Source organism: Coloeus monedula (genome assembly GCF_965178545.1).
Source record: "Coloeus monedula genome assembly, chromosome: 2".
Classification (NCBI taxonomy): domain Eukaryota; kingdom Metazoa; phylum Chordata; class Aves; order Passeriformes; family Corvidae; genus Coloeus; species Coloeus monedula.
The window spans coordinates 66,491,635-66,635,813 of NC_138782.1; the positions used below are offsets into that span (position 1 = coordinate 66,491,635).

A 144,179-nucleotide genomic window follows, 5' to 3' on the forward strand; every position below is an offset into this window, starting at 1 on the left:
AACTGGAAAATGGCACAAACCACCCCAAAGGAGAGAATGACAATGGCATGAGTTCAGTGCGGGCTCGTGAACTGACGCTCCCCGCCAGGGACAGGAAACTGGAACCTCACGGAAAGAGACTGAACGGAACCAGAGTGAAGGGAATTGCCAGAAGCCGCGGCCATCGATGGCCAAATCCTGCCGAAAGGATAACTCAGCCACCCGGCAGCCCTGCGCTAGGGAGAGCGCCAGGACTGTGTCACAGCTCTGGATCTATAAATGCCTGTGCTCTGAAGTCTGCACGCACAACGGGCTGGAGCATGCACACCAAGCAAGGAGAAATTTAAAGACGAGGAATATTTCCAACTGATAGCTTTAAAGTTGGGGATCAGCAGAGCCTGAACATCTGATTTCAATTCTAAACGATTTCTGATTAGCCAATGTTGATGCAATACCCCAAATACACTGACAGTTTCTGTTCAAAATGGTACCCTTCAGTAATGACAGAGCTGGTATGTATGGACTGCTAAATAGAGGCCACACCACCACTGCTGAAGGGACTAGAAGTTGGACCAGGTGCAGGAGAAATAAACTAAATCATTTTCATTGAATTGACAGAGCCAGACTTGCCACTACCTTACCTCTTGTATAACCACTTAGATTATGAGTAAGGTAACTTTCACAAAAATGGAGTTATAAGTGCATAATAAATACAGCTAGAAAAATTCCTTGCCCATGAAGAACAGAAATTAATTTTAATTTGTTAAGTAATAAAAGCTGAGTGCTAAATTGTAATGCTGAAATGAAAGGTCTTCAGAAGCAGGAGTAATATTTGAAAGTGATCAATTCAAATTCTGCTTTTGAAAAATTTTCTGAGCTTTGATCTTGCTCCAAGTTGAGTCCAGAACAACTATTATATGGCTGACATTAAAAGTGTCAAAACAAAGTGATTTATAACGGAAACAGAAAATAAATCACTCTTTGAGAACTTTTTTAACACACCACAGATTAGATCCAGAAGGCCAGACTAAGTTGTCATTGAGTTTGTAAGCTTTCCTGCTGCAGCTGAGGACCACAATACACAGAAGTGCAAATTCAGTTAATGAAGTAGATCAGATACACACAATGACCTGTGCTGTCCTTGGAGAGGCACTTAAAAATTATGATCTACAAAGATTCTAACATGACCACAGCCAGCGACCTGCAGCAAACTGAGAAGCAGGGTTGCTCTGGCTGGAGCACAGATGCATTCACCAGGGCCCTGCTGAAGAGTATGTGACCATATGTGACCACCAAAATGAGAAGAGCCATTAACATCCTGAATTAATGGGCTTAGTGGTTTTCAAATGAGGTATTTTCATGATGGACGTGGTGTGGATTCAGCAAAGTCTGCCCTTTAACAAATAAAGCTTTGGTTTCAAAGATTTGATTAGGCTTAATACCATTAGGGAACCATTACTGATTTTATGCTGTTGTTGTTACTGGTTTAACTATCAATTTCTGAACCAAAAATTGCAGAAGTTGGCTTGACCAAGAGTCAAGGTTTAGGAATGCAAAAGCAAATCCAAGGTACAGATGAGCTTCAGATGTGGACAGGCTTCACAGGGCTTAGTAGGCTCCCCAGAGTTTGTCAGGTCACAGAGGCTTTTCTTCTTGTGGGTTGTGCATGGGCCCGGTTGTTTCTTTGCATTTACTGTTTGTTTTGAACACTTGTGACCTCAGCCCGAGCAAGTGGAACTCATACAAGCAATTATTGCATGCAACAATTAAAAAAACCTCCCGCCAACCTTGGTTTATTGTACACCATTTACAAAAAAACCCAAAACAAATGAAAATGATCTTCTTAATCAGCAACCCTTGATCACCACCACGTGTTTTTAAAACAGCCAGATGTTCACAGTTTAAGAAGCCAAATAATACTACTACTTTTTTGTAAATGTTAATGGTGAAAGAAGAAGAATAATGATTTTAGTCAATCATAATTAGTACTTGGAAGTACAAATATAAATTAAATAAGATTCAAAAAACTCGTACAATAAAATCTGCTATAAACAAAGCTAATTAAAAAGAACTGCTCTCAACCTGGTTGCGGGTTTCATCTTGTTTTAAAATTAAAAGCAGTATTTATTTTTCTGAAGCATCCAAACGAATGTTCATATCCAGATGTCCTTACAAAGAAACATGGTCTTCATTCTTCTTTCTTTTTTTAATCTGTTTAAATAATATTTTACTTCTGATTGTCCTTTTCTTCCTTGGCAATCCTCTTTGTCACACCACTGAAATACTTCTCACGGAAAGAATTGTGTCCCCTGTACGGCATATACTGACCATCCAACAAGTGAGAGTTCTCATCTTGATCCTGCATGGCATCAAAAGGCAAACGTTAGACTGAGGGTAGTGTGTTCAGCACGTATTGCCACCACTTTGCTTCCAGACTTTTTCAAACCATTATGCGCACGGATAAAGCAGTCAGGTTTTGTTTTACAATTGAACGGCACGCACTTGTCACTGAAAATATCTCAGCCGACATCACCAAAATCCCACCCTTACATGACTAAATGAGCACAGGTACTGATGCCTTTTCTTGGTCTTAAAATCAAGAGTCATACACGGTTAGAAGGGGAAAAGGGATTTTACCTTGGTATTTATTTTAAGGATCCTTAGGTGCACACGTCCAGGTCATATATATTGGAATGCACCCCACCGAATATATATATCCCAAAAGATCAGGTATAACATTATAGGTTTTACTAATTAGCATACCTATCAGAGATTCCCCAGTGAGAGTCTCTAGTGAGCCCCCCTCCCCAAGGAGCCTTCCCCTGGATGGTTCTATCTTAGTTTAGAGAATGTGTTCTGGAGAGGACCTTGGGGTCTGGGGCACACTGATCCCTAACTACAAAACTTCTAAAATGTTTAGTCTCTTAGCTTGACAAACAAGTCCAAAAATGTAGGGAAAAAGCATTAGGAATACAGAGGTTGTAAAAAGGTATAACAGGGGTATAAAAGAAAAGGCAAAAAATCTTCATGGCATCAGTACCATGCCACACAGACTTCTACAAAGGAAAATACATAGGTCACTTTCCAGAAAAAGTACTGTCTGGAGAATTCAGTCAGTCAGAGGCCTGTGGAAGGCAGGTACAAACAGAAGAGGCACACAAATGGCTAAAATCAGTTCCTACAGTCATTGAAGCACATTCGGAGAATTTTTTTTGTGTGCAGCATTCATATGTTTCTGAAAGTTAAAGTTGACACAGTAAATCCCTGTACATAATACCTATTTGACACCAGCCAAGAACACAGTTTAGAAAATTGGCCCACTGTATATACAAAGCTTTAGTTCATTGTGTACTGTGGCTTTATACAATTAAGATACTTGTCAGCTAACATTAGCAATGCTGTAAGATAAACATTACATCGAACTTTAATCCAAGTGTTAAAGAAAACTGATGGCAACTTCTAAACAGTTTTATGCTTCTGGGTGATGTCAGTTTATTATTATGCTCAATAGCAGGAAGGAATGGTGACAAGCAGCCTCACACAGAACAACTGAATGGTGCAAGGACAAAATAAAAACAAGCACAAAGCAGAACCAAGCCTCTATTTCACCACGTGTTTCTTCTCAATTTTTTTTAACCAATGTAGTAACATAAACATTGGTTCATTACTTTAAAAAGTTTACAGTTATTTGTTCATACTTGAAAATAAAGTTTCTGTGGAATGCTCTAGCCTTAGTAGGAATATGGAAGTAGAATTTATTTTCATATTACAAAAGTATTACAGTGCAAAGATGAACAGAATCCTAGTGGACAATCTCTCCCTTCAGCTATTTTGTAGCCTTTCCAGGTTTTAACCTAGCAAGATCAACACCTCTCCTAGCTTCGGATATCCTAATGAGCATTCTGAAGGAGTGAAAGAAAAGGTTTTTCAACAGAGCAAGACGCTCGTGTGCATGTGGAAGGGCCCTCTTCTGGACAAAATGAGATATTACTGTGAAGTAGCTCTCACCTGCTATCCCGGCAGACATGAGGAATGTGACACCAGCTTAAATTAACTTGCTAAATTTTCAGTGCCAAGTAGATATCTATTATGTAAAGCATGTACACCAGTAGCAGCAGCTCTATTTAAATATTGCATTGTTGGAAAATAGCAAAAGAAAATCACTTCAGGAAACGCACTGCAGGCACAGTACTATCTGTTGTCTTTTGGTCACCTGTGAGAGACTGCCATCTCCATGACTGTTCTCAGGCTGATAAACAACAGGCTTTAAACATGTTTGTGAAAAAACCCAAAATTACAAAACTACTACAGACAGACAGGAAACATGAAGGATTTAAGATACAGTCCTCTCACAGCCAGCCTGTACTGACTTCTCCAGACCACTCTGAGGAACACTTTTTCTTCTCTTGAAATTGCAGGTCAGAAATCCTTCTTTGACATAAACATGTATTTTTATATCACTGGGATGTGTTTTAACAAGAATGCTACGTAATTCACTTATTGTGAGAAGTGGACGGGGTATCTGACCCTGAAGGATAATGATATATGGATCAAAGATGTTTTAAGATAAAAATTAATCCTCACAATCTCTAAGAGGTCATGCATTCATCTTGATTCTATAGGAAACAAAAGGCTGATTCAGGGGGAAGGGATGAGGGAAGAAACTACCTCTCCTCTACCTCCGAGCTGGTTAGGGCAAAGAGAGGATGTGCTGTGCAGAAGAACAAACTTCAAGTAAAACACAGGTGTAATAGGGGCGTCTGCATGCACCAGATGGAAACACGCTTGGTGCACCACTCTACAGCAGAATCTCATCTCGAAAATCCAGGCCTCATCAAAAGCTCTGCAAACGCTGCTCACTAAATGAGAGGAGACCTGCAGTCAGCCATGGATTTCTTAGGAGAGATTACAAACGAAGTTCCTGGCCCACATCACAATAATTCCAGTTTAAGAGGTTCCTTTCCCTACCTCTCCCCTGTACAGGCATGACTGTCTAATAAAGATCGTGATTGCTTAAAAAAACAAAAAAGCAAAAAACCCCAAACACCAACAAGAATGGGAATTGCTCCTTAAAAAAGGTAAAAGAAAATAAGAAATCCTGAACTATTGGGAGATACCAGTCACTGTTGAGAATTACTAGTCAAAACAGTTTTATAGGCAGCATGAGAACTGATCAAAGTAACTGAAATTCTTGGATTTCAGGGACTAAGGATTTCCAAACAAATTCTAACTTACAGTATTTTGTATCAGGGAGCTGAATGCGTACAATGTGAACACCAGGAGATAGACTTCATTTAACTCTATAAAGAAAATAACTTGTCAAAAAAATCTTAATTAAATCATTTGTTCTAAAGGCAACACTAAAATAGGTGCTAGAGAACTCTAATAAATAATGAAGGGGGGAAGAAAAGGGGATGCTAAATGGTAACAAGAAAACTTTGTTTTTCCTTAAATCTTGGCAAATATTAAGTGACATTCTAAAGATTTTTATTAATCTAGCATGTCCCAGTTCAGCTTCAAGGTAATTACTCACATTTAGCTTTTGTTTTAAAAAAAGTCTTCCTAGCCTTATCACTGCTTCCTACCACTCCACATCTGGTGCTGGACAGTAGCTATAGAAACCACTTGTACTAATGTTATACAGTTATAAACAAAATGGAGCAGCTACCAAATGGGGGACAGCAGAGTCATATATCCAGGAACAGACACCACTGAACTCAGTAGGAAAAATTTTACACCAGTAACAACTCTGGAGTGACCATGTGACATGGAAATGCTTGACCCATTCAGCAGGGTGGGTTTGTATGCCTGGTGCTTCAAAGTCCCTTCCTGGGCAATCATACTGTCCTTCAGTGGAGTTTTCAGTTTCATCTTACTACATAATTTCTCTGCATCTCTCTTGGCATTAAGAAAGTGGGATGCCTTCCAGGGAGAGAGGAACATAGACAGGGCTCTGGGAAGTTGCCCCTGCCCCACGCACCCTGGCTTTTGGGTGGACAGTGTGCAGAAGTGCTGTGGGGGAGGCAGGAGGGGAGTGTGCATTTTGGGGTGAATGCTGTGCTGGGAGGAACGGTGGTAAAAGCTGTCTGAAATGGTAATTAAAAAAAACAAACCTTAAATGCTAAAAACCAAAAAACTCCTCTGCTCATATTGTGCACATGCTGGAAAAGCCTATTCATATCAACACTGAGTTCAGGAAGAAACCTTTTCCAGTTGGCACAATTTCACTGTAAACTTAAAAAAACCAGACTGGATACTTACAAGACAGGGAGTTATATACCAGTTTTGTAAGGTTTTTAATTCAACATATGATCTTCATGCTTATGATTTCTCATGATAGATCAATACTTCACCTAGACATACTCACTTTTTGCCTTCACTTTCATCTCCTTTTCATTACAAACAATTCCAATCAAATTGCACCACCAATTTCAGCAACTGACCAAATTAATTTCCAGTTAAGAGTTTATCTGAAGTGTTAATAGTGAAATCAAAATTTGCTGTGAAATCTGCAATTCCTTATTGGCGGCAAACACTGGGGAAACCGAAGAGCTGCATAATAACAGTAACATGATTTGTAACATTTCTCAGCCACTTGCAACTGCTGTACTAAGCTGAATTAAAAGGCACTTGAGGGTCTGTTACAAACCGGTTCAGTAAAGCAGACAGGAACTGTCTGGAAACATAAATGTTTGGCATATCCATAAAAATTCACTCTTTCGTTTAGGAAAAAGAAAAGCACACAAAACTCTAACTATTGAATTTTATGATCATATCTGGTGAGTCACAAGTATCCAATTCAAAGGTTGCTCAGGATATTAAGACAGGAAAAAACATGTTCCAGGTAAGGGACACTGGTGTAGGGAAATCTCAGACACCAAAACAAAGTCCTAAACCAAGCAGGCAGCAGCCAAGGATTCAACATGCATTTTGTTCTCTAGACAAGTTTTGCATCATCAGAAAACATACATGGGTTCTGGTATCTTTTAATTATCTAACAGACATCTGGAATACTGAATATAAGCACTTGCACAGTCTTATCTAAGCAGCAAGCTTGCCAACAAGTCTCAGGTGCTCAGAGCTAAACATTTCCAGACATGAACCTGTCAAACCATGTACTGAAGAACAGGTGATGCACAAAAGGAGAGTAACAAATAACGAAAGTCTATTTGCAGGAGGGTGGATATATTTTTTAGGTTAGAATATGTTACCCTACAGCACTGGTAGCAATAAAACTGCTGTCAAAAACCTCCCTAAACACCCTGAGACGCACGGCAAGAACTTTCATCATTTACCCTCCTGGTTTGCTACTGATGAAGTTGGCAGCTGAGGCTGAACTCCACACAGAGTGTTTATAGAAGTTCAGGTGCTGCTTGAGAACTGCAGTCACCATGAGCATTACGAACACAGCACTGAAACCCTGCTGAGTCATTAGTGCAAGCGCCACACAGACACAGCAGTCTGACTGTATCTCCTGCCATCTGAAACAGCTCTTCCAGCTGACAAGGAATGTACTAAAAACGCTTGCTCACTCCGTGCATTTTCATTAAAAATTTGCCTCTCATGTGTTTAGCATCTCTTTTAATAGTATTAAGTGAGAGAAGCAGCAAGAGTGGAAAGGAGAGCTGAATGCAATATTCACTGGTTCCAATGCCTTAGTGTGTGACCAAACAAACAGAAAACAGAGCCAGTGTGCTCTGCTGTACTTGTTACAATTGCAATATTATTTCAAAAGCTAAAATGTACCACTCTAAAGGTGAAGTAACAGAATTTAGTAAGGTTTACCTGTACTGCAAGACCCACAAACACATTTAGTATTTACTTGGGGATCGAGATATGCTTTGAAATCAATGGAAACTTGGGCATTAAGGTAAAGCCTCTGTGGATGGGATTCACAAGTAGCCCTAATTTTAAAGATCTTTTTCACAGTATCAAGGGGCTTTTTCGGGATGAAGAGTTTACCAAAAACTGAGAACAAAAAAGAAAAAACCAAAACCAGAACAGTCCCTTAAATCACTACTCAATTTTACAAAAGCTCTAACTCTGATCATAAAAACCAAAGCGTGCCAGAAACAAGGATCAATGCTGAATAGCACGAACTTGTCACGAACACAACAGGTACTTTTTTACACAATATAATCAAGAATTCAAGCTTACCTTGAATTCTTTCACCTTTTCCATGGTTATGAGGCGCCTTGATGTGTGGCTGGAAAGCATCTGCTCGCAGTTGCTAATAAGTTTCAGGCACGGATGGCGGGGAATGATCTCTTCTGTATATCTGGAAGAAATAAACATTCACGGTGCTTTAGGCTCATGAAGTGCAAGACTAGCATCTGAAACAAAATTCTTACAGACTCTTTACAAAAAGGCCCACAGTAGAAAGTTGTTATGTACCTGATTAAATAAATTCAGATATTGGTGCTCCAGAGTTTTGACATCATATATTCCAATCATCCTGACGTGCAGTGTGTAGAATAAATTACAACCTCACAGTAAAGAGACACTCCCCCCCTCTTTTCTACATGTATTTAAATTATGTTAATGTATGCACACACAGGCCCGCCTGTATAATTTCAAGTAGAAAGTATCTCAGCCAGCCAGGAATAATAACTTATCCAGTCAGAGCTGTGATTTCAAAAACATATTCCACAGTCAACATATATGAAGTTGCAGGAATAAGAGACTTTACTCTGGCTCCCTTAAAGAAGATCACTGCACTTTAATTTCAAATCTTATTAAGTCAGCTCTTAATAGACAGTGACATTCCTGAACTTCAAAATTTGGTGTTACAAATTTATCTCATTATAATTACTTTTTCTAATGGCAAAAAAAAAAAATCCACTGTCATTTAACATCAGATAGGATTTAATTATAAGCCAACATTGCTGCTATCTATAGAAGCAAGAGTTACAGTGTTTTAAATGCTCCACCTCATAAGCATACTATTTTCTATACAAAAAATGCTTTCTCTAGATTGCTTTTAATCCTTCTATTTCTCCAAATGCTGAAAGAGAAATTTAAAGATTTAAGAGCTTTGCATGGGACTACAGCAGCAAGAAGTATTGACCTAGCTAGTATGATAAATATGCAACGAGACATCCTTCCTATATACTGAAACATAAATCAGTCATTTATTCTTAGATCTTGTAATAAGCTTTCATGTAATAGTTACTAAAAGATAACACAGAAAATGGGTTCTGGTACTGTTAGGGACTATGATTTTGTACAAAACGCCTGCTCCTATGATTCTCCAATGTTCGGGGGTCAACAGAAGTCAGACACTGAAACGCAGAACTGAACAACTTAACACCTATGACTTGAAGTTAAAAGGTACAAAGGAGGAGCTTTACATTTTTCCTGTAAAGAGGTGGATGTTCTGAATGAAAGTAAAGGTGTTGGTCTGGGAAAAAAGAGAAGTCAATGTAACAGCTTAAAATAGGATCCATCTAGGTGCTGGTGGAAAACTTGGCATTTCTTAAGATAACAGTGAACTGTTAAACAAGTCACTCAATACCAAATACAGATCTGCAAATAAGAAAGAACTCAAACAGTACTGCCTCTTTGCTTTGCTCCAATATTTCCAGACCACAAAACTACCTTTCAGTCACTTCCCATGTAGAAACAAGTATCTGCTTCTGCTAGGTGAAGTCAGAACATGCTTTTGAGAATGGAGAATAAAATTAATTCTCAACTGTTTTTTCTATTACACAAGACTTCTGATGCATCTAGTACCACCAAACTGTCTCTTTCTCTTACAAAGGTAGGCACTCTGCCAGAACATTTAAAAAGTTTCTCTCCATAATCGTATAGAAGGCTGACTTTAATGGAATTACAAGAATTTGGACTCAACAATGATTTCAATGTCTGATTGAAAGAATAAACTGTGGAGTGAGATGCTATCTTGAAAAGGGAGAGATCATTATCACTTTGTTAAAAAGCCTTTTCTGTTAGCATTAATGAATGTATTCCTACATTCTTTCAGGTAAAACTCAGAAACAAGTAAGAAATACAGAAGCAGTGGTTTTAATAAACATTCAATTCAATACAGTTTCGGCTTTAATTTAATGTAATATACAAAGATTTGAAAAAATGAAACTGAAGGCAGGTGTTGCCAAGGGATATTTGAAAATGCAACATGTTAGTAGAAAGTATCTTCTCTTCCCCCCACTTACTTGCTTTAATGCCCCATGTTCATTATTACAGCTGAAAATAAACTGACTAACCTACTATTCTATGCCAATTCTAGCAACTTCAGTATTTCAATTCATAGTAGGATGTACAAATTCACTTTTTAAGAGGCAAGTCAACTAGACCTCCCCAAAACAGCAGCTGAAATTGATCCCCAATGTGCAGTTCCCTAGTTATCTGAAGTGAAACACTTTACACTGCTGTAGTGAGGAAGCATGCTTTTACCAAAGTTCAATGAGCAGACAGAAATACTCTGGTATCCTGAAGAACAAAATAAGTTCAGTAATTTTAAACAGATTTTATTGACATGAAAATTAGCTATAGTACTTTCAAGTGGCATTCACTGCTTTGTCTGTGAATTGTCTTACAAGAAAAAGGCCGAAGATACCAATTCTATTATTTACTAAAAAATGCAAACTACTAAGTGCACTTTCCTGTTACAAAAGCATGTAACAGAAATGGCTCCTTTTGATTTCCAAATTTTCAAAACAGCATGTGGTATATAGGACTATCACAAGCCATTTCCATGGTGAAACCAGGGACAACCACCACTTTATATATCAGTATGGTTTGACTGTACATAGAAATACATGACACTGTAGAAACTACCTTCAGAGCACATCTGTATCTGGAAGCCACTTTGGAACAGCTACTGTACATCAACTTCTCGCTTGACAGTGAACACTTTTTACAAAAACAAAGCAAAAAACCCCCTCACACCTAATCTAAGAGATGCTGAAATAAGGCATGCAAATAGCTGTTTTTCCTTATAAACTCAGTTCTGATCCCAGGCTGCACTACTGAGCAGACAGGATCCCACAGTCTCTGCTGGCCTCTCTCGTCCCTAACAGGGCTGCTCCTGGATGTTTCCTTCCTCTCACTGCCATCTCTTGGTCACTTGACTTTTGTTTCTCAGCAGAAAGCTAAATCAGTAGCACCAAACCCCAAAGAACCAGGGATGATTTTTACACACCTCTATCAGTTACTCTAGCAGAAACATGTACTAATACTAGCCTTGCTTCTACTGTCTTAGAAATCTATCTGCACCTTGAAAGTTTAAATTTTTAAGCTTAAACCTCAACCCACTGAACATGCATTTGCAATGACAGGCAAAGGCATTTTCTGTTTGGTAACAGTCAAGAATTATCTCCACTCAAAAGTTTCGTTACAAAATGTGATTTTCCCCATATAAAGTTTTAAAATACGAGGTCTGGGCATTACTCTTAAGTGCTGGTACTATGGAAGCTCCAGCTGTCCTGTGTCCCAAAGGAAAACATCGTCCATTCTGACACACAACACATCAGAAATCAACAGTACATACTCAGGCCTGTATATGGGCAGCCAGTAAACCAATCTTCCTCCCATCACCAGATGCTCTGCCGCAAACTTCAAGAGGTCAAAAAAGATGTCACTTAGATGGTAACTGGATGAAACGAAGAAGTGATTTTCTGTGCTAAACAAAAAATGTACAAGTGTAAGTGAACACAAGAGCACAGGTACAACCTAAATTTTCAATAATAGTAATTAAAAAAGAAAAACAATACGCTAAACCACAAAAGCACTATCTGAGCTTTGCAAAGCTACCTAGGACAATCCCGGAGTACAACTTCTACTGTGAGGAATACAACTTCTCAAGTGCCCCTGCAACTGTCTCTTTGACTTCCACATGTATTAAAGATGAGTCTAAAGAATCACAGGTATGTTGGCAATAGTTATTTTGCACAGCATCTTTCTAAAGAAATTAGGGCAAAAGTCAGAAGGCAGGGAAGACCAGGCAGTGGAGAAGCCATGTGATATCTCTGAAGAGAAAGGAGCAGCGGAAAATGCAAAAGAAAAAAGGTTAAGGTAAAATTACAGGTATCTCAGACTGATTTTGCAGCCTGAAGGGACCAAAGAGAACTTTCTGAGAATAGGAAATACAAAGTAATGGTGGCTCACAGAGGTGAGAAATAGGATTCAAAATCTGAACATGCACGAAGGATAAGGAGGGAGAACAAAACCGAGACGATTTCAGGAAGTGACATAGTGATTTTGCAAACAGAACAAAAAGGGGTTTCCTTCTTTAATTATAATTGCCACCATTTTTTAACTGCTGACAGCCAACCAAGAAGTAATAAATATTCTAAAACTGCAACTGGGTTTTCATTAAGACATTTATATTCTACAACAGACGAGACAGCTTCCCTACCTTCTTTCAACTGACTTAACTGTTTCCTTTTGTGATCCCATTCTGCGAGGAGCTTCTCTGATACCATATGGTGCTAGACAAAGCAGAAGCAAAAGATGCAGAGATGAGAACCTCATCCTTTGTCTAAATAACACAGAATTACACCATACATACATAACAGTGCACAAACTGTGGCTTGTACAAAGTTTAAAAAAAAAAAAAAGGAAAGTTTTTACAAAGTTAAAGTCAGTAAGGGAAATTTCAAGATCTACTGAAAGTTTCTTGCTCCAAAAAGTTATTTTAAAACTGTTTCAAAGATATCGCTTCAGCTGTAAGAGCTTCTAGCAGCCTACATGTTTGCTACATGACAAAGGACAATGTTGTGTTGTTGGTTAAAAGATATTCCTTAGATTTCCAACTGGTATGTGGTAAATAATCCCATCCTTTTTCGTTTGACAGACGCAAATATGTCCCCTATGGCACTTAACTAACCTTTTTCAAAATTAAATTAAGTATATTGGAATTTCTTGTCATCACATTACACAAATGGCAATTCTCACACATAAGAAGAACAAGAGGACACCATTTCTCATACATTTTTTGCACATTTCTAATAGCATAACATACTTATTTCATGTTCAAAACATCTGAGTTTGTGAGACTTGTTTCAGCATCATGGAAGCACCAATGTAACCATTGCAGAAGTTTTACAAATTGTTTCACACTCAGTTCTAAGTCCATATTAAAATTCTACACTGTCTTGTTGCCAAGCAGGCCAAATAAAAATTAGCAAGCAACACACGGAGAAAAGTCACACTTCCTATTCCTAATTAATACAAATGTGTCATTGTAAAAGCCAGCACCTGAGATCAGAAACTGCTGTACCAAGGTCTTTCATTTGTTCTCTTGGTTTCTTTTCCCTCTCATACACAACAAATGGTGTTCAGTACGGAGGTTTCTAAAAGACCAGAGGATCCTTTCTAACTGCTCCTGCTCCCAGTAGTTAGGTGTATTGGAAACACACTAAAATTTCTCTTTGGAAGCATCACATTAAGCACTTAACACAAGTCCCCAGAAGTCCACCAGAGATGTATGGCAGAGTCCAATGTGCTGCCAACAGCAATACAGATCACTCTGGTAAGAAGCCTCTGTGCATCAATCATGTTATGCTTTTACTGAAGGAGACTTCTTCTAAGGATGATTTTCAGCCATGTTGATTTCTGCTGGTGAACATAACATTCTCTCCATAGAAGAAAGTGCCATTGCCAGATTTGTTACACATTTATAACTATCCCTAAAATAAATGCAGACGTCAAATGCAGATCCAATTTCCACAGTGATGCTCCCAACAATCATCGCAGGAAAGGTAGAAGCTGCAGGCCTGAGCACTCGTCCAGACACTTAATCAATGTACACAGGCAATAATGTTTTAGTCACTGTTACTGGGCAGCAAAAGGCAGTAACAAACTCACGGTCAGTAATGATTGCATCAAACAACATCCCTTCTCTCCATATCGGTCTTGAAGAATCAGCAACGAGTGCATCGAGGTAGTATTTCTCCAAACCATACTGTCGGAGATTAGCTCTGATATTTTCATCTGGCCCTCTCCATTTCTGGTTCTTTCTGCTTGCCTTGCCTGGGAGGGGAAGGGGAATGGAAAGGGAAAAAAAAAAAAAAAGCATACTCAACAAGAAACTCTTATCTAAGAAAAGCTTTCATATACTCTACCATTTAAATTAAAGGAAAATAATTAAATGTCACCAAAATAACCTGTCAAAAGTACTTGAAATAAACTACTCAAGTAGTAAAGAAAAACGAAAATACATGAGAAAAGTTCTCCTGCGTGATCTGCATAGGGTGTCAAAGAACACATTGACAAAAATGCTGGTTTGCAAGGTGCTCTCTCCATCCACCAGACACAATTCTGTCCACTAGGTCAAATATAATTTGCATATTTTCAGAGAAGTAAGAACGGGATTAGGGCTCCTGGGTTAGGTTATGAGGAGCTTCCCACATCACAGGTTAAAAGAGCACACAGCTGTGGTAATTATTATTTGGAACATTGTTTTGGTTTTCATTATTATTTTTCAAAAATATTTCCTGCTTAAAAATAAGATAATATCTTAACTAGGATGTATGTAAATTGGTGAATAAAAGTAAGTACGCTCAAAGAAATCCTGTGAAGATTAATGTTGCTTTAAAATTCGCTAAGTATCATCCGCTACCATCAGTATTCTTAAATTCCAGAGAGTAAGATTTCAGTGCCTTGGAAACACGTAACATACCTAATCCATGGATTGTGTTGTAATCTATATCAGTACCACACACGTATGCCCCAAAATGTGCTGAGGAGATTAGAAGGCCACCTATACAGGGGAGAAAAGAGGAAAAGTAGAAACTTCTGTCATAAACATATGTTAGCATTTTTTCCTTAGGAACTTCAGGAGTCTACACCAGCAGCACACTAGACCCAAGGAAAAAAAAACAAAACAAACACTAAAAACAGAAGTAGAACTATCAACCAGTTAGAATCACTATGTAATTATAATCAGACATAATAACACTAAGTCCTTTGTTTGCTATACATGATTTTCCTTATCTTAATATGCCCTATGTCACTCCTTATCTCTGGAAACTGTCCAGGAGTTTTGTTTATGGTTTTCTGTATTTTAAAGCAGTAAGATCCTTTAATCATTACACAAACCAAAACTTTTGATTCTACTTTGCAAGGAGCAGAATTTCAAATTGTTGCCAAACAATTTGAAAAACCATCACCAAACAAATGGCAGTTCTACTATGTCTGTTCTCAAAGACAGTTTCTTTAACTGTGTCTAAAAATCAAACTTGTGTAAGGTGGCTATTCCCCTGTTGTAAGAAACAATGGTCAAGAGCCTTACAAATGTCAACATCTCCAATGTAAACATAAATATAAAAAAAATCTGTTTTGAAGTGTGAAAACTACACACAAATGCATTTTTCTGTGAGTATGCTGCCTATTTTGTCAGTAGTTTTACCAGTGTACTTATTCTGTAATAAACCCATTTTTTTCATCACTGCTATTGCAACCCACCTTCCTAATTAAAAAAGAAAAAAACACCCTACCAAAAAAGTGTGATTTCCGCTTGAAACTGACAATAGCTGAACAGCCCATAGAAAAGAATAAATGACATTACCTCTTTAACAGCTTCCAAATGAAACAATGGACAGACTGCACAAGATGACCAGATACCTGTGTAGTCAAGTTATTAATAAAGAGGTCTGTGGCTACCAGAATGGTTTAGAAAAGAACAGCAACTGAGAACAAGGCTGTGAACCCCACTGATGTCAACAGTCCTGCTAAATAAAGGGGATGACTGTTGCGGGATGAAGGGGTTGACAGTGCACAGCTGCCTGGGGAGGTGACACCAGTTCTCCCATTCACCAGGAGCATGGAAAGAAGCATCTCAGGTGGCTGCACTGTCCTGAGCCACACACTCAGCACCAGCAAATCCCTAATGTGCCCTGTGTGCACCAGAAAACTTCTACACCATGTGGTAACAAACTCTACCAAAACCAAAGGTGAGCAAGAACAAAAGAACTTTTAAAATTCCTCTGCTTTTTCTTGTGAAATGGATCAGGGAAAAACAAGGTTACTCACCCCAAAGGAATCACCCATTTCCCTTCTTGGTTGCAATCCCTCAGAACAGATGGGCAGTACATCCAGAGGGTCAAGACAAATTTAGCTAGCCCTGACCCCAAGTATGGCATACCACCCAGTCCTATAAAAAAAGTAAGAAGAAAGTCCTTTGCCCATCTAAGAATATTTTTAATCACAGGATAAAAAAGAAGCTTGGAAATCATTAATTTACAGCTTTTAATATATCTCAGCTTGTACTAGTTCAATTGTGTTCACACAGAAGGTGCACGAATACTTAAATACTCTCATATGGCCAGCTCTTTGGTCAGTACATGAAACAGATGCATATAAAGGGTTAATCAGAGAATCACTCTGTCCCTGGTGACTTTTAGCAGAATGATGGTGGCACAGAACTTCATGCCCTTCTATCTTACACTATTCTTCCACCTCTTCAGCACAGATGAAGGCTGGTCCTCCAGGATCTCAAAGGAAAAACAATCCTGTCATTTGCAACTACGCAGTACCACAAGTATCCTCCAAAGGCACTATCAATGACATTTCTGAGATAACCTGAACTGACTGTCTAGGAGGAAGCACAAAATATTTAGGTAAAAGACTTGATTTGTTTTCCAGAAGCTTCCAGGCCTCATTCTGCCCAACACTGACCGAAGAATATCTAAACAGTTTATGGAAGTTAAAAACACAATCTTGGCCATTCCAATTCTGCTCGACAATAATAAGGGGAATCAAGTCTCCTAAAAGCCAGCCTGGTCAAAGAGCACTGTATATTCCAAGGACAAATGTCAATTGTCCATTCTTACACTAATGTGAGAGACTTATGATTAGGCTTAAGCAGCAAAAAATAGTTTGTTTCCAACAAGCAAGAACCATTTTGCAAGGCTATTCTGATTTGGTATTATTTACTTTTTCAGTGTAAAAAACCAGGCAGAAACCCAGCCAGGTAACAAAGCTGCACTGATAAGGAAATCTGAACTGCAGTTCTTCAAAATGCTCCTCAGATCCTGAATATATGTTTTTCCAAACCCATCAGCTAAAAATCACTGCATCACTCTCAACTCCAAACCAGTTCCCAGAAACTCCAGTGACAGGGCACTGTTGCACTGACAATCTTGAAAATCTTCTGAAGGTCCTCAGGAGACAACTGAAATTCCTGTGGTTTACTCAACAGAAGTGCAAAAGCCGCTGTTATTTAGTTCTAAATACACTCTACTGACAAATGGCATGCCACCCAGTATCTCCAGTGTCCCCTTTAATCTCTAGCCTTTGTATTACAAATATCTAGAGGGAAAAAAGCCTTAAAATTGTCATTCAAACCACTAGGCAATTTGGGTAGAACTTTGAATATGCTACCTTTTGAACTGAAACACAACATTTCTTTTGAATTTCTATAGCTTCACCATTTCTATACGATTTTTCTTCTTCTGTCTTTGCCCTTTCTATTTTTCTTCAATTTTGGCTCCCAAGAGAAAGAATGCTCTCAGATTTTTTTTCATTATTTAAGTTAGCAGATTTTTACAATAAGTCAAAAAGCCATAAACACCAAAAAGAAACCAACTGCTCACAGATAAGTACAGGAATTTCCTGAACCTTTCAAAGGACAAGCACAAGGAAAAGGAGAAGATTTTGTAAGATATTATTACATGCGAAAAAAATCAGGTCATATATGAACAAAAATCTAAGACAAAACCAGAGCTCACCATACCCTTTGGTTACTGAAAATATTATATCCATGCTCTGTTTTCTATGGCACAGAGAAGATACATGCTAATAAGAATTTATCCTACTAGTGACCCTACTAGTGTTGTCTTCTCTCCGCCTAACTTCTCTGAAGTGATTTCTGCAGAGAATTTTCTTCATCTTACCATTAGTGTAAGTATTTTTAAATCTATGCTTCTCACATGTGGTCACCTTGATTAAAGTTCAGCAAGTTGAACACGAGTCAGCAGTTCCCTGGCAGCCAGGAGGGCCAACTATGCCCTGGTATGCATCAGGGACAGCGTTGCCTGCCAGGCAAGGGAGGGGTGACTCTTGGGGTGTCCTCTGCACAGACAGGAGCTGGACTCCAATGATCCTTGGGGGTCTTTTCCAACTCAGGATATTCTATGATTCTATTCTAGGATTCTAAAATCCAGGTCAGAAACACAGCCTTTGTTATCTTTTTGAAGAAACTACTATAGGTATCTTAACACAATATACTCTGGTATAATTATATGGCACAATCTGACACAACAGATCAGCTATTTCATGTACAGCAAGTTTCCCTGAGGCAAAAAGTACTTCTGTGCCATGCACAGCAATATGTGGAATAAAAGCTCCCCCTCCTGGCTAAGGTAAGAAAAGTTCAGCTGGGGAAGGATACCTTGTGTGAGCAATATTATCCTGAAGATGGGCTGTAACGGTGCAACAAAGTGCTCCTCAAAGAATGCTATGACCTCACTGTTGCTATATTGTGTTACATGACCACAAGTGCCCTGAGCAGTCCCCTAAAGAGCCAGCTCCAAAACGCTGCTCTTCCTAATATCCTGAAAGTGACTGCAGGAAGTGCTTGAGTCAAATTCCAATTCTTGGTCACTTTGATCTTAAGCAGTCCATGACACACATGGATTGGTGTTTAAGCCATGTGGCATAAAATACAACAGTGAAGACAGACTTTTTAGAAGTGCAAAATAAACTACTTACATCTTTGGAAGGTGGTCTCCTTCCCCCAAAATCCCTTTCAGGTTAACAAACCATCTATTTTATAAACACCATTTTGCCTTTGGTATCATCTCAAATATCAGCTGAGCACCAGAAACCATGGCACCAGGTAAAAGAGTGGTGCAAGCACTAACACAATCTTCCAATTTTTCCCACCAGTTGAAAAAAATATATATACCTGTTCCAACAAATGGATCATATACAACATCGTTGGGTTTTACTCTGGCGTGGTTTGCCATGATGAAAGACAGGCAGGCATCCATGCTCGTATTTCCAATAAAGTGTCTCTTCTTTACACTGTAGGATTCAATGAGTTCTCTTTGGCCATCTGCAATCTGTTGGAACATTTAAAATCCCTGTCAGGTCCTGGATACAAGATATAAACAGACACACTAGCAGACTTGCTTAAGTGACACCATCCAAGACCACATCACCTTGTTTTTGACATCTGAAAAAATATGACAGACTTCTTTCCAAGCAACAGATCTCTTGGATCAACATCTAGGTAAATTCTCCAAGACACAGGTTAAAAATATACAAACATTTTAGAGGGAAAATTCTTTCAAAGAAGTTAACAATTAGAGTAACTTTGCTATTATTCTAAGAATCAGAAAAATAATTCCTGGCAATTCAGAGTTAAAAGGATTTCAAAAATATGAGGATTAGAAATGCACGTTAACACGTGTGCATACACACACGTTTAAGGTCATACAGAATTTCTTCACTGGCATTTCTGTCCCACTCAAAATCTAAATTTAGGATAGCGTTGACAGATCAGAATTTAAGGGAAAAGCAAAAAAATACCAAATGCTAACATTTTTACACCAGACTTCCAAAGTATGCTGGAGAAGACCAAAGCAATCTGGAACAAAACACGTTCAAATACTATCCAACACTATACCCCCCACCTCTGCTCAGCATCAGTCTTACTGGGTTAACAAAATACACTTGCCTATTTTTTTCAGGTTGGTTTACTCATTTTTAAACACTTCGGGAATTCAGCACAGATGTGACAACAGCTGCAATGTTCTGCAGCATTGCCACAACCCAGGGTGCTTGCACATTAATCACATGCATGGAGAATATTCACAGGCCCTAACAGATCACTTGAATCTCTAACTTCCCTGTACACAAGCCACTGACCATAGCTGTACAACCTCTGCAGTGGTTCTCCCTCCTTCCAGCTGCCCTTGACCCAGGACACAGCAAGCACATATTCCCATCAGTGGCTAGTGTCATTCTGGGAGATATCCTTTGAGAAGCCACTTTTTCCTCACAAAAACATGAAAGACAAGATCAAATTTCCTCAGGATATCCTAATAATGCAGCAGGTTTAGAGTGCTTATGGCCAACAGGCAAGAACATTTGTAGCAAAGACCACAGATGACAGGCTTCAGAGAGTTTTTGTACTTGGTTCTTTCTGCACTGTCAGTGTTCCCTCAGGCAGGTATCTGCCTGTGGGCTGGACCCACTGATGTCCAAAGCCTCAGGGATCAGTCTGCACTTTTCCATGGAGGTGCCTGTCAGGATCACTTGAAGCACTTAGAGAATGCTCCAGTGAGGCTGATGCCACTCAGCAGGCCCACTAGCCATCTACAGCTCTGTACATCTTTCTGTGTGTTTCAAACAGGTGGTTTCCACTGCAGCTGTGTCCAAAAAAATGTAACACACCACCTAGCTGTGCAGTCTCACTGCTGTGCTGAGTTCTCTCAGTGGGTGGCAAGATAAAGGTGTGTTCCCAGATACAACTTCTGTAGTGGTTTGGTCCAAAATACTTATTACTATTCACCTTCTGTGAGACAAGAATTAGGAGAAAGCAAAGCAGGCACAAAACTTGAAAGAATATAAAGAAGTTTATTAACAGACCTAAAAGAAGGAAAAAAAAATAAAATCAGACCACACCTTCAGAACTCTTCTCCTCCCCCCACCTTTCTCCCTTCTCCCACTGACAATGTAAAAAAACAACCCTTGAGATGTCCAGTCCATTTACCACTTCCATAATAACCTTGTTCAGTTCACTTAGGGAGAGGAGTCTCTCTTGCTCATGCTATGGAGACATTTCCACAAGAAGTTCTCTCATGGCTTCAGTATCACAGTGAGACAGCCGCCCGGGTTGGTTCTCTGCTCGCATGTGAGAGTCCCTTCCCCAACTTGCAGCTTTCCCCACAACTGCTTTCGAGGGCCCAATCTTGAGCTACTGGGGTACCATTTTAAGGTTGAGCTGTTCAGAAGCAAAGGTTCTCTTCACCCATCTCTGGGAGCATCTTCACCTCCAGGAAGAGAGGCCCTCCTCCTTTCCTGGGAGCAGGGGGAAAGGTGGGGGGAGGAGAAGAGTTCTGAAGGTGTGGTCTGATTTTATTTTTTTTCCTTCTTTTAGGTCTGTTAATAAACTTCTTTATATTCTTTCAAGTTTTTTGCCTGCTTTGCTTTCTCCTAATTCTTATCTCACAGAAGGTAAACAGTAATAAGTATTTTGGACCAAACCACTACACTAAATTGGTGTTTCTGCCCAGTTACAAACTGAACCTGCTACAACTTCATTTTTCTTCCACCTTTAAATTGTTCAGTAAAGACACTTTTTCCTAGTCACAGTAAGGACTCCTGAGAGCATAAAGCATCAGAGCACTACACAGTGACAGATTCAGACAATTGTATTTTTCTGCTTCTATTAAAAGTCAAAACATTTTTCTACATTTAAACTGAAGGACACTGTCCTGAAAGTACAAACTTATAAGAACTGAAATAAGCATACTCACCCATCTACCAAAATATAGATGAATGGGCTCTTCTGGAACATCATTTGGGTTCATTCCATAATCTTCCAAAATCCAAAAGATGTGTTCTGGATTCTTTAAATTTACTTTTCCTTTGAATGGAAGAAATTCAAGGGCCTATACAATAAAGAAAAACAGAGTAAAAAAAACACAGGGTCAATTTTTTAAATAGGTACCTTCCCCTACAAGAAACAAAAAACAAAACCAAAAAACCTACCAAACAAAAAAACAGCAAAAAACCAAACCACAGTTTCAATTGTGAGAAATGGTATATTAGTATTAAAAAGTACATTCAATTTTCTCTGGATTTTTGAAATGCCTTTCTTGTAAACAAAAATAGCTCAAATGATTAAGGATTAGAAATCAGGACCATACACTTTTTATTAATTGAACAGTACTCAACTTCAGAGGAAATTAACTGTGCATATTAATTATGCAATTTTCAAGCTATAAGAACAACGGGATGTGAAATTTCAGTGACGTGCAGCTACAACAATTTACATAGTCAGCATTATTTCTTTTACACCAAAACTGAACAATCAGGGAAGAACATCTACTACTAATACAGATAATTTCAGTCTCTGTAAATGAAATAAATTGAATAAATAGCTGCCAAAATAGAATGTGGAAGAGCAGAAATAAACGGTAATTTGGAAAAATTTTCTAATTAAAATACTGATATAGTTAGGAGGAGAGCCCAAGTGCAGACAAGAGCATGATGACAGAACAGGAGATCAGCACACAGTCCACAGCTTGCAGCTGAAGTCACTTGTTCCACATTCTTCAACAATAAAAGCCTAATAAGGAGATAAGTAACAGATTTTCCAGAAATCTAGCACTTAACTCTAGCCATTTGAATCTTATATTTTTGAGCAATAAGCTTCAGTTTCCCTAGCACACTGGGCTGAAATCAGCAGTGATATTTGTTTGGCTTTGTAGATGCCCTACAGAATCAGTTAAGAGGGGAAAAAAAAAAAGTCATGAATTCTGAGGGAATGTTAATTCAGACACAAAGATCTCATTTAGACCTGATAAGACATAAGCCATAAACTTCCTTAAGGTCTTCAAGAAACCCAAACTTAAATACACTGATAGCATGGAATAGGAACAACATGAATAAATTAAACTAAACAAACATTTCTGAACCATCTACTTACATCAATCTTTTTTATTTTCTGTGCTTGGGTCAGTGTTTTATTAAATGTATGAATATGTATTTTGTAAGTAGAGTCTGACTGTAGATACGGAAGCTGAAAAAAAAAAAGGCAAAGACATTTTCATTAGTACAGATGCAGTGTTATTCAGTGGGCTTACGGAACCACGTTATCCAGATTCTTTATATGCATACCATCTTGTCTGCTGGATAGTTCTTCAAAGATGCATAGAGCTCCCCTGCAGATCTTCCATGGCCCCACAGTTCAAATATAGACCTGAAATTACAAAGTTTTTGAGAGTGCAGTCACACAGCAGGGAAAATGCCTTACAGATACTTACTCCTTTTAACCTTCTTAGCTAACATATTTAGGCTTTACTTCATGAAGTGTTAAAGTGTGGCATTTAATTCTTGACAAATGTTTTAATTTTTGTTTGTAACAAGGACAGGCTTATTTTTAATTCTAGGCTGATGTTTCACTGATGCGTTTCTTTGTTTGGTAACATGTACCAAAAGTTTCAGAGCTTTTCATATTGATTAGCAGTGCAATGGAGGTGCTCCAGTGACCTTATTCTAAAACTAACACTCCCTACAACCAGCAGTAGGCCAGAAAAACAAGCCATGGGCTAGTTATGCTTCCTACATAAAATCAGCATACATTAGCTGAGAGAGCACAGTGTGCAGAACATCTGCAAGCTGTTTTGTCATACTTTACTTCCATAGTTGCCTACAGCTGCTTTTTGATGTGCACTGCTCCATTCTTTAGGCAAGAGAGGAGAGTCCAAGTCATTTTAGGTAAAACTGAATACCTGACACAATAAGCACTCAACAGGGACTATGCATCACTCTGCAAAGGGGCCCAAGCTCTGAAGAACACAGCACAAACACCAGAAATTTAGTACAGTCAGAGATACATAACATACCTGTGCTGCTTCTCATCCTGAACCATACCTCAAGGCCTCTCTCACATGCCTCACTGGAAAGCATGTTATTCAAACACCTCTAAAAAGATGAACAATCACTCTCCAGCATATTCCTGTGCTCTTGAATTTCCCAGAAGGGACCTCTGCAGCAGCACTCTGAGCTGAAGGCTCAGATGCCAGCAATAAGGGAGGGTGGCACAACCTTTCCCTTCCAAAAGTGATTGTCAGTTTTTACATATCACTGGTTTTACCTTTTAATTCCACACATATTTTAGAACAAGCCACTAACTCAACATTATTCACAGCACATAAAACATGAGTGATGCTACAAGTACTGTCTCTGGAGTGAAGAACACCATTTTGAGACCCTGAATTGATCATACACTGAGTAAAGAGCACAGGCATGCCATGCAATCTGTCCTACAAGAGTCCTACAGGCTCCAGTAACATCTTCTCAATTCTAGAGGGAATCAGAGACTCTTTATTTTATGACTCCATATAAAATTAATATTTGTTACACTATAACAGAACAAAATTCCACAGCTTATGTTATTATTTATAAGCTTTTTCATCTCTTACTTGGCACATACTGTCCGCTTCATTAGACCCCTTGCCATCTCTTCTGAAGGAATATTGAGAATCCAGAATGGAGACTGCAATCAAGAGAACGTAAATGATGCAAATACCTAGCTGGAGGATGTCACATGAATTACACAACTACACAACTCTGTTCTATAAAAACAGAACATGCATATTAAAGATCAAAAAAATTAATAAAAAATAAATACGCTAACTTTAATCATACACAGAACATGGCGATAAAATAATTTATTTGAGACAAAACTATTTACTCAGCTTGAATGTCTGAGAAATTCTGTTATGTATTTAATTTTTCCAACACAATTTTGACTTGGTAAAATATTGTTTGCACTTCTCTTGATTATTCATCCTCTAAAGACTGGAAACACCTTGTTACACACAAGCAGTAACTAAATCCCAATCACATTCTCTGACCAAGCACTGAGACCAGAATCATACAGCTTCCTAGCTGCACTCCTCATCTGACTCACTGATTTTGAGGCAACACAAATTCCAAACTGCTGTTGAGTGTTTTCACAGTATAGCTATCCTAAAAAGCAAGGAGAGCCTCCCAGCAGATGGCACTGCTTCTTTTCATGCTGATAAGTGAAGACATCCTGAGGTGCATCATGTGCATCTTTTTTTCAGTTCTGAGTCTTTACTGAAATTGAGAATTCCTAATTTTTGGGAAGATTCCTGATTTTCCTAAGAAACTTCAATATTTATTCAGCTACCTACATTTAACAAAAATACTGTGAAGAACATACTTGCATACCATACATACACTCAAGTAAAATATTTGGTCCCAACTTACATTTACACGAATTTCCTGCTCGCCACTGAACTGTCCACCACAAAGGGAGAGCAATGATGTTATTTCCTAAAGTGAAAATATAAAAGTCAGGCTTTAGAATCATTAACTAATAAAGAAAGAAAAAAAAAAAAAGGGGAAAAGAAAGGGCAGCATAACACAAATTCTAGTGCAGATGGAGGATAGGGCAGAAGTTCACAAGTAAATTCAGATTGTATATACTGTTCATGGACTGAAAATTAAGATTTTCCTGCTATAAAAACAACTTTCTCTGAATTCATTGGCAAATGTCAGCAATCAAATCCCACTGTTTCGCATTTTCTCTTTCATCAGAATCTTTACTGTTCAATCCTACACTCTCACAACAATACTCCTCTTACAATATTACCCACTCTCTTCTTAATATATTTTCCTGACTAATTCACATAAAAGTGATGTTTCACTAGTAACACTGACCCAGGGCCAGGATCAGCAGATCATCTGGCTAAAAAATCTGTCCTTGCTTGTTTCATGAAGTTTTTGACAAATCATGTCCCTAACACAGCTCATCACAAAATCAAACAAGCTGAGCAGTCACCACAATACAAGAAAAGGGAAATGGCTCTGCTTTCTTCAGCAGCTATATCAACCAAGTGTCACCAAAATCTTGGTCTTAAAAAGAAGAACTTTCTATGTTACATATGTATCATCTTCTTTTTACTTTATCTGATGACCTTTCCTAAAGAAAAATGGGGTTGATCATAATAAATACATAAATTCAGGTTCCAGTCCCACAGAGCAAATAGTAAAAAGCAATGCACAGAAAAAAACCTAATGAAAACAAGGAAAATAAATTATTCAAGACACACTAAACATTTTGTAACATGCATAATGATAACCTACCAATTCTAACAGAATAACTCTGTATTTCAGCACTATTTTAAACAATAACATACTATCCTGGATATTATTAGCTCTTCTAAACGGTGCCTAGAAGAGCCCTTAGGACATCAAAAGTTCTTAAAGCGTATGGCAACTCTGTAAGTTATTATGGGGAAAAAAATAATCACAATTCAACTTCACACACTGCATGGAAACAAACACTCAGGATCACAAGCCAAAAGCAAGCAGCCCTCAGTGCTGCCGGTGTGAGGGAGCCTCACAACCAGGACACTACCAAGGCCTTGGATATCTCTGCTCCATCCCGGTCACGACACAGGCCCTAGGACTTCAGAGAAGCCCCATCCCTGCTGCTCCCCAAATCTTACTCCTGAAGACCAAGATACCTGCAACCCTCCTGGCCTCACACATCTCCAGAAACACGTGGGACAGAGAATCACAGGCTCAGTTTGGCTGGAAAACATCTCTGCAATCATCGAGTCCAACCGATGAGCGAACACCACCCTGTGAACCAGACCATGGCACTGAGTGCCACATCCAGTCTTTCCTGGAACACCTGCACAGACGGTGACTCCACCACCTCCCTGGGCAGAGGGCATCGAGAGGGCACCTCCTGCATGCCCAGGGCAGCACCAGCCATCCCTGCACTCAGGGCACACTGGCGGGAGCTGACATATAACTTAAACAAACTTTAAAGTCACCAAAGCCAAAAACTTGAAAACATTTTTGTAACCCCAGCTTCCAGTTCTCTCATGGAGCCCCAAGTACTCTGCTGGCAACCTCTCCTAGCGCCAGAGGCTCTGGAAAAGCGAGTGGCAAGGAAGATGCTGCCCTAAAGCCACCACGCGGAGGCTCTCCATGAGCCTGGGGCAGAAGAGGGAACCTCATGCCTGGGGATCCCTTCGCACAGGACGCGGGGACCGGAGAGGGAAGGGGCGCCGGGCGCTCCTCGCTCCCGGCTCTCCCCGAGAGAGGTGATCCCCGCCGGGGTCCAGCTCCCCCGGGCACACCCGCGGCCGCACTGCCCAGGAGCGCCCCGGAGGAGAGGGGAGGGGAGGGCAGCGCCTCGCCCGGTCACTGCCCCTCGCCCTGGTCCTGGCCGCGATCCCAGCCCCGCACAGTGCTCACCGGCAGGCGGAACTCAAGGTGCTCCTGCGCCAGCAGAAGCAGATAGCGCCGAAGCGCCGGGGCCGCCAGCGCCATGTCCGGCCATCCCCCGCCTCCCGCATGCGCCGCCGGGCGGGAGGAGCCCGGGAAAGGGCGTGTGGCGGAGAGACCCCTGCAGCCCGTGCAGCGCTGAGAGCGGGGTACAGGGCTGTGCGAACTCTTCAGGAATTACTGCTCATTTCATCTCCTTCTCATTCTCCTTGTAGTTTTACTTTGGGTGTGCTAATTTATCACGCACGCCACGTGTCAGTACAGCAGTGCCTGCGTATGGCTTATAAATAACTCCATGTACACTGGGGACACGCTCTCTCAGGGGTGTTTCACTGGCAGGAGCGAGCTGCGGCCTCTCCCGGCCACACTTAAGGATCTGGAGCATTCAGTAACATTAAGAATTAACAGGTGCCAAAGGAGTCGCGTTCGTTTTTCCGTGGGAAGGAGGTCAGCGCCGGCGGCGTGGGTGTCGCAGCAGGTAGAGAAACACGTTCCCAGGAGAGGAGCAGAGGTGTGACGGTCCGGCAGAGGGGCAAAAAGGGGTTTGTCTTGCAGATTATATTTTATTTGAATATCTAGTCTTGATAATTGTAATCCCGTAGTCACTGATCTCTCTGTTGTGTTGATCTGAAAGGTTTGCCTTATCCAGATTTTGGTAAGCTGTTTATTAGGACCAGGCCAGGTCAGCACTGAACTCACGTTCTGTGTTTCTTTTGAACAGCTTTCTTTTTCTAAATGGCTAAGATTTTGCTCATGACCTGCAAGCACTGCACGGGACACCTTCTTTATGCATCTCCATAATCTCATCCTGCAGCTTCTCCAGTTATCCCTTCCTGCAGTAATCAAAACTGAGGTTACTGTGAAGCTTTAGTCCTGATGATTGACAAGAAAGCAATCTAAGGTGACCTGGCAGCTAAACATGAGCTTTCCTAGAGGAGAAAGAAAAGAGGTAGATGTGGATCTGGCTTGTTCACTTCATAGTTGAGTGCTGAGACCCAGCAATAAACACATTGCTGAACTGCTGACAAACCCTGTGAGCCTGAGATTGCTTATAAAATCTTGGAATTATTGAGAGAGCTTTAGTGGAAGAAGTCTGCTTTTGTTTTTCCAATCCATCTCAGTTTAAATTTCTTAGGGGTTGTTGGTATTATTTTTAAGCATAATCTCTTTGAAACTGGCTTTTGCTTGCTTTATCTGCACTGCTTTACCTTCGGGGCACTGCTGTCTGTTCTCACAAGGTGAATATCTGTTTTTCACTGATACTGTTTCCTGCAGAAGACTTTAAGAAAAGCCCTGGTTTTTTCTTGCTCTTGGCTTGAGGATCCATGCAAAATCTCTGGCAGTGTATACATGTTGCTCAACTTAGTTTGAAAGTGAATGTGCATTACTAAGTAAAATTTACAGAGTATTTGATTCTGACATAAAAACAAAATGCTTTTCAGATGCTGTGTTTGGAAATGGAACATACATTCCTGTAATGCCACTGAGGAGAATCAAGCAGTTTGTTAGTGTGGATGTGGGGAGTCATTTTAAAAACATTACATAACTCTTTCAGGGAGGGAAAGGAAGAAAAATTACCCTTTTTTTAGCCTTCAGGGGAGTTTTATATACACAAAGTATAATTACTCAACTTGAAATTTATCCAGGAAGCTAGAATTAACCACCTTCCTCTCACAAAAAATACAACAGCGGGATCATACGACAATCACGAGTTTCAACTTAAAAGTGAGAGACCATGAATGAAAAGCCATTATTTTATGTGTGCTGTTGCTTATTATTCCCAATTCCCTTCTGCAGGGATCATGTTGCTCACGCCGTGCACTCTTCCAGACCCAGAGGCAACACAAGTGGTTTTTGACTGACCTGCAGGTTCTGCCGGGGAATTTCAGGAACCCTGTCCCTGCTCATGGGTTCATGTGCAACATCACCAACATATGTATGTGGACAAATGTCCATGAAATCTTACTTCTAAAACAACAATCTTTTCAAAATACAGAAATACCCGATATATAATTCAGTTGTTGAACTGTTCAGAATTTGCATTTCTATCCATTTCCCCGTAGAAAATCCAGCTCTAATCCTGTGTTTTAACTTCAGATGTCCATGAAAATATCAACTCTACTTATGTGCTACCTGGAAACTCCGGTTTGCATTTTTCAACAGGTGGACGAAACGACCCAGCAAAGACGTAGTTATAGCACGTTGAGATCTCTGTAGGTATATAAAAGTCTGCCCCTAATTCGTCAGAACAACCACGTCCTGCACAGATAGTCCATAATCTAAGCCCATGGAATGCCACAGGTGGTGGGCAGCCCGTGTACCGGGAGAGGTGAGGCACTTGGACCTCTGCCTGCCCGCGGGCTGTAGCCGGCAGACATGGCTGTGCAGCACAGCCTTTTAAGGGAGAACAATCTATTCTGCCTTTGTCTTCTTCACTAAATAGGGTCCTGCAGACAGCGACGCGCTCGCTAACTGGATTTTCACTTCTCCTTGCAGTGCCTGATGAGGAAAATCCCCCTGCTCCCACCATGTATTGGAGTGTCGGCTCCAGATAATATTTTCTGTGCATAGTAACTTCCACAGTCTGAGGGAACCTTGTGGGCACGGCGTGAATTTGTCCACCTTTAATCGGCGTTCCGGCAGGAGAAAGGCTTCCCACCCCCGTGCATGGGTTGGTGTGCCGCTGCTGCCGCTCGGCGAATGGTTTGCTCTCTCCCCAGCTCAGCCAGCACTGCATCAGATTGTTTGGGAAGTCCGCGGGGCTGCCGGGTACCAGGATAAAGTTCTTGGAAAGGCGTCATTGCAAGAAGAGTGAGTACTGCGCTATGTTTGTGTTGCACGGAGGCTGCGGGGTTTGATCGGTAACTGCAGGACCGGTAGAGCACCGTGTATGTGAACTTGTAAGCATAACTTAATGCCCTGTGCTCCTACATTACCTCTGAATTTATGCTGAATCACTTCTACTTTCTTCATTGCTGTAGAGTTATGAGTGGACTTAAAATCTTCAGATATTTAACATCTTTTTCAGTAGCCTTGCCTCTCACTCGGGCAAAACTCTTCCAAAAAATATCTGGCTGGTTTGTTGTTTTTCCTTCACAGCTGACCGTGCACACAGAAACCATAGTTACAGCCAGTCACTGATTCGTTTCCTCCTTGAGTGCCATAAAACATTTTCAAGAAATGGAAGGAGATCAAGGGCAAAGTGCTAAAGCTACCGGTGCAGTGGGTGACCTGAGGAAAAGTTGGCAGACCTGGGCGGAGGATCACATTGAGTATCAGAGGAAGAATCCATTCAGCAGCGATGACAGGCTTGCGTCTAAACCTGCGCATACTCACAGAGGAGATCCTACCTATGGGAGACCCCCTGAAGGCTCTCGGACAGAGCAGAGAGGGAAAGATGCTCACTCACACGTAGGTAAAGAAGTAGAAGAGCTGTGCCTGATCATCAGAAGAACTGGAGAGGTGGGAGAAGATGGACACGTGAGTGTGACATTTGGGCAGCTGTTTGAAACATATGTGACTATTTCCAATAAAGTAGTGGGAATCTTGTTAAGAGCCAGAAAACATGGTCTGGTTCATTTTGAAGGTGAAATGCTTTGGCAAGGAAAAGATGATGATGTGGTCATCACTTTACTACAATAAGGCTTTGTCCTGGAATGAACTTAGCTGCATGGCTCCATTTGGAGAAACAGATCTAGATACCATCTTCACAGGTTTTGATTACAGAATTTCAACTCAGCTACCTACTGGGATGCAGGAGAGGAAATGGGCGAGAAGGATAAAGCATATTTTTGTAAAAGTGGTAGAGATTTGGACAGAAATCACATCTTAGGAGCTAATCCATCACACTGACATTGGATTGTCCTTATTATCATCTACTACCAAGTATATGACAGTTCTTGAAATAACTCTGCTGGCTTACTGCTTTTAGGTTACTGAAAGTATAAATTACTAACTTGCTATCCTACAACATCGATTCTTGCAGGTTGTGAAATACTTACTGCATGGGAGACTGGGATTTGTAAAACGTGGAATTGAAAACTCTTGTGGGAATTCATAGACTTCTTCAAACAAAGAGCCTGGTATATAGCAAAAGTTAAGGTTCAATTAAACATGGTTAAAATGAATAAATAGAAGTTATTTTCATGAAGTAGATGGAAATTCCCAAACTTAAAAAAATAACACAGCAAGGATACTTGATGGTTCCTAAATTAGTTGCATCTTGCTTGTATTTTGGACAGCTGCACCAGTTCTGGTATTTAATAGTCTAATCTTACAATCTTCTCCAAACCTTTTGTGTCTCTTGTTCTTTTTCTTCTCTATCTCACACCATTTTTACCTGTTCTGTTCTTCTGACACTTTAGAAGAAGTAACAAAGCTCTTCAGCCTTTTTTTGGTGAATTCAGCTATACCCCTTCATAGAAGGTAGGGTGCCACAACGTAAAGATGCAAAAGTCAACAGAAACTCTGTATTGGGGCACCTGTGCATTCATTAGGAAAAAAAAAAAAGGCTCTTCTTTCACCAAAATGTAGCAATGTTTTTTACAAGAGGAGACCAGAGATACTGTAGTGCCAGATGCATAAATAAAAGTCTGGCGGCACAGTCCCATACCTCGTTTATCTGCTTTCAGAGCACAGTTGTGAGCTCTCCAGACTGTTTAAAAGAAAAATAAAGGATTGGGTAAAAAATAGTTGTAATAGTGCTATAAAAATAATCAGGAGCTGTATTTACAAGACTTCCCACCAATAAAGCTGCGTAACTTGAAAGGTAAAGTTCTGGTTTTTTATCAGTACAAATAAAAGCTTCTGTGTGGTGTTAACTACACTACTTGATGGGTGTTTAAAGTACAATACTCTCCTGCATCAAAAGGATATTAAAATTTAATATAAATTAAGATTGATAAAAGTGATGTGTAATTTTATGCTATTTATATAAAATAACTCCTATTGCAAAAAGCCTAAAAGAATGGGGTTCTGTTTTGATATTTTCATCCAATGGGGATTTGCATCAAACTAAGTCTTTTGACTGAAGGATTTCATTATTACTCTGCCTCCTTTTTTTTCTGGTGAAAAGACAATGAAAATAGAAAAAAAAAGAAATTAATGTGCTGAAATAAGAGTATCTGGGGAACAGGGGAGTCGTAGAGAATGGGTTTTAATCACCATATAATTTTACCACATTGGAAAAGGGGGAATATGTGCTGCACCAGGCACTGCTGCTGTGTTCCCTTAGGTTTCAAACCCACCGCTTCTTTCCAAATCTACATCTTGCAGCTGAAAACAAGACATGTTGTCGTTTGTGATCTTAACATATTTAAGATGCTTTGTTCTTTTTGGAAAAGCACTTCTTGCCAAATGACATGGGCACACCTCAGGGTATTTCAGCTCCCGTTAGAGGAATCTTTACATATATTTGGATTTCAAAACAAATTGAGCTTTTTATAGTGCAGCCATCAAATGAGTTTTGTTTAACAGTTCTGAAATTCACTCAGTTCTGCTGAAGTGTTAGCTCATAACTTGCAGGAATCAGCATTAGGCACTTCAAGTGTCACCAGCTGATTAATGGGATGGCAGTATCAGGAAAAATAATACATTGCTGGACATTGTACAAATAATTCATTCTAAGACACACATGTGAGGCAGTATGTCGCCTGAGCACCATAAGATGCAAGCCCAGCCCATGCAAATTTACTAGATTTTAATTAAGGCCGGCTCAAACAATTAAATATCAGTAATCTAGGCTCTCACTGCCATGTAAGTGGTTAGATGCTTGAGTACATCTACAAGCAGTTTAAGTGCACCTCTGATCAAAACAGCAGCAGAGCAAGCCCTTAATGACATGGTCTTACCTACTTTGTAAGCAACTTATATTTTTAATAGAACCAAGGATTACTATATAACAAAACTATTATTTATAGAGGGATTTTTTGTTTTTAAATAGTTACAGAGCCATGTTTCCTGCCTGCCAGCTTTAGATGAGCATTCTGGAAAGAGTGACTGAAACCTTTCTGTGTGCCCATGGAATGATTATAAACACCGAGCTGCCAAACTGGCTCAGCACACAGGTTGACAAATCCAGTCTCGTGCTTCCAGCAACAGCCAGTATTGAAAACAAAAAGGACTAAAAGATAGATAATAGAGCTGGTCAGCTTGCCCAATGGTACACTCCAGAATAGAAAAATTACTCCTGAAGTCTGTATAGTCATGAATGCATTGTATCTAATGCACATGACTCAGTTTAGCTATGAGTTTTACACAATTATGCTTCTTCATCTGTGCTGTGATTTGATTAACATCTACCAATGAAACAGGAATTTAAACTTCTCAACATGCAACCTTTATTTTCAGCAGGCTCCCCTTAGAGTAAATAGAACAGAATTCATTAAATTATTTTTGCAGAAATAGTAGCATGTGAGGGGTTTTAGTGTTACAGATTATTTGGAGCATTAAGTAAATGCCAACCTTCTAAAAGGTGTTCTTGCCCTACTAAGTACCTTTCAGCTCTTTAAATCTCTCCTAAACTTCACTTTGTGACAGATTCCCTCAGTGACCTTTCCTTCCACTTGAAGCCTGTAAACTCTGCATCTGTTTTGGACTGTACATCATATAGGAATTAGCTGTGGTTTGTCTTGTCAAACACTGAAGGCACTTTCACCATTTCAATAAATGTTGCACAGTAGTTTGAAATGACTGAGTTTTTATGTAGCATTTTATTGTTTCCAAGTTTCTCAAATTTCAAATACAATTTTCACTGGTTTGCTCCCATTTTCCTACTTTTATTTACAATTCACACTTAAAAAGACTTTGGAATAGTCTGAGGAGTTATTACCAATTTAAGCAAAATTTTGTTTTATTTTTAGCAGCATTGTATGTGTATCTGTTTCACCCTTTCAGAGGGAGCAGCTAGTACTTCAGCATAAAAGCATTATTCTCTGGGTTCGCGTTAGGTTGGGAGTTTATGTAAAACAACTGAGCAAAAGAGTACAAATACAGCTTTGTCATTCCTAAACATGAGGTCAAAAAAGCAGCTTTTCTCAAGACTGCTAATACTGGATCAAAGAATAGAGCCAGCAGCAGTGGCTAAACAACTTTCCTTTGCTTCTCCAGGCTCTTGGAGAGTAAGAGCTTCTGAGTTCATGCTCCTTATTGATCTTTGCTCCTTGGAAAGCTCTACAGATGATTCCTGAAGTTTTAATTAAAATTACGAAAAGCTTCTATAGAAGACAGTGACAAAGTTAACAGGATCTGCCCACTGCCTCTTCCGGGGCTAGCCAGTAATTCAGAAACGTATTGGAAGTATTAGGATAGGCTTTTCAGAAAGTATTTCTTCACCTAATTAAAAAAATTATTTGCAGAGGCCAAGAATGCTTGTCAATGCAGAAGGAAAACAGACCACAGTCCTGTGCTGAAAACCACTAACGAGAGGCTGAGCATTCCTCTCAGTAATTAGTGTGCCTCTGTTTAATGCTTTTGTTATTTCAGCTGTTTTGAGGCCTGTTTGTTGCTGTCAGGGAACACAGGAATTCCTCATCTTTCTCATCAGCAAAACCCTGGAAGCGACATTATACCCACATTTTTACCTTTCCAATCATGCCACTAGTGGGGCCCTTCTCCAAAGTTAAGATATAAAAGTTGGCCTTTGTGCTTTCATGTACATTTGGCAATGTACAGAGTCTGGCTGGGCTGGTGGTAACTTCCTTCTGAGCATCCCAGGTTTTGGGTGTGACTGGAAGAGTGTTGGTAACACAGCAGTTCTGGTCATTGCTGAGCAGTGCGTGCACAGCATCAGGGCCTTCTCTCTTCCAGCTCTGCCCCTCCAGTGGGCAGAAAGCTTGGAGAGAGCACAGCCTGCACACCTGGCACAGACTGGCCAGCAAGGATATTCCATGACATAAAATGTCTGGAATAAAAGCTGGAGAGGGCTTTTTTTGGTGGGGGAGGGGGGGCATTGCTACTGGCCCGATTGTGGGAGGTCATGAGTTACTGCCTTTGCATTGCGTACCTTGGCTTTTTTCTTCCTCTTTCCTTCACGTATTAAACTGTCTTTCTCTCAACTTATGAGTTTTCTCATTTTGGTCTTTCTATTCTGCCATCCCACTGGGGTGAGGGGTGAAGAGCGAGCAAAGGGCTCTATCTAGGGTCAACCCCCACAGTCATCTATTCCACTGCACTGGAAAATCATTCCAAGATTAGCATTTATTAATCCTTTTTGACAACAGTTCATGTTGGTATTTTAAATATTACATTATGTCACAGTTCAGTATAGTTACATAAATTAATTGCAGATCAGAACACAGTAAGTTTTAACTCCTGAAAATCCTTAACGTTCAGGTATTTCATGAAGTTAGAAGCCAGCTCAAACCTCTTCATCTACTGCACAGTCCAAGTTCAGTGGCTTTAAGTCACACTTTTCCTACCAAACCTAACAAATTAAAACCCTAAAGGGCTGCAAATGACATGTGAGTGCCCACTAATAACAGTAACAAGACATTAGGAAGATGATCTTACAGACAGAGAGGTGTAAACTCTCCCAGGTAGAAAATGCTGTTCTTCAGAAGGGTGCAGACTCTGAAGTACTGTAAGAACATTACAACACATCGTACCACTAAGGCAACAGGTGCTGGATCCATGGAAAACACAGAATATTATGTTCAGGGAAGCTTGCAGGTGCAACAGACATTCTCACCTCAGCTGCATCGGAATGCATCAGGCAAGGGCACTTGGTTAGTTTGGCACCAAGACATGCTCTGTGAACAAACAAAATCCACTTCATGTATTCTGGAGTTTTAACTTTCCAGTCTGCCTTATTATGGTACTGAAAAACAAGTGATAGCATTCCTGATTAGAGTCATGCAGCAAAAGCAAATGTTCAGCAGGTTCCGTAAGACACTTGGCATGTTCCAATTTTGGGCTGAGTCCCTGCTATCCCAAAGTCAAATCACACTGCTCTTATGTAAGTCTGACACACACACACACAGTGTTTCAGACCAACTTCTCTTACTGCTCCATTTAGAATCCAAATTTGGCCAAGGCATTAGTAATCTGCAAGGGACTTCCAGGGAGAACAAGATCAGAAAATCTGGATTTTTCTGTCTACTGCCATGCAGAAGAGCAGTATATTAAATCTGTTCTTCTGAACTCTTCACGTTCTTTGTAAACATACAGTAACTAATTTCAAATATTGTGCACATAAGAGGGAAAAAAATCTTTAAGTCTATTTACACATAAACCATATTCTAGGTTACACAGCATTGTATTGATATTTATTGTGTCACTGTGATGCAAACAAGGCAGGTAACATTGAAGTGATTTAGCACCAGTACTGTACTTTTCAGCAATGCACCTTACTCATCACTAGGCATAAGTAACATATCATACAAATGCAGATGGGAACAAATGTTTGAAATGTTACCTGCAATCCCAGAACAATGCATCTTGAAAACGAAAGCTTAATTTCACAACAAATACTCCCTTTGGTACTATTCACAAGCTGTAGTTTTAACTCATTGCCTTGGTTGCAATACATTCTGCTGCAACACTTGGCCTTTTAATAGGAAGAATTCTCTGCCTGTGTGCATGTGTGTGTGTGTATTACGGCTGTATATACACAAATATAAAATTGTAACTGAAATACATCACGCTATTGCCAGGGAAGGATACAGACTGATGTATCCAAACAGAAGAATTAGGTTGGCAGCTACAAATTCTGTGTGTATTTCTTCATAAGGAACTAAAGCTTTTTTTATCCTGGGATATTACTGGCAACATCAAACTGTGCAACCTTAATTCAGAGCTCGAAGACCAAATGACACAAGCTTTCAGCTGGCAGCATTTTCAGTTTGCAGTCTCTCGATCAGCTGTTCAGCCTGTAAAAGAGAGAAAGCAATGCATTAACTACACCATGGGCCTTTAGCTTACTGAAAATTCCATTTTAAAAACAGTGACACTTACAGAGCCTTTGCTTTTCACTTTTACAGACAAAGTGTACAGGAGAAGCAGAATACAACAACAATTCCTTTCAACAGCAGACTCACAGTTTCCACCAAACACTCATGAGGTGATCAGAAGAGGAAACATAATCTGTGGAGGTTAGAGGAGGTTTGAGCAAATAAACAGCAGATCTATTAAAGCACCGTGACTTTAGAGACCTCAGAAGACAGCAGTGCTCGGAACAACCAAGTGGTGAGACCTGGGATTCTCTGTGAGCCACTCCAGAACACCGTGCTGTGACCTCTCATCACCCACCCAGCTGCACCACCAGCCTCGAGCATTGCTGAGGGATGGAGGGCGTTCACGTGTGTGGCTCGTGTCACAAGCTATTACCTCGTCCTTTGGTTACATCACTGCACCAACACATACTTTTGTCATCATACATGGCTGTTTATGCATCATGGGCAGAACTGGGACAGCTGTACTTCCTACATTTAACAGCACCAGCTCACACAGCCCTCAGGAAGGCTCAGGGCAGAAGGAAGTCAGCCAACAAGCAGGCCAGATTGGGCACGTGGAGGCTAAGAGGGGCACTTCTGAAACAGATCAGTTTACTGTCAGCCTTTGCTTTTTTTGCCAGTCCTACTGAATTGATCTTTTCATTTGAGCTAGTGCTTGGGGCTTTATTAAGATCTCCAAAGGAACTACATTAAAAGGTGAAAAGCTCAAGTTTGGCATATTTTAAATACAGAGAGTAAAAATGCAATCAGCTACTGCAGGTAGGAGCAACTCAACAGGACTTCAGTAGTTACTGCAGTTTATTTACAAATAAAGCTACATAAAGCATGCAGAAACCGAAAATTATATGATCTGAATCCTGTTTTGCATTCTTAAACAAGTACCACATTCAAGACACTGTAATTAAAAAAAAAAAAAAAACAAAACCACCACCAACCCAAGAACATTTTCCAGCTTGACAACAGGGCAAAATACTGAAGTGCATCCATACTGGATAACCAGACTTAGTACGGTTCTGCCTGAACTAATCCAAGATAATAAGAAGTAAAACTACCTAGCTATATGTATTTGAGGGACAAATATTTGTAAGATGCTCAATAACACAGCAGACACTTCTGCTTTTCTTGAGCTAGGTGTGATCTTCAGCAAGGTCCCACTGTGAAGAAGCTATGTTTCTTCTCTTTAAGTAAGAAGCTTTTGATTTTGGGGATGTGCAGTGATACCAGGATGCTGCAGCTACATTGCAAGGACAGGTGCTTTGCTGTATCAAAGCTGTGAGAGTGAGGTTTAGATTAAGAGAGAGATTTTCAAAGTGCTTTAATCAGTGTCAGTTCAGTCTCATTGCTAATCCTTACTGACGTAAATCAGTAAAATGTTTTTGTAAAGCAGGCACTTGGTTTAGTGTAAAGATGACAAGATGAGAAAAACCACATGAAGTGATAAATGCAATCATTAGGTGGATATGTTTTCACCTACACTGGATTAATCAGAGTATGTGCAAAACAGACCATCACAGTTGAATATATCCTTTTATATTAAAACCCAACTATTTACAAAGTGTCCAGAGATGCACATCACAGAGCCTGAGCTTCAGGCAAGATCCAGAACTACTGTACTGTTTGCTGTTAGTTATTAGCACTCCATTCCCCTTAATAAGCATAAGCATGAAGGGTTTTACCTTTATTTTTTCTCAAACAGTTAACTCAAAACACATGTAATTGAGAATTAAAGTAACAACAAAAAGAAATGGTCAGAGAATTTTTGGACACCGTTAAAAGGTTAGAAAGACATGGCATTTTCAGTTCATAATTGAAAACCTACAGCAAAGCTCACCTGCATTATACTTACCGTGATAAACCAGTAGGAATTGATTCTGTAATAGAGCCTGGAGAGGAATCCCAGCTGACTGGCTGGAGCCAGAACATGAAGATGCAAGTGGGGTATCGAGCAGAAGGGAGGCCAGTGAAAACCCATTCTTCAGAAAAGGAAAAGTACAAGATAGTGGTGGCGTTAATTCAGGAAGAAGTGGAACATCACAGGTTATTTAACAGGATCCAAAGAACTAACAACTCATCACATTTTCATTGTATAAAAGCAAGAACAAAAACATGCCCTTTCATTTCACCACAAAAAAAGCTTTTCAGATGCCCATTAACCTCGTCCCTCACATCTCATATTATGCATATTTAAGACACATTTTTAAAATGAGGAGTTGAAAGAAAAAGTACCTTAAATGTATCCTATCTAGTTTTCAGCTGGAAAGCCAACTATCCATTTTAATCATGAAGGCCAAGCTAACTATTTCTCTACAGTGCTTAAATTATGTTACAGTTTATTTCAGCTATCAAAGGCCTTAAACCAAAGAGTCCAGCACCAAAATCCAGTGAATGCTGGTATGACTGAAAGACAGGGTAGTGCCCTGCTTCAATAGGCCAAAGTTTACCTCTCTTCTGGCTTCTAGGATTTAAAGCATATGTGCAGCAAGTGCCCTCCTTATTCCAAGATGTGTTCAAGAAAGAATCTCAGAGCTAGAATGCAATTTGTGCCAGAACTTGATCAGAAAAAAAAGTTTATATTCAATGCCAGCAGATTTTAATTGGGAATTCATGCAATAACTGAATGTAGAACTGATATCTTCCATAAATCACAGTGCAGGTTCTGCCACCATCTCTAAAGTAGCATTCTGAAAAGCAAAAAACACACTCAACAGAAAGATGTAAGGCTTCTATTACATACCTTACATCATTCAAGTCACTAAAATTATTCTTCTGGAGAACAGCTTTTCCAACTTCCATCATTCTCTTCACTATTAAAAAACACATAAAATTCATTTTTAAAAGGTATTCTTCAGAATATTAACTTCAATAGATTAATCTACACTGAGATCACAGACATGGGTTTTTTGAAATATAAACACTGTAACTACTATTAGTCAAACAAAAGACAGTCGAGAGTGTGTGCAATGATTTACTTGAAAATTGCCACTGATACCAACTTCCACACCGCAATGCTTTTCAGTGCTATATTATTCTAAGAACTTCGGCCAAAGCCATGTTATCACCACACCCTTATTAAAAAAACAACAACTACTGATTGGTCAGGATGATGACTTTACACTAAATCCAGTGTTGTATCTCTACACAGCTACAGGACTTTGACCTCCAGGTCCTGTGAAGCCTGGAGTAAGTTTCAGAGATGATACATAAATTAAAATAAAGTTGTCAGTCTTACTTATTACCAGGTGGGTTTCATTGCTCTATCACTGAAAAATGCAACAACCCTATTACAAAAACTTAAGGCAAAAGTCAAAGGAATTGTGAATTGTCTTGAAGCCAAACACATACAGAAGTTTTTTTCTGGAGAAAACCACCCTATGTTTAGAGAGAGAAATACAGTGATGCAAGATTTGCAAACTGCAATTATAACTCTTTTCTTGCATAATATAAATGTAGATTTCCCTAAGGTGGAATGTCTTCATGGCTGCAGTTTCTCCTGTTACTCAACACACTTAGCTAGCCACATCTTGTGAAACAAATTCCAGGACAATGTCTTTTTAAGGGGGAAAAAAGCTAAATAAACCTAGCAACAATAAATCATGGCTTCAACATTACAGAATTTTATTTTTTCAAAGATTTTTAAAGTTTTCTGGAACACCATTTCCCTTTTTCATCTGTCACTCCCTTTTTCCTGACAAAGAAGGCAGCACTTATCTGAAGGTATACACTTTATAAAATTCTTCTGTAAGCTTTTAGAATTGCATATGCATATCTAAGCAAATACAATGAAGCAGCATATAAATGCTTTAAAAATAAAGCTGTACTTCCAACAAAGTGCAGAGGCATCTATACTCCATGCAAACAGACTAGATTTCATGCACTAGGGCAATGTTTTTCCAGAACTGCACAAAAAAATGTGCCATTCTAGAACAGCAAACAGAAGTTCCCATAAAGGGTAAGTCCCTATCTACACTCACTCACTCACATCAGCTATTTCCATTTTTACAAATCGTGTCCAGAGTTGTAGTTTACTTGACAACACCCTCTTTCAGACTGTGAAAAATGTTTTTCCTTTAGGTTAAGCACACACTTGCAGCCTTACCTAGAGGTATGTGCTCTGTCTTCAGTGTTTTGCAATTTCCGATGTGCTTCACGGGCACCACCAGATAGTGGTGAGGGGCACCAGGTTTTATATCTCTAAAACAAACAAGGTCTTCATCCTAAAAAAGGATGCAAACACATTAAAATGGACTAGGACGAGGACACTGGCAAAGAGTCGGTCAATGTCCGTATTCTTTGTATCAATGCGATACCTAATACCACAGCTGACCCAACTAGCAACAAAAGCTGAGGGTTTTGGAGGCAGCACCCAGGCACGGTGCCCCGTCCGCTGCTGACCTTCCGCAGGCAGGATTCCTCAGCGCCAGCTTTGAGGCTTCCGGCTGCTGTGCCAGAACTTACGGAAGGCACGGTGTTTCCCGTCCGAGCCATGTTTCCTCGCTATGTCCCTGCAGGAGCCGAGGGCCCTCAGAGCCGCCGCGCCCCCGCGCAGCCTTAGCCGTGAGCCAGCCCGTGAGGGAGCAGGGACGCAGGGCGAGCGCCCCTCACCCACCTCGCAGGGGAGCAGCGCCGTGCCCGGCTCCTCTCGGCGGGCGATCCTGCAGAACACGCACTTCCGGACGTAGCCATCGAGGCCGCCATTCCCGGCTTCGCTCCCCTCAGCGGCGGCAGCAGCACCCGCGGCTTCAGGCCCGGCCGTGGCCATGGCCCCGGCCCCGGCCCCGGCCCCGGTCCCGGCGCCCCGCCCGCCGAGGGTGGAGCGCCCGGCCCGGGAGGCACCTCTGGCTCCGCCCGCCGGGCACACGCGGAGCTGGCCTGGGCCTCGCCGAAAGGTTTTCACCGAAAATAAAAATTAAAAAAGAAAAAAAAATGGGAACAAAACCAAGTGAATGCCTCCTGAGTTCATTAGAAGTTGAATTGCCGCAGAAAAAAACCAAACCAAACCAAACGCGCAGTAAAGAGGGCAGATACAAAGATAGTAAGTGCTTATGACGCTGGATCTTTCTCGTTTTTCACCAGAAAGCTGTGTCCAGCAATTCATTGATCAATATAAACCAAGAAAAGCCTTTGAGAAATTTAGACATTTTGCCCCTATATTTCAAGTTACTTGGATTTTTGTATGTATGCACAGATAATCTTAAATACCTTTTCAGCACTGTTGCAGTTTGTTCGGGGTCACTAGAGCAATTCCAGAGATTTTTCTGAGTTTACATTTTTTCTTCTACACTCCCAGCAGTGAGGGCTAAAGTCTAATATTAGTTTTAACTGCATAAACTGACAGCCCCGAAATTGTTTCATGACAGCTATTATTACTAATTCACAGTCAAAGTAAGACATTATGTGAAATCACAGAATGGTTTGTGTTGGAAGGGACTTCAAAGACCATCTAGTTCCAACCCCCCTGCCATGGGCTTGGACACCTTCCACTAGACCACGTTGCTCAAGGCTCCATCCAGCCTGGCCTTGAACACTTCGAGGGATGGGGCATTCACAATTTCTCTGGGCAACTTGTTCCAGTGCCTCACCACCCTCATCCTACCAACTGCTTCTGAAGCTAACAGAGGGTATTGGTAACTGGTAGTTAGTTAGCCTTCAATTTCTAAAAATGCTTTCTTAATAGTTTGTATTTAAAATCATTTGCACCGTTCATTAGACTAGACCTGCAGAATCACTGACCCTGCAACTTAAGCGTATTCTGTGCTCAAAAGGCACAGAGTATTTGTCCCACAGATGACAGGCTACAGTGTTTAAAAAGGTATTGACATGAAAAATTTAGACCGAGAATTTTAAAAATGCTTTTTTTTTTAAAGCAAGCTGTGCCTGTACAAACAGGGCATGGTTGGCTTTTCTACCTGAAGCAGCTCACTTGCCAGATGTGCCGACCTGCAGAGTGGTAGGCAGTCCCTTTGCAATGACCTAACCTGCTCCTTTTCTCTTTTACAAACAGGCAAATCAAATCTTTAGAGTTTAAAAATGAGGATTATTCTAAAAGTAACTAGATTTTCCTTTGCTCTAAAGCCAGCTTTGTGCAAAACATCCAACACAAAACCTGCACTTAAACCAGCACCAAATAAAACATCTGCTATTACTTGGGTACTGACAAGCCTGATTTGTGAGTGTGCATTTGAACACTGTCCTGAATCAAAAATCTGTATCCAAGTAGCACTGAAGGAACACATGCTTGATGTTGCAAGAACAAGCTCTTGTTCTCCCTGAGAGAAAAATTACTAGTGACCATAATTTTCCAGTTACTTTAGGAAAGTTGTTACTGCCATTTCACTCAAAGCAAGGCTCATGGATAGCACACTTCTTCTATTTCACACGTAATTGTAGTTTGTTTTCTCTTAATGCCACTTCTGTATACAATGAAAATCAATAAAACCCAAGAACTCAAGAACTTTTAAGACATCTTTGCTTGGCTGGGCATAAAAATATATATGAACGCTTTGGAAATATGAAAAAGGTGCATACAAAAATGATGCATGTGGACATTTGACTTCTGGTAAGGGGTTGGCCAAGAAAGATGAGGGGATATATGTCATTCACTACAGCTGAGAATAGCAGCAAGAGCTGCCAGGTCAGCTGTTTAACTGTTTTCTGGCATTTCTTAGCGCTTTGTCATTGTCTGTGTCGGAGTGAATTCAAAACACAGCTCTCTTTTAGGACACACCATACTACACACACAGAACAACTAAATCCCAACACCAACCCCACCAAAATACAGTATTGCTGAAATTCTCTTTTTATGAGGTGGCACAGGTATTTGTCAGCATAACCTGTAACTTAAGCTGTATCCTTTAATCTTTAAAATGTTCTAAAGTTTGTGAATAAAAGAGGAAGCATCTGTAACAAGTTTCTGAATGCATAAATTCCTTTATTGAAAATATTGTGATAGCACTGCATTACATATATTCAATATTCAGTTTCAAGGGTCACAGAATTTTGATTGAACAACACTGTTTTGAATATAGACCACAGCGTTTAGATATGCTTTGACAAGGATAATATAATGGAGTAAGTTGTAGGTAGCAATAGTGAAATGTATGCAAAATGTTGAACTTCATTTCATTTTGTTTGTTGTGGGGATTTTTTGCTGGGTGTTTGGTTGGTTGGGTTTTTTTAACTACTAAGTGGTCTTCTGCCACCATTTAAAAGAGCAAAGAGTGTTAGATATTCTGGGTATCTTCAAAGCATTATGCTGTTAGCAACTTCCAAAATATTTTAAAGCATTATTAATGAGAACTTTATTTATGGCTGTAGTAGACCACAAAGAAAGGAAGTGTGAAAAGCTCATGTGCAGCGTGTTACAGGCTTACTGTGTACAGCATTGTTTTTTTAGACTGTGAAACTTCTGTGCAGGATTAAGATTTAGAAATGCTTTTGGAAGAAAAGCAATTGGCTTTTTTAAATTATTACTTAATCTATTCAAAAAGGAAAGAGCAGTAACTAAATTGAGCTGTATTACTCAGTTAATAATATTCCAACATTAGATTGTACTGGTTTAATGCACACTACTGTCTCTAAAACTTGCCTTTCTCAGGACAATGAAACATTCAAGTCTAAGGGCAGGACAGCGCCCTAATATTGGTTAGGCCCAGACTGTGTAAACAAAACCACAGCTTAATGGCAAAGCAGAATTCATTAGCAAACAGTGAAGATTGCCAGTCCTCTCTCACACTCTCTCCATTTACCAAAATTTTCATTTTGTAATATAGAGTCTTTTCAGCTTTGGTGGCGGGAGGGAGTATCTGATAATTTCATGAAAAACAAACAAGAATATTTAGTTGCTGTCAAATCCTAAACCAGACTGCTGCTTGAAGTATTTTTTTTTAAAGGAAATTATATATGTAATTATTAGGAAAGCAAGTTTTACACTAATGTGACCTGGCCTGTTAGGAAAAGAACTTTCTTCTCTAAATCTCAGTTGTATTTTCTCCTTAACAAATTCTTCAATTTGTAGAGAAATGCTCATAAAAGCACAGTGGGTGGCTTATTTTGAATCACTTGGTGGTGATACAGAAAAACAGTTCTCTCTTAGAAATGTCCTTCATAAACAGTCAAATAATACTCGGGCAGGTGCTCAGAGCATGCTATCCCAATTCTGTGGACTGCAACAGAACTGATAAAGTCTACACTAGGGGGCAGCTGCCTAGTGTCCATACACTGCCAAAATAGTAATCTATTAACAGGAATGTGACAGCACAGTTAAGAAAAGGTACTATCCACCTTCTCCCTCATTTCAGGAAAAGAAAGTGAAACAGAATTATGCACTCAAGTGTTTCTGCCAGGAAAACAAACCCTCTAATTAGGGTATAATGAAAACCGAATCTCATTTACAAAATAAAAGTATAAAAATTAACTTCAGAAATCAAATAAATTGATTCAGAATAAATGCCAATGCATAAGAAACCTACCTCAACAGTAATTATTTATCAAAATGTGATTTGAAACATTAAACAAAAAAACTCATAGCTAATACATTTACAAAAAAAATATATTATACAATAACAATAAATAAAATAATTTTAAAAACATGTTCCCTTAAGTGCTGTGTACACCTATTTCTGATTCTTTTCCATGACAAATAGTATGCTGTAGATTTTGGTAAAGTAACCTTTTATTTTTGGTCAGCATTTGCATGTTGAACATAAATACACATGGAATGTACTAGACAGTTATAGTTCTTCCACAGGATTTTTTTCACAGTTACATAAAAAGTTTTCAACTTGTACATCATGAACATTTTCATAAGCATTGTATCTTCAATGGAAGAGTGCTGGAAGAGGAAGTAAAAAACACTTCAGAGTGATCTTTTACTGGTCTTACTGCCTCTCAAAACCAATTCTTTTATTCTTGGGTTGTTTGTTTGGTTTTTTTGCGTAGTCATGCTCTGGTACAAACTTGAGGAAAAAGCGTGTAATGTGGTGAGGCAGCCTGCACCTTCTGGGTAGCTTTTAAGTGCCTAATGGATCCAGTCCTTAAGGCAGTCAGTGTTTCACTCAAATGTCCATACTTCTACATCTTGTATTATGAAATCTTCTTTCTTAGTTAAGATGTCATTATTGAAGGTGCTGCAGGAGTTGCTTCGCCCATGATACAAATCTGCATCTAACCATAAACCAAACCGGCCACTAGAAAGGAAATACACAACAAATTTGGTGTTATACAGAACAGTAAAAACACTGAAAGTTGTATAAACACTCAAAGAAGTGATATGGAGGAATCTAAGTGACTCTGAGGATCTCTTGGGCCAAATGCAAAGGGCTCAGTCCTGGCAAAGCACTCACCAAGAAGCTCGTGGAGCAGTCCCCTTGCTTTTGTTTGCTCCAGTGAGTGGAGCAGTGCGTAGGGCCCTGTGAGTGCCCGCAGCCCATGGGCCACCCAGCTGCTCGCACTGCCAGCTGTGGCTACACCAGGGCACAGACCCTGGGGTCCCTTCCCTGGCTGTCTGGATGTGGACAGAGCACCTTCTGGTTAGAAAGGAGGAGGGAAGTTTATCCACTCCCGATGCAAACCATGCCTAGCTGTCCCATGGTGCAACCTCCAAATAAGCTTTAGTTGGTTGTACAGCCTTAGCCCTTGATTTCCTACCTACTGACCTTTGAAACTCATGACCTGATTATGCCCTGTCTGTATTCTTGCTCTGTGCATCAACAGAAAAAAACTTAGTAAGGACCATGTGATAAACCCTAGAAACCGATGGCAAAATTGCCATTAGGGATTATCTTCCAGTGACAAACCTCTTCAGCAGTGAGTGATGTATCTACCCAAAACATCTGTTTTGTTCCTGGCTAAAAAAACCCCAACTAACAAAACAACTCTGCAACAAACCCTACTTGCCTAACATCAAGCAACTCTAAGCAAACAAAACTGCTCTCAGTCTGTAACAGAAATCAGATTGCTGAGGTATCTTCTCTAAACAGTTTACTAGAAGTAAGGTCAGCCATTTTACTGGTAAGTTTTTATTGTCCCTACCATTGTCCCTATTTCCATCCATTTAAAATTTAAAAAAAAAAGTTGGCTATATGATTTGAAAACCAAACACTCACTCACCCGCCACCTCCAAGCTCCAGAGAGGTAGTGTCTCCATTGATGAAGTAGGTGTTCTCTCCACTCCATTTGAATACCTGAGGAGGGGAAAAAAACACGAATATGTTTGGACTGTGAGGATTCTTGTACTCTCAAACTACTGGGCACCTACTCTTAGCAGCTGAAAGGTGTGGTCATCTTTTATTTTGTTCTTTGGAAGGGGAAAAGGTAAGGTAGAAAGTAAAAGATCAGTACATACTTAAAACTATGAACAAGGCACTCTAGTCCATATTTTAAACTCTGCTTCCCTCTCTAAATCAAGTGGTATCCTGTTAAAAAGGAACAATGTGTTCAATATGGAAAATGTGCAGAAGCCATGAGCATTAAGGAGTATTTCAGCAGCACTCATCTCTGTTTTGTTGTCACTGTGATCCTAAGAATGCATGAAATTATATTCTGTTCTTGATATCATTGCCTTCCAAGGTGAATCTTTGTGACAGTTCACTCCTTAACTCCTTCCTGCTTCCCCCTTCAATCTACTTAAAACCCTCTCCTCACCTTTACAGACTGTCCTCTCTTCAGATAATTACAGATACTTCTGCTTAAAGTATTGCATTGAAGCAGTGAATGATTAACTGCATTCATCAACATCTGGCACATCTTCTACACTCAAACATGCTGTCTTCATAAAAATCTCATAAATGTTTTAGAAGTGGAACCCAAAAAATCTTATTTGAGAAACTTACCTTGAAATGTGGACTGAATGTATAGAGGAATGTTTCACCAGTGCCATAGTAATGGTCACTAAACCTGAAGGGATGTGTAGCATACGCTCCAAATATCTGTCAGAATAAAATGATTACATTACTTTTGTGGACAGTGCAAAATCCAAGAGAAAAAATCCCAAACATTTCAAAGTACTTTCTAAGATCAACTGAGCTGATTTTCATGTTAGAAGAACCAACTAGTGAAGTGTGTTAGATGTGCAAGTATTCCTCCACATCTTCTGTATTCTGCAAGTTAAAAGCCAGATGACAACAATGGCAGCAGGATTGCTGACTCTAGGAGCTACTGAAGAATGAGACCTCCAGGGAGGCATTGTTTGTCACAGCTTAACTGAGATACCTAAGAGAGGTTCTTCCAAAGGCACTACTGCACTCATTGCAATTCTAAAGCCTTTGTTAGTGCTGAAGTACTTGGCAGCTGTAATTCAAGTTTAGGCAGTAGAAAATAGAAAAGAATACACCAATGTCTTATTTTGGCATGACATCACTTCACAGCCTGAGTAGCATTTCATAATGATCACTTTTCATGATGTTTCCCTTTCAGCTCCACCCCCCCAGAACAAGTGCTCCTTACCTGGTTGTCCATATCCTTGATGACAAGGAGAACGGGACTGTCGAGAGAAGCCGACTTGCGGTACAGAGTCTTCAGGCTGGTGCCGTGCTCCAGCGTGCTGTATGCCAGGCGCCACGGATAGCCCTGCACCCGTGCGGGCAAGCGCCGGGCAAGCTGGGCAGGGGGCAGGGAATGAGGGAAATGGTTACACAAGCAACACAGGCACTGCCCCAGCCTATTCTCCTTCTCACACTCGACAGAGACAACACCACATCTGCTGTCTGCTGAAGGAAACCTGAGGGTTTTCCAGCCATACCTGCTCTATGTGCATGTTCTCCAGGAGAGAACTGTGATGCTTTAAGATAGGCAAAGTATCATCATCATCTTCTTCTTCATAGTAACTGCAAACGCTCTTGCGTCGTTTAGCTTCTTCTACAGTTATGATCTGTGGCAAGAGAACAAGTGTCCAACCTAAAGCACAGCTCTTACACCATCAATCCTCTGTTGAAGTCAATTAATTTAAAGCTTTCTCCTCGGCTGTCACACTTTATGGAGCAAAACCACCATATGGGATGGTTTTATCAAGCATAGGTACCCATAAGAAAATGGGGAAAACCTTAACTGGCAAGGTGTCTTTGTGACTGCAGCACAGTCAAGGTCTTCATAAAATATATTCCTAGTTGAAAATTACCAAACAGCTCTTGGGAAACTTCTGTTTATTCCTTTAAGGCTTTTTAATATTGTAATATTTTAAAAGGTGAGTCCATATAAATATTTCCAATATCAGGTTTGAATTGACATACTTAAAAATCAAAGCACAGACTTCTCTCCAGTAGATACAGATAAGTCCCACTAACTTTTCCCATAAAGCTAGAAATAAAATGAGCATGCAAAACCATGCACCTAATGCTTGTCTATAAAAGGACTCAACAACCTACAAGGTGCTCAGAGAGACAGGGGACAAACTCTGGACTCCACGTGGCATGAGTAGCAAACAGGAGCCCAAATGTGGCATGGGGCAGGAGCTTCCAGGCTGGCAGCACCGATAGTGCCCAGAGCTCCCTGCAGAGAGGAGGAAATCACCTCACCCATCAGCAGCAGCAGTCCAGGTGTCCTGGCTCTGGACAAGCTGCTGCTGGGGTGCTCAGCCTCATGGCTGGCAGAGGGCATCACCTGGCACAGCTGGAAAGCTGCCAACCCTTCAGTGCAGCTCGGGGCAATTGGCAAGTGCCAGGAGCCTCAGCTCTGCACAGCAGTGGGAGGTGAGATGAGGCTCACTGTGTGCAGCAGTGGGGCTTTGGCTGGGGCTCGGTGCTACCACGGCACAGAGGAAGCAACAGCAAAAGCTCCAAAATGGAGCTGACAAGAAAGAAAAGAGGAAGCAATGAGGCCTAGCTACAAAACAAACAGGAAACCATAAACCTCCTTTTCCTTCCATGAGTGTATCACCACAGTGGTCTTGTCTTGGAGCAGGAATCTCATGATGCAGCTGCAGAGCCCACTGTGCTGCCCATGAGGCTTCCAAATGGCTTTCATGTTACACACAGATCAAGTTTTGCATAATTGCTCCATGCCTTCACTATCACTGGTTGAACTTGCAGAAGCTGTCAACAGTAGAGACAATTGGGAAGAGATGCCTGGAGGTCCTACACACACCTACCCCTCAGGCGAGAAAGCAAATGCACTGGACTGACTCCAGCTGTGGATTTAACCACACAACAAAGCACAGAAGTTTTTCATGACGACCAGGACCAGTGAGTTCACACAGCCCTAATACCATCAGTCACACCTGGCATCCCCAGTGGGATGAGAGCTACACATTGCATGCACTCAAGTCCAGCCCATGCTCTCCTGCAGCTGCTTGGAGCTGAGCAGGGCACCTGGGCACTGGCACTCCAATAATGCAGGGTCAGGAAAAGTGAGGAAGGCAGGATCACAAGGCAAGATCCAGCCTGCAGAACTAACACTGCTATGTGCCCCTGCACATCTGAGCAGTTACAGGTATTCCTGCCCAAGATACTGCAAGAGCTCTACGGCTTCATCCTGTCCCTCTGGCCTCTTCTTCTGAGACCACAGATAATCCTGTGCTGGAAAATTTTTCATATGGTCAATTTCAGGAAAGGTTTGCACTGCAAAATTAGGATAATTAAAAAATAAAAACCACCCCACAACAAACTGTTCAAAGAAACAATCTTTCTACTTTTATCATTGTTCTTTTTTCACCTTCTGAGTGGTTTGCCTCCCCTCCTCATCTCCCACACCATTATTGTATATATTTTTTTCAATTAACACCTTTTTCACCTTAAATCAAAAGTACCCAACTCCCCTTTTGATGACTATCTTTTAGGATAGTCAGGAGTGGGGGAAAAGTATCAACCAACAGAGCAAATCAACCAACAAGAGGTATCTGTAGCAAAATACAACCAAACTCACACAGGCAAAACCTATTAAAACAGTTGTAAATTGACTCCAGAGACAGACAAGCCCCCCCTCTTCTCTGTATACACACCTATTCAGTCTCTGAACTGCACATGTGAATGAAGTTCAGTCAACAACTGTAGAAGGAGGCATCTGCAAGATCAGGTATTTACAGACCACACAAAAGCAGAAATGGATGAAAAGAATCGACCACTACAGAAACCAGATCTACAGAATCTTTCAAAGATTTTATAGGACTGAGGAAGGAAGATACCTGAGGTGGAAATGACCCCTACCTGAGTGCAGAGCACATTTATTGCTAGGACAGAAGTACTGTCATCAGATTCACACTGTTCACATGGGAAACAATTCAACATACCTCCACAAAAGGTTCCTCCTGGTCCGGTCTGGCACAGTAAACAATTCGAATATTCAAAGGCATTTGTCTCTGTTTCATCATCTAGCAGTTTGTTTTGCAGTACCCACTACTCTACCCCTGCTCTAGTGGCAGAGTTCTCAGCCACAAGTGTGACAGACAGCTACTGGCCATGGCATGCTGTGATAAGATTGCTTATATACTTCTCTACAATTAAGAGTTTCTGTTTCCCCGCAAGGGAGAGTGAAACTTTCACAGTCATCATGCCCAAATTTGGACGTTATTCAATAGAGATTTCCTGGCAGCCCTACTTTAAATTGGTAAAGCTGGAATGTATTACAAATAAAAGAGACACACCTCTAAAAGCAGTTTTCAGCTAATTCTTCCTTCCAATAAATATCTAAATAAAACAGTGAGAGACAAGCTCCCAGTGTGGCCAGATCTCTCCTACATCTGTTCTTCGGATCACTGACTCTCCTTCGTTTTGGTTTTATGAAAACAGCATGCAAATAACTGAACAGTGAAATCTTGTGCGATGTATGACTGCACTCAGCTCTAAGCAACACGAGGAAAGCTTCTTTTTTTTCCCCCATCTTTCAGTTCACAAAGCACCAACATTGAGAAACTACAAAACTGCAAAACTATTAGCTCCTTGGGAATAGAAGTTGCTGCATTTCAAATGACAAGTCCCACTTCCAAGATCCATTTTTCAACAGAACATACTTTGATAAAAATACTCAAAAAAAAAAAAAAAAAAAAAAGAGGGCAGTAGAATTTAAAGAAAACAAGTTTATGTTTAAGACAAATAATCAGATAACTTTTTTAATCACCATCAAGATATTTCCCACTTTGGGATTCATCTTTTTCATTTATTCCATATCCTTAGCAAAGAAAGTGTTTGAGCATTCAGAAATATGATTTTTTTAAAGGTGTGCAAGCTTATTTCTCTTAGAAAGTAGGCTTTTTATGCAGAAGAAAGACATAACAAGCATCAGGCATGCCAAGTGGTTAAAATAGATTGCAAAAGACCACACATGAAAAAGCCAAAGTCCAATGATAAAACTTATCCCACTTACACCCAATATTCAAACAGCACTGCTGCGTGCACCAGAGAAGCACGGGTCTGGCTCATCACCACGCACCAATCCATTTCAACCAGCACACAGGGGTCTGGGTTAGTGTTTACGTGCATATATAGATTTTGAAGATTTTATTTACAGCACATAAATACATTAGGAAGCACATTATAAATTTAGCAATGCTGACAACATACGCCCGTATAGCTTTGCAAAAGATTAGTATCACATGGTCAAAATATTTACACAACTTCTGCTGGTTGCACACCAGAGAGCTCCTAGTTGTTTACCTGCTCTTTCTAGGGAGAGAAAAAAGGAAGACTGAAGGAATATGAGTACATTTCTGAGACAGACACAAGCCTTAAGAAGACTATATAAAGCAGCAACTGCTACAAAGGAACACCATGAAAATCCTCAAAATAACAACTGCTGAGATTCTTAGCACAGGGATGCGTACTTGATATGCACATGCTTCATGTAAAGGCAGAAAGGACTCACCTCCCAGCTTTTAGTAGTGGGCTCACTAAAGAAGTTGTCAATCATGTCAAGCTCCTCCTTTTCTACCACAACAAAACCTTGCTCTTTGGCATCTTTCCCATATATTTCTGGTGACCACTGAACAAAAAATGTGTACAAGTGATCCACCCTGTGAAGAGAAGAGGAGGAGACAACCATTGCTCAGTGGTCCATGAATACAACACTGTCATGTAGCACAGAGGTTTTGCCCAATGACAAAGCAGGGACAACCACACAAACAGGATACCTGTGTACCTCCACCCTCACTTACCACACAAAGCAACAGCTCCCTCTACCTGGGAGCCTGAACCACTTCAAGGCTTCTCTGTTTTCACTCCCCACAATGTATTTTTCTCCTTCCTTTGCTATATGCAAGACCAAAGCATCATGGTAAAGCAGTGTGGCTTGTCCAGTCCCACACAATTCATATTAAGAAGTCAAATTGATTGATATTACATCATACTCCCAAAAGTTGACTCCATAAAACATTCACTTTACCCATTTAGTTTGACCTCCAGCATAAAACAAGCCATGAGATCACCAGTGATGTCTACACTACAGTTCTAGCTGCCCTTTAAAAGTTATAGGGGCTAACCACAAAACAATCTTCATTCTCTTAGCATTATGAAAATAAGCTGTTACTGACAGCTTTGCTAATGATATAGTACCAGCAGCACATGCTCTTACATAAATGTAGTCAGCTCTCAGCCACTGTCTTTAAAAAGATGTTCCTTTACAACATCCATAACAAACCATGAAACAGTTTCTGAAGAAGGAATTAATGTAATAAGTTAAAATGAACACACGCAATTTCAAACAGCAATACAACAGTGGATCCACTATACAAGAAGTTGAACTGCCAACAGAAAAACCAGACCCACAGTAAAGAGGGCAGATAGAAAGATAGTAAGCGCTTATGACATTGGATCTTTCTTCAGCTTTTCACCAGAAAGTTACATCCAGCAATGCCTTGATCAACAGAAAAGAGAAAAAACCTTAGAGAAATTTAGACATGTCCCCCCCCCATATTTCAAGTTACTTGGATTTATATGTATGCACAAATAATCTTAAAATACCATTTCAGCACCGTTACAACCTGTTAGGATCACTAGTATAATTCCAGATTTTTTCAAATGAGTCTACAAAAAGAATAAAGGATTTACTTTGCTTCATCATGGAAATGAAAAAGGAATAAATTAGCATTGCTCACAGAAGCTTCAGAAAGAGCAGTCTGATGATCTCTGCTAACTAATTTGAGCTTTAACTGAAAGAGAAAATTGACTTGAGCACTGTGTATTTTAACATACAGTAGTCCTACTCCGGAAAGCTAACTACATAATTCCTACAAATCCCTAAGAAAGGACAATAAAATAGTGGTTGCTGCTGTCTGGCTAAGATCAGTTTGAAAGAACGTTTATGCAGGTGGATGAAGGAGAGCAGCACACTTGTATCTCAGAATCACAGAATGAATTTATGTTTTAAGCCACCTCTGGAGATCATCTAGGCCAGCTCCTGCTTATAGCAGAGCTAACTTCCAAGTTAGAGGAGGTTGCACATTCTTGTCCATTTGAAGTTGGAAAAATCTCCAACAGTGATTCTACAAGTTCTCCATGCATAGCCTGTCTCCTGGGTTTTTTTCTCTTTTACCTAATCATGATCTCCTCTGAAGCATGTAGCACGTGATCTGAGAAGGGTCTGGTGCCATCCTACATTTTCGTTTTCTTGTCCCCTCACCTTCTTTTTTTAACCAAGTGTCTAAAAGGAAGAGGGGAATAATGACCACCCAGGTTGTTTGGTTGTTCTTCTTTACTTGAGCCAGCAAGAAGCAAAGCCTTCATGACTGCAAGGACACACCACTGACATGCTCCATTTGCTCTCAACTTCCCCAACTCCTTTTCTGCAGAGCTACTCCCCAGGCCACCTGTCCCCACCCTACTGCTGCAGGGACTGCTCCATCCCAGGTGCACAACTTTTGCATTTGCTTTTTCTGAACTGTCAGCCCATTGTATTGAGGCCCCTCTAAACAGCAGCCCTGCCCTCCAATTATGAGCACTCCCCAAATTTTGTGTCATTCCCCAAAATGACAAAGGTGTGTTCTGTCTCAATGCCATGTCACCAATGAAGGCATTAAACAGTATCAGTCCCCAAGCACACCGCTTGTACCTCGATGCCACTCAGACTAACTACCAACCCTTTGAGCCCAATGGTCCGGCCAGTTTTACAACCAGCTGTAACCTACCTGTCCAGGTCACATCTTGCCAGTTTGGCTATAAGGATACTACGGAAGATTGTGTTGAAAGCCTTAGTAATGTGATGGTAAAACAACAATCCTTTGCTCTCTCCTTGCTCAAGGGGCTAGCAATCTCAAACAGAAAAGTTATTTGGTCAGTAGAAAAGCAATTTGCCCTCGGTAAATATATGACAGCTGATCCTGATGACTTCTTTCCCTCTATGTGCTTGGAATGGTGTCTATAAGGACGTTCCTCTCAGTGAAGCTTGACTGCCCTGTCCTCCCACATATTTTTCTTGATTTTTCTGACAATGGTTGCAACATTTGTCTTTCCAATTATTAAGGAACACTACTGGTGAACAGAACCTTTCAAAAGATGATAGAAAGCAGCTTTGTAATAACATCAACCAACTTCCTCAATATACTCAGAACACTTCCTGTCAGGTCCCAGGCACTTGTATATGCTCAGTTTATTTAAGTAGTATATAAACTAAGTTTTTCCTCTGCAAGGGACAGTTGATAAATAAATCCAGACACTCCAGATTTAAGAAGCAACAGAATAAAATAGAAATAGGTGATTATAAAGGTGATGTCATTCTGAAAAGGGATGTTCTGCTAATAAAATTCTAGCATTATGCTACAGTGGTATTTCCAAGCTCACAACTGAAAACATTTGAGCCAATTTTTAAATTGAAAAACCACTTCATGAGGAACTTTCTTACAGCCAACTTGACAGCTGCAAGAAAATTTATCCTAGAACTCAATAGCTGTTTTGGTGATCACATGCTTATGAGTGTATCATGCACTAACAGGGAAACATCAATAAAACAAAGTACTTGGAAAGAGACAACTATAGAAACTTGAAGTCAGTAACTCCAGAAAGAAAATATTCAAAAGGCTCTAAGTCCAACCACTGTTCCTGGCCCAGAGAAAGAAATTAATCCAGAGACGTCCCATGACTTTGTTATAAATGTGCCTGACTAAATGATGATTCTTCACAAATCTTATGAGGGCTGAGGTATTGTAAGCCCTCATATGCTTTTATGAGCTTCTACAGACTTCTGTGACCCCTCATTATAAGACGTTAAGCTAGAGATACGAACAGGTTTTCATAGATTTCCTCTGTACAGCTTGAGATCTTATTATTAGCAATCTAAGAGTACTCTCCTTGTAGAAGGCTAATTCTAAAAGGATTCTAAATCTAAGTTTTATGCTACCTGTTCCATTCCACTAACAGGTGCATGGAAGAATGATCCTTCAGCAACAGGATCTTGTTAATCATTGTCCCTTTATGCAAAGCCCTGTGTAAGTGCATGGAAGCATCATCTAAGTACTGACTCCAGACAGCTGTGCTGCAAGTTCTTCTAGGTCTCAGCTTCAACTGTGTTAACTACAGGTTGTTACACACTAGCAGGAGTTACAACCCAGTAATATCTTGCTCTAGAAAAAGAAATCGCACAGAAACAGTAACAAAAACCAAACCAAAACTTACCCAAAACCAAAAAGGTCAACGGGGCAGGGTGCTAAAATTGAAAGAGAGAAAAAAGCCACAACTCCTCTCACTTTTCCTCCTTGAAAATCTGTCTGCTTTCAAGAAAGAAACTTGAAAAAAGTGGATGCCTTCTCAGCAGCATGATCTCAGTGCAGTGTCTTTTACATCAACTTCAGTGCGAATTACACATTCATAAACCAAACCTGTTTGCAAAATTTACACTATGGAAAATTAAAGAGTTTTACTTCTTGACTGAGGAACTAGTCAATGCTATTATTTACCATCAGAGAAATTCTGCATTACTATCTCTGTCTTGGTGCAAGGCATTTTCCTCTGCAAGGCCTTGAGGAAATGTGTGACCTACTTACTGAACTACTACTACTCAAAATCCACTAGGGTGGGAAATCTACATACCATTTAAACATAAATCCACATCGTAAGAGCACACACAGACTTACCCTCTAATACTGTGAGCTGTACCCATTGCAAAACTTCCCAGTAAAAGAGTCAATCTCTCTATTCGTGTCCAAGAGCATGGGTGCCCCTCTGCTCAGCTGAACCTGGCAAGAAGCCGCCCTGCACTGAGCGGTCTGTATATAAGGCAACTCAAGATGCCCAGCACCCGCTCTGTGTGCTGAGGTGAGCACTGCTGTGACCAAGGAGGCAGCACAAAGCAGTGCTGCAGTCACTGATTAACTCAGCCATGCTGTGCTGGTCTCGGGGCGACGTGTGCCAGGACACATGCAGCGCCTGGGAAGCCACGCATGGAGAGACAATACCTACAAGCAGGCACAAAAGGCAAATGAGACTTAAGATTTAGTGACAGCCTTTATAAAGAGTATCAGCCTCAAAGTTCTTCTTTCTGTATTAATAAAGCTTCCAGAGGCTTCCAATTAAAAAAAAAAAATTTGAAAGTACTGGGCTGAGAAAGCAGCAGCAGCCTGCACACGGAAGAGCAGCTCTGCTGGGAGCTGTGGGCTATGGGGCCCAGGCTGAAAATGGAGCTGTTTTCACAACTGATGACAGAAGCTGCTTTAACAGCAAACACTGTGACTGTGGAAAAAATGTAATTAAAGGCAAATCAGAGGAAGATTTAGCTTACATTAAATATAGACATGCAGACCAATTTTTTTCAAAATCTCTCTCCAGGTTTGGACTGTTTTTTTGATTTTGGGTTTTTTTTTTTTTAGTTACTACAAAGCATTAAGATGCTGTACAAGCTACTGTGACTGGACAAAGTGTTTTATTTATTCTGCTTTGTGGCCAACAAGATGAGAGTGATATTCTTGACATTTACACATGAATATAAACTGCATTCCAAATAGTTTAAAATTTAGTAAATTATCTCACATTTTGTCTAAAATACATTGCAAAGCTATCCCAAACAACCTACTATTCATGGCACTCTCAAAATGCAACACTTATGCTTATATTCTATACAATACTGATGCAAGAATATCCCCAGCAGGTAGAAGTGTTGTGTTTTGCTTTGGGAAAGCATCCAAGAGCTTGGAGAAAACACTGTCTTGTTCAAGAGGCAAAGACATGTCTTGCATTAATACAAAGGAGTGGGTCTCACATTTAATTTCTACTCCAAGTTCTACTTGATCTTTCATGCAAATCTGTGATGTTAAAACAGGCATGAATAGCACCAAAAAGACCCAGTCTTACAACCAGTCATTCACCACTACTTTTGATCAAGATCCAAACAGCAGCCCTGACATCAAAGCTCTCGTCTGTCAGCCAGCATGGCCAGGTGCTGCTGCAGCAGCTCACTGCAGAAGTTAGTTTTTCCTTATTATAAAAACTGGAATACAAACCAGTTGTCAACACTTCAGTTTATATATGGATTAGGTCTGCTCACCATTCAGAAAGCTTCTGCTCATAAAAGGGCAAGCAGAAAAGCTGTTTTCCAAGTCTGTGGTAAGAAGCTTGATAGATTTACCTGTTGCACAGAGCAATTATTAGAGATGACCTCAATCAGCTCAGCAGCTTTATTCACAGTTAGCTACATTATCCCCAAAGCAGTAACTGACCTTGTGTTGTATCGCAGCATCACTTCAACTCCTTGAAGTATTTCCTCACACTTTAACCTAGAATTTTCTGAACCCACCCTTTTGCAATCCCGGAGGAGTCAAGGACTGGGATCCGCAGATAGCAAGCAACCCAAAAGTTATCCAGCTACTCTCCCAAGGGCCACATTCCAGCTGGATTAAACCTCTCCCTCTCCTCCACGAAGAGTTCTAGGACAGCAACTTCCACACTACTACAGACAGTCAAAACACTCCTTTTTTAACCACAAAAAATATAAACACTTAAATCAACACACGCTACACATTTGAAATTAAAATTATTAAATAAAAATTATTTTTAGAAAATTGACTGCATCTGAAAGAGACACCTCTGAGATGGATCACAAGTCCAGATTCCTCCTTCCTGGTATCTAATTTACCAGAATTACTGATTTTGGTTCATCAACAGACCAGAGAATTGCTCTAGCTGCCTTCTGTCAAGAAAAGGATCACATATTTGATTCCTCACGGCCAGTGAAAATTCTTAGGTGATTTATGTGGAAAATCACAGACCTCCACTTTTTTAGTTTGTTGTTTGCTTTTTTCTAGAGTACTATTTATGCATTAATACACATCTACAGGAACACATGTTATGCTCCTCGATTTTACTGCAAAGGGACTATTTTTTAATGGGACAAAAGACAGAAATACTCACACAGAATAACCTGTTTAGTTAGGAGTGCCTCCCTTTTCCCACACGATGCCCTTTGCTCATATGAAATAGCTATTTTTTTAAGCACTGACACCTTAGTGCATTTTATGATGCTCCAGCCACTGCTCCCTTTTCCCCCTTTCCCTCACTTCCTAGACTACAGCTGAAACCCTGATCATCTCCCATTTTTATTATATGTTAGTTGCACTTATATCACTCTTTCCATCTTCAAGTGGCACCTGAGCCCTTTTTTCTTCCTACTGAGAGCCATATTAGACCAGAAATAAACACTGCTTTATGTCACTGGCATGCAATGAAATGAGGGCACCCCTCAGCATCCCTGCTGCACTTCATACCTTGGACCATGCAGGCAATGTCAGATTCAACTCTAGAAAGCACTACAGATTTAAAAAGTAGCAGACAGACATTTTTGTGCTAAGAGGAGTGCAGCTTACCTTTCCCGAGGAACAGCAAACCAGTACTCTGGTTGCTTTATCTTTTTACTGTATTGTTGAGACATGGTCGTGCTCTGAGACACAAAGGACTTTCTCATGGGCTTGCCTACTTTAATGCACAGAAACATTGGAGGAGTCTTGCTCTTCTCCTCTTTTGAAGGAAGCATATCTGAATGAGACACAAGAGAAATGGTCTGCTTACAGGAAAGTAAAATACTGCAGCTGATAAAACACTGTGACCAAGATTAATAATCTTGTGCAAAGGAATACTCAGAGGCACCATACACAGAATTACACCTGACTTCAACAGCACAACTGGTTTAGTAAAACCACGTTCATCCTAAACTGAGGCCATTTATTCCCATTTTGTCACAGCCTGTATCCCCCTCAGCGATACAGCTATGTACAGAACAGCCCTGTAAAGAAATAGGTAAGATGACCTGGCTGGGTGCTGCCTGCAACATGAAGCAGGCAAATAAAGGGGACATGTTTGGGTCCCAAAAACCCATCCAGTTGATGGGTAATCTTGCATGCACACACACACAAAAAGCCCAATCAGTTTCTTGACTCTTTCAGCCACACAGCCATACAAGCACCTTTTGTCTGCACAAGACAGACCCAAGCCTAGAAGCAGTTTAAGCTCCTTAAATTGCTAATATGAAAAAAAACCCCTGCTTATTAAACTACAGCCTCAATCACACTGAGATTGCCTTGTTTTAGGCATACACATACAGCCAAATACAACCAGCAAGATATAAACCCCTACAAAAAAAAAAGGAAAAATCATTTTAAGAAAAACTGTTCTTAAAATAAAGACTTCCACTTTAAGCATCCCCCACCACCTGATATGAATCAAGGGTATGTCCACTGGTTCATTACATTACCCAGAGAGGAGCATCAACACTCCAGGACAGACTAGTGCTTAGAGGCACTGGGCTGCCATAGAAATGGTAATATGTGTGCACACGCTCTGAACAGAGATTTCATTCCGTTACGTGCTTTCCTGGAACAGCCTGAATTATTTCTGATAACGCAACGACCAATCAGGAAAAAAGTGATCAGTCAGTAGGACTATACATGTATTCCTGTTTATCACTTCTTTAAGGGTTTCCATAGCATGAGAGACACCAGACACACACCAACAGTGTGAAGAATACTTTGGTACCCTTTGGTACCTTCATAGCAGTGCTCTATTACTTTGGATACTATCAGAAACCCACTGACAGACTTCAGTGAGGCAACAGGGGTTACCAATGTGGAGTGACAATTCCTAGGCCATGAAGTGTCCCTGCCAATACTGAACTGGATGACATCTCACTGTCCTTCTTAAAGCCAGCAAACAGAAGTAAAGATTATGTAAAGAGTGATCAATGAATGTGGAAAGAGCACACAAGCTACTTATCAAACTACAAGCTTAGAGAATTTGAAGATAGCAGATAACATAAAATCGAAATACACAAAGAGTAAAAAAGAGACCAGGCATTACAGAAAGAGGGAATCTAGAGTAGAAGGCTATCAATTCAAAGGTTACCGTCATAATGCTGTCCAAGTCTCAGAGGAAACAAGGATAACCAGAGACCTACCTTCAATTGGCACTTGAATTTTCTGCAGCAGCCACAGTCTGATTTCTGATTGATTGTCTAACTGTGTTTCTTGACAGGTCTTGTCTATAGCTGGTACTAATGAAGAGTCCACAGACTCTTTCAGATCCTTTTCCTCTGCAGCTGCTGAGCTGATTTCTAATGAAGGTGCTTTCCTTTCAACACAGCAGGAATCAAGCTCCATACTTTTAACTGTATGGACTTCATTAGCTTGGGACTTTGAACAGCTAAGTGTAAGGTCTATGCCAATTGCTTTATTGTTTTCACCTTCCTGGATTTCAGCCTTGTGTAAGTCTTCAGATGACTGAGACCCATTTCCATCTTTATTGAGGTAAAATTCAATAAGTTTATCTTTCTCTAGCTCTTTCTTAGTGTCCAATTCAGTCTCCACCTTACCTGTCGGGGAACTGACACATTTGTTTACTTCTGGAATAACATCTTGCTTTTCACACAGCTCTAAGTCTAAGTCAGCTTTAGGTTCAACACTGTCCTTTTTTTCCAAGGAATCAACTGTCAAGTGCTCCTGGACTTCTGTAGTAGGTTTGGTTACCTGCTGCTTAGTTCTCAAGTCCCTGGGGTCAGCCAGCAAGCCTTCCATTACTGAGATTTTCCTGTCCAACCCTCTATCCATACGAGATGATGTCTTTTCCAGCTCAATTAAGTCATCCTCTCCTCCTAGAGGGGATTTTTCTTTGGTATCTGAAGCATTTTTTTCCCTGGAAGGGTCCTTGGTACATGAATCCGCATCAAACTTTTCCAAATGTTCTGTGGCAGTGATGTTGTTGGGAAACTCCAGAGACTTTGATTTGATTGAGCCTGTACTCTCTGATGACTGAAGAACTTCAAAATCAGAAGACTTTTCCTTATCTGAAGGCTTTATCTGTTTGGCACCCAGAGCAACAGATGCATCCCCATTCTGCTGCCTCTTTTCCTTGCTAAGGGATTTGAATTTGCTGAAAGGATTGATATCTTTCTCAGAGGACAGGTCTTCCCATTCTCCTGGCCTGTACAGAGGACAAAGATCCTTTGGTATGTCACTGTCAGGGAAAATGATGGATGTACATACAATGTTAAAAGCAAAATGGAAACAGAAAAAAAATGAAAAGAAAACTAAATATCAACTTAACTTAAACCATGAAACTCAATAAAAAACAACTTTCTCCAAAATAAACATACAGAACTGGAAATAAGTGACTTTAAAGACAATGGAGAAAAAAGCATAATACCAAAATAAAAAATGAGTAAACCACTTGGCAGACTGTGCCACGTGGGTGAAGAAATGTTACACGTGTAATAAGAATGTGCAAGTCATCAGAAGTTCAGTTAACAAAAAAACACAGGACATGTATTTAGCTGCTGGAATTTAATTCAAATCATATGAGTACTGTAATTTCCCACACCTGACAATGAGTCAACATCTACAACCATCCATGCTTCCCTAGTCAGTACAAATGTATTTCTGAGAAAAACAAATCGGAGATAAGATGTATCCTGTTTGAACACGTTTACTGCAAAACAGTAACAGGCAACAGAGTTAGTAGCTTTCTTCTTTAATTTGTCTCCATTATTCAAATATACTGTTGAATGCAGGCTTCCCCAAATATCTTTTTAAAGCAGGACAATCATAAAACATTTCAAAATGGAAAATTCTGAAAAAAATGTATCACCATAAAACTTGAGCCCTTCGTTACTGCTAAAAAGTCTGAGGAGAATGAGAATACAAGATCCTCATGACTTAAAAGTTGCTAAGAAGCTATTAAACACTCCAGTAATGAGTGTAACAAGTACTGGAAAGTTTTTCTTGAAATGAGAAAAGGGAGGGAATTATGAATTTAACTGTTCAAGCAGGTATTGCCTTTAAGAACAAAACCCTGCTTAGAACAAATAGATAAGCAGTGCCTGGTCTGTGCATAAATGAAAGTAGCCCACCCCAGAAGGTCTATTATGTATTATAGATTATAACTATTAATGTATTTCTGGTTCTGAGATAGAAGTATTCCACAGTCTGGTGGTTCTTTTAAGTCCTGAAGATGGCAGCTAAGGTGCTGTTATCTTCAAAAGGTTCAAATACTCCTCTGAGAACAGTCCTGATAGCACAACAATGGTCCAAATCTAAACCTCTTCACATCCACTGAAATAGCCCTAGAGACAGGTCAGCGCGAGAGCCCAACCATGGCATACCACAACTGCTTTTATTAATTACTGGTTTGTACTGGTCTCCTTTGCACTTTGGTTCTCATATTCATGACTCATTTGTGTTTAATGTCACTTTAGTGTTCTAAAGTGGAAGAACAACACAAGTGAATCACACCTTCGCTGGCATTTAACTCTTGCTGCAGTAAAACTCCTCCTCTCCATTCCCCTCTCCCCCAGCCCTTTTCCATGACCCTTACTAATAATCTGCAAATGTAAGCTCAGGGAAGAACACTCCTTACGATGGCAATGCATCTTTAATCTTCATGTGAGAGATGTCATTGTAGAGCGCTATCGAGACAACCTCCTCCATGGGGCAGATGAGCCCATATTCTTCACAGCCATTCTCAATTACCAGAGGATCAGACTTATGTGGGTCAAACATGATATTGTTTGGAGTTACTATCATGACTCCTCCAACGACGCCCTAAAACAGGAGAAAAAGGAGTCAGCATACCACATGTAATGCACTCATCATTGGGTATTGGATTTTAGGCTACTATCCTAAAAAGCAAAACCACTTTCCTGCCTCTTTATACTGTATCATGCAGTGTTTGCTAGCAAAATACTTTGCTTTCCAATTGCATCAAGTCAGACATTGTAAGGAGAGCAAAGACAAAAATATCTTAGTAACATCCAAGCTCCTGGATGATAAGGAAGCACATCTGAACTACTCAACTTTCAATTCTGACTGCTGTTAAGTTAAAAATGTGATTGCTAATCAATCTCAGACAAAACAGATTAGTGGATTTATTAAAAAAAAAATTATAGCGTTTTACTCTGGATGCAACCACCTTAATTTGATCCACGAATTTACATGCAACCAGCACACCTGAATGCAGTCTTACTCATGGAAACATCCAGGTTACTATGCCAAGCTACATTATAAGTTCCCTTGATCTACTTTCCCAGAGGTAGATGCAAAATCCTTCTTCACACAGGGATCTGAGACAGCTTCTTCCTAACCTCAAAACAGCTCCTACCATTGGTCCAAGCATATTCTGCACAGCTGTAGAGGACTCATTTAATTATTCAAAATGTGCTCTAGCCATGGATTTGATAAAAGGCTGCTGCATCAGCCATTATTCAGCATCAATCCATGACAACTGACCATTTTTCAAGGTTGAAAAGGAAGATTTCCACTGTCTTGCTTCTGCACCCTCTCCTCCAGATGAACTACAAAATTCACCAGACCAACTCAGAAGCTGTGTGTAAATCATGATATCTGACAAATAGGATACACAGATTAACTGGAATGATCCACACTGCAGATACTACTATTATCCAAGGTCATCTGCAAGGTAAGCCAAGGAAGGCTCATAAACAGGCAGGTAAAAGACCACAAACTTGGTTTGTGGGGCTTTTTATTCAAGCAGTAAGATGTGGAGGGCTGTGAGCCCTTGGCACAGGAGCCCTCTGCACTCCCTTGGAGGAGAGAGGCCTGAGGGCAAGATGACTTTCCCCACAGACAAGCAACCTTCCTTGGGTCGTGGTGAGAAAGTGAACCACCCCCAGCCTGCCTTGTTTCTATATGGTAATAGCCTGTACCCAGTTGGCTGGTTGGTTTCTACCCCACCTCTTGCCTTTCCCATAAAAAGCCCCTGTTTCTGCCCCTGATCAGGGAGCCTTTGTCCTTGGCCTTCCCTTCACAGGGGCTGCTGGACAGTAAAAGCTGCCTCTGTGGAACTGCCAAGCGAGGCTCCTGTCTCTCTGTCCCCGCGTTTGCCTTGGGTGATTTCACAAAGAGCTGAATCACAAGAGCTGGTATCACTTGTACCTGAGAAATCACTACACTGCTGAAATCCCCTGCTGCCCATGGAGGCCTGCCACTGCCCCTGGAAGAGTTGTTCCTTGCAGGACACTCTCTCTAGGAAGGTTGCAACACACTGGGTTGTCCACCCCCAGCCCCCTGAAAGTGACAGTAAGCTGATGGCTTGGCACTGGCAAATAGGCACATGAATGCCTGCTTTTTTATAAAGCAAAATCTGTCCATATTTCCCATTTGCTTCTCCTGTATGACTCGGTTGACAAGCTCGGTTTGTGTCTGGATGACAGAATCAAAACAAAGTGCAGAGGCTTCTCCCAGAAGCCAGAAAGACCATACATCAGTAGGCTGTACTTCCCACCCAGCAACTGCAGGAAGCAAGGCAACAAGGGATTTAGCTACAATGGCAAAGAAGCCATCTCATTTTTGATTGCTCTGACTGCAAATTACTTTTTCCGTCCTGCAGCCACAAAATTGGCGATCTGTATCCTCTGCACCTGACAAGCATCACATAGCAAAGTGACAGTATTGCCCTAATTTACATGCGAGACATCAAGTAGTTCTCTGTTACGTTCTACAAAATAGCAGACTGTAAAATTGCAGAGTTGTTAAGCACAGTCTACAACCACTCAATGCAAAAAGAAGCCAGAAACTGTAGGTGTAAACACATCCATCTTACAAAAGTCAGGACTAAGGGAAAAAAAAAGTTGAAACAACAACGATTAGCATCTCCAGAGTTATAAATTCCAGAGAACTTGAAAACCCAAACACGCAGACAGCTAACTGTAACCAGAGTCAACAAGGACAGATATATCAAAGCAGGCAGTTCAGGAAGACAGTGTCTTGTGACCTTGAGAAGAGGGCTAAATACTACCCAAGCTTTGTGCCTTTACTTCTAAAACAGTTGCTGTAATTTAGAATTGCAGTCCTGGCATATGTTACAAAAATACTTACAAGAAACAGAAAGAAAAGATTGCATAATGCAATATTTATCCTTTTATTAGGCTTGCACAACATTCATTAGCAAGTATAGAAGCAACATAAATATATCTGGAAACACTGCTCTGGAAACAGTTAAAATTTATCTTCAAGTCATAAATGAAATGGATTGGCATGTACTCGTTTTATAAAGCCGTTGCTCAATTTGATGGAACTGGACAACTAATCCTGACATGTCATAACTCTGAAATGCAGTTCTCTCTGTGTATCTAGCAACATGTAACCAAGAGAACAAAAAATTATACAGCATCTTATCACAGTACCAACAAAACCAGCAGTAATAGATAAAGCCAATGTAACTTTTTACATTCTTTAAAGACATGAAGAACACTTGACTCCCCCAGTATTCATTGCTCACTTATCCAAAGAGAATCTCAAACAATGCCCAAAAATCAGGTTCCACCTACCTTACCATCTGTGAAGTAACGACAATTCATTTTTAAAAATTTGACAACCACAGGCTCATCCTCTTCTGAAGTAGAGGACAGGACTCTCTCCACTGGTTTGAAAGCCTTTCTTGCTAAATCAGCATCCTTAGAAAAGAACAAGTTCAGTGAAGAGCAACAGGACCAGAATCATATACTTTCATATTTCTGAAAACTAAAATGCCAGATTCAAACAATTATTTTCCTTTTGCTTAAGGAAGAAAAGCAATGGTCATGTATGTAGGTATATATGTACACTTCCCACAGTACCCTGTATTGAAAAAAACCCCTTGTAACCTTAAGAGAAACTCCACACAAATAAGAGGCAAGAAATTAAAAAAAAACAAGGCAGGTCAGCTCACCAAAATTCAGTTATGCACTCTCATTAGGGAGAGGGCCTGCCCTGACACATCATCCACACTGAAGACCTCTGCTCACAGAGCACAGGTGTGATTCCCCATGCAGAGGCATAAGGGTAAGGTTAAACACAATTGTTCACTCCAAGCTTCTCTCCACTTATGATTAGTGATGTATTTGAAATTACTAATTACTTTAACCTCAGCAGATGTTAAAGATGTTAAAGGCAGATAAACTGCTTAAAGGTACTAAAAATCATTATGGCAAATCACCCTTCCAAAGAAAATGAAAGATCAGCTATGCTGAGGCCTTTCACAAAGATTATATCCAGCAGTCTTGTCCAAAGTCTGTATATGGGTACCACCACAATTTGTTTAACTAGAAAGAAACTGACTGCTCAGACTAAACCAACAGCCTCCCTGTTCAAGGACACCAGTGCAGGATCAAGGCTCTGGACTGCAGAGCAGCATAAAAATCTCCAGTAGGAAACACTAAATGATTTTTCATATTTAGCTTTTTATTCTTTAAAGATTATGCACTACACTATTTTCAGTAGTTTTGATAAGACTCAGGGCCCAACTGAACTTGTAATAGGTTTCCACACCCAGAATTCCCTTTATTTGGAGTTATTTTTAAGACATGGTAAACTTTGTAGTACAGCAAACTATTTTTACACAATACACTACACACAAGGCCTGTAAATGCAAAAAACCCCTGCTATTTACACAGCCTGGATTCTCAGCTTCAGAATCAGAAAATATTTTGAGAGTTTAAGACCAGTGAACCATGTTTGACTTACAGGGAGTTTATCATATTCAGCATCTGATGATGAAGGAGAAACAGGAGCACCAGGACTAGAAGACAGCCTCCCGGCATTTGTTTCTGGCACAAAGAGAATCTAAATACAAACAGGTATTTCAAAACAGTGAGGCACAAGCTTTAGAATATTATTCACTATGTTCTATTAGAAAGACAACACAATACTGATCACTCATATCTGCAATGTACACCTTAAAAACATTCAGAAAAACAAAACTAATTTCCTTATTCCAGCTTTTGTCTGCTGGGTACTCTTAGGCAAGTCACACCATCTCTCTGTGCCTCAGTTTCCCTATCGGCAAATCAAGACACTTCAATCTCCTCATGGCTGTGAAGCAGAAGTAGAGATCTGCTCTTCATGAACCAGGTGTTAGTCTCCACACTTGCATTTCCAGTCCTGGACTCTCCTAAAAAGTCTCTCTCCATTTATTTCTCGTCTTACAGGAGACTGACTCATACCCAACATAATGGCACAAAGCCGTTTCAATTTCTGTATCTAACTCTCTAATTCTTTAATGCATTATAGATTGCATTTATCCAGACTTCCCAAGAATTCAACTCCCTTACAACAGCTGTATTATCTTCTTGAGCTTGTCATCTTTAAGCTTTAGTGACAGTACATAAATAACAAGTCAGATATGGCAATTACAAAGCTTCTCCTCCACATCAATTCCAAGTAATAATCTGTTGAGTTTCACTTTGAGGGAGGGCTTTAAATTACTGTCCATTATCCTTGTATCCAAGTACCTAAAAGATACATGTAAGTAGTAAAAAGCTTTTAAATACATAGCAAATAATCATGTTTCAGGTATTTTAAAAAAACCAAATAAATAAAAGATTTACCTGGCCTGGCACAATTGTCTGTGTGAAAAGCTTATTGAGCTCCACAAGCTTGTTTGGGGTGACGTTGAACTTTAATGCTATACTGTTTATGGTGTCCTGATTTCCAGCCTGAAGAAAGAGTTGATGACTAAGATACCATACTGAACACAGCACCACACATGAACTAAAACCCATCTAACAGACTGTTTGCAGGGAATAGACTCGATGAACTCAACACCCCATTTATTTAATAACTTAAGAGATAAATCAGTATCAAAAAAAAAGGACAGAAGTATTCTCTCACACTATACAGTAGATAAAATGTAGAAGTGTTACAGATGTCCCTCTCCTTTTGTCTTAAAACTTTAAAGCAGCACAACCGTATTTAGAACTGGTCTGGCAAGGGGGACAAGGTCATACACTGCAAAGTTCACTACACCTCCAGCTGCCCCAGCACATCAGGCATTTGTGCAGTTTCCAGCTGGGATACCACCTTCCACAGAGGTTCTGTATGGTAGAGAGCATAATGCACTGAGGGCTCACACAAACATTTTGGGCAGAGCTAGCACACTGCTGCCCTGCTCCCACTAAGGGAAACAGATCTCATCAAGCACAGGTCAATTGCTTGATGACCTAAGCAACACCACAGAATGGGAGTATTTTTCAGAATAACAAAACCATTGCTTTACTAGAGAGCCATAATGCAGAAGGAAAAATGGAACTGGCAGCTGCAAGAGGCAGAGAACCTGGGTTGAACAGAGATTCAGGACATGACCCTAGCTCTCCCCATACAGTGGTATTTGAATGGTATCAATAGGGGCAATCCCTATTGAGAAAGGTGCAAACTGAGAAAGTATTAGTGCTTTCAGTTTTGTGCCACTGCCTCCCTCTCAACTTCAACAGCTCCACTTTCAAAAAGCAGGCATGAACACACCACACACTAGTACTTACTGTATATTCTATGGTACCATGGGGTTTCTGAGAAACCATTTTCTTCTCTTTCTTTTCATTGGTTTTGTTTTGATTGCCATCTAAAGAGAAAAAAAAAATCAAGTAATTGACTGTCAAGATGTTTGCCTTTCAGCATGTTTTGAAAGAGATCTACAGTATGTGCAAATTAAAGCTGTGAAGAAGAACAAGAGGACACATTAAAAATGCCTATTAGGCCTTAAAATTGCATTGTAAGGCAAGAAAACTTCATCAAGTACAGCAGGTTTAGTAATCATTCAGGAACTCTGCAAGAGTTAACGTATATATGATACCATATCAATACACAGCTGCTCCCATGGTTTCTTCTGTGATTTCTACACAATTCAGCTGCTGGATACAAGTACTTTGTACCATCAGGTGAATGTACAACCACAACAAGCACTGGCTACACACCACTTCACCACAAGTATGTTATATTGAAACACTACTTTAAACTCTGAAGGTAAAAGTGCGCAAAGAGTCCTGCAAAGCATGCATTTATACAGTCAAGCATGAGAAAGCAGAAAGCTTGTGCAGAAGACCTTTTCTATCAGCTGCAATACACAGAACTCACTGCAGCTGCAGAAACCCTTGCAAGACACAAAAGGCACTCGCGAGCTGTCAGCAGCATGAGCAGGGCAGAAATTTCCCATACTTATGACAGCACTGTGTGAGCAAAACCAAGGCTCAGGGAGGATGCAGCTGCCCAGCCAGCCCCAGCCCCACGGGGCTCCCCTCCAAACCCAGAGCCCAGACCCGCATACCTGGGGGGGGCAAGGGCAGCATGCAGCCCCAGCTCCAGGAGTGGGGATGGGGTGCCAGGAGGCAATTCATGGCTCTCCCCACCTGACCGCCCCCAAGCCCTTAGAAAGGTCCTGCTGCCTCCGGCAGGGTGCTGCAGCCTGGACAAGGTGGGGAGAGGCAAGAAGACAAGGCAAGGCTGGGCCCAGCAAAACCAGCAGCCAGGACCAGGAGCAGGGAGACACACTGTCCTCCTGGGAGGACTCTTCCTGTAGTCCGAGCCAGCAGCTCTGGAAGATCAGGGAAGAAAGGACAAGGAATGGCAGCGCAGGGCTTCTGACTTGCATTCAGGCTTTGCTGCAATCTCTGCTATTTCCAGAGAGCAAGAGGCAGATAGTAAAAGGAAGGGCGAGGACCTACCTGCCTCACTGTAATGTACACAAGAAACAAGGAGGGGCCCAGTGTGCTGCGCCTGACCCTTCTGCTGGCCCACATCCACAGCAAGATTAAGGGTGTGGGGCTGCCTCAGTGTATTCCAGAGGCTGCACAGTCAGGGACCATCTCCCTCAGTCAGAAGAGACTCACAAGAGCCCTGAACATGCATCCAGGTGTTACCACTAGCATATCCCACCCACTACCTGCCAGGGATGCAGTCATGAGAAGTGCAGTGGCTAGGGACACTACAGATAAGGCAACAGAGGCAGAAAACGTGTAGGAACCAAACACACACAATTTAAATACATGCACACAGTATACAAGGTACGAAGGACAGCGGGAGGAAGACTAGGATGATGCTGGCTTTTCCCTGATAGCATGTTGAAACACAGCATCACTCAATGATCTCAGATACTTTATCTCTGAGGCTGGACACCCACAGCGAAACTTTTTAAAATAGCTTTCATTTTGCCTTTTTCTGACCATTTGTATTTTCACCATTGTCACACCACCTTCCACTGATCAAAGTGAAAGCAGTGTGTGGAAAATTAGGTAATGGCAGCATTAGCAGGGCACAGTATTAAACCATCAGAAACACAATGACAACATGTCAGACAGAAAGACTGAGAAATACTGGATGTTTTCTTTATCCATTACCTACATACAAGGGCCAATATGGCACAGTCCTGCCTGAAGAAACTCTGCCAACTACTGAGTTCACACTGTTTTGTGTTACCAGGAGATACCACTTCAATTAGTCCAGGATAACTGTAATTACAACTACATATCACACCCATGTAGGCAAACCACCTGAACTTTTTGTGACCTTTCCCTGGAGAAAGACAAGAAAGGTAGACTTCACCTTCTAGTAAATTATTTGGTCTAGCTGGAAAAAGAAGACAAGTTTTCAGATATTTTACCCGTACTTATCTCTGAAACAGCACACAAGGTAGGAAACAGTTAAGAGCAATAATCTCACACTGATTAGACATGCGCCAGTAAGACCTTGGAGGAGTGGGAATAAAAATAAAGCAGGCCAGAGAGATATATATATAGAGAGAGAGATTTTGTACCTGTTGAATGGGAAAAAGTTTAAGACTGGGTATAGATGGGACAAATAATAATATGCAATAAAAGCAGTTTCTCTGAAGAGCTTAAAATATTTGTTATTAGCTAAACATTTTTTGTTCCAAAGCTTTGTCTTTGAAAATGAAGAGCTGACCATGACAGCAACCACTACGCCACTGTGGCACAAGACCACAAAACAGCAATACAGACAACTTTCTCCCTTACAGCTTCTTACCTAGGACACCTCTCTCTCACTCTGTGAAATATATTGTATTTTCCAGGTCCTCCTAATTGCATTGACTGCTAAGTTTGGAGATTAAAAAATACTGTCCAGGGAAATGTTATAGCCTGAAATACTGTATTCACAGGAGACATATAATATGCTCTAGTTCTTGGTTGATAGGACTGTGAGCCTGTTTGTTTAGTAGGGTCCTGAATACAAGTGTGGTACAATACAGAAGAGTGAACTAAGTATGCCCACATAGTTGAAAATCTCTAACCGCAAGACAAGAAAAAGAGAAGAAGTTCAAAAGCCAAGCTGAATTTAGATTAAACAAAATACTGTCCTTTTTTGGTCAATAAACATTAATAAATCCTAAAAAAGCTGAACAATTAGACACTTTTCTTTCACACAAGAATGTATGTTGTCTGTTTAGCTACAGGCTAAAAGAAGCAGTCACAGCCTGTGAATTTGTCTCCTGAAACCAAAATCTGACATTTTGTGTTTGGATACTTTTTTCTTCTACCCCTTGCCCCTCCATCCCTTTTTTTTCTGTCCCAGCAACAAAGGGCTGTGAACACTGTCCATACATTAAGGCTATCTACTAGTCAGGTTTGGGCAATTCAAAACCACATCCTAATTATTTGACTAGTGTGAAGTCTTACCTAGTCTGTGCTTTTGTGTATATAAAGATTTAAAATCATAAATCAAAAATTTCAGACCTTCAGAAGAAAAAATTGCAATGAATCCATTAAATCTGACAGGTACTGCTAAACCCACATACTGCACACGTGGTGGTGAGGCCAAGGTCACAAATTGTGCTGTATATGAATGGTTTACAGCAGAGTGGGTGGAAAGCCTGGCAAAGCAACACACCACAATATACTGTCTCTTCAGGTCCCTCTATCTTCTCTCATTTCTCCTCCAGGAAGCCAAACATTTTCTGACATGATCTGAATAGCCCCAAAGGCACCCAGAGCACATGTAGGCATGCTGGAAGCCTCAGGAACCACATTCCTTTCAGTCAGAACTACATGAAGAGCTCCACAGGCTTTGAAACAACTGCCTTTGGCTACTTTTTGAACTCGAACATTTTCTTAGTGGTGAAATGATTCACGGTTCTGCCTCCCAAATTTTCCTGCATTGCATGTACACTGGAGATGGGATTACACACCATGAGAAGTGACTAGGTGTTAATGCAAATTTGATCACACTGCATTTTTAGGCAAAGGGCAGAGTGGGTGGACCGAACCTCTCTGTGGTTTTGGGAAACTTGTAAAATAAGAATTATGTAAAAATAGTAAAATAATGAGCAGTGAAAAGAATGGCAAGTGAGAACAGGCAAGAAAATACGGGCTTACTGAAAACAGACAGGTCTAGAATGGGAATTTTTCTGCCCTTAATGTGTTTGTATCTCAGCTTCCTAGCAAACTCTTGACATTTTGTTTAGCAGTGTTACAGGAAACTTTACAAAAAAGAGTTACCTAAGAGTAATTTGGAAAGCAACTATTGAAGGAGTATGATAAAGAGGTCAATCAGTTTATCACCCGAAAGACCTTGAGCATTATAGGAGAATTACACCTCTGCAACTGTGTAAATAGCTCTGTAAGTAGATAGAATAGGTCAAGGAGCATCAGCAGTCTCCTGGGCTGCCCACACAGAGGACAGGCCATCACCCCTGCAGGACAATACCATCACCACCAACGCTACAGACGAACCAGCTGCCAGCCCAAATCAGTGTGAGATGTTGCAGTGCTGGCAGTGACAGCTGAACCCGCCGGGCAGGTCCCAAGCCACCAGTCAGCCTCATGTCTGGTAGTGCTAGCAGGAATGCTGAAGCAAAGAAGGGGACAAAGGACTGACCACTTTCCACACCTGGCAAACAAACTCAGTAGCCTGAGAGGATAGAGGCAACGGCATACTTGGTGCAAAAGTCCATTTTACTCATTAATTCCTGTCTTACCAAAGACTTAGGCCGCATGTAAATATGGAAATCTTTCCCCTGATTAGCCCCTTGGCTTCTAGAAATCACAGATTTCCCAGAGTAACAGCATTCACTACACGGCACTGCTCTTTCAAGACCTCCACACCAGTTCTATGCCAATGAACCCCACACTAACATGATGTGCTCATAAAGCAGTGCTTTCCTTCTTGTACTTTATAATTTCACTTAATTAATGCTATTTTAAGGGTGAACAAATAAATAGTCATTATTCACCTTCTGCATACCACTCATGATGTCACAGATTCCCAGCATCTTTTCTTAGTTATTTCACTTGTTCCAACTAATACTACGATACTGTAGACTCTCCTATTTCTCTGATCACACAGGCTGGCCTTCTTGTTAGCTTTTCTTCTCCTACTACATCCTTTTTGAGATGGAGGAAGTAATACCAAACACAGATTTTAAGATATGAAAAAACCAATAACCTGTGCTGGTGACAGAAAAGAGGGTTTCCTTAAACCTGTATGATACTAGTCATTTTTCCACATCACACATCAGTCATTTTTCCACGCTGCTCAGTATGTCACTGCTGTTTAACGAAATTCCAGGCCCACATCTCTATTACAGATTTGTTAGAAACAATAAAACTGTATTACTACAGTCTAGCCAAGCACCAGGACAAAGGAGTGAAAACCTACAGGTAGCTTAAAAGAATCTGAAACACAATAAATTAAGGGGAGAACAGTTATCACTCAGAGTAACCTAATCAGGGTACTGATAAGAAATTAAGCACACAAAGCTTCCTGGGATAGTTTCCTTATCAGTGAATGAGGTCTGATACCAATAATGGTGATGGAGTACAGTAAGTATCACTTCAGTGATTCTAAACACAGATCTCAAGAATATGAAAGTCCTACTTGGGATGATGGAAGAGGAAGACAAATCAGTTTATCTGAACAATTTTTTCCATTCCTACTTTCTACCCTGACATTTTAATAACTCTCAGCAATTCTGCTATGTGCAAAGTTGTGCATAGGATGATGCAATTGTGATTTAAAGCTTGTTTCTGGCTCTTCTCATGACTCTCTAAGTGATGAACTGAACAGCATTCACATTAAAATTATTAGTTTTAAATAAAAAGTCTTTCTTTCAGCTCCTGTCAAGCGTGGGTGAACACCACAGGGGCCAGATTCCTGGTTTGGGACACCTTCCACCCACTCTGACGTTTTAGCTGCTGCAGCCTCTGAGAAAGCCGTTACCCCAGTCTCATTCTCTCCTTTAGCCAGCTGCAGCAGTTAGGGGATGCATAAAAAGGTTTTTTGGCCATCTGATCAGACCTACCTTCCTGAAGAAAACCAGCAAGTTAGACAGAAACATTCCCTACTCAGATTTGAATAAGGTACTGCTACCATGTTAAAAGAGAAATAAAAAAATCCCTGCACTTTCTCATCAACTCAGGTATCTGTTTTTCTTTTTTGCTTCCCACTTTCCCCACAGTCTCCTGACAAGCCCTCACCTTTACTTCAGCATATTTTTGCTCTACTGAATCGTATCAGTTGGCTTCCTCCTTCGCTACTGCTGAAGTCACTTGAAACAGAAGGGCAGCTGTCATCCGTCACGACCACACTTGTGCTCCTTCATTAGTGAAACTTCTCCTGACATAGGAAAATAGCAATTCCCTGATCAGTACAAGTCCAGACACATGATTCTGAAATATCTATGCCTTGAACAACTTTTGTCCATTCTCAATAAAAACTGATTGTCCACTAATTATTTTCCAAGCAATTCTTTCAAAGGAATAAAGGGATCACCAGAAAATACAGAGCCTCAAGGAAAAATGACAATTTGTTCGAAGAACTGATAAAGATTATAGTAACTCCTTCTGCTATTAGTTATTTTTAGGCACACTTCAATAAAAATTTGACTATTAATATTCATGCAATATTTACAGACTGCAGCTTCTACACGAAAAACTGCAAATATTTAAGGAACTTAAATTCCCTCTTTATTTACTGCATTCCCAAGAAGGCTTTAGCTCCTTTGTGGTCTGACAGCATTACTTGTGAATCCTGTTCAGGAACATGTCAGCATCTAAACACATCTTTCACAAAAGTATCACCATAAAATTTCTGACTATCCACTACATCAGGTACTTAAGGACAATATAGAGTGAGGAAAATCAGCCTGTCAACAAAGCAAAGAAGGGGACAAAGGACTGACCACTTTCTACACCTGGCAAACAAACTTAGTAGCCTGAGAGGATAGAGGCAATGGCATACTTGGTGCAAAAGTCCAACAAAGTAGGGCTGAGGGAAGGAATAATTAGGCATCACAACAGAAAACATGGACATTTTAGAAAACTGTTAACACTACACATGCTGGTTTTCTTCATTTCTTTTGCTGCTTGAATACACCACAGCTTACCTGGGAAGGCTACGCCATGTAAGTCAACCAGGACAATGTCTTTTCAAATCAAACACTGCACTGTCTTGTCTACTGACTGGTGATTACAAGGTCATAGGTTGAAACCAGAGACGAAAATCACAAGGATTCTAAAGATACAGGACACATGCCCTACTTTCGTGTCTGGAGATGACATCTGCATCTGATGTGCTGCTGACTGTCAGCACTTCATCACGCAGATCCTCAGAAGCCATAGAAAAGAGCAACTCATTTTATACATGCTACTGATCCCAAGCATGACCCAACAAGTCACATCAGAGATATTACAACAGACTGAGAAAATATTAGGAAATGTCAGTATGGAAAGCTGGGAGCAAGGGTGTTACACAATCAAAAAGATCTGACTTAATTCAAATGCAGATGAAGAGAGCTGTGCTTTTCAGAGCATTTATGTTAACTTTCAACAGTGTTTTTCAAGCACAATATGGGAACTTGGTGAAGAAGAGAAATTAAAAGCCTGCCTTGAGGATATCAGGCTTGAGTTATGCAGACACCCAACTCCCTCATGCCTCTGCTTGGAGACCAAAAAATCTGCAACATGATTTCAAATGCGCTATATTGCGCTCCTTATGTACTTGGCTTATAAATACTCCTGTCTTAAAGAAGAATATCTGAAGCTAAAATGAGAATATTCTGCCTGTTCCCTGAGGGCAGAGATCCCAAGAGAGCTATAGTGAGTCACTGGGAAGGGGAGAGAGCTGATACACCTGGGTGCTGCAGAGGACTGCTCCACAGGCACTCAGGATACAAGTCCTGGAAACCGGGGTGGTGAAAGAGATAAAGGACCCAATCTGCCTGGTTGATAGCCCTCCCAGGAAACATGGAAGAGAAGGACTTGTGAGAGTCCCACTCTTTATCCCAGCACAGGATACACCATCAGGACTGCCTCTGAAGAGTTGCACATGCCCTGTGGGTACTCCAGACTAACTTCACAGGGCACCCGTGTTCAGCAAGCACAAGACCGAGCAGGCAGCTGGCACAACCTGGGAAAGCCAGACTGCCCCAGGCATGATGAGCTAGTGGATCCTGGAAGTGACGAACTTGCTAACCACAAAGACATATTTCCTTTCATTATCCCTGGAAGCAATAAGACAACTCTTTTTATTAATTCTCCTGACATGCTTCCTTTCCACCTCCTGCACATGCACACCTGTCACAGTCTCACCATGTGCTATGGGACCAATCGCTCCACAGCTTTCCTCTCTTCCTCTGGGACCCCTTTTCAGAGATGTTAAGTGCATCTGAATTTATATAATTATTGTAATTATATAGTAAATATAATTAAGAACATAAGTGCTCACTCCTTCTGAAAATTCAGGCCTTGGAAAAATAGACAGCCCTAGGAAACACACCTGGGTCTTTCAGCAGTGAGATCAGTTTTAGCTAGCCAAACACCAGCCCTGTCATTCCCTAGTCTGACCTTTGCAGAATAGACCACAAGATGTCACTACCTTAAATCTTACTTTGAGTAATTGCTGTAGTGGAATGTAACTTTGTAAATCAGCAAATCCTCGTATTTTTTCCCCTGTGACAATACCACCACTTTTAATTTTCTGCCTCAATAATTTATGCTACTGTTAAAAGGGTATCCTTGATTTCTAATCTCTGCTTGTTTCTCTCCATGTTCTGGTCTACTGAGCCTGCCAAAACTCTTTGCTGTGATATTTCAATTACACAATTAATTTAGGATAAGGTTCTTTTGGGTTTTTTCCCCCTCAAGGAGAAATATAAACAAAGCAGTCTCTCACAACTCCCTCTAGTCTCCAACATTTTCCTTCTTCCCTGAGCTGTGCTAAACAGAACTCACAGTAAACCAAGTCAGAGAACCTGAATTAACAGCAAAAACATCCCTTGTTCCAGAATACTGGGTCGTGGAGGTTCAGAGAAGGCTAACAAGGACAAGCAAAGCCATGCAACAGCTTACATGTAAGGAATGCCAAAGTTCTTAAACCTGGAAAGGAAATGATGGAAGAGTGATATTGTATCGAGAGAAAAGAACAAAGAAAAACCCAACCAACCAGCCAGAAAACAACAAAGAAATGCACAAGAAAATTCACAGGAGTCTTGGAGATGGTGAGTAGGGATTCACTGTTCACTTTCTTATACAAGAACCAGTGGCCACCCAACAAAGCCAGCAGGAGGAAGACTGCTCTTCATGCAAGCGGTAGCAAACCTGTGCACTCTTCACCAAAAGAGTGATCTTGAATTCATCAATAAACTCTCAGGCTTCTATGTAAAAAACAGATCTGCCAATTAAAAAAAAAAAATTGTATCAATTGAGCTACTGTTTACTTCCATTTCTAATTGTTTGAGTGGAGAAAGTCACACCACAGTATATAAATAGATCGATTCTCCTTCTGTGACCATTCATCTTCCTTGCTGTCAAAAGCACACCAGAAAATTACTGAAAATTCAACTGCTAGTATCACATACTGAGCTAAAATTACTTTTAATTTCTCTTTGTTCTTAGCACAGCTAAGAAATGTCTTAATTTTTACGTTCCTGGACAGTTTTCATATTCTGTCCTTTACTTTCCCATTCAATTTCCTTGCTTCCTACTTGAAACATACATTAGATTACTATCAGCAGGTGAGTTTACAGTTTGGTTTTATATATCCATATAGCTTCATTTCCTTCTAACAGCAGACTTAAAAACAGCTCAGTTTTCAGTCTCAAGATTAAGTTGCCTGTGTGCCAGTGGGATTAGCTCAGTTGCTTAGAGCATGGTGCTAATAATGCCAAGGTTGTGTTGATGGGCAGTACCTACCTACTACATACAAAACACCAAGTTTCAACTATTTGCATATTTTACTTAGTTTTACAACAAACAAAAGCTTATCCACCAAGATGAGAATTTGAAGAGGACGCCACACATGGGGAGCTTGCCCAGTGTTAAGACATTTCCATGCAAATTTTCAGAACTTAAATGCTAACATTATTACTGGTACTTACTGCTCAGATCGGTTTCTCCTGCCTGTGGACAAGGCATCCTTTCTCTGTGCAACTGTTTCTAGCAAACATCTGTTAACAGCACAGCTTGAATATAACCTGGTGGCCTAAACACTGATGCACTGGGATTCCTGATCATTTATTCTCATTCCAAAACAAGTCACCTGTAAACAGCTGCCTTTCAGTCATTAGTCCACTTTATTCTTTCCACATGGTTTCTATAACAATGTTAATAAACCAGCTTCCTGAAACTTCCCAACCAGCCACTGCCCAGGCAGTACCTTCAGTTTACACTCATATGCAAGTTATTCCAATCCTCTTGTTATTCTACACAGGCAATTATAACCAAATTGACTTCTTCCTATGCTGCTTCAATTGTGAGACCTTCATTCTGAAAGAAACATATTATTTCCCTTTTCACCCCTCCTTATATCTACACTCATTTTCGGCCTGAAACACAAACCCTAAGGCAAGGTCTCAGAACCTGAGAAAATTTAGATCCTGTTCTTACTGTTATATTAAGCAACTTAACACTGAGTAGCCCACTTTATAAATCATTTTGATTACTTAGAAAAGAAAGTACTTTACTACACAAATAGGGCTGACCAAGCTGATTACAGTTAGCTAGCTACAAGCAAAAATTTATATGGATTTTCTTTTTTTTTTCTTTTTTTTTTTATTTCTTTCTGCTTTTTTTTATGAGTAGCACCTTAATTAGGTCCTCAACTGCATCTTACTGTTCTGTAGCAGGCAATAAATACAAAAGACAAGACCAGGACTCATAAGCAGAAGTTTCAATTTTTAACTCAATATATACTGAGAAGTCCAGATTTTTAGTAATCATTAGTAAATGACCTAACTATTATGTGATGTGTGATCAGTAAATGTTCCACCATTTCATTACACGTACATTCTTTGTAAATTTTCACACTGCAGTTGCATTGCAAGCAACTTTCAACTCTGAAACAAAGTACTTCTGGTATCACGGGAGCTGCCTCTGCTGTTTCTGCGCCAGTCAGGGCAAATCTCACCACATAATGAGTAATGCAAATTGCTATGCCCTCTCTAAAATTTGTTCTTGGCCATTTACCCAGAACATTCAGAAGCTTGGTAACTACACACATGCTGCACTCCCTTCTCAAGGGTTGGCAGGGAGAACAAGTCAAAAAAAGGCATCTGCTTTCTGCCTCTAGGGAGATACTCTGGCACCTCCTGCTCCACATGTGATATACTATCTCATTAAATGGGTACATACCACTTTCCTTCTCATGGTGTTTAGGACTCCTGCTTGTTTTGACATAAATCAGAGCTACAATAAGAGGAGGTTTTGTTACTCTCACCTCCCACTCCTGCAGAAATTGAACGTCATGCAGTGAATGAGAAAGGATGGCTTTGTGTTTACAGAACACAATGGTAATCTAGTCAGCTGGATTTTATTTTGTTGACAAAAGTAACTCTGTGATACAGGACAAGTCACCTAAGCCGAACTTTTCTTTATGACGTATTTTTTAATGGAGACCAATTCCTCACATATGTTGCCTGCTTGTATTTTCAAGCAAAATCAGTGGAGTCTAGGAATATTATGCACATCTGATAGAAAGACACAACATATCATGATGGAATAAATATATGGATGCAATTCAGTGTTATGTTTGACCACTGCTACACTGCTTGTTTTCAGAAACTCACACTTTTCCCTGTTTCAGTGTGCTCAGTGGCACAACACAAATGTTTTCATCCAGTTTAGCAACTCCTGACAGGAATCGTGGTTTCCTAATCTCACAAGAGTCAAATCAACATCTTCCAACAAAAACAGGCTTCCCAGAGAAAGCATGCCAGAACCAAGCAGCCAAGCAGCAAAATTAGGTCAGCTGGGGGTTATCCCAAGAAGAAGGGGAGAGCATCCTGGGCACAGAGTATAGCAGCCAGAGCACCTGCACAACCATTGTACTGTGCTAGACAGACCTATCCCCACAAGTCTGAAAGCTGTTTACTGCAGCAACAACAGCAGAAAAGGTAAGACAAAGTTAAAAAGCAAATTACTACATAAGACAAAAATAAGGAGAAAGCAGTGTTATTTCCATTGGTCTTCAGGAACAAACAAAAAGCAGTATTAGCATCTCAGTTGTTTCAAGACAAGACAACAAGGGCTGTATCTGCAAGGCAATGTCTTATAGGGTGAGATTTGGAGACTGAATGGTGCAAATTATTACAGAACTATAGAGCCACTGAAGAAGAATGCAAGTGCTCATTGGAAAGGAAAACATGAGGCTACACTGGAGAAACCTTCTGGCAATAGGACCTGGTCAGTCATTTAGCAGTGCCTCAAGAAAAATGATCAATCCTGTATACCTTCAGGTTACTTGTAAGGGTGCCACCACAGTGCAAGCCGATATGCAATATTGAACAGTCTTGGCTGGGAGAGGGATGCTGGAGGATCCCTTTCCAGAGGATGCCCGAGTCGCACCACGTCCTCCTCGGCTCGGCGGTGCCACCCGCCGGCTGCCGGCATTAACATAACGCCGCACCGGGTGCGGGAGAGGAGCTCCTCCCTCCACCGCGGCGCTCCCACCTTCCTCAAGTAATCCAAGTCTTTTAACCACTCGCTTTTATACAAAGCGTGGCAGGGATAACCACCTCCAGTTCTGAACAGCCTTCAGAAGCTGTGTTAGTCCTTCCACCGGTACTGAGTCAACAAAATCCCCCTGACAGCATTGCAGGAATCTATTAAAGAACACAGCATTCAAAGAGGGAGTCAGGATGTCACTGTATTTACAAACTCATAAAGGCAAACACATTCAGAAGCCTCTAATGAAGGGACGTGGTGTGCAAGGAACAAATTATAATGAGATGTTATGTTCCTTCCCCCATCTCTTAGAACAATAAATAAAGAAGGATTTATTGTCCTATAAAATATGAAAGGGAGATTATTCAGAGGATAGTGGTCTTCATTCTGTTAGACTGACAGACACAACTCCTCTGGACTCAAATCATCTCATGACTCATCTAAGAACCTCCACTAAGCCACATAGTTTGGGTGTATCATGGGAATATGCAAGGCTGTTGCTCCATTTAATAATTTTTTCTTCTCATGAGAAAAATGTAAACAATTTGATAAAGTGCAGAAAGCATTTTGAAACAAACAAAAAAAAGAAGTAATTCCTGTGTCAGATTTTCATAAAGTTAGAATCATAGAACTGTTTGAGTGGAAAGGGACCTTAAAGATCATCTAGCTCCAACCCCCCTGCCATGTTCTAAACATTAATCAAAGCTGCATATTTGGACAGAAACAACCACCAAAACCCCCAAGCCCTTGAGAAAACATAACTAGAAAAATGGTTAGCAGAGAGTGAGTGCATGCTTTTTAGTCAGAGCACTTCAGAAACATCAATAATGGGAGAAGTCAGAGGGGGGAAAAAAAAGATATGGAAGGGGGGAGAGGGAAATGAGGCATATGTATTCCTAACATTAAATAATGAAGACATATGTATATGCATGGATAATCCCTCTCAGACACTTTCATATGAAAGTATATCAACAATGAAAAGATAAGGTCTTTACAGATTTGGCAGTACCTTTCCACCACTGCAGCTGACACATCTTCCAGCAGAGAATTGCTGAATGCACACCTGGCAGAACTCAGCTCAGCGAGACAGATGGGTATGTCCTCTGCCACACCATATGCAGGTAAAAGGCAAACTACTTAAACAAGTCCAGCACTTTCAGACTGCTGTGGGTGTACAGACAGCTCTCAGAAACTACTCTGGATGTTGGCAATGGAGGCAGCTTTCAGGAGAGCTGCAGTAACAAACAGCTAAGCAAGTAACCCTGCAAGTAACCCTGCGAGCTATAGCTGCAGTGGGTGAAGGCAGTATAAGCCATGGAAGTCCAATGCCACAGCAACTTACAATTCTACTCAAAAGACTTCATTTTGAAAGTTGCACAGGGAACATGGAGCTACTGCACTTGTTTCACAATCAACTCCTTTCTGCCTCTATTTAAACTTTCACTTCTGCAATTCGATGTTCCAGTTGGGTAAAAGCCTTTAGGAACAACTGAAAGAAGGCATTTAAACAAGAATGAGGTTTTCCCCTCTCTCTGGATTTGCCAGTCAAGTCTGTGCTCAGCTCAACAGCAGCATTAAATTACTTTATTTCTCAACAGAAATTCTGTGTTTCTGCAGAACCCAGAAGCTTTGCACACCTACACAATGACCAGTAACATTTCAAGTCACCCTGTAATGATGCCAGTCCATGTGAAACCCAGGAACACTTATGAAACAAACCTAAGTAAAACCTGAGTTTGTACTGACTGTTGGATCACAAGTCAAAGACAATTCAAAGACATCAAAGATGTCCTTACATTTCTGTCGCCAGCACCTCCACACTCTTCAGTGACAGGGAGTGATCCCTTTGCCCTCATCTTGCCACCCCAATTGCCAACTGTTGCAGAATTTTTTAATTTAACTCCTGAAAAACTTGAGAAACAAAATTCAGCTATCTCACAAACCCCTAAATTCCTCTAGGTACAAACCAACAAGTGCTTCTAGCAGAAGCACTCTACTAGGAATGCAGCAGAGGTTTATATTTTGGTGTGCTTGGTTTTTTTATATCAGCATACTACCAAAGTAGAAAGAATTGACAGCTTTGTTCCTTAACAGTTCTCCAGTCTTTCTTTTACAGATTTTACTTCCAGAACAGTGTGGTCAGAACTTCAGACAGAGAGAAGAAAGTTTGCCTTTAGTTTTCAAATTATGGATCTCATCACATTTTAAATCTACCAAAAGTTACAGCCTCATCAATATATCACTGTAAACCCTTGAGCTTGCTAGGAAACATTACTGCAGGGTTTATCTTCTTTATGGCAAGGCCTGCACTGCCTCAGAAAAGGCACTCTTTGGTTGTGGACTAGTCTGCATGAACACTCAACACATAGTAACATTTTTACTGAAGATTTTTTTTTTTCTCCAAAAGAGGACTCCTCCTTAGGAGTCAGCCATCCATGCACACTGTGTGACCAGTAAAGTCCGCTTTGAGGATAGCTACAATCTTCTGTTCCCTTCCTCCTCTTTGGAAAAGGATTCCTATTCTTGCAAAATTAATTGCTTGCAATTAATAAATCTAAAAAGGAATTTATAATTAATTGAGTTACTTAGACAGCTGGGGGCATGAGGGGGAAACAAGCCATCACACAAGCCCTTTGACAGCTTGTTTAAAAATATGTAGTAAATTTAATTACTTCCTTGCACTTCAACAGACAAACATAAATATGAATTAAGACTGAAGTCTTAAACAGTATATATCAAATTATAAAATAACCCTGCCAAAAGAATTGAACCCCATAAAACATTGAAGACTAATCTTAAAAATAACTAAAATAAAATGCAATAATAAACTAACTGCTGCCTATAACAACACTGAGTTTTAGAACTGAAAAACAAGATCACAGGTATTTTTGTGAGAATGAAAGTTTTAAGTTAGAAGCAGATGATATTTTGAACTGTATAATTCTATTTGCTTTTATAGGAAGGATATCCAAAGTCAATTATCCTTTTAAGAAAGGCCTACAGAATATGAGAAAAATACATTAGCAAGCTATCAAAACAAATATATTTTAAAATACTACAGCAGTAACATAACTCACCAGTACTATAGTATCTTTTAAGTTCTGTGCGTCTGATGTCTTTCAGTTGATTGTACTTTTTCTTTTTTTTTTCCTTGTCTGGAACAGTTTCCTTTTCCCCAGGAAATTTACAGTTGTCTTCAGAGGAACTGATTTGCTCCAAAATAACTTTACTTTCATCATCTTTCTCAGAAGGAGTTTTGGAAACAGCAGATCCAGGGGAATTGGCAGAGACAGTCTCGGTGGTTTGTTTGACTTGCCTTTTCTTTTTCAAACTGTGCATAAAGAAAAGAAACCCACATTAAGATTTAGCCAACCTCTAGAGACAAGCTAACTCACTTTCTCAATTGATCTTTTTAAAAATGAATTTAATATCAGAATTCCTTACAACCTTTTAAAAACCACACACTTGGCATCAGTAACTTGGTAACTAAGATTATGCTACCTCATACTCTTTCTTCCATTATATCATAATCTCAAGGATATCTTCTCAAGGATAACAAAAAAGGTAATAAAGTTTTTACTATTGTTTACTGAGGAAGGAACAGGGGAAAACAAACAAACAAACCATTGAAAAGCTGGAGTTTTTTAAAAGGACTATACATCTAAATGTAGAAACACGATACTGAATTCATGTTTTCAAGATGAAACCTGGGATAAAACAAAACCTCAGATCACAATGCACTATAACACAACAGCTAACAACAATTCCACAGTCCACTGCTTCTGCTTTAAAGAAACATCTGTTCTCATATAAACTTATTACTTTTTTCCATTTTGTCCAAGGTTATCTCCTAGAGGCCACTCATGCTACTCCACAGCTGTTCTGGCACAACCCACACTCCCTGGTATTCCAAGTGTCACCCAGGAGCTCCTTCTGCAACATGCTCAATGTGGCCACAAACTGTTTGTGCCAGAACATTTTCCAGCTGCCTAGATTTCTTCTGAGAGAAATCTTAATGAGCTGCCTATAAATCTTCTAACTTATCACTATAGCAGCAAGAGTATTTTCTTTTCAGAAGACTGCTTAAAGCACAGTTCAAGTGAGAAAGGTGCTTCAGGAATCCTAACATAGAATTTTCTGCTAAATCACCATCTATCCCACTGAGTTTGCTTAGTGAGAGCAAAGACTGACTCTATGGCTTGAGGGTCACTGTCACTAAAACAGTTCCCAGTTAATCACTGAGTCATTCCATACAAATTGAAAAACTAATCTATCTAATGGTCTTTCTCTTCAGTATGAATTCCTAGGTTTCAAGGTGCCTAGGAGAGCGAGTAGTGTATTTATCTTGTTGATGTTAAAAACTTTGTTTTGCACACAGGAAGAATCATGCATAGAAAATACAGACAACCAGTGAGTCACCACAAATGGGAAAAGGTTACATGATCTCACAGCAGCAGCTTACTAAAGTGAAAACTTAATACATTCAGTTATTAATATGATGCAGGAATTTCTGAGATTCTTTCTTCCACCTTTTAAGTTTATATGCTTTTCATGTATTTTTATAGACTACAACATAAAAATAAATACACAGAGCATTTGAAAATTTTAGAAAGACATTTCAGGCAACACACCTTTTTTTTTAAAATAAAATATTAAAACCAGTTCCAAGTTTAGAATGTCTAGACTGAAACCTCTAACAAGGGTCACTTTCTCAAACTACATGTGATCAACACTTTCCAGCAAAACACTTCAAAATACTCTTACAAACTGTGTCCATCACACATGTATGTATACATATGCCTTAATTGCTTCCCAAAATAGGAAGATTCACATCCTGCAGCCAGTCCAGTGAAGATGCTGTGGTTCCCTATTCATTCAAACCCACAGATCTGTAAGACAGCTAGTAGTAGCTGCTCATGTTCTGCCCAGCAGGAGACAGTTACTGTGTATGAAACTTTACAGATTCAGTCCTGACTACATATGAAAACACCATACGAGGATTTATAAAAGATAAAAGTGACTACATTTATATAACAAATGAAGTGTTTAGACTAATGAAAATGTGCATATGCAAAGGAAGCTTATTTTTGACTAAAAAGCCACAGCCCTTATGAAAGCCTGCTGTAGCAATCACAAAACATTACAGACACTTTGCATACACGATATGTGTATTTAGCTCTGGTGTAAATCGTGGCAAAGCAGCCCTCTACGCTGAAATGGCATATTCCTACCATGGTTATACCTGATTCCAGACTTCTAAATGAGACACATTCCTGACTTTTGACTCTGGCAACTCAATGACCTTCCAGCGTGTGTGCATATCACAGGATACCCAAATCACCTGCTTCAGTAGATGAGAACTAGCAAGCAACCACCGGCACCCCACTTCTACTCATACTGCATCAGAGACTTCTGTCTTCAGATTCACAGTCTATTTGTTTTGATCACAAACTCTGTTAAGTAAGCTTTCTGCAGTATGTATGTAGTATCTCAAAACAACAAAAAAGCCAGTAATGGAAACATAAACCCTTTTTGGCAGGGGAAAAAAAAGAATAAAGAGAAAAAGCTCTCTATAGGTCGTCCTTGTGACGACACTAACAGCTTCTGTCAGTACTTTCCTTAAAACATACTCATTTGAACTGGAGTTTCCAAAGATGCCCCTGGCAACTTTTGGAATAAAGAGCTAAAACAGAACTCGTCCATTAGTGATAGAAAAAAGGAAAGCAGAATGGAGAGTCTGAACTGACTCACTGCAATGCAACTGACTGGTTCTTGTCCTCAGTGTTTAATCTTACTCCATTCCCACTACTACAGCCCACCAGGAGCTCATTACAAAACCTGCAGCATCCCCAGCATACACAGCTGCTCCTGCTGCTGTGAATGGACAGTGCCACAGGCATCTTTCAGGTACAAGAGATCAAGAAACTGGGCACTCCATAATTTCTATTCCATCCTCATGGCACGCATCAGATTTTCAGATGGTGCCAAGCTTACTCCTGCCCACTGCTCTGTTTCAAGGCCATGACCATCCAACTCCAAAAGTGGTAACCTTGGCACTAGGAAAAATGACTTAATGAGGACCGAGTATCCAGGACATTCCAGACAGGACTCAGAGTAACTGCAATTCCACCTAGGGTTATAATCTCTGCTTGGAAGATGCTGCTTCCAGAGGTTTCTAAAGCCTGGTCAAAATTACCCAAAACGCTACAATTCACCATTCCTGAAAAGCCTTGCCTGTAATACCCCAAGGAATTAAAACAAACCTTCAACAGCATTTAAAGCCAAAACAGCAGCCTCAAACCAACCTAGTATGCTTTTTGACATTATGCACCCTCGTAGCAAAACAAAGTCCTGTATACACACGAGGCAATTCATTATTAACACACACTGGTACAGGGCAGCAGAGATCAGGCTGGGAAGAGCACAGCTGGAGGGTTTACTGCATCTTAAACTCCATCCCCCTGAGGTACCTCCTTCAGCCTCCACTCACCCTTCTCTCACACTGACCTGTATATCCCACACAAGCTGCCAGTCCTTCTCCTGTTAAGATTTCAAACCCATCACCTCCTAAAGAGGGTGGAGGCTGACAGTCTAATCTACTCTTCTCCCAGCCCTCAGGTATTTCCCAACCTTCATGACGAGAGCTGCTATGGACAATAGTCCATAAGAACACCATTTGTCAAATTATTTCTTTTTTCAACTACTTTGGAAGATTTTGAGTGGTTTTGTTCGGTTTTTAAGGGGATGTCTGGGAACAAATCCCAATATTCAGTTTTGTCCTAATAGGTATGAAAGTAAAAGGGAGCTGAACACACAAAAAAAACCTCCCAAAAACCAAAACCAAACCAAACAACAAAAAAAACCTCAACCAACCAAAACAAAAAACAAACAAAACCCACCAAAAACAAAACAAAACAAAACAAATTTAAACCCCTCAGTTTGATCAGTGTCATGTTCTGCAATTAAATCAGCCTTTCAGGCAAAATAAGATGCATAAAGTGAATGCATAAAATGTTATTGCAGAAAACGCTTGGTTTCAGTTGACAGATATGTTGTGTTCCACGAGGAAAGCTGCTGGGGGAAGAAAGAAAAAGAAAGAAACAGGGAGGGCAGGTTAAAATACATCTTATCTGCAAAAACACTCCTGTTTATGAAGAAAGTCTTACACTTCTGCAATTTCAGATAACATTTTTCAAGCTAATTGGTTCTGACAGGCAAGACATTTCTTCTGAGTTTGTACAGAGGCATCCCTTTCCAGCCCCTCAAGTGCTCTCTAGGCAACAACCAGTAAGCCATTTTCTACATTTGTCCAAATACAAAGTTTACCAGCAAAATCAAAACTAACTGCAATACGAAAATAATTAAATTTAATAAAGACTAATGATCTGAAATGGACACAGTCGCAGAGTAGGCAGGTAAAAATGCAAGGTTAGCAGCGCTTACTTAAATTAATCTGCAACTGACTGTTTAATACCTTGGGCTCTGACTTATAGGAAAAGAGCTAGTAAAGATTCCAAGAAATGGCCTACTTCATCTTTCAGACCCAACTCTGACTGCCTATGAAAGGCAAATAACTAGTGTTTACAGTAAAACAGCCTGAACTTCCCATTACACTTACAAGGTAGGTGGTTAATGTAAAAAGAAAACTGCTCAGAGAAAAGAGGTGTGATGCTATCTGCCCAGCTCTCACTGGAAACTACAAGCAACCAGTAAAGCAACTCTGACACTGAGACAATAAAGACACGGAAATCTGACAATAACTTTGTTCCTAGAAATTTCATTTTGTTTTGCTTAACATTTAGTCAGTAGAGGTATCTAACAGACAATTCAACAGGACCTCATTCAATGCATAATATCACAGTCAAAGAGCACTAGGTCCATATCATTGGATGTTCTAAAAACTCCTGATAATAAAGCATGTTTTTTATGATGCATTAGATTAATAAAACTCATACATCATGTACAATTCTTGCTTTAGAAACAAAAGCATCTAACAAAGTGGCCCTCCAAAAATATAAAAAAATGAAGGGGGAAAGGAGAAGAAATCTTTTTATCTTTCAGCTGACAGGCTGAAGTTTTCCTTTTTGAAAATTTTCCACAATGTGCATCCTCTAGAATGTGCCTTGATATCTGGCATACAATCAGCTTAACATCCTGCTCTCCACAAACAGATCATGTTCCTCAAATACCATTTTTAAAAATCTATTTATGCATATATACAATAAGATTAACAGAATTTACAAAAAAGCCACTTTAAAACACTTCAAACATCTTAATCTGTTTTGTTCCCGTTAAGATTCCAATTAATTTTCTTTGTAAAAAAATAATATGCACCCCAATTATTTTCTTCAGAATCTTAATTTAAATCTCTGCACTGACTATAACATGTACTAGTTTCTTTCTACCCTACATGCTTTTCTCCACCCATCCGTAAGAGCTAAACAAATCAAATTCATGTCCAAAAACCCCCATACCTAGGTACAGAAATCTTACAGTAAAAATCTCCATTAGTCACCCATTGGTCTGATCTTAATCAGCCATTCTCTCCCAGCCTGCACACATCATCCCTCTCCCTCTCACCCAGCACAGTGCCAGCACGACTCAGCTCCAGGCATGGCTGTGCTCTCATCCCACCCGATGTAACCTGAAGAATGAGGAAATCTCAGACAAAATAAACCATTGCTGCTTGCAAAGCCAAAGGAAGTCAGACTGCTTGCCAGACTGTAACGTTGTACCCAGACCTCCCCAGTGCGGCTACTTTCACTTCAGCACAGAAACAAATACAAAGCCATTCACCCTCAGAAATCTTCCTAAAACTGAACAGCATCCACCCCACAAGGAAGCACACTCCATGGAACACCAGCCATTTCAGGTTGGCACATGTCCTGTTTTGGAAACAAGCAAGCCACAAGGCTGTATGTTTACTATTAAAACAGACTATTAAGGCAAATGTAAGGGAGAGAACACATCTTTTGCCAGATATTTAACAATTAACCACAGAGAGGAAAAAACTACAACAAAAAAAAATCTGAAAAAATTATCAAGGACAACCGTGTGGATCCAGTATGGTGGTTGCAGACATTAAAAGCGTCCATAATCTGGTCATTCCAAAGGACAAAAAGCAACTCCTGAAAGCTCCAATATTAGTAGCACAGGTCAAAGCTGGAAATTTCCACTTTTATTGGAACACTCGTTACTGATTGACAAGAAGTACCAGCACCAGCCTTCACAGATGGTCAGCCAGCAGCAATGCTCAAGAAAGCTGGCATGCTCCAAAGAGTGAAGTGCTGTACTGCTAATCCAGGGTAAGTCTATTTTCTACCCAATACTGCCATGAGCTTAAAAACCACGCCACCACATCTGTTTCATCATCTGTAATGTGGAGGGAAAGAACTGTAGTAAATCTGTTCTGGAATTTTAGACACTACACCTTCTGATAAAATGAATTCTTAGATTAAGTAAAATACGTTAATTTCTCCTCCCCAGTTTTCTGACTTAGATCAGCGGATTTTAAATATCCCATCTAGCATCTTTTATGTTTATTTAGAGGGTGGAAATAATCCCAGTTTCCCTGGGTAAAACTCAAAGAGAGTTTTGAGCTGTCAGAAAGTTTTTATTTTCTTAATTTTAAGACTACGATGTTCCCACACATCTTAACAGACTTTCTATTTTCAAAGGCAAGAAGTATCCCCATCTTTTGTGTTTACTTAGCAAAAGAGGTTATGATGTATTCAGCACTCCGTTGCTATGACAACAATTTAATAAAATCTTTTCCATAGGAAAAGGATTCTGGAAAGCTATTTTGCTTGCTTTAGACATCTATTTGATTCTCTTCCTTATAACCTTAGTTACTGCAAGCTCTCAAAGAACAGCCTTAGGCAGAAGGCAAATGAAGAAATCCCTCCCTTCAGATGACTCCTTTAACTTTGCCAGGAGTTCACTGATTAGGCTTATTCAATTAAAGCAGCACCACAGATCTATTTTGTCACAAATACCAACTTGACTCTTAACACACTCCCACCATGCTCCTCCTGTCGTCTTCTGCTGACAATGCCAGATACTCTCTCCTACGGTGGTGTTCATTTATCACCCCAAACTGCTCCTACACATGCAAGGAATTCTTGTGGAAGTGGCTCAACAAGACACCCTCCCTGCACTAAAGCCCTAGCAAGGGAGAGACGGCCCTGCCCTGTCACCAGTTCTGGCTCCCAGTAGTGCTCCTCTACTTAGTGCCAGCCCCTCAAGCCACCACTCCCCTCCATATCAGCTGAATGAAACTGCAAGAAAAAGAGAACTGCAGTTACACAGCAAAGGAGGATGTTACAGAGAAGCTGCTCAGAAAGAGTCACACCATACTACAACTTTTTTATTTTGACAAGGACAGTAAGCTCATCAGGCTGGCTGACACACATCTCAAGTTTCTCCAAAACTGATAAACTCCTCACTCCCTGCCTCAACGGAACACTCGTCATAAAACTCAAATTCCATGAAAAAAAGAGGAAGGGCCTTTAATATTTAATTAAAATTGGGAAACAAAGTACAAGAGTTGATAACAACCCCAAAGACAACAACAGGGTACATGGAAAGCTCTGGGGGAATATGTGCTGCTCTATACAGTGATTGCTGCACACCCACTTTCTCAGATCGCCTATGTGGCAAAATTTCCTGATAGTAGAAAGCAGTTTTAGTATTGATTAAACTGACTGAAAACAGTCAGAAAGAAATTTAGTGCTCAGTGACTCAAATGGCAATAAACATTTGCAAGGAAGCAATAAAACAGTAGGTGAAAATCAATGGTCAGTTAAAGCAAAACCCACAGGAAATGTGCCATACATCGTGCAGCAGTAATGGAGCTGGAACCCACCTCCAGGGAAAAAAACCTCAAGAAGTGCTATTTTAGTATTTTTTATATGAGAAGCACCAAATTAAATTCTTTCAAGAATTACATTCAGAAAAAAAGTGAAAAGCAGATAAAAATAAATAGCTTAGGCACACTGTTTGCCAAAGATGTAAAAAGGTACAAAGAGCAAATATGAAAATTCATCATGACAGGGCCATGGAGAACACAGTGACACAGTCTTTCACTTTTGGTGGTTTGGTTGGTTTGTTTTGGTTTTAGGGGTTTGTCTGTTTTTTTCTTCTTTTGTAGAAGGAATCTACATGGCAAGCTGTTAGAAGGCTGTACACCTGTGGGCAGACTCTTGAAGGATACCTGCAGGCACCCCCTTTTTTTTCCCTGCCCCTCATTCTTGAGCATCCCTGCCTGGCCCCCAGCAGAAATCAGGTATGGTGGGTGCAACAGTAACGAGACAAAAAGCACAGCAAGCCTCCAGAGCACAATGCCATCTGAGGAAAAGGAGACTTGTCTCAAAGCCTGTAGCTCAAAGAAAAAACTTTTAAGCTACTTTTGTTAGCAAAAGAAGGTGCCTCTCTCTCTGCTCACCACTTATTCTGTCCCCAGGAGTTGTCCCAATTCTTGTACAAACCCATTTGCTGCAGCTGCACAGGGACCAGATCCGGGAAACTATGTAGGTTAAAGGTAACCCAGCAAATATACCAATACACAAATCATTTTTTCAGAATTGGATCACTCCCCCATTAGCTCCCACTTGGCTGTGCTACCCTTAGTATCAACACAGAAGGAGAAAGCCATAAGCAGAGGCAAGGCTGCTCCTCCAAGAAGGCCCTTTGCCAAGATGGAAGGGCTGGTCAAGCAACAGCCTTGGTTGCTCTCTGCTATGTTGAGATCAGTAAAAAGAGGATGCCAGAAAGCCAAACCAGGCACACACCACACCATGCCCAACAGACCTCTGGACAGGAGCACTGAAGTGGTCATGGCAGCTTCTTCCTGCTTATTCTGAAAAGGTGCTTTGGTGATGGGGAATTTTCATAAACATTGGAGCTCCAAGGGCTAGAAGATGGGCAGCTTCCCCTGCTGCAAAAAGGAAACAGTGACTCTGCTTCTCCAACAGCAGCAGAGAGAAAAAAGCATTGTTTTCGCCATAAAAAGGATCTTAATGTTGAGTAAGTTGACTGAACTCCATAAGTGAAGTCACCTGTCAGTGTCTGCTGACAAAAAGAGTTGCAGTGATCTAAAAGTGGCTATGGTTGAGAAGTCAGTGAGCAAAGTAAAGTCAAAAATTCAACAGTTTCTTTATTTAAAAGACCATGAACAAAGATAGCTTAGAGAGGGAGGGGACTTAAAGGACCTGTCTTTGCATTAGCTTTTGCTTTTCTTAAGAAAGTTACTTTGAAAATTACCATTTAAATGTTGAGGTGCTCTGCATTACTGCACCCATCTGTACGGCATCAAACTACCAATCCAATACTGCTTTAAAAAAAAGTAGTTTAAAAAAAGAAAAACACAAAGAAAAAACCCACACTTTCTCTTTTTTATTATTAGGAGAGAAGGCCAAGGTTTTTCTCTTTTAAAAAAAGGCACTAAAAGGGAAGCCAAACCGATGGCTTTAAATGCTAACTTTCATAATGACACCAGAATTATCCAAATGTCACTACATATTTCTCATGGATTCTGTTAATAACAGCTGGAGATGATAGTGTAAGAGATGCTGTGCACAGGCCTGCAAACAGGTTAAAAACTTACCTATTCAGGAACAAATTTACAGCAAAAAGCACACCAATGTGAGTGCAAAAAGGTTTTATTTAATGTATTTCAGAGTAATTGCTAAAAACAAATCTCAACCAACCAACTGCATATCTCATTTCTGTGTTTGCATTCATCGTCCTCAAACAACCTGCAAGCTATTTTGCATGTTGAGCAGTTTAATGGCTTTCCTGAACAGACTTCCCATGAATTGGCATGCAGCACATAAGAAATGTCCAAGTGCAGTGAAGATCTTGTAACATGGATTAAAGTTCTGAAAAGACACCCAGCCATGCTGATAACAGGTGGGGGAAAAAAAAAGGGATCTGTAGTTTCAGTGTTTAGAATAATGGCTGATATTGTCTCATACAACAGACATTTCCTAAGTGAGAATAATGATCAGTCTAGACCCAGAGCAGGTGCCTGCATCATCTTCTATAAAAAATAATATGGCACCACCTTTTTAATACTAGAGAGAAAAGACCAGTAACCATAGGTATAAAGATGACAAGACAGGGAGAGCTTGGCTACATGGGACAGTCACATAGCAGGCATGTACAAGTGCAACTTCTCACAAGCATATCCTTAAAATGAGAATTTGACATGGTCTGATATTTTCCAGTAGCCATACCATTACAGTAGGGTAGTAGGTGTTCAATTACACTCCTAAGAGATAAAATGTGTATTAATTACTACATCTTAAAACTCCTCCATGAGTTTTACATAAAATACTATGTTATTTATGCATTTATTTTTGCCTGAAGAATAGTTTGGATTTTTTCATTTTCACTTCAGCTGAAACTTTTAACATGCAGTCAAAACGCATATGGCTGGAAGGGGAAGAAGCAATTACTTCAGGGAAAATGAAAAAACAAAAAGTAAATCTTGCCCTCTGTCAGCATGATGGAAGAAGGGTCACCAGGAGGACACAAGAGGCTCTGCTCCATCTCCGTGTTCTCTGGACTCAGTGAGTCCATGAGGTCTCACTGCACTTGAGGCAGTAGCTGAACTAGAATAATAAACTGAAGTTACAGTGCTCTTGAATTTAATCCTGTAAGGCAGCCCTTCTGCTTAACACCAAGTGGCCTCGCTCCCTGCAGCAGCACCCAGGAGGCTGTGCCGCCACCTCCTCCCTGCAGATGCAGAGCAGGAGGGTGGTTGGAGCAGCAGGCCAGGAGCTGTCCTCACTCTCCTTGTATTTTCAAGGACAATGACTTCCTGCCAAATCCAGCCAGCCCAAGCCAGATAAGGGAGGTGCTCTGAGACATTCTGTCCTGCTGCCTGCCATTATGCCCACTTGTCCATTCCCTTCTGGGCTGCGAAGGAAAGCTTCCTGGCATGCTGGGTCCTACCCCTGCTATGGCAGGTGGGTAGGGAGCTGCTGGCCTCCCCTCCCCTCTGGTGCCCTGGCACTTCTCCCTGCAGCCACAGTGCTCTGGACCTGCTCCCACCACTCATGCCTGGACAGCTCAGCTCCTACTAGCAGCTTTCACTGTTCTGTAAAACCTAACAGTATGGTTCCTCACATGCATAAAACTGCTCAAATGCATCCATCCATGGGACCAGAGTCATATGCTGTAGTTTTGGATTGCCAAAAAAAAAAAGTTTTGGCAGTACTGCAACACAGAACATCTCTGTAACAACAAAAAACCCTTCTCAGCCTCAGGCAAGCAGAACTGGTACATGCAGCACCTGCTGTGGTCCAGGTGGAAAGAGCAGCATCATCTTTTTAACATATAGTTCACTAAAAGATAAGTGAACATACAGATAAATCTTCTGCTCAAGGAGATTTGACTTTTAAAGATTGTCTGATTGAAACATGTGATTAACACCTTCAAGCCATTTATTTAAAGAAGCATTACTGAAAGCAAAAATCCATGACAGAAATGCACTGTTATGCCAAAACCATAACATAATTTAAACTAAGCTTACCAGTGATTGGCTAGCTGTTAAGCTTACACCTACTGAAACAAAAATAGCCAGTCAAGAAAAATAGTACCAAAAGGCTGAAGTTATTAGCAGTATATTAAGTGTTATACAAGACAAGTTCTCTGTGCCAGAAACTGCTGTCTCACAGGAAAATACTCAGTGTATTAAGACACCCAGAGAGCTGATGTATGGCTCATTTTCATTACAAAGGTTTTCCAGCATAAGGACAACTATCTCTCCTCCCCAAATTCTTAACCACTTCTGCTGCTCTCCTTGGGATTTTGTCTCACATAAATCAACAGGAGGAATCCCACATATCTCAGTGGAATAGCATGAGAGACTTAGAGCATAGCTAACATACATGCTCACATTTCAGATGATCCTAAGAAATACTCCTTGCCCTGACTACTGAGCAGGACAGAAAAAAATTACCACAAACCTCCACATACAAATCACCTCTGCATAATCAGATTGGCAGGAGCAGGGTGGAGTGGAAGAAATCCCTTCCAAACACAGTCTGGAAGCTAGATTAACACTGAAGGCATGCAAGTTTACCATAGGGAACCTAAAGCCACCAGGAATATCCTTACAGCATCTTACCCTGTTCAAAGCCCCAGAGCAAAGGAAAAAAGCTTCATTTCCGTGGGGAGGAGGCAGGATTGGGGAGCCCAGTGTCCAGAGGCATGCAGCAAAAACTGCAGAACATGAAACTATTAGTTCAGATACACTGCAAGCAGACAGGTATCCAGTGTACCCACAGAGGATCCACAGTATTTCATCTCTTACCCACAGAATTCCCTTAGTTAGCTATATAATGCTTTTCAATCTTTTAGACCGAGAGGGAAAAAACTGCCCCTTTCCAAAAGCATGTTCCTGCAAGTATCATTCATCCCTTTCCCTTTAAACATGAAGCACCATTACCAGAAATAGACTATACAATGTCAGCATGGCATATGCCAAAACCATACAGGCAAAAGCCCTGAATGAGGGCAGATACAAAGGCAGGCAATTTCATTTCTGAGCCAGAAACACCTTCCCTGAGGGTGCATGTCTAGCTTATCAGCCTGTGTTTTCTTCAATCCAGCAAACTCTGACTTAGCTCACAATGCCGACTGTTCTCCTTCTCAAAATACTGTACAGCCCACTCCCTACTACCACGTGGTACAAAGCACAGGAGAACTGACCAGGACTGCTGCCAAAAGGAGGTAAGACAGTTGCTGTTTCTCACAGCATGAGCAGATGATGATGAACAGCACCACTAAAAAGTCAGTACCATTAGGCATCTTTTTAGGTGGCTGGTCCTGGAAGGCATCTTCATACTGGAGCAGCTCAGTGATGACAGCTCTGTCATCCGTAAGAGACATGGCAAAACCAGAAGGCTGAGTGGGACCACCTCCTTTCAGTAGCATCTTACACAACATCACCTTAAAACTGTCAGGTATTATGCTACATTTCCACTAGTGTTTAAGCTAGACTTAATTTTAAAACAGTTCACTGGGGTTAAGCAGAATTTTATGCAGTAGATACATAAAGCACCTAAGAACAGAAGAGAACACACATCGGGGAGGCTAAAAGGACAAGACTGTACCTGCAGACATTACGGAAACAAAGCAATTTAAAACTAATTATATCAGATACAGTAAGAAGTCTGTATCTCACCTATCCAGAAAGCCATCTTGTGAAGCTCAAATTTGTAAATTTTATAATCTTTAAGATATGTCTTTAAATCCAAGAGCGAAAAGGTCAATGGCATGGCGCACCAGGAACATCCAGTACACCCCTCAGTGCCCAGCATTCCCAGGTGTAGGCCACGGGAAAGGGAAGTAGAGGAAGACAAATTACATTGCAACTATGTTAATAGCAACTCTTATCAAAACTGCACAGATGTCTACATCAAAAGGCCCATCATGTAACTATTTATGTTCTATAAAGGAGGTAAAATAAGTTTCTTTTTAAAAGCTGATAAGAGACACCCAAAGGTCCCTTTGGGAAAAGCAAATATAAGGTCATTGCATGTTTCTGTCTAACAATCCAACCTTACAAGAATCTTGCAACGTGGAAAAATTGTGACATTACTGGTGTGACACAGACAGTACATTTTAAGATTAAATAAATTCTTTTCTCTGCACAGTCTGTGATACAGCTCTCAAAGAAATCAAGAACATCACAAAACTCCACTTTCTTCCCTGTCTTAAAAAGAGCCTCTTCACACAGAGGCCACACTGTTACCGAAGTCTCACTTCACATGCAGGGGGAAGTGAATGGGTGAAGAGGTTAACCTTGCTTCCTGTCTTACACAGGCTTTGTATCTCCATAAACAGCAGTTCTGGTACTGGAAAGTTTTAAAGAAGCCTGAGGAAAGCCTTGGGGCCCCATTAAATACTTTCACTAACTCTGTTACCAGTAACAAAATTCTTCTTCAATCCTAAATGACTCCACTACTCTTGAGGATGAAAGCACTGGAAAGAACCGAGACTACAGAAACCACTAGCTTGTTTATGTTTCCCAGAGGAAGCACTCACATTGGGAATAATTCTGTGTTTTAAAGACTAAACAGAAAATGGTGATTCATACTCTTTTGCGGAGTTCTGTCCTGCACCACAGAATTACAAGACTGCTAACACAGAAACCTCAGAATCCAGAAAGCAACTCCAATGTGAGATGAGGAAACAGTTCCCAAGATAAACAGCTGTTCAACTTTTCCCATGCAACATTTCAGAAAAAGCAGGTTCAATTTCCCTCCCAGCTCTCATTCTCCAGATTTACACTTATGATAAAAAGAAAACTTTATATAAATATACATACACACACACTAAAAGGTTTGTGAGCAATGAATAGCAAGTGTCTCTCAAGCATCTGAAGGACCTGACCAATTTCCCAAAGCTCCACCCAAAAGGTCCTAATGATGCTTTCTGAGACATTTTTAAATATCTTACACCATGACAGTTACAAAGGGCAGCTAAAATACTGACCTAGAGTGCAGCAGGCAGAAAATCTGCTAAAAACATTGAAACCCCTCAAGTATAAGTACCTGGAAGGTCAATCATAATACTGTGTATTTCAAAAAATATTTTATGGCCTTTTTCAGCTATCCACCATAGCAAATCAACTATCCTGCACACACACCGACACCCTAAACAACAGAGCAAACATTGCACCCCATAAATCTGAAGTAGTGATATATTCAGCCTTTTCTTACAAAACAGAATGCCTCAGGCATACATGTTATTGCCCGAAACAATGTGAGTAAAATGCAATACTGTTATTCAGTTTCAGTAACAGAATTATGAGGTGATGTTTATATATCTGGAAGCTGAGTTAAGATATTTTCATTGTACAGATGAACTGAAATGATGTATTATTTCCTAGAGTCATTTAAAAAATATTTAAGCATCTCCAGGATCTTGACTTGACTATTCTTCACACCCAAGATAAACCTCCATGATGGTTTGTTTTAAAAATAATGTGTGGAAAACTTTTCCTCCTAAAAGCAAAAAATAAATTATGGGTGCTACAAGAAACCTGAATTAATATCAACACATTGGCTCAGCACAGTAAGAACAATTGCAAGGAGGCAACTGCTGGAAAAATAGTGAGCTGAGGAGCACCCAAACACTTGAAGTCTGTTACATGGCTATAATGAGTCTGACCAACAAGAACCGCACCCAACAGAAAAACTTATGAAAAGGTCTCACATATAGGAGATGCCTCCAATAAAGTATCTTTGTGCATAGATCTCTTATCTAGGTTTTCCTCTGTCCTAGCCACCACTGATACCCTCTTTCCACACAGTCCCTCTGTGCTCAGGGTGTTTTTCTTATTTTATCATCTTACTATGTCTTAATAGCCACAGGAATAAAAAATATGAAGTGCACAATTACTGAATATGGGAAAAAACCAGAAGACAGAAAAAGTCCAAATGAGATGCTCATAAATCTGATAGCTTGCAATATGCAAAAGACTGACCAAAGGAATGACCACAGCATGACAGACCAAGGGTCTGTGCAAGGCAACATCCTGCCTCCAACAGCTGCCAAGAGCAAGGATCAGGGAAAAACCATAACAACATGACAAGTACATATAATGCCTTCCCCAGCTAAGCTTTCCAAACTCTAGCTGTTTATAGCTCAGTAGCTATGTATCAGTGATTCCTACTGTGGGAATTGTGAATACTTAAAAGAAAAGCTAAGGTTAGGTCATAGTCAACTATGTGACTGAAGAGCTGTACACCACTTGTTGTATGGTATTATTCATTTTTAAGCATTAAAAATAATTAGAAGGGGGAAAAAGCTGTTGTTGGAGCTGGTAACAAGTAAACAACAACAGCAGTAAACACTCTCATATTTTTTAAATCTTGGGTTTAATGTATAAACCTCCATCTGTATGGATGTAAACTTAGTTATCTAAGCCAATAATCTAAATTAACTTAAAATGTGCTGTGAATTCCTTTATTTCCCTTAGATCTTGACATCATAAGGAAATAGGAGGTGAGCATCAAGTTATACAACTGGCTTCAGGTTCTGTCAAAGTATTAGCAATCTGGAGCTAAAGGGAGCCTCTGCCTACTGGGATGGCCTTTGAATCATGTCCTAGACATTTATCTCGTTTTCTCAAAAGAGTGGTGGTAGTAAGACAAATGTAAATGCAATAAACACAAAAAGCACACAAATCCCAGTGAGAGTATTCTCCCTAATACAAGTGCTTCATCTTTGGTTTCAGAAATTTGGCTCTCAATGGTAACCAAAAAGAAACTGAAAACTAAAATTCGTAATTCCCCTGGATACTCAATGTAAGTATCATTTTTACAGCTCATCTCCACACATATTCTTCAGATTAAGGTCACCACAAGTTGAAGACATAACAATTAATAAAATTAATGTAAGTATTTTGATCAACTTGTTGAAAAGCAGCATTTTTTCAAATAAAGCATGCTTACTTGTTTTCCCTGCTACGACAGTAGTAGGCAGCTACTTGACACAGGATTGTACAAAGCATGGAAAATGCTCAGTAACTTGCTGTGATGAATGTTGAGACACAGAAAACTTGAAACTGAAATAGCCCCTTTTGTCATTCTTTCAAAAAACTGTTTAAACTCTTCCCTTATGATTTCTCATCTCCTTTAACTGCTTGTCCAAAGATATCTAGCATCACACAATAGCACAAGCAAATCAATTCCAGTTTCAAGCTATACATTCAGCTTTCCAGACTACCAGTTTACACCCAAGGCAATTCTTTCTGTGTGATACACAACACTCATTTTGGTAGTTTCTTTCTAAATTAAGCTAAAATTTTAATGGCTATTCATTTTATGAGGTGACATACCCCTGAACTCAAACCTACACAAGGGGCAAGAGAAAACAGAGAGGCTCTCCATTCTTTAAGGTGAGAGGGAAGATGCACAGGCAGAGGGAAATAGGAAGTTGTACCCAGGTTCACGGGCACATAATCACAATAAAAAGCACCAAATGTCACAGTAGAGTCAATATACATAGATGTGCCACTGTACATCCATTACACTGTGCCATCTGTTTTTGGACTTGCTGAATACCAGCATAGATACTGGTCCGTTCAGGAGCCAGTGACACAGAAGGCAACAGAAAAACCTAAAAATGTGGTTGGGAAAATAAGGCAAGAAAACTTAACTACACAGAATAGTCTTTAAGTAGGAGTAACAGTTAAATAAGGACTTATTGCATAAGAGAAATTTATGCTCACATGTTACTCTTATACTTTCACTTCTTGCCTGTTAAACTCCCACGAGACGTAACATCTTACCTACACAAGAAATCTCTTTAAAAAGCTTTGAAGACATTTCTATTTTGTTCGAAAAAATCACTTTTTTCGTTTCCTGCCAACTAAGGCAAAAAGTAAGCCCTTTACCACAAAACAGAGTGGGTAAAGTTGCATTTCGTAAGAAGCAAAAACGGATGGGGAAGGTTTTATTTCAGCTTCACTTGTCACAGGGAGGGGGAAAGACCTGGGAAAACAGGCACTCAGACCATAACTATGTGTAGTGGAAAGATATGATGGCTGAGTGGGTCTCTTCTACAGAGCAATTTCACATATTTTAAAGGATAAATGTGTAAACAACAATAAATTTTGGGGACAGAGATGCAGACAATTTCATGTTCATCTTGGTCTTGCAATTCAGGAGCTGGTTTGCCTGCACATATTTTGGGATTCTCAAGCTAACCCTTCCAAAAATTGCAAGCATAATCACTCAGACACTGAGCACCACCCCTATCAAAAGCTGCCCAGGAAGCACCAAGATTACACTACCCTGACGACCAAAAGCCAGCTTCTGATGGGAAGTCAGACACTGAGATGCTGGCAGGCCAGTAAGGGAACTGTTTGTCCCACTGCTCATGTTCACATGTTCCCCAGCTCTGCCAGCACAGAACTTGGGTTTCTGTTAGCAGAAGCTTAAGAGAAAAAGCATCATCTCCCATTTTTCAGTTAATGCTTTTCACCTTGTTAACATAATAATAACCTTTCCCCTCACATTAAAGAGTGAGATTTTCTATTAAAATTCATGTATTTTCATTTGTAGGTACTTAGTGGACTATATTAAATATTTTATTCCACCAGCATTGAATATAAACATTTTCCCCTTTATAACCAGGACATAAGCAAAAGGGATCCTTCTTCTCAGCCCTGAGTGGAGTCCTTTTCCCCACCCTTCTGACAAGAAGCACAGATTTTCCTCCTGCTGGCAAAAAGTCTAACCCATTTCCCATTCTCTTCCTTAGTAAATAGCAGAGTCTTCTCCCATGAACATCTGATCACAGGCAAAAACAACAAGATTAAAGTAAAGGTGAGGTGAAGAGTCTTTGCTTCAGGAGGATGTTTACTCTACATAAATTTAGATTTTGTAAATACTACTCTTATCTTAAGACTCACAAAACACAATAGTAATAATACAGGGAAAAATACGGTAATGGAAGTACAGAGGTGCACATGATTGGGAACCAGCTAAGGTTGCTCTCAGCTTAATAAATATGAGCCCAAGCTGGCATGAAAAGCAGCATGTTTGAAGCAGCACACAAAAGTGTATGAGAGTCAGAACTTACCAAACTGGGGTGCTTAAATTTAAGGACAGAACAACCTCCCACAAATTCCAAGGTACAAAACATCCCAAACTGGTAGCAACACCAAAGCATGTATCTGATTAAATTATCTGTGTCCCAATACGAGGAAATTAATCTGGTAACTTCTGTGTCAAGTCAAAATTTTTAAAAGTTTAAAAAAACCCAGGGACATGGTTGGAACTGTCTGTACTAAAGGCAATATAATCTGCCTATTATTTTCAGGTATTCATATGACATTTATATGGGTCATCATGCAAAGCATTTACACCGTTCATCTGCAAGATCCTGTGGCACCTGTTGACTACAGGAAGCGTGCTACACTCAGGATGCTAAATGCAAATGAAGTTCTGCTTCTGTCCCTGTCTGCACACACAGACAATGCACAGGAAGGAAAGCTGGGCATGACACCTACTGACAGACTTCAGCTTCTATTAACACATGACCTGAGGGTCTGCATGCACATTCTTGTAAAAATCATCCATGGCTTTGCTTAGAGTGAGAACTTCACACAAGGGCCTGCAATATATATATAAAAAAAAGATGAAAGCTGGGAGGGAAAAGACAGGTGATCCCCCCAAAGCTACATAGCAGCTAAGTGCTAGAACTATGAATTGATTTCAGATGTTTTTGAACCTGGCTAAATGTCCTATGCCCAAACAAGGCATGCTGCCCCTGTGAATTTTTAAAAGAAAATACTCACAAGATGACAGAGAAAAGCAGATTAAATACAATTGTCAAGGACTTTCCTGAAAGCCTCTTGAGGCTTTCCACTTGCTTAGCAGACAGCACTTAGAAAGAACACAAAACATTCTCAATACTAAAGCGTCTTACTCAGACATCTGTCTCAAAGCCTGAGTCTTCTTTAACACAAAATTACTTGTTCCTTAGTACAATCCTTTAGCTACTTTTGCTTTATCCTTCATAATGCCCCCTCTGTTTTAGGTGCTATTATCCACTTCCCCTTCTCAGAATCCCAAACTGCAGCATTCTGCCAACATCAACATAACTGCATTTCTCCAAATGGAAAGCAAGTCACCAGACATCAACACATGACCAAAACTTCCTCCAGTCTTTAGCCACCCTTACATAGAACCTGAATAGCAATAAAGAAGCAGCAACTTTTCCCCACACTACTTCTAAATGTTGTGACAGGCATGTCTCTAGATGTCTGTAATGCACTTAGTTTCCAGTTATTTAGTACTGAGTGGAGAGAGGATGCTATTCTCCTCTTCAACAGAACAGAAAACATCCTTGAGGCAAAGATGTTTTTTAAACCCATTTCCTATCCCCTCCCAAGAGTAAGTGAGCTTTGGTTCTTCTTGTACATCAGAGCTCAGAGATGATTAAAGACCTGCTAAATTAACAAAGACAAGTTATTAGGAAAGCTTTATCACTTATTTCTTAAAAATCACCAATCATTAATTCCAAGTGATAAAAATGATTGATTGAAAAAACATTGCTTTTATTTACAAAGATGATACGGTTTAGCCAGCTTACCCTTTCACAGCTAGTCTTATCCTATGAGATAATACTGCTTAATCTGTGCTTTATTTGAAATCAAATAAACTTCAGGTTTAAACACACATATGTTTCAGATATGCCTTGTTTTCATCAACACTGTCCAGGAACTCAATGCCAGAAGCCCAAATGCAGTGCAATTTGTAACTGAGTGCCCAAGAACAGTTTAATATTACAAATTAGAATTCAAGTCTCCTCTACAACCCAAAAGAAAAAAATGGCCACTCCAGTATCAGGGATACAACAAGGAAAGCACGTTCTGGATACATACTGCAGCATGGGTTTCATTTTTATACATACTTGAAAAGTCATAAAGCCTTGTGAAAAAGGCAGAATAAGGAGTTCTGTATTTTAATGAACATTGAAATAAGCCCTGTAAGCTTACCGAGCAAAATAGCCTTGTCGCCGTTCCTTCTTCTCTTCCTTGGTCTCCATTATTAACAGTCAAATGGGCAAGGTGAGCAGCCAAGTGCGATGCTCTTTTTCCCGTCAGTACCTCATATCCAGGCAGAGTCTCCTGTATATAACAGTTAAAAACAGGAAGTTCATAAATCAACACGTCAACAACACCTACAAAACCCAACAGGTTGTGGAAATACAACTGACCCAGTGACAAAGCAAAGTAAAACTTTAACCAGTGTTTGCTGTGCAATATCCACTTAGCATACAATGAGACAAACCAATAAATGCACTCAGGCCAATTTCTCAGCAGTGGAAAAGACATTTTGCAAAGCCGGTAACCCAAAGAGCAGCATCAAGTTTTAAAACTCTGGAAAGATTAAACTACTTTCAAGTTTATACCAAAAAAATCTTCCAGGCCTCATGTGTTTCCTAGACAGGCAGATCAAGAGAAGCTTTGGAAATACATAATACAAACAGTAAAACCAGTAAGACACACAATGCTCACTTTGAATTTAAATTTTAAATTACTAAAAATACTATAGAATTGTGAGAGATCTGAAAGTTTTAAAACAATGTAAAGGAAAAAAGAGTGATCTACATTCTATACAAGGTTTGACTGTTGTGACCAATATGCAAGTTGAAACCACCATAGAGGGAGAAACAAGATGGACCTCTGGTTCTCCAGATGAAGTGTAATCACCTTGAGATAGGCAGGACAAGGGAAGGTTATCTAGAAGTTGAAAAAAAAAAAAAAAAAAAGGAGACCAGTAACACTGGTTTTCAACATGAAGACCACCATCTCTTGGCAGAATGCTGTACCAAGGCACCTGGAAACCAGGACCTGAGAATTTCTGAACTGCTTTGTAATTACTGTAATTAACAACATCCCACATCAACTGCTGTCCAAGACCCCTGCCAAGATGTTTTATCATTTTCCGCTCCTCAATATACATTTAACCTACCCTGATGGCTTGTACACAAGCACAAAATAAGTTAACTTTAGAGTTTTTTATCAGTATTTCAGAATAAACTCAAACCAGAAGTTACTACTAAACATTTTAGTCTAATGGGCTGTATAACAAAGAAAGGAAAGCCACATAAATTATGATTCATAGCAAAAGAAGAAAAATTCCTCTGGGACCTAATCAGTTCCCATTATTTTCCTCTGCATTAAAAGATCACAAGCTACAAACTGCCAGATGTCAACAAAAGAGATGATGCAGCAAAGACAGACTAATCTACTTGAAAAGGCCAAGAACAAATGACGCTAGATTCTACTAGAAATGCTTGCCACAATTTTCTCTCATTATTGATGGATGATCAGTCCAGAGCATATGAAGCTCATTACTTCAAAATGCACTTTTTCTTACTCATTACTTTTGAATACATCCAGTGCATCAAAAAGAATCAAGTTGCTCTGATTTTCACACATCAGGTAGTCTTATAGTAATGGGTACTCTTTAAATGGCAAATATCTGACATCTTTACCTTTATGAAGAGAATACTATTTTATGTCTGCAAGATAACGCATGATGCAGTCTTCACCTGGTCACAGAAACCTACATGACAGTAGCGTAACAGCAGCACCAGAACAAATTGGCCTGCTCAGATGTTCAGTCTGTATGAAGATACCACAAACTTCCTGAGCATTCTGATGCATCTCTATCTTGCCTGTTGGGGCAAGTTCTTAGATCTTCAGAGGATCAAAACTGGTGGCTTCATGAACACTGCCTTTGAGTTACAGTCTTTCAAAGTGTACAATGACACCCTCCCCAGTGAATTACAAAAACAGTTCAAAGAAAGAGGAACCACTTTTCCCCCTTCACCTCCTTTGCCTTCACTACACTGTGATGCGGCACGAGGGCACTGAGAGGCCAGAGCTGAGTCTCACACTGAGACCAAGAACTATTAAATAACCCCAAAGCATCAATATAGTACTAAGCCCATGACCACAATGAAAGCAGGACCAAAGGGAATGAGAAGAGGGAAAAGTCCCTCACCTCACTGAAACAAGGTCAGCTGGGATGAACAGAGGCAAGACAGATCTGTCCTCACTGCCTAATCCCACACAAGAGTCAGTGATATGCTCTTTCCATTTATTCTCTTCCCCTCCCATCATCTAACATCCCCAGCCAGGGAAGTCACTGGCCTGCTCCAGGCTGGCAGACAAAGGGAGCACTACTACCCAGGGAGCCAGAAGGAGAAACCCCTGCCTGCCCACATCCCTGTCAGGCCCAGTGCTGGAGCAGCCACCCCCTGCTCCAGCAAAAAGGGGCACAAAAAAGGGGAGAGGAGGTTAAGCCTGGACCTAACCACAGATGCTACAGGAGGTGCCAGTGCCAAACCAGTGAGGCACTGCTCAGCTCCCCAAGAGTGAGGTCTGCTGTTTGCCTTCATCAGTGCTAACCAAAGCCAGCAATGGCAACATGGATATGGAGCCTGTTCTTCTCACATCAAACGCAGCTCCAAGTCCTTTTACAGGGTGAGGAGGAATAACTCAAGAATTTTTAAAAATTAAGTAATTATATTCATAACAGATGGGCACTCAGAAAATTGGAATGCTAATCACAGACCAGACACATCAAAGACATTCAGGCAATTTTTTTCTTTTGCTAATAAAAATATACAGCAATATAATATCCAGTCACCAATTAGAGTAAATTTTCATAATAGAATAATTTAATGTCAGATTCCACCCTGTTGACTTAAAACTTACTTAGTTTACCTTCTTAGAAGAAACAACGGCGTTGTTCTAGAGAGGCATATTAAAGTCTTAAAATTACACTTTGAAAACATAGTACTAGAAATAGAGAACTGATTAGGAAGGCTGACTTCTTAAGTTCTGAGTTTACTTGTCTTGTTGGGAATTTTGTACTAGTTGCCCTAAAGGGAAAAAAAAAAGAGAAAGCCTGACAGCTAGAAGGAACATAGCACAGACTGCAGTTAATTGCTACAGAAAACTAGTATTTAGTATTTCTGAGAGGTCCCTTTCAATTTTTAGTTTTTTAAGTAGTAACAGCACAAAACCCACATTTACTTTATAGGTTGTCACTGACATTTTAAAGTTACATCAAAAAAGGCAAACCTACTCCACGCTTCTCCCCTATCTGTCCTTTGGTATCTTACAAGAAAAAAATCCAAGGTATTCTTTATTACCTGCTTAAAACATTATTGAGGCTACATGGTTAAAATGAATCTTGGTTTCCTGGCAGCTCATTTCTGATACAGACAAATACTGAATCAGCAGACTATTAAAAATGTACATATTTGGGGGATATTTATATGCTGAGAAACGGACACCTTACTCATATATCATGAGTTCAGTCCAAACTCAAATGATGACAAAGCTGATTTTATATAAATTTCAGGCTCAGTTTAACATGTTCTACACACTGAAACAGAAGTAGACTTTGAAAAGCTTATATTACATGTCTACAGCAATGCTAATTCTTTAATCAGGCATTTTCAAGGTAAACCTGATGACCAAACAATGCATTTCATTAAGGAGCCTGTTAAAAATTTGCCACTCTCCAAATTCAGCCAGTGTCACCACGTGATAGTTACATAAAGAAAAGAACAAAATACATAAAAATATACTCTTCTTTCTGATTTTAGTTCTATTGCTCTGGGTATTTTAACTTATATTTACTCATTTCTGGATACTTGCTTTGTCTATCTAGTCTTGCTACCAGGGAGTTTTGGGGATGTTACTGAAAACTTATAATTAGGAGGGGAATGCTCCAGCAAGGCCACAAATGGAAAAAAAAAAAGGCTTTTAAAATATAATAATCACAGGAACAGAGTGAACTCCTGACCATGGATACCCACACCACTTCAATTGTCACCATGCTTCCAAGACCTCCAGAACCTGCCTCCAGGTCCTGCTGTGCTCCCTGCAACCTGGCAGTGCAGGACAGCAGCTTCCTGCACTGGTACATTCCAAGTAGTAGCAGAAGATGCTCTAAGTGCAAATATAAACAAAGGGAAGTGGAACATTAAAAATAAGTTAGTATGTGAATAGAGCACCCATTAAAGACTTTGACAGATTTACCAATTTCTCAAAATTATTTTTTCTGCCTTTTCCTTCCCATGCATGAAGAATAATGTGCCTTGCTACTTGCAGTTTAAGTAGTTCACATTTTCATGACACAAGAAAAAGTCCTGCTTGCTGTGCTCAGGGGTAAGCCCCCAGAAATTCTGTCTGCTGGCTCTAAAGCATCAACAAGCAATCCTTCAGTTATGGGCATTATTTTCCAAAACCATGCACATGAACAATAGTACATATAACAGCACAGCAATGCAGAAGCCAAGGATTATTTTTAGAACATTCAGTGGACTTGATAGCTTGTCTCTGGCCATCTGTACCCACTGTAAGTCCTGGAAAAACATGCAGAGAAAAAGAAACATTCAAGATCATGCACTTCTCTGGACATATTTTTCATGATCCTGTAGAGTCAATATCCCTCAACCTTTCACAAGGTAAGAAAATTATATAATTCCCTGCTTTGCATATGGGGAGCTGAACTGTAAGAATTGCCTCCACATGCTCAAATGAGAGCAGAAGAGCAACGGGTGCAAGTATCCTCCCAGCAGCTTTAATCTACCAGCCTCAATAACCTGCAGCAATGAGAACATGGGAGGAGACTACTTTGACAAGGAGATAGTTATTATTTTCTATGAAATTTAAACTGACTAACTTTGGAAACCAATAGCACAGTCTCGATTTCATCTGGCTCTGCAGGTATATACACAGGAATTACAGCTCAGATCCACAGAAGAAAATAAAAAGCCTAACTCCTCTGAGAATCCAGGCTCACTCGGCTCCTTCAGCATGTATGTAAAAAAAAAATTAACTGACTTTAGGAAAACCAAGTCAAGGGTAGTGTATTCCAAATCTCAGCAGGAGCCTCATGATGCAAGAGACAGTGACAACAATCACACTGTGAACAACAAGCAGGAAGGTGAGAGGTCCAAGCACAAATTTTCCAGTTAGGAAGGCAGAGCAGATTAAGGCACAAGACCCTCAGTGGGACAGCCAAGCGGACATGGCCACAGCAAGGATGCAGCAGGGAGACCTCAGTGTGCTGAGGGAACAGGATGCTGCCCAGACACACCACGTAGCTCTCATCTGCTCTCTGGTACAGTGTCCCACACAACAGTAATTTTTTACTTTTACTTCTCCATGATACCTCTGCCCCTGAGACTAAAAACACCACACACATCTGTTCACAGCACTGCATGCTTCCTATCACCTGCAGAATTCAAAACTGGTCATACACAGACGTGAAGCATTACTAATGATCTGCCTGAGATCTGCAACTCTGCAACTGAGTGTCTGCTTCTTACGAATAACAAGCCTTCTGGGTACATGTGCCAATTCTGACCCCTAAAAGATGCAGCACGAGAGATGACAAGGGTTACACCAATAAGCCAGTACTAAGACAAAAAAAAAAGAAAAGATATGTTTGTAGTACTTCAAGAGCAATAATAAAAATATCTATCATGTTGTAAGAGTAAGCAATTGTAGAACAAATCACAGATAGAAGGGAAGGAGTTTCAGCGTATTAGATCTGAAATTGAACCCTTGGGGGGTGCTAGTTGTGCCTCTGATGAGCCCAATGCAGTTACCAGAGCACTGTGCAGATGCAAATAAATAAAAACACACACCACATAAGACAACAGAAACAGCTTAACACAGGAGACATTTTAATTTGCTACTGGTCATATAAATGCCTATTATTAAGCTTCACAAGCCAAAACACTAATAATCACTCTTGCATTCATTTCCATAGACCTCCGATTTTTAAAACCAGGAAGGTGAATGCACACTTGCACATTATGAGAAATACTAAACTTTGCAGCATTAATGCCTCACTGACTGGACTAACCAGGTTGAGTTCTACTGCTTTTAGGTTCTGCTAGTATATTTTACTTGGTGTAGTAACAGAAATGCAAAGCCAGGAAAGAGAAGAGAGTAAGCTACAACTTTTTTTTACTCTTTTCTTTAGGAAAAATGACCTAGGAAAAAATGAGATTGGAAGCTTTCAGAAAAGTATGCAGCACGAGGAAGTAAAACACAGCACAGACTTAATACATTCACTAGAGTGGACAAAAAATTGTTTATTCTAAAGCTATCTGAAATATGGAATTATTTTAATACAATTACATAGTTACATTATTATGATGTAAAGTGTGCAGATATTTCTAAAACATTAATAAGCTCTATAAAGAAGTTTCAGTCCATTACACATAATTGGAGGGTGCTAAACTAACCCAGGAGAGCTACTCCACCTGAGGTTCACTCGACCCTTGCTTGGTGAATAACCCCTCTTTATGCTTTTAATCTTTGAAGTATTATGCCTCCCACGTTTCTTGTGACAAGGGTGCACTCTTAAAATCCACAAAGAATAAAAATACAAAAATTAAGAGACTGAAAATAAATGTGTAAGCCGAAGCAATTTCTAGACTTCTTGTTCATATTAAACACAGAACAGTCAAAATTTCTGTGTCTCCAAATAGAAAGAAACAAAGAGATTCAACGTGGCTATTTGCATGCAGTGGGCTCTCAAGGACAGTGAAAATAAGATCTGGAGATAAGACAGACAAAGAAAACAAACACCCTTGCTCTTGAAGAACAGGATACAATGTTTAGGAGGTTATTATCCCCCCTACAGTGGTGTAGTAAACTAAAAGTTCAAGCATTTTCATTCCCTATTAATGAACTAAGAACAGGCTAAGCTTAGATCACCTTCAGTTCCCCTACTGGATTTCCAACACTGTCCACAAGAACAAATAAAATGAGAATCAATGTAACAGAAACATTTCTGATTCAGAAACAGAACAATAACAAAACTTGATTCAGCTCCAAAGAACTCTCCAGATGAATTATTCCTGCCTTACTCGGGAAGAGGCTTTAACCCACTAACTCAGGCTGTCACGTTTCACACAGAATAAGGGGAAGCAAATGAGCTAAGAAATTCCACATCACCAGTCAGGTTGTCACGAGACAAAAACATCAAGATTTAACCTTCCCTCATTGGCCACTGAACATCACCAGATGCATTTTCCATATGGAACAATATATTTTACTGTTTAACTCAGCTTCATTTGCTAGACAGAAACTGGTTACAAAACACAGCATAAACTATTAACAGGCAGAGTGCTATGCTATTCCAAACATAAAAGTGCAGTGCTGTTGAAAATCAGGCCACCTGGGGAGATTTTCATTTTTAGGCCAACAAGAACATTGCTGCAGATGTTTTAAAATAATTAATAGCTTCATCTTACTGTATCTCCTGTTTCAACCTACCCCAATTCCATTAAGCATCAAGTCCAAGCCCTCTGACCCTGCAGCTTTCCACACTCACACTGTACAGGTATACACAGTGTTGCCCTCTACAACTACCTGAAAGAAGAGGTGAGGAGGTGGCAGTCAGCCTCTTCTCCCAGGCAACTAGTAATAGGACACAAGGAAAAGGCCTTAAATTGTGCCGGGGAGGTTCAGGGCAGATATAAGGAAACAATTCTACACTAGAATGGTGGTTAAGGATTGGATTGTACTCCCCGGGGAAGTGGTGGAGTCGCCATTCCTGGAAGTGCTCAAAAAAATGAGCAGACATGGCACTTTACCATATGGATTTGTTTGAATATTGGATCTGATGATCTTGGAGGTCTTTTCGACTCTGTGATTATATGAATTATAAAAGGATGAAGTTTACCATACCCAGAGAGGGTAAGACAGACATCACTGTTCCCTTACCTCTGCTTGGAGCATGTAGGGATACCCACAAAAGACTTTTAATGTATGTATTCCCCAGCATTCAACTAAAACACCAAGTATTTGCAGTTTTCTAAAATACAAAAAAACTGATGAACATTCAACACATCAACTAGCATTTAGACAATCCAAAACCTTGCTGTTTTGTCAGTTGACACCATCATGTTCCTTGCTCTTAACAACTGCTAGTTTCATGATCTGTTTAGTATTTCAAAGAAAGCTTTGTACATCTGTTTTGTTAAGGTCAAGACAGATACATACAAGCAACCACATCACACCCAGACCAAATGAATTACAGGTTCTCTACAAGGTTCATAAGGGACATGATCAAGTCCTCCTTAGATTCCTCTCTTCCCATACTCAGAATGCTGCTAAAGGCTGCTGGAGCCACACTGTCACATATTGCAGGGCTGGCAACACTCAAGTTGTTTCTACAAATTAGGTTACACAGGCCACAAAGTGGGATTTGCACTGTCAAAACAGCAGCATCATAGCAGACAGCAAGACAGCAGACAGCACAGTAAATATCCTTTGGTGATCAAGGGAACCCTGACCAGTCAAAGTGCCAAGACAAAGAATTTGGGCTTTCTCTCGTCTCGGGCTGTTAGAATCTGTCCATGGAGCAAGCAGGTATCAGTTTCAAATATTACTGCCCTTTGCCTTTCTCCCTTTCGCCCACTTCAGCTGCTCGGTAACACTCCTCCACCCAAAATTATCACACCAATGACTCGCAGCAGATTCAGCAGAAGTGGCTCTGTATCTGCATTTCAGTTTATACCCCACCATGCCAGCTCACACCCCCTTCCAGCAGGCTTTGCTGCACACCCTCACTTCTGCCACAGCAGGCAGACCTGCGGCAGCAAGTTTGGGCAGAAAACCGTCCGTGTGACTCCCTGAGCAGCGACTTTGTTCTGTAAGCATTAGCGACCACACACGTGGAAAGATAAGTGGCAGCATTCATGGGATGAGAAACAGACTACGAAAGACAAATGCATGACTTCAGCTTCACAGCAAACTTGCTCTCTTCTCAGCTCTTTTCTCACCAACACAAGAAAGGCCTTTATACGAAATGTAAATAAAGCTGAGGTAGAGCAGAAAGAGACTGGTGTTTGAAGAGTCTTTAAACCACAAAGATGTGGCTCGATGCTTGGCACAAATACCTATACTGTCAATCACAGGTACCATAAATGACTAACTGTTTAAATTATTAATTAGTTTAGGTCCCAAAATGCTTAAGCATAAAGTTAGGTTTATATTAAATATTCCTATTGTACTCCATGAAACTTGGTTAACATGTTCTCAATGCTTTACAGGACAAGATCAAGCAACAAGAAACCCACAATGAACAAATCCATCAGTCTAACAGGAAGCATTAGAAATGGTCAGTTTTTTACTTCTAGCACATTTCCAGCAATATAAATAATCATGCAGTGAAAATTACTGGAAACTTCTCTTTAAAAAGCACTCCATCATTTTCAGGTGTTTAGAAAAAAGAACCTCAAATCAACCCAGAGACACTACACTGTGAAAGGTAAGTATTAAAATACTTCAATACTTCAAAAAAGCAACCAGACGCAAGAACTACTTGAAGGTAAAATAATCATTTTTAAGTTTCAGCTTAACACCTCTTTTTACAATTGACCCTGATTCATGCAAATTCCAGGTCATCGCTTCTTCTCTGTCATCTATCTCCCAAAGGAGAAGCAAGGAGGCTGAGGAGTGGGGGCAGAAAGGAGTCTAGGAGTAATACAATGCAAATGTTTTCCTATCTGAAACACTGTTAACAGAACCAGAATGCCAGGTTTCCATAGCAACCTGAACTGTGTCACATGCTTACACTTATGTATATTACATACATTGAACAGTTTAATTGTAACATAAAATCCTGTACATTTGTAATGTACAAAATTAACACTGGAAACATTCACTATTTACTTTTCAGTTGCTTAACCTGCAAAATGTATTGCATTACAGTGTGTTGAGTGCATCCTTACATTGCACCTATGCAACTTCATAGGTTCTCCAATACTGGCAGTGTTAGGTGCATCAAAATTACAATGATCAACAATAAATCAAAGTCTCTTCACACTGCATAGACTGAATCCTGTTTTTAAAAGCAGCAATGTTTCTAATTATTTCCTTCTTCCTTGCAAAATCCCTTTAGGCATTGTGTAACAGAAAACTATTTAGTTGTCTTGCCCTTCTGAAACATCCTGAAAACCTCTATTATCTTATCATTTTTTCTTCCTTCATCTCCAGATTCCTGTAAACACTACACACAGTTGCTGACCTTGTACCGAGTCACCTTGTGCTACATACAGCGCAAAAACTCCCCTCTCAAATGGAATTCCCCTTGCTATATAACAGAGCACAGTCACAATTTCTACTAATTAGAGAGGGTCTCTTTGAAGAGCTGCTTGCTTCTTCAGAAGCAGAAACAGAAAAGTTCTTTATACTTTTCTGTGTTCTAACAATTTGTGCTAACTGCTCAAAATTATTCAGGTTAAGTAAAATTACCTATGTCTATGTATGCAGAAAAGATAGAACAATGTTATGATTCATGAAAAACTGTTACATGCCATCCTTTCTTCAGCATATCTAATCTGGCTTTAACTTGCTCAACTCTGCATGGGTTCAATCAGTGAGATAGTTCAGGGCTTAGCTAAACAACAAAAAAAGTTAAAAATACACCTGAATTAAGCTTGAGTACTGTTGCATAAAAAACAGATGTGTAGAAGTTTTCTGGTGAAGCAGTAGCAGTATATATTTTACTTTCAGACTACTCAAGTATTTTAAACATTATTATAGAACTGAGGTTCTCTTGTTGAACAAAACAGGCTGATTTTGAAACTAAAATTCAAACATCTTACACTGACAGTATTGACAAAGTAACTCAGCATTCTGAAGCTAGGTATTTCCTTTTGCTGGGGGGGGAAGCAACCACCACAAAGTCAGAAAAATGACAAATAGCTTCAATTCCTCCAGTGTTGCATTTTCACAAAAGCCATCCATCTCAGCCACATCAACCACGTACCACAACAGAGACTCTGAGCTCTACTCCTGATGCATGAAGGGGCCACCTAAAACAGAGACTAAACAAGAATAAGAGAATAAAGGTAGGTATTTATTTGAAGGGCCTTCAAAGGTACACCCTGGGGAGCCAGAGGCTATTGCCAAAATGCACCCCAATTTGGACAACAGGTCACGAGTTCTTCACACTTCTATAGGTTTGGTTCATTTGCATATCAGGGTTAATTCTCCAATTAAAGCTTCAGTTAATAATGTAGTTTCCCCAAGCTCACCCTCCTCTTAAGATGTTGGTTTACACATTTTGGGCATAGGACAATCTGAGTGTCCTTGGAGAGCAGGCCTGGAGAGGCTTTGTTATGCCTACCTAGCATGAGAGAGCAGAAGTTAACAGGCCACAAGAAACTTCAGAGTTACACACTAGGCAGTACAGGATTTGAAAAACATGAAAGTTAAAACCTAAGGCATCACTCCTGTATCAAGTGCATTCAGAGGGACTACTCACAGATTATGCTTGTGACACCTAAGCACACATGTGCACAAGTGGGGCCCAAAGATGAAAGCTGCTAAATTTCTGTTCACCACAAGTGACACCTAACATAGCTGGTAGCGTTTCAAACAAACTTTGTGTTCTCTTGTTTATAGCTACATCCTTGCCCCTTCTCAAGTTGAAGCCAGCCAAAGCAGTTAATGCATTAACAAATTTTGGATTTGGTTTTGTTTTGCGTTTTCCATGTTAAAGCACCTATTTTTGAGGGGCTGTAGTCCTTCCATTTTTGGTGTTAAAATTTGTCCTTGAAAATCTGTCCAAACTGGGTAGAGACCTGCACTTTAAAAAAAACTGGAAAAGCACTTTGCACCTATCCCATCAGGGTGCATTGTAGTTAAAAAGGACTGACATGTTACCTGTGAAAAGTGTATTACCTCAGAGCTAGATTCATAGGATCAAAGATCATTTAGGTTTAAAAAGACCTTTAAGGTCATCAAGTTTAACCATAAACCTACTCATGGTCTTGCTGACAATTATGACAGGACCTAGGATTTAAACACATCTGTCCAATCACAAACATATGGCTGGGCTGACCCCATTAACAAGTCTAGCTTCCACGGGTCAAAATTGCTTTTCTGAGACATCTGCATGCTGGACTCTGGGAAGTAAAAAGAAGGGGCAAAAAAAAACAAGTGAAAAGAAGCAGGAAGAGAGATATGTTTCATGGCTAGATGTAGTAAATTCCAAATTATAACATGGGATTCTGTCATCCCAGAGCCTTTCAGTGAGAAAATCATCCACAGGTCTTTCATCACAGAATTCACAACAAATAGTACATGGCATGAAGAAGAAATCAAAACTTACACAAGAGATGCAAAACACAGTACCCAGTAGAACTTTTTATTTCAATTGCAATATAATGCTGACACCAAAGCAGTTAAGATTTGAAAACTGTACTCAGTACTGAATGTGAAGTCCTGATTCCAGTGTCATCCATGGAAGTCTGACTCTTTATAAAGTTTCTCGATCCTTAAAAAAAGAACAAAAAAACCCAAACCAAACCAACCAACCAAACAAAAACTTAACAAAAAAAAAACCCAGCCAGAGGAGAGGCTTTTGAAGGACTGTTACCATTTATTAAAGGATGACAGTTTTTCCCAAGAAATGCATTTTGTAACTTTACATCCCAAACCCTACACTGGGGTACACAACAAAATGAACATGTGACAGTTACCAAGTAAAAAGAAATACATGTCTCCTCCGAAGCACCTTAAAAATCAGGTTTGGTGCTGCAAGTGGCTCCTTCAGCTGCACCACATTTCCTTTTGCAAACCTCCTTGGCTTTCCGCTTGCATTTGCACACACTACCCACAGCACCCTTCAATCACGGCTCATTCCTAACGGAGCAGGGTCCCATTCTGCAAGGACCAACATTGCTCTGCAGGGTCTGCGTCTACATCTCCTACCCTGAGGGAAAACAAAGAAACAAAAGCACCTGCCTTGCTCTTCTAATAAACTTAACTTGAACTGTGTTCATAGTGGAGCAGAAGGGCTAGGAACTGCTCTTCTGGATGCCATGTTTTTCCCACAGCTCGCCACACATGGAGGCCAGGAGAATCCTCCAACACACATCAGTGCATAAGGTCTGGTTCATTCCTAGGGTTCTTGTTCCTTGCTCTTTCCAACCTCCCTGTAGAAGATTCACTATTTCTTGTTTTTGCTGTACCATTTTGGTTTCAAGAACAGTCTCTAGTCCCCTGCCACTAAAACCTGCCTATTATCTGCCAGGCTCAGCCTGGGACTGGGAACTACCAGACAAGGGCTTAGAAAAGGACACAGCTAGTTGACAAAACAGTGAAACTTACTTCTCACACAATAAGGTTAGGTGCACAGTGTCAACAGTGCAGGGGAAAGAAAATTGATCTTCATCTCCTTAATCTCTTTTCATGACAACCAACGTGTTACTTGCACTAACAGAAATGATGCACTACAAACAGAAACCAATTTTCAAAACAAACAACCCACTTAAAAATTTGTCCACTGAGGGATCAGTCAGCAGCAGAGCCCCTTTTTAAGGAATCTAGAATTCCTGATAGAAGGAAACAAATGGACATTTGATGTGGTGTGATGTGAGCAACCACACAAGCACAAGCCCAAGAAAGGATATTTTCCTTTCCATCCTGTAAGTATGACTGTAGCAGGACACAAATGCAAGTATCACAGGAAGTTCTTGCCTAGCCTCTGCACACTGATGTGATGCTACCCTCTATTCACCTCTAACTAAAAGGCATACCTAACCAACACCGCCCAGCACCATACATTAAAAAAAAACACCAACACCACAGAACAGAACCAAAACCAAAATTACCTGTAAATCAAATGAAATTTCTTCAGCAGGTATCTAACCACAAGGACTGGAGAACAACTCGTGGCACCGGCAGAAAGCCACTCTTGTCATTCCTTTGTGGTTCTCAATTTGTTTCCTAACTGCCCTGATGATTACCCAGGCTGTTTGTGACTTGACTCCACATATGTGGGTGGCAAGAAGACTGTCATGTTCATCAGCTGTTAATCATTTGGGCCAGTCACCACAAGTGACTGGCTCACAAAAGGCAAAGTCAATCTGTCACCACATACCTGGCCACATTGCAGCACACTGTTCTGTAACGAAGTAAATGCTTCATCTCCTTGGTTCTTCACCCTTCGTCACCAAGATACCACTGCTTACACCACACAGCTACCAGACAATACCTGCATTTCAGAAGTTTTTGGAGCTGGGACAGAAGGTACAGACCAGATTCTATGTCACAGATTACCACAGCTCCTACCTTCAAGAGTCTTCAGCAGCTTCACTACAAAAGGTTTGATCGGCAACCAGGATGGAAAAAGAGAGTACAAAATGTCAAACACTGCTTATATAAGAGAAGAATTTATTTTTCATATAAATTCTAAATATCATGCAAATAATCTTCATGTGTAAAATTATTATACACTTCAGTGCTTCCCTGAATTATCCGAACCTTTGTGAGAAAGTATGAAGGAAGAACTCAAGACACTCTGGCCTACAAAGTTTTGCTGAGTTTGCTGCAGCTACCAAAATTTGCATACAGATTAAACCCAGCTTTATCACAAGTGCCCAGGTCTTTGGCATCAGTACAGCTGCTTTAAAAGCATTCTAAAAATGATACTTCTTAAGTTGAGAGTAAAATAAATCCCTTGCCACCAGACTGGGGCACTACTTAACCATGAGACAGTTAACTACAGCAAAAGCCTACTGACACAGTATAGAAGCAGCGCCAAGCCACTCACAACATCGAGTTGTTCCACACAGCATCTCCTCCAAAGTAACAACCTAGGCAGACCCAAGGATTTTGTGCAATCACAGCATCAGCTGATCTGGCAGGAACCCATCCACACCTCTTCCTCTCTCAATCAAGGTGGCAGTGATGTTTTGTGAATATTCATACTTATTTTCTATCCGCTGCATTACCTTAGAGTACTTAAACAGAAAACAAACTAGAAAATAAGACAGATGGCATGTAGGGCAGAAAGCAGAAGAAAATAGACCGGAGTAGCAGTAGACAGAGAGAGCACTGCTAGAAAAGGTTGAATTTACTTAAAAAACCTGAGTCAGGGAATACATTACCTTTTCTTAAGATAAAGCTGAGTTCAGGGAAGCAACAACTCTCACTGTGAACTTCTGTAAAACAAAGCTGTGATTTCCTCTATCTGGTGCATTGAAACAGATCTTTGCCTGCAGAGTCTTAGATTTTGAGGAAATGGCCCTCAGATATCTACAGAAACACTATGAGAAGATCCCCAAATCAGTCATTAATGGGTGAGGGTACAGTAAGAAAATTTCCTATCTAAAAATTGGTAGCTACTAATAATAAGCTTTTAAATCCTAAAGTGAACACAAAATGAAACATACACAATACTATTTTGACATCGTAACCGAAAGATAAACACATATCTTGCCTGTATAAACAGGTATAATTTCCCTGCTAAGCTTGCATGTTTTCTGTTCCTGTAAATCAGTTTGTTATTACCATTACTTAAACATGGGTACTCATACAACCTGCATTTCAAAAAGGATGTTGAAAAAACCCCCTGCAAAACATACACAGAAAAGCAACAACAAAGAAGAAATGGCACCTCGGTGGGATCTACACGTAGCATATCAAAGAGGAGGCGGAATGCTTAATTACAGCTCAGGAGTACTACAGGCCACAGAATAACAGAGCAGGGAACAGCTTCATCGAGCTCTGACAGGGGCATTGGACCACACAACACCAAGAATTTGAGGCATGCAACTGAAAGCACAGCTCACCTCTTACGATAAATAACAATCAGAAAGGTTTACTGAGATTATGATGAGTACTCTACACATCAAAAAATTCAAGTCTAATCTAGAAGTCTTCCTAAAGGATGAACTGTGGTTCCATGACAAGTCATTAACTCTCAATTACGTATAGGGAGGTCAGGAGGATGCTATATGGTACTGAGCTGAAATACTGGTACTCTTGCTCCAAGTTTGGTCAGGGACAGGGGCAGCACAGGTGCGAGACCAAAGCACTGCAGCTGGTTCTGGGCACTTAGTACAACCTTCTGCATTGAAATCCACTGGGAGGCACCACCAGACCCCCCAAAGCCTGCCTGCACCCTGCCCTTGGCAGGCAAGCCCGAGAGAGACTGCAGATACACAACCACAGCCCCACACGCTGCTGCAGAGTGCTGCCCACCCCAAAACTGAACAGCTCCTAACATACAACTTCCAGCACCAGCAGAACCACTCACACCCACCTGACATTTTGACCAGGAACAAAGACATACAGCTTTCCACCTACAATAATGATGGTTTGCAAAGAAGAGGGGGAGGAAAAGAAAAAAAGAATACTCCTCTTTATGTGTTTAATATATCAATCTTGTTTGGGGAGAGAAATACAATTCCTCTAGTCTGCTGTGAATTTTATTGCTAACTCATTATTTCATAAATCTGGCTAGGGAAAAATGACAAGGGAGTAAGATTTTAAAAAGACAAAAAAAGGAGAAGAGGGGAAAAAAAAGAACTTAAAGACTTGTTTCTCCTACTCTGCTTTCCTTCCTAGTCAAAGGAGGTCACTTGAGTGAAAGCTCTTAATGCTAACTTCACTCATCAAATGTAGAATTACATTTCCTCTTTTTGGGAAAGTGATCTTAACCGCCAGGACAAACTCACCGCAGAAGTCACAGCAACATGACTTGGACATTTTCATCCATGAGGGTGCAGATCCCTCACAAGAGGGAGTGAGAAGCCAGCAACTTTGTGGCAGGCAGCCAACCCCACCATCAATAATAATAATAATATCCAGAGGATACCTCACTAAAACTACACTAAAAGCTACACCCATAAAGCCTTTGACTTTTTTGGCTTATTGATCGTGATGAGGAAGAGGTTTGTCACTCAGCTGCTTTTTGGGTGATGAATTTCCTCTGCCAGATGAGCCAAGGATCATGACTGCCTGCTGCTGCGCTGGGCACCCACCGAGACACAGAGGGCACAAGCCAGGTGCCGGACAGAGAACTTTACCATTCTTCTGAACATTGGTTATGTTCCAGCTTTCCTTTCACACCTACTGGAGAGCAAAGGGAAATTGAGTCCCTTTGTCCTTCATTTCCATAATTACTGTTTGTGAGCAGCTCCAGCTGCCTAGAGCAGCAATTTCTTGTGTCAGATCTTGCTGCAGAGGCTCACACTATGAAACACCCACCCAAATGGGTGACTGCAGGGAGTCACTCTGGCCGCAGTAACCAGCCACAAGATCCCCGTAACTTTTAAAATTACCTTTCTGAAGACATGTTATCTTCCAACCCAAATCATTCTCAAGTGAATTCACTTCTGTTTGAATAGAGGGGCTTACTGCCTAACACTTAAAGAGATTTGCAAGCTGTCCCCTAAAGTCAGGGCCATAAGGTAGCCAAATATCTACTAGAGCCAGTCTCCAACCAATTTCAACCTTCTCTTTCAAAACCATGGATACACAAAGCAACGAAGCCATATTCCTAATAAGACAAGAACAAGTTCCAATCAATTCTAACTCACTTCATCTCCAACGGGAATCACTTATCATTTCAGCAGCAAATGTGACACATCCAAATGGGAGAGTGGCTGCTGCTGCAGTGAGAACAGGGCACTGGGCAAAGCCGAGAAGTGACACCCAGAGACTGCCTCACAAGCAACTTGGACAAACCAGGTATTCCAGAGGTGTTTCTTTTTCATAACATAATGTGCAACAAGGAAAAAAACAAAAAAGACACAGAATTTCCCTCCAAGCCCAAGATTTTGATCCACTACTTTAAAAAAAAAAATAAAAAAAGGAAAGCCATCAGACAGCATTTTGGCTACAAGCATCTACTTCAATACAACTCTTCAAAGCATCAACATTACTTGACTATTTAGGCCCTTAAAATATTTTGTGTATATTTAAAAATATATATTCCTGATAAAGTAATTTTCATTCAAAAAGTATATATTCATGCATACTTTTCTTGGCATTTCCTATTGCCTTCTCCATTAATTTTCTGAACATCTGTGTGTGTACACATAAGTATCAGATAGAACAATATCAGGAAATTATTATTTCCATACTGTGTAAACACTGGCTGATACAATATGCTGGCAGAGTTCATCAACACACATTTTAAGTATCACTCAAACACAGGCCCTTAGACTGGGTCATAGCATTTGAAGCAAACCGTAATCGATTAATGGGCACCTATCCATCTTAAAAGTCCACCACTTTACGTTAATTTAAGAAATGTGTGACTACCTAATGGGAGAACTACCTAATTGTAGCATGCAAAGTAAACACATGCTAAAAGCCTGTTATTGAGTAGAAATGTTCATCATCTCATTTCATCACCTAGGGGATGAACAGTTACTGCATCCTTTAGCGACACGATATTGCACACACATCACCCAACATACAAGTATGCCACTCCACCCGAAAACCAACTCTGAAGCAGCGTATGATGAAGTACAGAGAGGAAAGTCCACTGCACTGATTAAAGAGACAAAAATCAATTACTGACATACCTTTGGCACCCGGCAGCACGTCTCAGTCACGACAACCTAAGGCTATATAAATTAATATATATAGAGAGAGCCTGGAACATTCTAGTAATTCGTCCAAGACCCGGAGAGGGAGGAAATAATGAGATTCGAAGCCGTGAAAGCCATCTCGGCTGCACCGGCTGGGTAGCGGCAGCAGCAGAGCACACCCCGGGTGCCCGGGAGCAGCACCTGGGGCAGGCGGGCACGTCCCGGCAGCCGCCCCGCGCCCCCGGCCGCGCCCGCACGGACACACCGCGCCCGCGGGGCCGCCCCGCGCCTCCCGGGCTGCTCTGCCGGGCTGGCTCCGCGCACCAGCGAGCGGGCAAAGAGCTCCTCCGCCACCACAGCGACGGCTCCGTCCCCTCCCCGCCGGGCTCCGCGTCCCCCGGCCACGGCACAAGGCCGTGCCCGAGCAGCCCCGCCCGCCCCGCGGCCCGGCGCGCACAGACAGACCTGCGGGCGGGCGGCATGGCGGGCCCGGCCCGGCGCTGCACCCCGAGCGCTCTGCGGGAGCGCCGCCGCCTCCGCCGCTCTCCGCTCGGCCACAGCGGCGCCGGCCCCGCCGCGCCCCGCCGCTCCGCCCTGCCCGGCGGTCCCGCCTCCCCTCGGTCCCGCCCGGCCGCCCTGGCCTCCCCGGATCGCGGTGCACTCGGGGCTGGGGGCGGCCGCCGCGCTGCTGGGTTGCTTCACGAGCTTCAAGCCCTGTCCTGGGGAAGGGGGTCGGTCTCGGGGCCAGTCCTACGAGTCATAAAGCTCAAGCGCGGGGGGTCTGCCTGTGGCGGGGAGTTTTCTCAAGGGCGGTACTAAAAACAAAACAACCAGTTTTGGAAATTGAGGTTAAGCAAAGCCTTTAGATCCGTGGGAAACTGAAAAGCGTAGAAACCTCATCTGCTGTTTCTACACTGTCCGCCAGTAGGCTTCTTCACCCAATCCCCAGAAAACAACACCCGCTAACTCCACTCCCTTACCCGAGATAACTGCAGGTAATCCTTCCAGACGCTTGTAGCTAGCCTAAACAAGATCTAGCTTCTTATTTCTTCCTTCGGTTAGTAATCAGCTCTGAAACACTGAAAGCTTAGGGGGAGACCTACAAAGGCACTGTAACACCATTAAATTCCAAATTCTGCAAGACAAAAACACAAGACTGAAGATAGGCAGATACTTGCACAAATGAAAAGGTGACACAAAGTGTGCACATATATATATAGGGATGCTAAAAAAGTGTCAAAATTACAAATGACACACAGGTGTCTCAAGAATAATTTTTTTACTAGTTAATAATGCTACGAATCCAACAAGTTTTCATTTTGAGTAAGAGATTTGTCAGAGGCTTTTTTGTTGTTGTTGTTGTTGTTTAACAGCTGCTTAAAAGATTAATTTCAAAAACATGTGTCATTTTCAGGACCAAATGCATCTCCAATACAGACACAACCATCTCCCACCATTGCCATTATCCTACTTGTAGCATATGCTTGCTACCACTCAAGAGTCACTACTGGAACAATCAACTCCTCCGCTAAATTTGCTGCTGCACTTTCAGCTAAAATTGAAGTTTCCATCTGATTTTTTTTAACAAAACAGTTTATTTTACAAGAGACAGATTTTTTTTAAAACATAGTCTGCTGCTTAAAGAATACATTCTGATGGCACACTGCAGTTACTGCATGTTATTATTACCCAGCAAGAGATGGACAAACCCGAAGTCACATTGGTTAAAATCTCAAAGACTTCACTGGCACAAGGGTTCTCTACCATCACAAAGAAGAAAGGGGCCCTGCTCTCAGTTACTCCTCCAGCAGTGCTTAGATAACAAAACTGTGGGGGAAAAGAGGAAGAAGAATAGTACTGTTTACCCAACCTCCTTTGCCAAACTGCAGAAGCTGTGAAGCCCTATCCATCAAAGTGGTGGAAACCCTATTTATCTCTTAGCTGCACTTGCACAACACTGACAGTGACTAATGCCTTATTTTAGCTCCAGGAAAAGCTATCCCTGTCTTAATGTACCAGTTTGCTGTCCGTCATCATTCCAAGCACGGTCACCTCTATTATCCAGTGTAGAAAGCTCTATGAAGACAATGCATGAACTCCATATAGCAAAGAAACGACACACTTCTATAGTATTTATGTTGTCCCGAGCATATCAAATACATATTCTAGAGTGCTGGCATGGGGGAGAAATCACTCAAATTCCTGTCAGAGCAGCAGGATAAGCAGGCTAGGACTGGGACGGAAGCATCATACAAGTTCTGGTTATGGCACTGTGGATCACTGCCTGTGGCTGAACCCACAGACTTCATGTCATTGGAAGTACCTGTGTGAGTGGGATGTAATACACTGGTTTATTTTCCTGAGTCTGGAAGAACTAAGTAATGCCTGCCTTTCTGTTGCAACGATGAACATGAGATAGGCAGATAACAGGTAGATTACACGCACATGCACATCACCTTTGAAATAAAATTTAGTTTTAGTCTCTCTACATGTTGGGGTTTTAAGAGATCTAGTTTTTTTTCTGTTAAAGGAATTTTCCCCCATTCTGTTACTAAGACGATAAATCACTAGGTGCTTAAGAGAAGACAAAAGGGCCTGGCCACTCTTTTGTTTCACCTGGGTGTGGGTTCAGTTCGCTCTCAGCGTCCGGAGAGAGAAGCTGGAGAGAAAGGAGCTGCTGGTTCCTTTTTTCGGCCGTTTTTCTTTCTGCTGGAAACAACACCGGAACCCCAAAAGCCGCTTTCCCTGCCCTGCTGGAGGCCGGGCTGTGGCTGCCCTGCCCCGCTGCTGCTTCGAGCTTTCGCTGCGTTGTAGCCGTGCTTGCCCTGCCTGCCTGGACCTCCGGGGGGTTCCCCATTTGGATACATCTCATCTGCCACCCGGGATTTGTGTTTGTGCCTGCCGCTCCAGCCTGCCGCTCCCGCCTGCCGTTCCAGCCTGCTGTTCCTGAGAGTCCGGGATCGGCTGCCCAGGGGTTTGTGAAGCCTTTGTTCCATCCCTTCCCGGGATCCCAGGCCGCCATTGCCGCGTGCTCCCCGAGCTCGCTCCGGAGCGCCCCCTGCAGCCGCGGGGGAACCATCGCACCTGCCCTGCTCACCGGGAGCCGCCAGCGCCCCTGCCGGCTGCGAGCGGAACTGCACCCGAGGGGAAAGGGCCCGACAGCCGAGAAGGCTGGGACTGGGTTTGTGTGTGCTGTTACTGTCATAGTTGTTGTTTTGTTTGACTGGTTATAATATATATATATATATATAGTAAAGAACTGTTATTCCTATTTCCTACATCTTTGCCTAAAGGCCCTTGATTTCAAAATTATAATAACTCGGAGGGAAAGGGGTTATATCTGCCACTTCAAGGGAGGCTTCTGCCTTCCTTAGCAGACACCTGTCTTTCAAAACCAAGACACTACAGTACAGAGGATAGCAGACAGTCTGAATGGGTTGCTCTTTCCCATGGCAATATGTTCCTTGCCAATTCTTTTGCATACAAATGTTCCAACAACATTTGATTAATTGTTTTTGTGGTATCAGTGCTTAGAATATCTTTACCTAAGAAAATCTTAAATTCATGCTGCTCATTGATTTCAGGATTGGGCAAATTTGTTTTATCACTGATTGCATTATTTTGATGGAGACAAAATGTAAATTTGCTATTTTCATCACTTCCAAATTGTGAATTTTTAGCCTAGAAAGACGTCTTTCACACAAACTCATGTATAATTACACATGGAAGACAGAACCGATTTGGAATACTAAAATACCACATTTGAATGGGTTTTGATCTTCTACTTCAGTGTATGTTAACAGAGTTGCACACATTCAAGAGAAAAAATTACTAGAGGTACAGTATGTTTATGGTCTGCATTCAAATCAGCTTACACTAATAGAAAAAAATACTGTATTGCTCATGTGTGGTTCATGTAGTTTTTGTTTCTTTTTTTTACATCTGTAGCTTACAGCTCATTTATTTAAGAAAGACAACCTGCCATAAAGAATTACACTGACAACCTCGACTGCTATAAAAGTCCAGTTTTGAAAAGATATAAAAATAAAGGTGGCACCAATCTTTCTTTTTTTTTCTCCCATTATCCATCCTTCTGTTTTTGCCAATTACTCCTACCATTATTCACCATGAAGTAGTCACAAAATAGGTTTCATACAGACAGACTTTTATGCATACATAATTGAGGCTCTGCTTGATCCTACTGCACTGAGGGCTATTCTTAGCCTGGTTTCTTCAGTTTATGTAATGATGAATTTTCAGTGTCCCCAGCTCATCCTTTAACTTTGAATTGATTGTCTAGATATAACTCAGTTTGACTGAGGTATTGAAATTTTCCCCACGTTTTACAAAAATGAGAAAGAGACCATAGCTTGAAACTTTTATAAGAAGTTCTCCCCTAATAACTGATTCTGTGCACCCATTTCTCTGTCTAGAAGAGCAAACCAGAAGCTGCTTCCAAAATGCTCAGCAGAAGAGAGACTATAAAAAGAAATGGAATTTTCTGAGATACAAGAGGAGATGACAAAAAAGTCCTATTTGTTTCAACTAAGGTAGCTCAGTGGGCACTAGATGAAGCACCTCACCGCCACGCTGTATCCCAAACCCCAGAATCACGTGCATTTTAATACGGGCCAAAAGGAAAAAGAAGCTGACCCAGGTTTTTCTAAGCCAAATGCAGTGCCAGGGGAAGAACGGAAGCAGAAGAAAAAGAATACGACAACGTGCGAAAGTATTTATAAAATACTGCTGGTTGCTTCCCGTCTCGTTCTTCAGGATCATTAAAATATCCCCCGGGACCAGGACTGCCGCGCCCGGCGGGCCCCGAGCCGTGGCGCTGCCCGTCCCCGCGTCCCCTGGCGCCGCCTGCGCCACACTGCAGTCACCGCACGGCCTGGAATGTGCTCTTGGAGCTGGGAGTACCACAACTGCTGTAACGTTTGGACAATGCCTCTTCAGGTTTGCCTCACATTATTTCCATCAAAACACTACTGCGGTTAAAACAGATATAATAAGTACAAACTACAATAGTATTTTTCCCCCACAACATCATTATAATCTAACAGTTAGGTCACCATTCCAACCATACATGGAAATTAAGTATAAAATAGCAAAAGACTGTGCGTCATCTCTTCCTTCCCTCTCCTTTCCACTTCCTTGAAACTGGGATGATGTATATTTTAAGTCAGGCTAACTTACAGAAAAAAATCTGGTATCAAGACTTTCCACATGAAACACCCAGTTGAGGAACGAGAGGACTGATAATGCAGCTTCTGTGCAGATCAAGGGTTTTCATTAGAGCTGAAGCACGTACCCTGGTACGAAAGACAATTTGTACTTACCATTATATAGTAGATACATACTCAAATTATACACTTTCCATAAATTAGCACATTACTTTGATGTTATTCTTACTCATTTTTACATAGTAAGCCTACTGTCACACATCAATCAGCGTGTCAAATTAAAGTAATAATAATATGTAATGTATTCATATGGAACAGACAAGTTAATTGCATGCTGCTGTACAGCTTGCATTTAAAGGAATCGCTCTGATTTTTCAGGTTCCGAAATTCAGCCTTACCTACCAAACTGTGACAGCCGTGGTACAGTGCCTCTAACACTGAATGCTACTCACTTGGTTTTACAGGCACACCAGCGTTAAGTGCAAAGAAACATCGGCCTCTGACATTCCTTTCCTGGTGCTTTTGGGAAGATCATTCTTCTCCAGCTACCATCTCAGGGATGCCGGCACAGGCACTGGCTGCTTCTGCACTGGCAGGAGGCTGAATCGCTGACAGTTTCACTGATGCACTTCTCCATCAGATACAGGAAGCTAGAAAGAGGCACAATCTTTTGTCAGAGCATGACTTGTACAGAAAATAAAGCTATAACTAAAAATAACTAGGCAGCATATGACTCTCAGTGCTATTTTCCTGGTGGTCTAGTGGTCAGCCCTCACCCCTGAGGTTCAGATAAAAGAAAATATTTCATTAAATTTTTCTAGTACATACCTTTGTTTTCACTGCTCCTGTGGCTGTGATCAACAACCCCTTCACTGCTCAAGAGAAATTTAGTAAGCTATATTACTCATTTGGAAAGTGATTTGCTAACTGTCAAGCACAACAGAGCAGGATTGATTTGTTTCTACATCTAGCAGTTTCCTAGGGCATGGACAAAACACATTTGCCCACTCTGCCATCAGCATAAGATCACATTTTTCATAGGCTCAGCTACTTTTCTGAAATTGTCAGGGGGAATATTTTGTTTCTGTCACTGAGGCAGCTCAAGAATCAAAGGGTTCACCCCTGCCTTCCTCTGTGGTGTCATGTAACAGAGACACTCTTAAGGGTGGCAATGACCATTCTGTAACATACATTTTCAATCCTGCAAATGCAGCTGCTGTGGACCTAGCCTAGTTCTAACCTAGCTGTCTCCAGTGTTGCTAACATCACAGCCATAGAAGTCAGTACCCCTCCAAAACCCACCTGAGAAGCAGCCAGCGTGGAGAAGCCTATGCTTTTAAACACAACACTGTGGACCTAGTGGAGTATACAAACTCTTAAGGCTAGCTCAGTTTTTGCAGTATAACCACCTCAGTATTTGGCTGGTGCTCCTTGCAGGTTCCACTCTGTAGGAACCTAGGTGCCACTTTGCCTTTCTCCTCAACAATGGGCACATATTACCTGCTGGGACCAGCTGACCTCTCCCACCTAAGCACACCCACCTCTTTGCAGTGGCCTCAGGCCACAGTGATACTTCAGCTTCCATCCCTCCACAGCTTTGGTTCCTCAAGCCCTGAAATGCCTTGGTCTTACCAAATGAGATGCTGTGGATCCTACACAAGTGAAAATCTGTTCTTGCATATATAAGACACTAGATTTTATCTAAGAGGACCTGATTCTAACCTCATATTTTGTTATCTCCTTCATTGCACAGTAAAATTGCTGAATTCGGACCAAAGAAAGCTCCATCACAATCAAGACACCCATTTTGTTCAAGACTGCTACAGTGAATGGTTTGTGATGAAATGAACCATTGGCTGAACAGGGATGCTGATGAGATGGAAACCAAACACCTCCAACTTCCTTCACTCCTCCCAGAAGAAAGTGATCCCCCTAAGTTTGTTTTCAGACTCAGAAGCTTTTAAAGATCAGCTAATGCATATTTGCACAGTCCACAAGCACACAGTCTGAAGCTTATCTATCTTAACACAGAAAGGTTTTTGCATTTTAGAGGCAGAGGGCTTGAGAACTAGAGGAAATTTGCTTCTGCAGAGCCAACCCTCCTGTATCGTTGGACACTGCCTAAATAGGGAATATTATTTTTGCTAGTACAGCTCCCAGATCTACTGTGCTCATGAAAACAACATGCCAGACGAAAGTGCCTTTACACAGAGGTCATCCGCAGCACTGGCCGTTTTCATTCCGCTCACATAAACCTTACGAAGAAAAAAAAACAAGGCCACAGATGATTACTATCTATCGTGAGGAGGCCGCGGCAGCACAAGGCAAGCGAACCCCAACCTCGAGCCACTGGCTCCCACCTCAGACAGGCCTTCGGACCCGCTCTCCCCTGCAGGCCTAGCACCGGAACCCGGACAAGCTGAGATCTTCCCACAGCCTGCTCAGGGAGCGACCAAGCCGGCGAGAAGGGAAGCGCCACGCTCCTCCCCTCCCGGCAGCCGCCGGCCGGGATGTGCAGTGTGGAGCGCTCGGCTGACGAGGCAGCTGCAGCTGTGACAGCGACACCCCGTAAAGAGACGATGGTGTCACCAGCAGTGCGTAAAGGCAACACGAGATGAGGGAGAACAATCCGGCGGACCCCGCGCCTGCTGGGGGCGGCGGGAGGAGCTCTGGTGGAGGAGGGGGGGAGACCCGGCGCCGTCCGCCGGCGCCTCCTCCGAGCCCCCCGCCCTTGCCGCGGCCGCGCAACTCTTGCCTGTGGCGCTGTGTGAGCCACCCCCGCTCCCGCTGCGGCACCGCCGGGCTGGCCGCTCCTTCCCGCCCGGGTCTCCGTCCCGCCCGGTGCCCCACAACCATCCCACGGCGGGGGCCCTTCACCAGCCTCGCCTGGGCCGCCCCCTCTCTTCGCCACCCCGCCGCCGCTATTCTCTTCCGTAGGGTGGAATAGAATGTCCCTCTCTAGACGTAGCTGCTTCCAGGACTTGGTACTGCCTGGAAAGTGGGAGCACAAAGAGAAAGCAGCAGCACAAAGCAGCAGAAGGAGTGAAGGAGGGAAGCTGTTTTGTCATTTGTTCTTTACAAAGGAGTAGTGGTGCACTTGTAAGGATCCCTGGTGGTCTAGTGGTTAGGATTCGGCGCTCTCACCGCCGCGGCCCGGGTTCGATTCCCGGTCAGGGAAGCTCATTTTTTCTCCGTTTCCCCCTCCATCTCTGTTTTGTTTTGGGTTTATGTCCGGCGCTCTCCCTCTGCTTTTGCAGTTCTGGGACCGTCAGCCAGCTGCTGTGCGAGCGCGAGGCGCGGGAGTTTTAAGACGCACTTGACAGCTGGGAGGAATCGTGAACAAAGTGTGAAAAGTCTCAGTGCTTTGTGCTGGTGGCAAGGGAAAGCCTGGCCAGGTGTAGCATCTACCTGGAAATCTTCCCTTCACAAAACTGCCTATAGACACCCCATGCCCACCCACAGGGATTCCAGAAGTCAGCAGAGGCCTGCCTAGAGGACCACAAGCAGGGCTGCTGGTCAGCAGTTAGAAATAACAGAAATAACATAATTTCCTTTTTTTTGAATGCTCTAACAGTTTAGGGTGTTCCCACACTGTCCCCCCCACAGTGAATGGTCACTTAGTGCTATCATGCATTTTTAAACTGGCAGTAGGGACCCAGTAGGGACTGGAGCATCTCTCTTATGAGGAAAGGATGAGGAAACTGGGCCTGTTTAGCGTTGAACGATACAGCTGAGAGGGGACCTCATCAATGTCTACAGGTATCTGAAGTGGGGTGCCAAACAGATAGAGACAGGCTCTCCTTGGTGGTGTCAAGCAGTTGGATGAAAGGAAATGGGCAGAAACTGATGCACAGGAAGTTCCACCTGGATATGAGGAAGAACTTCTTTATTATGCAGGGGATCACACACTGGAATGGATTGCCCAGAGGGATTGTGGAGTCTCCCTCACTGGAGATATTCAAGAACTGCCTGGATGCAATCCTGTGCCATGTGCTCTAGGATGACCCAGCTTGAGCTGGAAGGTTGGAGCAAATGACCCACTGTGGTCCTTTCCAACCTCACCCATTCCGTGATTCTGTGACCCACTTAGCTGTCACTGGTGTGCGCGTGCTGCTTCCACACAGAGAAGGTGGGAAGGGTTTGTCCCCTGCTCCCCTGTCCAGGCAGAAGGGGGACTGCAATTCTCTGTGGTGCTTCCTCAGCTGAGCAACAGACTGTCTCTGTGCAGTGTGTTTGTACAGCCCCCACCATGCAGGGCATATCGTTAAGGGGGTGCAGGAGAGATACCAGATATTCTGCTGGAAGTGGAAAGAAGTAAACAAAGAGGACAAAGGTATTTTTAATACTTCCCTGCAATTAGCACCTGTCTCCCTCCGTCCTGCAGTGAAACCCTCACCACACCTTAGAATTATTTAGGTTGGAAAAGACCTTTTAAGATCATCATGTCCAGCCATCAACCTAACCACTGCCTTGTTCACCACAGAACTATGACCTCAAGTGCCAAAGTCACACTTTTTTGAACACTTCCAGGAATGATGAATCCACTGAATCCAAAGCAGTCTGTTCCAATGCTTTACAACCCTTTTAATGAAAAAAAAAAAAAAAAACCTAATATATAATCTAAACCTACTCGGGTGTAACTTGAGGCCATTTTTTTCTCAGCTCCTAAAAAAAATCTGAGAGCTTCAGCAGGTGGGAAGGGAAAAGGTATTGAGAACAGGGTAAAGCCTCTTCCAGTCCTGCAACAGAGAGGTGCCTCCCCTTCTCCTCCCAGCGCACATCACCTGAGCGTCCAAGCATCCAAATCCAAATCCAGGGCTCCAGCAAGAGCTGCTCTTCTCCACCTGTAACTCCCGATTCCCACACCTGCCCGTGATTTGTAGGATGAGAGGTCAGTGGGACAACCTTTCCTCTCACACTGTAATAGTACCTGCCTGTGGTGGGCTCACACTGTCCTGTTATCAGATGCCCACCCAGCCATTCTCTCACCCCCCTCCTTAGCAGGATGGGGGGAGAAAATAAGATTAAAAACTTGTGGGTTTAATGAAAGAAAACAAGTTTTATGAAAGAAAGCAAAGTCCCAGTACCTGTAGCAGTTGCTTGGAAGACAAGTATCTTACAAACTAATCCCTTCCCCTACTCTTCTCTTACGTTTTATTGCTGAGCACAACGGTCATATGGTAGGGAATATCCCCTTTGGTCAATTTGGGTCACCTGTCCTGCCCGTGACCCTGCCCGAACTCCCCCAGCCTAATGGCCTTGGGAGGAAGGAGTGTTGGAGGCAGTCTTGATGCTGGGGGAGCACTAATCAGCAGAGGCTAAAACATTGGTGTGTTAGCAACACCCTTCTAGCTACAAACAGAAAGCACAGCACTGTCAGGGCTGCTATGGGGAAAATTAACAGCATCCCAGTGGGACCCAGTACTCTGCTGCAGGTAAACCAGGAAATAGTGATAATAAATTAATATTATTGTTTGCTTACACAGACTGCAAACCAGAGTCTAGCACACCTGGCAGGTTATGCTTTAGCAGGGATCCTTCCTACTGCCGGGAAGCCCTTGCATCACCCATCACCCTGGCAGTCCACACTATATGCAGGAGTACTTTGGCCAGGTGCAAAAGTACCACTGGAAATAATGGCTTTGGCTGCCTTTTCCAGGGTGTGCCAGAGCCTAGGTTGCCCTCCACTGCAGATAGGGGTGTCTCATGAGAAGGGTCCTCCACTATATTCTTTATGACAAAGAAGCTTCAACGAGGTGCAAAGGGATGGGATCACCTTTGCTCTAAGGCAGAAATAAAACAGTCAAAAGGGCTGTTGTTTCCCCTTAGATATTAGGAAAAGGTGCTGTCAAATCATAGTTAAACACCAGGTCCACAGTTTGCCACCCAAGGAATTACTGCATTCCTGTGGCTGGAGGTTCTTAAGAGTGGCCTGGGCAAGTTAACTCATCAAGTCTCAGACCAGGCAAGGGGGATGGCTCAGTGGACCTCCTAAGATCCTGAAAGTCACAATTATATGATGTCATCCTGCACTTTCCCCTATAATTAACAGTTTACCTGTTAATTAGAGCTGTGTAGGGCTCTGAGATTCCTCTCTCCCTCTTTGATCTGACTGAAATGCCTTACCAAGTTGGTGGATGAAGTTGCTTCTTTCTATGTTAGAAAATGATGGGCAATTTTAGAAGTAGCTAAGATGAATTTCAGGTGTTGACTACCTTCCCAGAAAAGGCATATATATGATTTTACAGAGTAGGAACAAAAGAAGCATTTCCTTTTGGTTTAACTCATTTTGTAGTAGGACATTTGCATGCTCTTACCACTGTAAGTCCAGCTTTAGAGTCATCTGAGAAAGGATAATAATATGTAAGATTTTAGAAACATGGAAAAACCCCCAGAATAGCTCTTGCATACAAAGAAAGAGTAGTTTCCAATATTTTGTTAGGAATGCTGCATAATCTCTGAAGAAGCTATCTAATGGCCTTCCAAATCCCTTTCAGTCCAATGCTAGACTTGAAACTTGCCCTTGCATAGACAGCAAATACCCACCCATCAAGGAGCAGGCACCAGTCCTCTTGGCTGGTGTCCTTCCACTTCAGGTACTACTGTGATTAAAGGTGTCCTGGTCTGGGATGAAAAGAGCCCAGATCAGTGTTCAACTTGAGCATTTGTTGAAGAGTGTTACAGCAGTTTCTGATTCCTTGTTCCTGGACCTTGTTCCTGGGTGGAGGAAAGGATGTGCTGCAGAGAAGGAACTGGCTACTTGTTTTAAACAGGTAGAAGAACCATCCTTCCTAGAGCTTTTGTTGATATTTTTGCTTCACATAAAAAGTAACTCATGATGCTGGCATGCAGAAGCTCCAGAAGAGGTGGGCTGTTTTACAGAGGACTGGCAGCACAATCAAAAGCACATCAGAAAAGTGATCTGTCTAGAGCAGAGGCATTTCAAACAAATATGAGATTATTAATAATACATTTTCAAAGCGTTGCTGAATTCGCTTCTCATTGTGGTAGATTTTGAGATACTGGCTCAAAAGTATTTTTACTTTCATTTCTGTTCTTCCTCAAAACTGTGACCAAGTGCTTTCCATCTCACAGCAAAGGTTTATGGGAACGAACTGCAGAAGAAATAAGAATGATACGGAAGACAATACCTCAGCTGTAGATCAACTTAAACCAGCAGCTGAGTCAACTTCTCTTTCTTGCTACCTCCTTTAAGTTATAGCCCTACATTAGTTCCACTTTGTAAGTTTTTTCCGATCTTATATGAAGTATCTTGGCGTGAGTGAGCATAAAATTTTGCAGGACTTTTACAACTAGCAATTCTTTGGAAAATGAAAGTTCCCACTTTTCTTTTATAGGCATATTTTCTACTTGCCCTCATATTTCACTTCTATCTGAAGGGCATAGAGTCATGCAGTCATTAGATTTATTTTGTTCCCAGGACATTCTCTTGGCCGCTTATAGCTTTTTTTTTTGTTTGTTTTATTGTGAACATAAACAAGTGCAACTCCGTGGTATCCTCTACAATGCAACGAGCATTGCCTATTGATATAAGTATTGTTGGAACACGCCACGAGGTGGCATCCCGGCCTTGTGTCTGCCACCACCCGCCCGCGGCTCCCAGAGAGGCCCCTCTGGAAGTTTCGGATTCAATTCCATAGGTTAACGTTGTGCCCGTTTCATTCCAACGAGCTACAGAGCAATGAAGGATTTGTATTTGCTGATAAAGCAAACTTCCTGTACAAATGAAGCTTTTATTAAGGCAAATCACTGCCTAGTTTCTGAGTTCAATGCTGTACATGGAAACTTTACAAGCTGTCTTTAAACAGTCTTAATATAACATTAAAAAATTTAAAAGTAAAAAAAAAATTCACAAAGTATTATCAGGAGTGTGACTCGGACTCTATCACCTCATCCTATCTGTGGTATTAATACAATGATGACACACACCATTACCAGAGTGACGAAGAACCACACGTCCCTGAACATGTTCACCCCCACAGCCACTCTGTTAAGGGTCAGCAGCACCTCTGCTTTTCACCTGTAGGTTTTGAACTGAAGGTCAGGCAGAAAGTTTGTGCCAAGGTGAGGAAGGGAACCACAATTTCTGCATCCCAGGTCAGGATCTCCGGGCATCAGCTACCCAAGGACACAAGATAAGGTCTGGTTTCATTCCCTTCTGCATGGATTCACAAGGCTGGTGAGCCTTGTGAGTGAGCCTGGTGAGTCTGTGCTATGACATTAGTGCTGTCACCATGGCAGTCAAAGGACACAAACAAGGCAAAGTGTTTATTAAACTGATGGGATGAAAGGAAAAACAAACCCAAAAGATGCTTTCAGGCACACAATCCTTTTTCCACGCTTTTTTCCCTGTCCTGTAATCTATCCCAATATTCTTTCTATAAAATGTTGCTGTCTTAAAGCATAATTATATATCTCTTCCCTAGCTACAGATTCACTATGAAACATCTTCTGGACAGTAAGATAAAAAAACATGACAACCTCACTTCACATTCTCCTAGGACTGCCCCTTGAGAACTACAGCTGGAAAATTTACTCTGAATTGTGTTTTAAGAGAAATTATTTTATGCAAAATAAGGCTCTTTATTTAAGGTAATGTTAATGAAAGTCCAATGCAGATTTAATTACCACTCACAGATCTAGATAATGCTATCCAAGGACCGTTTTCCAGCAAGTCCAGGGGCAGCTGCCATGTCCTATTAAGAAGTACTCTGATCATGAAATTATGAAAGCTCTGATCCTTTTAAAAGTCTGAACTTTTTCTCTTGCATGCTGCAAATCTGCCTTCTAGATCCTTTTTACACTGCCTTGTGGCTACAGTCAATCATTACCTTCTGCCTTTCCATGCTTTGTTTCCCACGTGCTCTTTTGATTAATCACATTTTAGTAAACTATTGACAATGTTATTATGCTGTGCCTAATTTTTGTCTTGCTAGCAGGAAAACAGAGCTGGGAGGTGCCAGTTTTCCCCAAAAGCAGGGAAGTAATAACAGACTATAAATTGTGATTACAACATGTGCTCTGGCTGGTGGTGCTGTCTGCTGCATGTAGCAGGGAATAGCAGCGACCCAGACAAGGACAAGGCAGCTGGGCTGATGGAGTGCGGCCACAGCAGGGTGCCTTCATGTCTGTGCACCCAAACTGTCCTTACATCCTTTGCAAGGGATTTTTTTACAGAAATGACAACTCTGTATTCCATAACCGGCATAATTGGTGTTGTGTAAGCTGCAGTTCTACATAAGAGATCCAGGAAAATAAATGAAAAAACAGGAATGATCTTCCTGTCTGCTCAGATAGAGACTACCTGCCTAATTCTATCAGGATGAAGTTATGCCATTTGTTCATTCTCTACCCCAAGCCAGGTAGTAAGTCTCAGTTTCAGATTTGTTTGGACTGTGGCCTTGGGTCAATCAAAATGGAGTTTCTTGCTGTAGCCTGCAAGGGCTTTCATCCCTCCTACCCCCCACTGCACTCATCTCCCCTTAAGTAACCAGGCTGAAGTGGAGTGTGAGGCATGTGAGAAGATGAATATGAGCTCCTAAGCTCCTACCACCATGACTCCCCTGCCTGCTGCAAGGCTCACAGAGAGTCTCTGTGTACATGCCAAACCCAGTTCTGAAGTGCTCACTCTTGGGTTTGCCATCATGATCCAACCAAGTGCGTCTTTGGCGAGAAAGGAGTGCCATGTAGCTGGTGGTTCTGCTGTGGATCAGGGCAAAATCCAGGTATCTAAAAGACACCTGAAAACCAGGTATCTTAAAATCTCTTCTACCTACTGTTTATTACAGTTTGCTGTTCCTCCTTTAACAGTAAAAAGCCAAATTATTAAATGCAGTTTAATAAATTCTGCTTCTCTTCTGCTCATATATTCAAAGGGGATTTTTCTTCCATGTCATCCATTATGCCATCAGAAATTTGCCTCCCTCAGTAGCATCTGGGCTCCAGGAGAGCTACTATCTTCTATTAACCAGAAGCTTATGGTAAGGGCTAGAAACTTGAGTTAAAAGTGCTCCCAGGATGATGATGAGTTAGGAGCTAATCTTTCCCCTGGGGTCTGAGATCTAATTAGACAAGATCAAGGACAAGAATTAATTAACACTATTCCCGCTTTACAGGTGAGTAGCCAAGAAGTGAACTAAAAAAACAAGTTGTATTTCCGATGTATTTAAACACTCAAAAGTAGTTTGACACGTAAAACTTTTAAAAATCAGGAAAAAATGCATCCTCTAAAGTTTTGGTCCTGCAGGGGGCTTAAAAGCACAAACAATTTTGTTTATACCAATAATCACTCTGAAGAGGAATAGTTCCTCTGTTTCCCTCAGAAGTACATCCTTAGTTCCTTCGTAGGACAAGTCCTAAGTCATATTGGTGATGAACTGTAACACTGATTTTGAAAAGCAACAGGGAACCCCCTCTCCATAGCTGAAAAAGTCACGGATGTCAACAATAGCTAAAAAATGTCTCTAACATGCCTAGCTCTTCTTCACTTTAAAGGTTATATACAGGAGAAAAAAAGAGCTTTATTTCTTTTTTCTTTTTTTTTGCCTCCAGTTTGAACCACAGGCACAGAAACACCCCACTGCAAAAGCTGGGCATATGGGCAGGTTTTACATATTTATATTGAATTATTACTTCTCCTTTGTTTTGTTGGTGGCTACTGCTATTGGGCATCCTTGGGTTTTGACGGTCACATCAAAGGAGAGGCTCTGGCGTGAGAACCGGTCAAAGTGAGCCAGATAATTAATGGATTTATTACTGAGGTCGGTTCCCATGATTGTTGGTGGGCAGCAGCCACTGCTGTGTCGTAATCCTCATTCTCTTGGTAAGGCACATACTGCCTTAAAAAGGTTTAATGATCCAGCAGTGATTTACTAATGGGAATCTTTCTTGTCGGTTTAGCAGGCCTTGAAGGAGGACAGGGTGGCACATGAAGGTCAATTTTCAGCAGTATCAAGAAATGGTTTTATTTGTTTTGTTTTGAGATTCCTGTTTGGAGCATTTTTATTCACTAACTGCAATAATAAATTGAAGGGTCAAAGTCATTGTAGCTGGGCAGGTATTGGATTTTTGATAACATGAAGAGGGAAGGAAACAGACATTGGTCAGAGTAGATTGCGGCTGAAGGTCTGAGATAATTATCAGAAAACATTCACTTTGGCTTTTATGATTGACGAAATGAAAACGTGTGGTAAGAGGAACTAAAACAGCCTCATGAAACTGCAGGCTGGCAGCTGGTCCTCACCACCAGCCCCTGCTAGCGTGGCTGCCTGGCAAGGACCTTTTGCTGAGGTTGCACCCCCTTTCTGTTGGGAAAGGACGGAGGGGGACAACCAGTGGGACAGCTGCCCAAAGAGAGGGCAGGGGAGGGAATAGGAGAGGAAGCAGCTTTGCCTACCCAGAGGGAAGAAGAAACTCTTGGTGCCCAAGGAGCCAGCGTCCCCACCACCACTCCCCCTTGCCACCCCAGTGCCTCTTCAGAAAAACAAACCCCAGAAAAGCCAAGAAAAATAAACTTCCTTCTCTGCTACCAAAATACATTTAGAAAGCAACAGAGGGAGAGGGGGTAGGGAGAAAAACAATGTTACTTTATTTTAGGGCTTGTATATTAAAGCCAAGGGTTGTGCTGGCAAGTGACATTAAGAGCTATGTGAACAATCCACACAAAACAGACCTTGTCTTGTTGATCGGGTTGTGAAAGTGTACCTGAAATATCTAACTTTTGTTTTAAACTTGTCCAGGGAGAGAGACCTTTTTTTAAAGAAAATTAAAGTTACTTGTCTCTCTGAGATACAAAAAAAATTACTGCATTCTGAGTTAAATCAAAAGCAAAGGGAAAAAAGTGTAGGCCTTTACATAACTGTAATTCTCTCTCCTTAGGTTTATGTATTGGTTTGGAGCCATTTGTTCGATTTTCACTTACCACACAGTAATATCTATGGGTATTCTTTACAGATAAAACAGTTTTCTTTACATCTTCTATTGAGATACTGTTTCCTGGAGTGTGTGCAGAGGTCTTGCAGTTCACATAGGAAGCGTTTGAAATTTCCCAGCAACCACAATTTCAGTGTTGCATCAAGGTATTTTTTCATCCTGAAGACTTTCTTTTGTAAAAAAGAAAAATCCCAAAAATTAACTGAGTGGAAAGCAAAATTAAGTCAATTACTCAGAAGGACCTTCCTGTAGAATAAGTAATAGCACTGTTCAGATAAACATTGTCTAAAACATTTAACTTTGCTTGAATTCAATATTGGCAGTTATATATCTGTAAACAAGGAGTCTGCCTCTTCAGACCTTGGAAGTAATTCAACCAGACATATTTCATTTTATTTCCCATAATCACTTCCTTTTGCTTCTGGTGTTTGAGTATCTAGGGTACAACACTAATTCATGTGTCCCAGCTTTATATTGCCACCATGAATGCAGAATATCCTTTTAAAATAAGTTCTATTGACATCATCTTATAATCACCACCACTGCTGAAGTCAGAGCATTAAGAGAACTTCTGAAATTAGTGTTGATTGAGGTGTTGACTGGTCTTAGTTTTATGGGAGTGATAGATGGTAATGCATTATCACCAAATGATTTTCATACTGTTCTATTGTTTCTTCTGGTGAGGAGTCTGATTCTTTGAAAAAATTAGATCACATGTGAAAATATTATTAATCTTTAAATCCTATATCTCTGAAGACGATGCAAGACAGTGAGAAATTCAGTTGTCTGGCCACACATATTTTGTGCCTCTTAAGCAACTTGGATTTCCCAGGCATCTGCACAGGACTGGCAGAGGTGACACAGGGCACAAGGGAGACCTACCACCTCCAAAGTGATAGCTGGAGCCCAACTTAGGACATGGCAAATATTTAGACAACTGAATGATGACTAAGTGATTGTGTTTGCACATTCATAGCACTTTACAACTTAGCAATTACCAGGATAAAATAACAAATCAGAACCAAAACCAACCACATCCCCACACCTTCTCCCAAATATAAAATCCCGCATATTTTATGGAAGTTATCTGTCAAAATGTTATTTCATTTATAAATCAGGAAAGGGTTTTTTTACCCTCGAGTGGAGATCTCAGCATTTCTAGCACCTGCCTGGTGGTCCTCTGCTTATTATTTCTGGTTATGATCAGATGTGTTGCTACACTCATTCCTTTGAGACTTTTACGCATTCGTTTCCAAGTATTTGCTGCGTGAAATGACGAAGCAAAGAAACAGAGCACGAGTAAAATGCTCTGTGTTGAGTAAAATTAACTCAGGTTCATGCAGTGGCCTCACACAAATGAAGCTTGGATACATGAAGCTTGCAAATAAAGCTGTACCAATTCCTTCATCTTTTCTCGAAGGTGAACAAAACTACCAGTTCAATCACTCAGGTCCTCAGTTGTGTGATCTCAGGCTACCCATGCCTGTAGAAGCAGATGACTAACGAGGCTGGTGACTACAGAGCTGATAAAAGTCTACTTCACGTCAGTATTTTCTGATGTTTTATCTTCTGACTAAAAGATGCTTGTGACCTTTTCCTGTTGCAAAGAAGAAATTCCTCATTTACAATAGCCCTAAGAATTTGCCAAAGTCCATGTCCCAGGCTTATTTCATGACATCCTGATTGAAATATCATCTTTCAAAATAGCCGCAAACATTTTGAAGGTTCACACTAAGGAGGCAGAAGCGTGAGCTGGCACCTCCTGGCAGTTGTTCAGGCAGAGGTAGTCACAGCCAGGAGATGATTATTCTACTTTGAATATATGCATTCAGCCCTCAGCCACAGTAGCCGGTTTTTCTTCTGGGCAATACCTAATGCCGGATTTCCTCCACTTGCAATCATAGCAAAGGGAGGACAGGCAGCACCGCCTCTCAATTGCCTGTCTCCTCTCTAGGGTAATAATCTTCTCTCAGCAGCCTAAGTGCTTTTTATTTGCATTGCTGAGGGCTAAGGTTTCGAGCCTGCTAATGCTGAGTGACAGAATTGGTTTTTAGTTTTTTCCTTTTAAGAAAAACATTCTAGGAAATTGCATAACCTGCTTTGATCCTCTTGATAACTGGAATTTAAGGTTGCAAACCCACCCATCAAAAAGTTAGTCAAAGCCAACTGCTTACTGTTGAACAAGCAGCCTGACTTGTGTTTTTGTGGTATGTGCCATGATCTACTCCTAAATTATACAAATTACTAACTTTATTCTTCATCCAGGTCCATTCATCATTGAATGCACAATGAAGATAGAAAAAGGCTGAAGTAAGGTTGCACGTGCACAGCCACGAGTCCTAACTTTTGCATCTTAGTTATGCCAAGGAAACAGCTTTCCCTTGCTCTGTTTTAAAAACTGCAGAGACACCTTCAGCTCTGACCTGTTAGCACAGCTACAACCAAAGCCACCAGAAGTTATTACCCTCTGATGTCTTTCCAACAGCGCATGTGAAATACGTGTCTTCTCCGTTGATTTCCCACTTGGAAAATCTTAATCTGCTCCCAGAGAGGTAATATTCCCAACAGCCTAGGAATAAGCAGGCATGAAGGATGAGCTCTTCTTGTCCTCTAGGTGATTTGATTCAAACCAAACCAAACCAAAAGGCAACACAACAAGGAATAGAGGACACATCAGCAACTCATGGATCTGGCCTGTTTTTTGAAAGTGAAAATGGGATAAGCACAAACAGGCTGCACAAATCTATCCATGGTGTGTATCTAATCAGTGTCTTCTCAAACTGCCCTTTTTTTTTTAGAATGAGGCAGAATATTGCATTTGGGGAAACAAATGATGTTTTGGGGCACATCAATTAGATTGAAGATCTTAGGCGGAACCAAGTCAGTGGGTGCCTATTTTTAACATGATACATGCCTGGGAGACCTCCTACCAGGCTCTTAGAGGGCAGGTTAATAGTTAACAGCTTAAAGTGAAGTAGGGCTGCAACCTGCTTTTTCATGCAAATAAACCCCACTTTTTATCTACCGGCCATTAATACCCTCTTTTTTCCTGAAAATACACATTCAGAAAGTGAACGATGCCTCACGTGTATGCTGCTAAATATGTAAGTACAGCAGTACAGCATTTCTGCCCTTAATAAAAAAATGTCATGTTCCCCCCAAACAACACTACTTCAAAGAATATCAA

General features: G+C 40.9%; 3 protein-coding genes across 4 annotated transcripts; all 3 read right to left on the minus strand.

Moving 5' to 3' along the window:
• Positions 1-1,870: 1,870 nt before the first annotated feature.
• On the minus strand, positions 1,871-30,964 carry TRMT11 (tRNA methyltransferase 11 homolog). 2 transcript variants are annotated; one of them, XM_082301476.1, is made up of 13 exons: positions 30,948-30,964; positions 24,913-24,978; positions 24,099-24,172; positions 22,792-22,873; positions 22,601-22,693; positions 21,426-21,560; positions 18,848-19,004; positions 14,621-14,701; positions 13,807-13,971; positions 12,356-12,428; positions 11,489-11,620; positions 8,137-8,257; positions 1,871-2,338 (listed from the first exon to the last, which is right to left on the minus strand). In XM_082301476.1, the coding sequence occupies exons 3-13, from the start codon at positions 24,134-24,136 to the stop codon at positions 2,207-2,209; spliced, it is 1,209 nt and encodes a 402-aa protein (XP_082157602.1). In that variant the 5' UTR covers positions 24,137-24,172; positions 24,913-24,978; positions 30,948-30,964; the 3' UTR covers positions 1,871-2,206. The 2 variants fall into 2 exon arrangements, with proteins under 2 accessions (XP_082157602.1, XP_082157601.1); XM_082301475.1 differs by lacking the exon at positions 30,948-30,964 and adding an exon at positions 26,917-26,992.
• Positions 30,965-35,124: 4,160 nt separating this feature from the next.
• On the minus strand, positions 35,125-41,685 carry HINT3 (histidine triad nucleotide binding protein 3). Its single transcript, XM_082301497.1, has 5 exons — positions 41,503-41,685; positions 40,993-41,110; positions 39,631-39,700; positions 38,743-38,869; positions 35,125-36,812 (listed from the first exon to the last, which is right to left on the minus strand). The coding sequence occupies exons 1-5, from the start codon at positions 41,653-41,655 to the stop codon at positions 36,765-36,767; spliced, it is 516 nt and encodes a 171-aa protein (XP_082157623.1). The 5' UTR covers positions 41,656-41,685; the 3' UTR covers positions 35,125-36,764.
• A 4,260-nt stretch (positions 41,686-45,945) lies between these two features.
• On the minus strand, positions 45,946-105,515 carry NCOA7 (nuclear receptor coactivator 7; the record flags this gene model as incomplete). Its single annotated transcript, XM_082276714.1, has 15 exons — positions 45,946-46,081; positions 47,004-47,077; positions 47,726-47,821; positions 48,339-48,491; positions 48,634-48,762; positions 52,686-52,833; positions 59,605-59,773; positions 61,188-62,242; positions 63,641-63,825; positions 66,570-66,695; positions 67,744-67,842; positions 68,607-68,714; positions 69,537-69,616; positions 85,019-85,272; positions 105,466-105,515. 15 exons carry the CDS (start codon positions 105,513-105,515, stop codon positions 45,946-45,948), a joined length of 2,862 nt encoding a protein of 953 aa, XP_082132840.1.
• Between the last annotated feature and the right edge of the window lie 38,664 nt (positions 105,516-144,179).

What these genes read in the sequence shown, in the direction of transcription:
- TRMT11 (XM_082301475.1), bottom strand. Translation starts at nt 26,991, where the DNA reads ATGGCGCTGGCGGCCCCGGCGCTTCGGCGCTATCTGCTTCTGCTGGCG. An exon ending in CAACACAATCCATGGATTAG is followed by an intron (nt 13,972 to 14,620) that starts GTATGTTACGTG and finishes TTCCCCTCCCAG; the next exon opens with GCAAGGCAAGCAGAAAGAAC. An exon ending in CTGCCCATATACAGGCCTGA is followed by an intron (nt 8,258 to 11,488) that starts GTATGTACTGTT and finishes TATTTCTTCCAG; the next exon opens with ATATACAGAAGAGATCATTC.
- HINT3 (XM_082301497.1), bottom strand. Translation starts at nt 41,655, where the DNA reads ATGGCCACGGCCGGGCCTGAAGCCGCGGGTGCTGCTGCCGCCGCTGAG. An exon ending in GACAGAGCACATACCTCTAG is followed by an intron (nt 39,701 to 40,992) that starts GTAAGGCTGCAA and finishes GTTTTTTAATAG; the next exon opens with TGAAGAGAATGATGGAAGTT. An exon ending in ATTCCTACTGGTTTATCACG is followed by an intron (nt 36,813 to 38,742) that starts GTAAGTATAATG and finishes TCTCTTTTACAG; the next exon opens with GCTGAACAGCTGATCGAGAG.